This window comes from Zingiber officinale, chromosome 3A (assembly GCF_018446385.1).
Source record: "Zingiber officinale cultivar Zhangliang chromosome 3A, Zo_v1.1, whole genome shotgun sequence".
NCBI classification, from domain to species: Eukaryota; Viridiplantae; Streptophyta; class Magnoliopsida; order Zingiberales; family Zingiberaceae; genus Zingiber; species Zingiber officinale.
In genome coordinates, this window is record NC_055990.1 from 154,593,144 (window position 1) to 154,737,322 (window position 144,179).

Sequence of the window (144,179 nt, forward strand, 5' to 3'; positions counted from 1 at the left end):
TTTTAATAAAAAAGAAAAAAAAATTGGATCCTCCTACATTAAACATGTTATTTTTTTTACTACTAGATGATCAATTTTTCTAACTAAATAATCGAATATGTACACAATAAACAATGGTAAACTAAATTTTGTGAATATTAAGTGATTGGAGAAAACTATAAAATTTATCATTTAGTTTAATTTTATTGGATAGATAATAATACATGAGAAATTAAAATGAAAAGATTTCTAATATTCAGGAAACTAAAAAGACGTAAATAAAACTTCAATGACCTTTTATTTAGGATGGAACATGAAATAACTAAATTGATATTAATTAAATTTTAAGATTTTCACCACGATGAAAACTCATCACGGAGAAAAAGCAACTCGAACGATTCGATTCGAGTGACACTTGATTGCTTATTTATAAATAAACAACATTTATAAAATATATTATAAACGCGATTGCATTTATTCATTATTTAGAACGGTGTTACACTAATACTTCATCACATCATATCATATCATGCTACACATTAATAGAGCTGGTGAGTTCTTATATAATCTAATTAAATCTAATTGTTGCCGTTGCCGCCGCCGCCGCCGTATCCAGAACCATACCCAGACCCGTAGCCAGAGCCAGTGCCGCCACCCGATCCCATACCGCCGCCGCCTCCACCGCCTCCTCCATGCCCGTATCCACTGCCCTGTGCACCACCCGCGCCGGAGCCATATCCGGATCCATGCCCCTGCCCGGATCCGTATCCCGACCCATCACCGCCGCCCTCTCCTCCTCCACCGCCACCTCCGCCACCGCCGCCTTTCCCATATCCTCCCGCATTACCAGCCCCACCACCCTCACCGTAACCAGATCCAGACCCTCGCCCGTAACCAGAGCCGGAGCCTACACCTCCCCCCTCTCCCCCACCGCCGCCGCCGCCGCCGCCTTTCCCATATCCTCCCGCATTTCCAGCCCCGCCGCCCTCACCGTAACCCGATCCAGATCCTCGTCCGTAACCAGAGCCGGAGCCTACACCTCCCCCTTCTCCCCCGCCGCCGCCGCCGCCGCCGCCTTTCCCATACCCTCCGGCGTTTCCTCCTCCAGCGCCCTCACCGTATCCCGATCCATAACCGCTGCCGGACCCGGAGCCAGAGCCATCGCCGCCTCCTTCTCCTCCGCCACCGCCTCCGCCTCCTCCTCTACCGTACCCTCCAGCGCTCCCGCCACCGACACCCTCACCATATCCAGAGCCGGAGCCGGATCCATATCCGGACCCACGGTCAGATCCTCCACGTCCTCCTCCTCCTCCTCCTCCACCTCCTCCACCTCCACCGCCGCCTCCTGCGGCAGCCCCGGTGAGCGATCTAGCTGCCAACGCAAGCTGGAAGCTCACAAGGGCGATGAAGGCAACAGCCCAAAGCTTAACGCGAGCTCTATTAGCCATTTCAGCTGCACACTACTAGCTATGTTAAGGAAGCACGAGCTGGTGTGGTGATGAAGCAGGGGAAGGAAGGAGGGGTATTTATAGGGCATCCATTCCTTTCATGGCTAACTAGTCACCAACTGGACGTAGATTCCAGCAGTGTGAATTCATCTAAAGTGGTGTGAAACTCGGACTCGCAATGTCAAAGTGAAAAGGCAAAGTAAATAGCTGTCTGATGTTCCTCAATTGACTTCCATCAGAATCCAATCCGTCCATCGTGCAACTTGTTCGTTACGTGTTATCTTCTGGCACATGCATCCTTATCGTCTTTATACTTTAATTACCCTGCTAGCTGACGAAGTGATATGCAGAGACTGATTGGGCACGTAGATGGCTTGAAATGATAAATACTACAAGAAGAATTGGAATTTGGGAAAGGCTATAATTGGATTCTGACTTCTCAGACTAGGAGAATGCTTTCATTATGGAAGAGCCGATCGAGAATGGGCCACAATGCACTATGAGAGGCTTATTTTCCGACATCTGGCTCGACGCGCTTACCTACTACTTACCACTTACTAATGTCGATTAGTCCCCATGAAGATTGGATTTTTAATTCCTAGAGTGCGCCCGCTGAAGGATATAAATAGATCTGAACAACGTTCAAGTATTTTTTATTTAAATCAGTAAATATTATCGACATCGTAATTAACATCCACATGGATTAAATAATAAAAATAATATTTTTAAATTTATTATATTTATAAATTGTATATCATATATATTTGATCTTTTCATTATTATTTATATAATTTATATAAATAAAATTTTTAACAAATATCAATCAAAAAAATTATTCTCTATTTTATTACTTTTCTTCGTCTATTAATTTTAACTTGATATTAAAATAATCTTCTCTTTTTTTAAATTTTCCTCTTTCAAATTTTTATTACGATAACTACCAAAAACTTTTACAGTACGATAACTTCGGCAACGATAACTTCCATAACAGCAATTTTTCTTCTTCTTCCATCAATAACCTGTTTTTTCATTGACGATAATAATTTTGATAACATCACTGAATCATAATAAGTTAAAATTGTTATTTATTCATTTTATTTTTGTGTTTGATTTTTTTTCCTCCGTTTTCTGTTATAGAAAAAAAGCAAAAAAAAAAAAAAAAAAAAAAAAAAAAAAAAAAAAAAAAAAAAAAAAAAAAAAACAACAGAGAAAGGGAAAAAAACGAGTAAAAAAAAAGTAAAATAAAAACAAAGAAAGGGGGAAAACGAGCAAAAAACGTGCAGAAAAAAAGCAGTAGAAAAAAAAATAAAAATTGAGAAAAAAAACTTGGATCAATTGATTCTACTGATATCCCTATATCATCCCAAGGTCATCATGAGGGAGGTAAATCATAGCATCCTGAGTGAGCATGTGACAGGTGGGGTGAGTTATACAGGGACCGGGGATTTACGCCCTGACTACCCTGAGTTTCGACCCCGCGACCTCATGTGGCAAGCATCCCACCGCATGCCAACTCGGATGACCTGTGGGGTCTCTTTATTTTGTGTTCATGACTTATTTGATGATGTTGATGGTACTTTATCCTCATGACCCATCTTATGCTATTTACTTTAAGAAAGATCAATTAGTCTTGTCTTGATTAATCTCATCAATTACTGAGCATATACTTCCAATGCTCGTTGGCCTTAATATTTCTCGTCAGGTTTGGGAAGTTCTTAATCATTCTTTTACATCCCACTCTCAAGCACGGGTTTTTCAACTTCATCTACAATTATAGTCTGTGCAATGAGGAGATGCCTCTATAAGTGACTATATGTAATCAGTCAAGACCATTGTCAACAACCTAATTGCAATTGGACATCTGGTCTCTGATCCAAAACTATTAATGCATGTTCTTACAGATTTGGGTCCTCAATATAATAGCTTTATTTCTAGTGTGACAACTCATATGGATCAAGTATCACTCGAAACTCTTCATGGTATGTTATCCTCTCATGAAAGACTTTTATAAATACAATATCAAAGGATGTCAGATTCTATATCTTTATCGGCACACATGATTAGCAAAGCTCCACAACCTTATCAACATAATCAATCTCCTCCCCAACATGGTCATTAAAATCAGATTGGAGGTTTCAAAGACCGAGGTCGAGGACGCTGTCAAATTTGCTTTAACTATAATCATTATACTTAAAATTATTATAAAAGATATTATTTAAATTTTTGAGGAAGACCTGTACCATTAAATTGACCGTCTCCCTCATCTTGATAATCTAGTACTTAATCATCTAATTCTGGAGCATTCTTACTCTTTATCCCTCCTAATGCAACGTCATCAATCGGTTCATGAAACCCCAGGATGACATCCGGATTCTGGAGCAACTCAGCATGTTATATCGAAGTATGATATTCTTGCAGACGCTTCGCCTTATCATGGACCTGACGTGGTATAAATAGGCAATGGCTCAGGTTGCAAATTGCTCACATTGGAAACACATCCTTTCATTCATGTGGTTGTACTTTTCACATGCGCAACACTCTTCATGTTCCTTCTATCACTAAAACTTTACTTTCCATGAGTCAATTTGCTCTTGATAATAATGTGTGTTTTTTTTTTTAATTTCATCTCCATCATTGTCTTGTAAAGGATCTTGCGATAAGAACTATTCTACTCCAAGGGGACACTAAAAACAATCGTTATTGTTGGATCGAGTTACACGTGAGAGGGAGGGGGGGTGAATCACGTGATTTTGAAAATTCATCTTTTCGGTTTTGAAATCAAAAGTACACACAGTGGAAAAATTAAGTACAAAAGAGAACACAAGAAAACACAGTCAATTTCTTGGTTCGAAATCTTCGGTGACTCCTACTCCAATACACAGGTCCCACGGACCTATCGATGGATAATCCACTAAAATACCTCTTCTGATACCTCTGGAAGAGAAAATCGAGTACAAAGAAAGTTAGAACAAGTGTAACACACTGCACTTGTTCTTTTGCAATAATTAAGTACAAGAAAATAATTCCATTACCAACACATAGATGTGAGAGAGCTCGTGTGTCAGTCTGCCGATTGCGATTGAAAATCCTCGGAGCAGTAGTCCGGTGCAACAACTTCGCAGCAGAGTCGCAACAGGAGCATGGAGCAGTCGGAAAACCATTTGGATGCGTAGAAGCTCATATGAGTGTTGTGTTTGAAGCTTTGGGCGAGCATCCTTAAAAAGAGCTTGGAAGGCGCCTTCCATAGCCATTGAAGGCGCCTCCAACCCGAGAAATTGTTAGTTAGAGCCCTAGAGCAAATCATTTTATGATTGTTGTATGAACTCGTTGTATCATATTCTTATGTATATATAAAGGCATTTGTTTATGGTTATTATGCTTACTTGTATTGGTGGCAAATAACTAAGTATAATAGCGTCCTTGAGTAGAAGGTTCTTACTTATATCAATCGATTGGTTGAATCGATAGTGAGATGATATAGGGAACACTACTCTTAATCATTCCTAGTCAAGTATTAACATTCAGGGACAATGTTAATGCGACGAGATTAATATGTAGGTCAACTCGATGACTTGATCTCACAAGTCATGGATATGGAGATATCAAGTTGATATATGGGTATGCATTGGAGAATGTATACTGAATGACCCGCCATGAGAAAGTATCATGGATCGTTATATGAGTGTCATATACTTTCTCATGAGGCTATTAGTATGACTATTATGTTGGTGCGGGAAGCATCCGACGATCGAACATATGTTTTGATTATGTCAAAGGGTTCAAAGTTAAGGTGTTTTGGTTTCTAATATGTTGAACAAGTTTGCAGAAAAGTCCTAAGTGTACTTAGGCAAAAGTCCTACCTGCGGTTAGGCAGGTGGAAAACCCTAGGAGGTGGTAACCCTAGATCATAGGGGGTGGTAACCCTATGTGGAAAGTCTTGGCGGGTCGAGAGCTTCAGGCAAAAGTCCTAGAGGGGGTAACCCTAGGTGGAAAGTTCTGATGTCGCGAACCAAGTGGAAGACTGGACCAGCCGGGAAGCGGAAGTCTAGCAGGAAGTCTGGAAGCTTCGAACGCTGAGTAAAAGCCCAGTCGATCTGGAGGATCGCACTGGCAACAAGTAAATCTCCTGAGTGGAGTAGGTGAGGACGCGTTCCCCGTAGAGGGAACAGTAGGCGTCGGGTCGACCTAGGGTTTCCGGTTGGAAATCCGAAGTCAGACCCGGACAGTCCAATGACTGTCGATATCATTTATCATATTTCTGTGCTAACTTTGTTTTGCAGGGTTTGTGTTTGGGACTAACACATTTTGCAAGAACAAAGGAGCACATTTGACCTCGGATGAACAGTGTCCGAGGCGCCTCCATGGGGCTTGGAGGCGCCTCGAGTGGAAGCCGAAGCTAGCTGTCTAGAGGAGCTGGAGGCGCCTCAGAGGAAGTTGGAGGCGCCTTGGACCAGGCGTTGGAGGCGCCTTGGAGCAGCTTGGAGGCGCCTTCAATGGGATAAGGCGTGACCAGATCAGAGCTGATCCACGTGTGCGACTCGGCGGCCTGGAGGCGCCTCGGACATGCTTGGAGGCGGCTCCAGCACTGTTTAAAAGAGGGACTCGAGCAGCAGCTTGATATAACACAAGAAAAGCAATCCTTACGCAACCAGCTGCCAGCGAGAAATTCCGACGAAGCTGTAACTTGACGTCGACGACCCCAGAGCTCAGAATCTACTATTAATCTTGTCGTTGGTATATTTCATTATTAATTGTACTTGAAATTTGTAACTATCTTTACGAGATTATAGTTGTTGCCCAACGTAAACGCTCAATGAGCGTGGACATTGGAGTAGGAGTCGATACAGGCTCCGAACCAAGTAACTACTTGTGTTTGTGTGTGCTCTTTTCTTTACTTAATTCCGCTGCGTATTTTCGACTCTGTTTTAAATCGAACGAAATAGCCACGAGCGCTATTCACCCCCCCCCCCCCTCTAGCGCTTTTTGATCCAACAATTGGTATCAGAGTGGGGTTGCTCTGAATTGGTACAACTACCGTTTGAGCATTTTTTTTCGTCGCTTTCTCATAGGGTAAAAATAAAACCTTACGCCTTTCATTTTTTCCCTCCAAAATTATTTTTGAAAAATGCATTCTCATCTCTTCACCACTCATTAGTTTGATAAAATATTGAATTTAGCAAAATTTGAAATAATATTTTTTTAAAAATTTATTAATAATATTTTATTATTATTTTTTTTCCAAAATTCGTGAATTCCTATTTTTATCCTTTTCTCGCACTACTAATCTAGGATTAAGTCCTAGGACAAGTTTTTTTGTTTATTTGTGTGCTAGATCTTAAATGACATTCCAAGAAGGATTTTGCACAGTCCGCCCGCCACTCTTTTCTGGCGAGGACTTTGGATATTGGAAGAACCGGATGGAATATCACCTCAAGACGCAAGTCGAGATGTGGATCATTATCCAGACCGAACTCGAGCTTCCACGTGACAGCACCGGAAAACTTATCTCATGCATCAACTGAGATTCTAGCACAATGGAAAAAGTTGAAGCCGATGCCAAAGCAACCTGCATGCTACAATGCGGCCTAACCAATGAAGAACTAAACCGCATCGGCCCCTTCGCAAGTACAAAAGAGTTATGGGAAAAACTGATTGAGCTACATGAAGATAACTCCAATGCGAAAGTAAGTAAGCACAATTTAATAGATAAATCATTTGAATAGACTAATACTACTCTGGCCGAGGAAGGTGTTGTGTTAGTTGCAGGTACAATCAAGACTAAGGAAGCTAGAAAGAAGAAGGTGTTGCAGGCGACGTGGGATGAGTCCTCCTCCGACGATTCTGATGAAGAGCTTGAACAAACAAGCTTCCTAGCTCTACCGATACAAGCAAATATTGTCGAAACCGAGACCGAGTCCAAATCCGAGATCGAGAGTGAGTCAGACACCGAGTCCGAGCGAAACCACGGATCCGCATCCGTTTCCGAAGGACCAAAACCCACTGTAAGCTCTGTAATTTCTGGTATTAATATAGATAATCTAGAAAATTTACAAAACCTAGTACCTTACTTGCTAAAGAAATTGGCTAAGTCCAATATCCGGGTCAAGTCGCTCCAAAAGGAGATAATAGCCCTTAAGGAAGCGACTGACTCGAGTTCTTTAATTGAGCTAGTTCAAATTAGAAGTTCAACTCAAGTCCAACAACTTGAGGAAGAAAATTCCAATTTGAAAACTCAAATTAAAGAACTCAAGGACACGTTGGAACGGTTCACCTTGGGTTCCAAGAATCTGGATCTGATTCTTGGAAAACAGTGAGTCATTTACAACAAATTCGAACTTGGATTTAAGACCAAAACAAAGTATAAATCATATCTGTTGTTAGTAAATAGAAATAATAGAAACATAATTCAAGCATGAGTCCCCAAGTCAAGTTAGACTTGGACAATATTGGGTCCCCAAGGATCAGATCCATTACCTTGATAGACCATATCGAGGCTATGATCCAGGGGGAGCCAATAGAAAGACCATTTTTACCAATAGATAGAACTGATTGATGCTTGTTTATTTATTTTCCTTGCAATATACATGGTTAGACTAGGATAGCTTAAGGATCTAGGCGTAATTTACACTTGCTAGTTAAATCTAGGAGTTTCAAAAAGAAAATTAAATATATATTTCTTTGAGCGATTATGTCTAGGAAGGGGTGGATGATCTCATACCCAAGAAGGTCTAGAGCCTCGCCCAATCATGGAAAGACATATTTAATTGACTAATTGGGAAACCTAAATTTAACTCAAATGTAAATGAATCCTTAGAAATAACCTAAATTAAAGATAACCATCTCACAAAATTACTTAAGATTACCTGATTAATAATTTAGCATCGGGTGAGATAGATCTAGGTTCAAATAAGCTTAAATTGTTCAAAATTTAAGCAAATTTAATTAAAATCAACTAAACTCAATCAACCTTTATTTTAAAAATCTTTGAAAAATCATTTTAAAAATTTTTTAAAACTTAATTTCAAAATTATTTGAAATTTTTTTAAAATATATTTTAAAAATCTTTTAAAACTTAATTTCAAAATTATTTGAAAAATCTTTTAAAAAACATTTTAAAAATCTTTTAAAACTTAATTTCAAAATTATTTGAAAAATCTTTTAAAAATCATTTTAAAAATCTTTTAAAACTTAATCTTTAAAAAAAACATTTTAAAAATCTTTTAAAACTTAATCTTTAAAAAAAATATTTTAAAACTTAATTTCAAAATTATTTGAAAAATCTTTGAAAAATCATTTTAAAAATCTTTTAAAACTTAATTTCAAAATTATTTGAAAAATCTTCTAAAAAACATTTTAAAAATCTTTTAAAACTTAATTTAAATTATTTGAAAAATCTTTGAAAAATCATTTTAAAAATCTTTTAAAACTTAATTTCAAAATTATTTGAAAAATCTTTTAAAAAACATTTTAAAAATATTTTAAAACTTAATTTCAAAATTATTTGAAAAATCATTTTAAAAATCTTTTAAAAATTCAAAATTCGTTGAAAAATTTATTTGAAAACCATTAATTTCAAAACATTTGAAAAATTAATTTCAAAATTACTTAAAATGGTTAATTAATTTTAAAATATTATTCAATTAATTTCAATCAGTTTAAAGGGGTTTAAATTTTTTTTTCAAATTATGATTGCAAATGTTAACTCCAGTTAATTTTTAATATATTCTCAAAAGTTTAATATTTACTCATTTGAAATTCAAACTTATATTTTCAATAGTTTTGTTGACAAAGTTAACTTTATCTCACATTCACTCATAAGCTAAACATCCCTGAAAACATAGAATGGATGAGATGGAAAATTAGGCAAAATATAAAAGACCTATTATATTTTATACATGTTTGGACTTTAGGACCCTAGGGATTCATGTTTGCATTAATTAAGGGGGAGTGAGCGGAGTCAAGCTAATTATCAAGTAACTTTTGAAAAGCTTTTCAAATTTAATTAAATATCTTTCAAAAAACTTTTTAAATTTAACTCAGTATTAAATGGTCTTTCAAAACTATCTCTAATTTGGCTATATTTTTTTTATTATCCCCTATCAAACTCCCTACTTTTCAAACTAAGAATTTAACTAAGTATTTAAAAAAAAACCTTATTAAAATCATTTTCTAATTTAAAAAGTTAACTAAATATTTCTTTCAAGAAGTTTTTTAAAAGTTAACTAAATATTTTTTCGAAAGCTTTTCAAATTTAACTAAGTATCTTTCGAACAACTTTAACTAAGTCTTCTTCAAAACTACTTCAAATTTGACTAAGTTTTCTTTGAAAAATCAAGTTAAAATACTTTTTATTTTGACTATCTTATCTATCCTTAAGAGAAGTATTTCTCAAGCTTAATCAAGTTTTCTTTAAACTAAAATTATGTTCTAAACTTAGCTATCTGGCAAAGTGCTTTTTCAATGCAATCATTTTAAAATATAGCTAAGTTGATTTCTTTTCGAAAAATATGTGCTACCCTTCAGGGGGAGTTTAAAATCGAATATTTATTTTTCTCTTTTCCTAGTTTTCTTTTTGATTTATGTCAAAGGGGGAGAGAGAAAAGTTAAGTAAAGAGTAAACTTAAACATAATCAAAAGGGAAGCATAAAGTTTTTTATTTATGCTCATGTTTAAGTTTCTGTACTTATTGTCATAAGTTTTTTATTTATGCTCATGTTTAAGTTTTTGTACTTACTGTCATAAGTTTTTTACTTAACTTTGAACCATATTGCCATAATAAAAAAGGAGGAGATTGTTGGTGCGGGAAGCATTCGACGATCGAACCTATGTTTTGATTATGTCAAAGGGTTCAAAGTTAAGGTGTTTTGGTTTCTAATATGTTGAACAAGTTTGCAGAAAAGTCCTAAGTGTACTTAGGCAAAAGTCATAGCTGCGGTTAGGCAGATGGAAAACTCTAAGGGGTGGTAACCCTAAGTCATAGGGGGTGGTAACCCTATGCGGAAAGTCTTGGCGAGTCGAGAGCTTCAGGCAAAAGTCCTAGGGGGGTAACCCTAGGTGGAAAGTCCTGGTGTCACGAACCAGGTGGAAAACTAGACCAGTCGGGAAGCGGAAGTCCAGCAGAAAGTCCAGAAGCTTCGAACTCTGAGCAAAAGCCCAGTCAATCTGGAGGATCACACTAGCAACAGGTAAATCTCCTGAGTGGAGTAGGTGAGGACGCGTTCCCCGTAGAGGGAACAGTAGGTGTCGGGTCAACCTAGGATTTCCGGTTGGAAATCTGAAGTCAGACCCGGACAGTCCAATGACTATCGATATCATTTATCATATTTTTGTGCTAACTTTGTTTTGCAGGGTTTGTGTTTGGGACTAACACATTTTGCAGGAACAAAGAAGCACATTTGACCTCGGATGAACAGTGTCCGAGGCGCCTCCATGGGGCTTAGAGGCGCCTCGGGTGCAAGCTGAAGTCAGCTATCCAGAGGAGCTGGAGGCACCTCGGAGGAAGCTGGAGGCGCCTTGGACCAGGCGTTGGAGGAGCCTTGGAGCAACTTGGAGGCGCCTTCAATGGGATAAGGCGCAACCAGATCAGAACTGATCCACGCGTGCGCCTCGGCGGCCTGGAGGCGCCTCCAGCACTGTTTATAAGAGGGACTCGAGTAACAGCTTGATATAACACAAGAAAAGCAATCCTTATGCAACCAGCTGCCAGCGAGAAGTTCTGACGAAGCTGTAACTTGACGTCGACGACCCCAGAGCTCAGAATCTACTATTAATCTTGTCGTTGGTATATTTCATTATTAATTGTACTTAAAATTTGTAACTATCTTTACGAGATTATAGTTGTTGCCCAACGTAAAAGCTCAACGAGCGTGGGCTTTGGAGTAGGAGTCGACACAAGCTCCGAACCAAGTAACCACTTGTGTTTGTGTGTGCTCTTTTCTTTACTTAATTCCGCTGTGTATTTTCGACTCTGTTTTAAATTGAACGAAATAGCCACGAGCGCTATTCACCCCCCTCTAGCGCTTTTCGATCCAACAAATTAGTCCTTGGACCTGAAGTCACCATGGTTCCCTATATAAGGAGTTACATACTTTGACTTCGTCAAACGTCACCCGTAATTGGGTGGACTATAAAGGTGATTACTGGGTATGTAACAAATTATGCGGAGGGATATGAGTGATGTAGATGGGATCTATCCCTCCTATATGACGGGAGTGACATCATTATTCTTGATAGAGTGAGACCACTAAGTGCTTGGCCATGCCCAAATGAGTTAATATGAGATGTTGAGCTCATTTGATTGAGTGAGTCTACTTGGAGTTCAAGATTTAGATTGATTAGAGGATGACACGGTCTATGCCTCACATTGATCAATCTAGATGTCTAGGATAGAAGGACATTGTCACATATTGTGAAGAGTCACAATTAGTAGTCACAAGGTGATGTTGGATCTTAACATTCTTGTAACTTGGGTAGTAATGATGTGTTGCTAGATACCCCTCATTACTTATGCTTCTAAATGGGTTTAGGAGCATTGCCAACGTTACAAGAACATATAGGGTCACACACAAAAGGTAATTAGATGGAGATTAGGTTCATATGATGAACCAAGAGGATTAGGTTCATGTGATGAACCAAATTGGATTAAGAGTAATCCAAAGTAAACTTATTGAGTTGGACTCAATTTGGTTCATGTGTTAAATGAGTCTAATTTGGACTTAGACTCATTGAGTCAATTTAATTCAATGAATAGAGATTCATTAAATTAAAATTGACTTGAACCAATGGTTAGATTTGATCAACCATAGGAGAGAAGTGGTCAAGTTTGACTTGACTTGAGATGAAGATGAAAGGTCAAGTTTGACTTGACCATTTCCACCTCATTTGTGAGTTGGCATTAAGTGGACTAATGATAATGTGCCACATCATCAAGGCTAGCACATGTGTGTGCCACCTCATGAGAGAGATCAAGAGTTGTGACTCTTGATATCCCATGGAGGTTTAAAAGCCTTCTTGAAGTGGCCTACCACTTAACTCAAGGGTGAGTTTCATTTTGGTTTTGTAACCTCCTTCTTCTTCCTCCTCTCATCTTCTTCTCCCTCTCCTCCACCTTGGTTGAACCTTCAAAGGTGCTAGCACACCTTTTGTTTGGTTTTTCTCTACCTAATCGTTCGTGTGGATACGTATAGAGGAGTGTCCACTTGAACACCCTCGAGATCCGGCAAACTTGGACGAGCGGGATAAGCGAAGGGCTTCGCATCAAGGGTAATCTCTCTACCATGTAGATCTAGAGTAGATCTAGGTTTAGAAACTCGTACACATAAAGTTTTTGAAATTATTTTCTTTGCACGGATCCGGTGGCATGGGATTTCGAGGTTTCTGCAACGCAAAAAGCGGTTTTTGCGGCTCGAAAATCCCAACAGAGAACACCAACAGAAATCTGATCTCGAACAGCCCGACTTCTATCCGCGATGAGGTTTAAATTCTATCTTGTGAAAGGCGTCTTCCATGAACAGTGCGAAGGCGCCTTCCATAGTCATTGAAGACACCTTCAGGTACTGTTCATCTGAAGGCTTTTTGCTCATTTTGTCCTGTAAGTTATGCTAGTCCAAAACTAAAACATCTAACCTGTAAAATAAAGTTAGCATAGTAAAAAAAGTAGTAATTAGTTCTTATCCTCTCGAGACTAAGAACTAGTCAAGGTCTCAGATTAGGGATCCAAAATGGACCAAACCTGGACCGACGCCTACTGTCCCTCAACCGGAACGCATCCTCACAAAGTCACTATACTCCAGTGATTTTCCTTTACTTACCATCTTGCAGTTGGTTTGACTAGTCTTCTGACCCACCAGGTCTTTATGCCAATTGTCCGGTCCGTAGACCCAACTGGACTTCTATTGATTGTTTGGTCCTATGGACCCAACCGGATATCCTGCCAGATATTCGGTTGACTTGTTGACCTATCTGGACTTCGTAGCAACTATCCAGGCCCGTGGACCTAGCTGAATTTTAGCATGGTGTCCAGTCCGTTGGACTCGTCAATTCTTGCACACTCGGTAAAGCAATTAGATTACAAAAACATCTAACGTAACTCACTTGTCATTCATCAAAACTTGAATTAGACCATTAGTGCAAACTGCACCAACTATCTCCCCCTTTTTGATACAATGACAACCTGAGTTAAGTTAGGAAAAAAAAGAAAAAATAAAATACACACAAAATAATTCTAAGAGAAGTAAAAAATGAGTTAGTTAGTTTCATTCTCTTTATCATTTTTAGGGTTAAGTTATTCTGATTTTCGTTTATTTTCTAACTTAACCCCTAACCCTCTCCCTTTGACATTCATCAAGAAACATGAGTAGATAATTTTTAACACAAAAGAAAGTTTCAAGATTACCGGGGACAAGAGTTCAAAATTTTATAAACTATTTATAAAAAAAACTTTTAAAAGTAAAAACAACGTTCAATATATATTTAAAACAGTTTTCAAAATACTTATATTTTATAAAAATTACCAGAATTTGTGTAAGAAAGGTTAGAAATCGTATACTAGATTTGAAAGCTAACTGTTACAAAACTATCTGTAAAGTTTAAAGTTGAAATACTTTTGAAAACAAATACTTTTCAAGGTAATTTTCAAACATAGCAAGATAGTGGTTTGGAAAAATACTTTTACAAAATGATTTTCAAGGATAATATTTTTCAAGGTAATTTGAAAAAGTAATATTTTTTAAAAGTATACGTGTGTTTTCGAAAATAATTTTCAAAGTATATATAAAGAAGTTTTCAAAGAAACTTTATATTAAAATTATTTAAAAAAATGGTTTTAAATATCCTCACCCTGAATCTGATATTAAAAATAATCTAGACACCTAGAAAGTGTTCTTCCATGTCTAACTAGTAGTTACTAACTAACTATCAGAAGATAGTAGTGTTCACTTTGTTAGTCAAGTTAAGTATCTGTACACAGTTAGTTTTTAACTAAGATGGATTACTTAACCTAATCACTGTAATTTGGTATTTCTCACTCAAACTTATGTTGATGCACAAATATAAGCATCTTAAGTCCAGAAAAAAAAGTCCACGCATCTCACGCTGTTCTAAGTTTTTGAATACACAATCAAGGGAGTCTTAGTATGTTTGTGAGATGCTCAAGTCCTAGATCTATCGGAATATGATTTCTATGGATCTGATCTAGACTAAGGCTAAAATCAATTTTAAAAGTCTAAGGAAATGGGAATTTTAAGAAAATAAAAGTAAAGATTTTTCCTTAGAATTTTCAAACTATTTTAAAGAAAGGAACAAAATAGCAGTCCCATTCTATGAAACACATTCCTAATTGTCATCGTAAGTTGATAAATTCACTTTCAGGGAGTGGCTTGGTGAAGATGTCAGTTAAATTAGATTTAGACTCAATATAATTGAGTTCAATATCTCCTTTAGTGATATGATCTCTGGTAAAATGGTGTTTTATTTCAATATATTTAGTTCTTAAATGATGCACTAGATTTTTTGTTAAGTTGATTGAACTAATATTATTAATTAACACTTTTGTATGTTTAAAATTTAGATTGTAGTCTTTTAAGGTGTACATCATCCATAATAGTTGTGCAACGCATTCTCCTATTGTAATATACTCTGCCACAGTAGTAGATAAAGCAACACAATGCTGCTTTCTACTAAACTAGCTGACAAGTGATGATCCAAGTAGTTGACAACCACCACTTGTTCTTTTCTGATCAAGTTTATAGCCGACATAATTAGAGTCAGAGTATCCTAAGAGTTCAAAATTTTCTACCCGAGGGTAGGTACCACATTCCTATATTGGTGTACCTTTTAAGTATAAAAAAAATTCTTTTAACACAAGCCAAGTGTGATTCCTTGGCACAAGTTTGATACCTTGCACATATACTGACTGCAAATGAGATATCTAGTCGACTTGCAGTTAGGTACGGTAGGTTTCCTATGACACTTCTATAATATTTGAGGTCTATAGGTTTTCCACTTGGGTCACTATCTAGGGTTGTAGTGGTAGCCATTGGAGTTTTAATGTCTTTGGAGTTTTCCATTCCAAATTTTTTAAGTAATTCAAGTGTATAATTTTGTTGATAAACATAGTTACCTTCATTTGTTTGTTTGATTTGTAGACCTAGGAAGAATGTTAGTTGTCCTACTAGACTCATTTCAAACTCCTGTTCTCTTAGCGTTATGAATTCTTCTAACATTTTTGAGTTAATTGATCTAAATATTATATCGTCCACATAGACTTGAGCTATATGGGTTGCATAACTTAGTAACATTCTAATTGATTCGAGTCTAGAAACTAGTGCATATGTTTCATTATAGTCAAGTCTATCAATTTGGTTGAATCCTTTTGCTACTAATCTGGCATTGTTTCTAACAATTTCTCCCTTTTCATTTAGTTTGTTTCTAAAGACCCATTTGGTTTTAATTATCCTTTTATTTTCTAGTAATGGAACTAAGTCTCATACTTCATTTCTTTCAAATCGGGCTAGTTCCTCTTACATGGCTAAGATCCAATCTAGATCACTTAATGATTTTTCTATTGTTTTGGATTCGATGTTAGAGATTAAAAATATTTGACTTAAGTTTCTAAAAGTTGATCTAGTTTGAACTCTTAGGTCTGGGTCACCAATTACTTGGTCAGGTGGATGGTTTGGGTTAACCCTTATGGTTCTAGTTTGTTGTTCTTGAGGTTGATGTTCTTCTTCGTCACTTACTCCCTTTTTTTGAAATTCTTCTTTCTCTTGGTGAACATTTTTCTTACTAAGTTCACCAGGTATTTTTCATCATCTGAGTCTTGGTCAGACTCAACTTCAGGTTCTGATTTGGTTCTGGTCTTTTCTTTTGATGTTCCTGCAATAAAAGTAGCATCTTTCTCAGGTTTGACATTAGTATGTTCGTGTAGCTACAATTCACAAAAAAGTTCATCTAACTTTAACTTGGATAAATTCCTCGAAATCTTATAAGCATCCACGATGGATGCTCATAGTGTATTTCGAGGAAATACGTTTAGAGCATACCTTATAAGATCCCGATTCTCTATCTGGTGGTCGATTGTGTGAAGTCCATTGAGGATATCTTTTATCCTCATATGCAGTTAACTAGCAATGTCACCTTCCTGCATTTTTATATTAAATAGTTTATTTAAGTATAGATCTCTTTTCATTACCTTTGCGTTGTTGGTTTCCTCACGTAGTTCTATGAGTTTGTCTCATAGCTCCTTCACATTTTCATATGGGCCAACGTGGTTCAACTCCTCCTTTGTTAACTCCCACTGATTGTGCTGAGGGCCTTGAAATTAATCTGGTTCTTCTTCTTCATTTCTGAATTCTAATTTTTCAGGTCCATTGGAATTCCAGCATTGTTGACGGACACCTTGTATCCTTTGGTAATGCTGAACCATTGGTCGAAGTCGGTCTTCAGGTACACCTCCATCTAGACCTGACCCCGGGCCGGGTTTGGCCCGGACCCGACCCGGGCCCGTAACCGGGTCAACGGGCCGGTTGCCCGTTGACCCGGTTCGCTGGGTCGAACCGGAACCGGCCCGGCAAGTTGCCGGTCCGGTTCCGGTTCATTAGTTGTAAAACCGGCGAACCGTCGATTAACCGGCGGGTTGAACCGGCGGTTCAACCGCAATTTTTTTTTTTAAACAGCTTGAACCGCCGGTTAACCGGCGGTTCATAGCCGTTGGGAGAGTTTTTTGGGTATTTTTTTCAACGGTTAGGATCATTTGACCGTTTTTTGATCAATGGCTATGATTTAGTATCCGTTACTATCAAAACTCTATAAATAGAGAGCTCATTTCATCATTTTTCACACACATCTTCTCTACTCTTAATCTCATTTTCGTATTCTCTAATCTCTACACGCTTTCGTTTTCAGTTTTCAATTACAATGGAAGGAGGTCGCGGAGGTGCATCATCTCGAGCTCGGAAGGGAAAGCAAATAATGAATCCGCGGGATGAGGACCCCAATATTCAATCCACCGATGATGAGATCGAGCATCTTCCGAATCCGACACCCGAAACACAAGGAAGTACCGATGCAATTACTTCTAAGGTTCGGGAACTTCCTCCTCTAAAGTCTTCTATTTTTACTAAACATTTTGAGAAGGTCACTTTTCCGTCGGGAGAAATGCGTGCAAAATGTAAGCACTGCAATGCTTCCTATAAATTCCAAGTCGGCGGTGGCTATGGGTCGTTGAAACGACATGTAGAAACGAAGCACCTGACGGAATATGGACTCGACCGTTCTCAAACACAATTGTCAAGATTTTCTTCAACTAGCGGTAGTATCGATTTCGGTTTATTTTTATATTTGGATAATAAATTAAGAGAATCATTAGTTAAATTTGTTTCCGTAGAACATCTTTCTTTTAGTTTTGGATCTAAATGCACATTTGAAGATTTTTGTAAAGAATCTCTTAATCCATGTGTAACGACCCAATTTTCCCTATTTCAAGTTCTAAAAGTCCATAAAAATATTTGGAAATACTTTTAAAATATTCTAGAGATTTTTAAGAATTTTTAGAGTATTTTTACGTAATTTTTGGAGGTCGTTTAATAGGGTTACAAAAAGAAAGAAGTTTTAAAAAAAAATGTTGAAGGTGAGATTCGAACCCACGACCTCGGGTCGGAGTGACCAAGCAAAACCGGCCCAACCAACTGTGCTAGCGGGCATTCCTTATTAAAGAAGGGGAAATATTCTAGTTAAGCAGTAGTTAATGATTAGGGAATAAATAGGAAGAAAAATGGTTGCAGCCGAGACTCGAACCCGTGAGCCGCGCCTTAAGCAAAACGCAACCAACCAACTGTGCCAGCGGCTGTTGTTAATTAAGGAAAGAACGGATTATATTTAAGGTATAGTATTTAATAAAATAACCCTAGGTTATAAAAAGAGGTTAAGTTAAGAGAGGAAAACCTAAAATTTTCTCTCGAAATTTCTCTTCTCCTCACGCACGCGGCGCCGTTCCTTCTCTCGGGCGAAACCGCAGCCAAGGCTAGGGTTTCCTTCCTCCGACGTCGGCGAAGGGTTTTTCCGGCCGGTTTTCACCCGTGGGTGACCATTCCGACAAGGAGAACTCGGGAAATACAAGGAACCGGTAGAATCGAAGCTCCACCGAAACCCTAAAGCATTTCCCTTCGGTTGTAAGTCCAAGAACCCGATGTAAGTGCTTCTCACCTGCGGTAGGAGTAGCTCTCGGGGTTTTGTTTTGCATTTTGTCGAACAATAGCAGCTTTCATTCTAGCATATGGTTTTGGATTTTGACCTTTGCTCTAGCAATTTAGTTTAAGCTTTGGTTCCAATCCTTTGTTGTTTTTTTTAGTGCACGGACAGAATTTTGATGGTCTCCTTTGATTGTTACAGCATGCCTACTTAGATGTATTTACCCTACATTTTATGCATGTCTAAGTAGTATATTTCCTTCAAGTTACAGCATGCCTAAAAGATTGTTAAGATTCAACAATAAATTAGTTTTACAAGCTTGTTATTTGGAAATTTCTGCTGCCGTGAGCCTGACTAAATTTATTCCCTATGACCATGTAGTTTTTATTGGCTGTTGAGTTCTGTTTTGAGCATATACTGATACATACCAGTGGTATAGTTTTTTTTAATTACTGTGGAGTTTGGTTTTGCATATGTACTGGTTTATATCAGTGGCAAATGGTTTTAGAATCTCTTATATAATGTATATATGAGAGAAGTACAAGTAAAGCAAGAATAAAGTCATGATTTGATCCTGAATTCCAAGATTTAGAATCAAAGCACACTGAGTGCTTAAATAAATGCCAAGGCATTTTATTATAAGAAGTATTTAAAGAAAAAAAAAATATTTTACTTTTAAAGGGCATGTACCGGACACAAGGTCCAAGGGATGGGCTCCAAGATGCCCTTAGGCACAAGGCCTAGAAGTATCTTAGTAGTTTCGGGATTAGCTACCTCGATTCTTACTAAGAATGCGCGCAAAGTGGTACAATGTCGGGCCCAAGAAAAGTTGAATATTATTTTAAAGTATAAAGAGTATAAGTTGGGGAACAAATGGAACAAGTTCTTTTACCTAAGTTGCAAATTTTAGCAAGTTAAATCTGTTGTTCCTTTTAGAGATGCATGATTTAGTTTTAGTTACTATTTTCATGTGGAGCATGTATTTCCTGCTTTCCTTTATGCACATGCATTTCTTATCGAGTTTTTGTGAGTAGATAGCACTTACTAAGCTTTTAGCTTATAGATACTACTTTCCTCTTACTGCAGATATAGATAAAAGTAAAGGAAAAGCTAAAGTGTTATAGAGGAAGGCGACAATGAGGCGTCGATGGTGTGTGTGGTGGCTGATATGGAAGCTTGGGACCTTGCTAAGAAATTTCTGTGAGTTAATTTATTTAGTTTTTTTCTTAAATAATTAGGAGAATTTAGAGAAATACAGATTCTTGCTCCTTCAGTTTTGCTGTTTTGAAGTTGTTTAAAAGCTTTTATTCTGTTGAATACAACCTGTGATTTGTATAATTATATTAGGCTCATCCATCAAGTTATCTGTTCATTAACTATCCACTGATTTAATTGCAATATATGGCATTGCTGACATATACGATTCTGTAGTCAACTTGATATACATACAATAATTATGACCACATAACACTTAGATGTATAAATCATTTATTTGATATGCTAGTCCTATTATTGGAATAGATCTTCTATTAATGAGTTTAAGGGTGGCTGTAGTTTAGATGTGTACCTCACTTTTGGTGGTGTGTGTTAATTAGAGTTTTAGTTGCTGTACACCTGGGAAATCCATGATAAACCGTAGGTCACTCTTCTAATTGGGTATGCTTTAATTGCTTTATTATGCTGAGTTGAGTTTTGAGACAAGCACTTTTTTTTTCAAGGGTTGCTTGACAATGCAGTAAGCTTAAATTCGTAATGCAACATACTTGTTTATGCCTTATTCATTGAGGAATTGTATGATGGAACCGTAGTATGTCTGAACCTGCTTGTAGGTTTGAGTGCAGCATGTTGAAATTAATTTTGATGCTTAGCTTGTAGACAAAAGTAGAAACGTTCAAATATATATTTATATATGCTGTTGTCGTTTTCTTTGAGAACCAAAATCAGTATAAGGTATGGCACCAGATTTCTTTTGAAATACTTTAGTATCACTATCATCGGCATAAGAAATAATAGTTAAGTGGAGATGATAGTAAAGAATAGTTAGTAGATAAGTAACGTCCATTCTTACTAGTAGTAAGAAGGGTGGTCGTTACACTATGTGCTAAACGTGTTTCTAGGACTACACTTACTCGTACAATTAAAAAATTAGTAAAACAAGGAAAAAAGAATTTAATTGATGAATTTAGTAAATTAGATAATAAAGTTTATTTATGTTCCGATATTTGGAGTGATCATTGGCAAACACATTCGTATATGAGTGTGACTTGCCATTGGATCGATAACTCTTGGAACCTCCAAAAAAGATTATTAGCTTATAGAGTTTTTGATGAATCACATAATGCTCATAATATCGCACAATTATTATGTTTAATTTTAGAAGAATATGGTTTAACTCATAAAATATTTTCAATATCATTAGATAATGCTAGTTCTAATACCGCTTGTATAGATGATCTAAAATTTGTTTGTCAACCTATTATTGGAGGTTTATTTTTTCATATTCGTTGTGTATGCCATGTTTTAAATTTATGTGTTCAAGATGGTTTAAAAATTTTAGAAAGTTATATTAAATCAATTAGAATTGCAATTTCTTATTTATGGTCTCATCCATCTATAATGAAACAATGGGGTAGGTTTTGTAAAATTAATGGAATGAGACCTAAAAAATTTCCACGTGATGTACCAACATGTTGGAATTCAACATACCAATTATTACAAGATTCATTTCAATATAAAGAATTATTATGTTCATTTTTTGCACAAAACACTAATACTAATATATATTTATTTTCACAACAATGGAATATTTGTAGTAGTATTTGTGAAAATTTAAAAGTATTTAATGATGCAACCGAACAACTTTCCGGTGTTTATTATCCCACTGCTCAATTAGTTTTAGAAAATTTTTCTAATATAGTATTAGTTTTAAATGAACATATTAATAATGAATCTTTATCTCCTTGCATCTTAGCTATGAAAACTAAATGGGAAAAATATTTTTATTTAATTCCTGAAATTTATTTAATTGCATTTGCGTTAGATCCTAGATTTAAATTAGAAGTTTTACAAGAAATGTTAACTTTATATTATGACGCTTTAATTCCAATTAAAGATTCTTCTTCCCCTGATCCAGTTAATATTATATATAATGTTAGAATTTATTTATATGATATTTATAATCAATATTATGCAAAATATGGAGCACAAATTAATATTTCTGAAATTCAACAAACTACTAGTAGTAATTTAAAACTTACAAAAGCACAACTCTTATTAAAAGAACGGACAAAATGTCCACGAGGATCCTCAAGTTCCACACAGGAACTTGAGAATTATTTTACGACTTCTTTTGATTTTAATGAAGCAGATAGCGAAAACTTCGATATCTTAAAGTGGTGGTCACAGAAGGCTCAAAGCTTTCCCGTTCTCTCCGTGATCGCAAAAGAAATTTTAGCTTGTCCAGTGTCAACTGTTGCTGTGGAGCAGACGTTCAGTGCCGGCGACAACATATTAGATGAACGACGATCAACTTTGTCTCCTGACTCATTGGAAGCCCAAGCACTACTGGACGATTGGACCAAAGCGGAGAAAAGAATCCAAGGAATGCAACTTTCAGATGACGAAGTTGAAGATTTTGATACTAAAGGAACAAATACGACAGGAACAGGAAATGGAAGTGAATGAAAATGTAAAAGGATAAAAATGTAAAAGAACTACGTGGGCTTTGATTCCCCTAAAGGGATACGTAGGCAACTTAAATAAGTGCAAGCCCTTTTTTCAATAAATTTTAATTTCTAATTTTAATGTTTAATGTTTAATTTTTAATTTTTAATTTTTAATTTTTTTTAACATATTAATTTTGAACCGTGAACCGGCGGTTCTGAACCGTGAACCGTAATCGTCTTGGGTGGTTAAGGTTAAGGGTCGACCTGCCTTGAACCGTCGAACTGGCGGTTCCGAACCGTCGAACCGTCGATTCCGAACCGTGGTCAGGTCTACCTCCATTCGTTTCTTCCAATATGGCAAGCCATCACTGTTAAAGAGGGAAAGACGTACGGTAGAGTATCCCTAGTTTTGGGCCATGAACCTTGCACACAAAAGAGGAAAAGGAAAAAAAATCCTAAGACTAGGTCTTGGATTAGTAGTGTGGGAGAAGAAAAAAAATATATTAAGACTCGATTGGTGTTGTACCAATTGAGTCTCATTCGCAATGAAAAAAATTATCCAAGAAGGTAATTATACTAGTCTGGACTATACTGAAAAAAGCTCAAAATCTGAAAGAAAAAAAAATTACCTCCTTGCCTGATCGATGGTTGCACCAATTCAGTATGATAATTGCTCTGATATCACTTGTTGGATCGAGTCACACATGAGAAGGGGGTAAATCACGTGGTTTTAAGAATTTGTCTTTTTGGTTTTGAAATCAAAAGTATGTACAGCAGAAATTAAGTATAAAAGAGAACATAAGAAAATACGATCGATTTACTTGGTTCGGAGTCTTTGACGACTCCTATTCTAAGTCACAGGTCCCACGGACCTATCGATGGGTAATCCACTAAAATACCTCTTCTGGTACCTCTGGAAGAGGAAATCGAGTACAAGAAAAGTTAGAACAAGTGCATGTAAGGGAATATGTTGCTAAACACGTAAACGCGCAGCGGAAAAACATATTTCCTCTAGAAGATCCATGCGAAGGGAAAGAGAAATTCCTTTATATACTAAGTTTTCTAACATAGCATGAGAGAGTATACCTTTGTAGCGTGCTCACGGACTCCCGACAGCTCAGATCACAGCACGATCTCACGTTCGCGCCTCTACGGTATCCACACGAACAAGCGTTCATTTGTCTCACAAACTCACAAGATGGAGAAAGGTTGTGCTAGCAACCTATGGAGTGGATTTCGGCCAAGAGAGGAGAGGAGCAATAAGAATGAAGATCTCCCCAAAATGAAGAGAAAATTGCTTAAGTATTTTCATCCAATGAAAACACTTAATTAGCATTAATGGCCTTAATGAGTATTTACACACCATTAAGGATCACACTTGTAACTCCTCATTTCAAATGAGTGTAACTCCTCATTTCAAATTCAATTTCAAAAATTGAATGAAATGAATAATTAAATTTTGAAATTCAATAATTATCTCCATTAATCCTCACTTGAGTCTAACTCAAGTCTCCTCACTTGAGTCTAACTCAAGTCTAATTCACTTGAGTCTAACTCAAGTCTAATTCAATCGAGTCTTACTCAATTAATCCTCATGCAATTCAAATTTAATGAATCACTATTTCATTAATTCAAATTGACTCCTTGAGTCTAATTTGAATTGGACTTAATCCAACAATTAGATCCAATTGAGTCCAACTCAATAAGTCCAATTCAGATTAGACTTAATCCAATGATTCATCATATGAACCCATCTCCAAATCTACTTGTTCTTTGTGTGTGACCTAATAGGTTCTTGTAACGTTGGCAATGTACCCAAAGCAACATTTAGATACATAAACAATGAGTGACATCTAGCAAGACATCATTGCTACCCAAGTGACGAGAAGGTCAAGATCCGACCTAACCTGTCTGTGGCTATTATCTTGTATGACTTGGTTCCTCTATCCTTAATATCTAGATTGATCAATGAGGCCCGTGTCATCCTCTTATCAACCTTTGTGTTTCTTGATCTCTAAGTAAATACACTCAATCAAATAAGCTTAATATCTCATATTGACTCATTTACGCATGATCATGCTTTCTTGTGTCATACTAATTAAGGGGCCCACAGATATCACTTCCATCATATGGAAGGGATAGGTCCCATCTACATCACTCACATCCCTTCGCATAATTCATTGCATACCCAGTAATCGACTTTATTGCCCACCTTGTTATAGGTGACGTTTGCCGATACCAAAGTACACAACTCCTTATGTAGGGAACCATAGCGACTTCAGGTCTAAGGACTATTCATACCAATAGTCACATAAGAATGTTTATGACACTCATATAATGATCCATGAAACATTCTCATGGTGGGTCATTCAGTATATATTCTCTAATATATATCCATGTGTCAACCTCATATCTCATATCCATGACTTGTGAGATCAAATCATCCGTTGACCTACATGCTAGTCTCAAAGCATTAATATTGTCCTTGTATATTAATGCTCGAATAGGAATAGTTAAAAGTAGTGTTCTCTACAATATCTCACTATCAATTCAACCAATTAATATACTATAGATAAGAACCTACTACCCAAGGATATTATTATATTTATTCAATTTGCATTGAACTAAAATAAATATAATAACCAACTTTATCTTTTATTAATAATGATATATGATACAAAAAGAGCCCTTTACAATCATCTCATAATTGGTATTAGGGCTAATACTAATAGTACAACACACTGCACTTGTTCTTTTGCAATAATTAAGTACAAGAAAATAATTCCGTTACCAACACTTAGATGTGAGAGAGCTCGTGTGTTGGTCTGTCGGCCACGATAAAAAATCCTCGGAGCAGTAGTCCAACGCAGCAGCTTTGCAACAGAGTTGCAGTAGGAGCCTGGAGCAGTCAGAAAGTCGTTTTGATGCGTAGAAACTCGTACGAGTGTTGTGTTTGAAGCTTTGAGCAAGCATCCTTAAAAAGAGCTTGGAAGGCGCCTTCCATAGCCATTGAAGGCGCCTCTAACCCGAGAAATCTGATCTCGAATAGCCCAACTTCTATCCGCGATGAGGTCTGAATTTTATCCTATGGAAGGCGCCTTTAGCCATCAATGCCGCCTTCCATGAATAGTGCGAAGGTGCCTTCCATAGCCATTGAAGACACCTTCAGGTATTGTTCATCTGAAGGCTTTTTGCTCCTTTTGCCTTGCAAGTTATATTAGTTCAAAACTAAAATATCTAATATGTAAAATAAAGTTAACACAGTAAAAAATAAGAAGTAGTAATTAGTTCTTGTCCTCTCGGGACCAGAAACTAGTCAAAGTCTTAGATTAGGGATCTAAAATGGACCTAACTTGTATCGACGCCTATTGTCCCTCAATTGGGATGCGTCCTCACAAAGTCACTCTCCTCGAGTGACTTACCTTCACTTACCATTTTGCAGTTAGTTTGACTAGTCTTCTGACCCACCAGGTCTTCATGCTAGTTGTCCGGTTCGCAAATCCAACTGGACTTCTGCCGGTTGTCCGGTTCCGCAGACCCAACCACACTTCCTACCAGATATTCGGTCGGTCCGTTGACCTATCTAAATTTTGTATCAGCTATCTGGTTCTGTGGATAGGGATGACAATTTCACCCAAACCCGATGGAGGATCATATATCCAACCCGAATGAAGGAGGGTTTGGAGGGATCAACAATACCCGATACCCGATTAAATAATATATATACATATATTAAAGAAAATTTTCTTTTTCTAAAATCAACTTACTATTTTTGTTGATATTAGGAGGAGACTATATAGATGTTTAATCTATATATATAAATAGGATGTTAATTTTAATATATTTTTATTGAATGATAATAGTTGGATAGAAAGAAGAAAAATTATAACTATAGAAGATATCCAATCCTTTAATGGGTATGGGTATACCCATCGAAGATCCTATACCCGATGGGTATGGGGACAGAGGATATAGAATCTGACCCGAACCAGACCCATTGTCATCCCTACCTGCAGACCTAGCTGGATTTCAGCCTGGTGTACGGTCCGTTGGACTCGTCAATTCCTGCACACTTGGTAAAGTAATTAGATTACAAAAATACCTAACTCAACTCACTTGTCATTCATCAAAACCTGAATTAGACCGTTAGTGCAAATCACGTTAATATTTATTATCTTCAACCCACCTCTCTCAAAACATTTGTTGGAGAATGCACAGACAAATTCTCTTAGTATGCACATATTAGTCATCCGTCTCTACTGTTGGTACAATTTCCAGTAGGTCAAGGTTGACCTAGTTGACCAAGCGTAAACCTTGGTCATGGTTTCGATGTTTGACAATACAGAAAGACATGTAGACATGGACAATGCATATGCAGTTGTCCATGCGGAGAGATATTGATCAGGGTCTGATCAGGTTGGATGAAGAAGAGTCAAGTATGTCAAGGTTGACCGGATACTTGACTAGGAAGTCCTAACTGGGATGTTAGGCAGTTCGGGAAATCCTGATGAGTGAAGCCAGGTGAAAATCCTAGTGAGTGAAGCTAGGTGAAAGTGAAAGTTCTGGTGAGTAAAGCCAGGCAGTTGGAGAAAGTCCTGGTGAGTGAAGCCAGGCAGATGGGAAACCCTGGTTAGTGAAGCCAGGTAAAAGACCTAGTGAGTGAAGCTAGGCAGTTTAGAAGTCCTGGTGAGTGAAGCCAGGCAAGGGAAATCCAAATGGGTCAAGGTTGACCAGACATCTGGTGAAAAGTCCAAGCAGGGAGCTTGGCACGGGAAAAGTCCAAGTATGGAGACTTGGCACGGAGAAGACCAAGATGGAGACTTGGCACGGAAAGTCGGAGAGGGCTCGGTAACTCGTTCTCTGGACTGTGGTCAGAGAGGGCTCGGTAGCTCGTTCTCTGGACCGGACGAAGTCGGAGAGGGCTCGGTAGCTCGCTCGTGACCAAGTAGGGTTTAGGTCGGAGTCTAAACTGGATCGGTCCGTGACCGATCCGGATACGCTGGTTATCGACGGTCGGTGACCGATCGAACCAAACGTAATTATTCGTTGTTTAACCGATCGGTCGCCAGACCGATCGGTGATGATCCAGAAAGCGTGGATCGATCTGCACGATCAGGAGACGATCAGAAGGAGATCACCTTCGGGAGGGAAAGGTCCTGATCGGTCATGGGACCGATCAGGGAAGGACCTGATCGGTCTGCATGACCGATCAGGGAAGGGCCTGATCGGTCTTGTGACCGATCAGGACCCTTGTGGACCGATCAGGATGAAGCCTGATCGGTCCACGTCCTAGCCATTGCGTAGCAACGGCTAGTTTCTTCTTTGTCTTCTTCGCAGGTTATAAAAGGAGTTCGAGGGCCTGTATAGTACTTCTTCCTTCTTCTTCTTCCTGCTGAGTTCTGCTGAGCTCTCGTTGCCGAAGCTTCGGGTGAGCTTCCTGCTAGTTTTCTAGCTGAGCTTGGATCCGAGAAGTTGCTGCTTCGTCAGGATTCCAGTCGGCAACGAGAAGACAAGCAAAGGGTTTTACATTTCGATTGTTCTTGTTTGCTTTCTCTACTGTTGTACTCCTTATTGCTGTTGCAAAGAGATTGTGGCGAGGTTTCTCCACCCACAAGGAGTATTTATTAGCCGGTTCTCCAAGGACTCATCCACCGATGGATTGATAGGGCTCATCCACCTTACGGACACGCCGAGGAGTAGGAGTTTATCTCCGAACCTCGTTACATCGACGAGTTTGAGGTTTGCTATTCTCCGTTGTCGTTTCTATTGTTTATTTCCGCTGCGCTAACCTTGATTTGTATAAAGAAACGAGGATTTGGGGTCGGCTATTCACACCCCCCCTCTCTAGCCGCGACCATCGATCCTAACAAGTGGTATCAGAGCAAGGTCGCTCTTCGTTGGATCAACACCCGGGGGAGCACGAGCTAGAGAATGGAGTTATTTGGAGAAGACGTCACAATTCCACCTTTCTACGATCGCGACGACTTCGCGTTTTGGAAGGTAAGAATGAAGTACTTTCTTATGACTAACCTTGAAAATTGGAGTTGTGTTCAATTAGGTTTCAAGCCTCCGATGGACAAGAAAGGAGAAACCCTAGAGAAGAAGGAGTGGACCAAGGAACAAGTCCACCAATCCCTAGTCAACGATGAGGTATTGAAAATTTTTGAATTTTCTTTACCTAATGATGTTTTGTGTAGGATAGGTGGATATAACGATGCCAAGGAGTTGTGGAACAACTTGGCAAAGTTCCATGAGGAGAACTCCACTTCAAGTCATGAAGAGGAGTCAAGTGAGCCAAGTAGCTCACTTCATGGAGGAATAGATTTAGAAGTTGAGGGCCACTCAACATCTAAAGAAGAAGAGGAGGAGAGTTCTTCTTCAAGTTCGGAGCAAGAAGAAGAAGCTTCTACCTCCGGAAGGGATGAAGGAGAGAGCGTTCATCCATCCTCAACTCTAGGTAACTCAAGCCATTTAGTTTCTAGCAAATTACACATAATGTGCTTTGAGTGTAGGGAATTTGGACATTACAAGAGTAAATGTCCAAAGAGGGTTAGAAAGACTCCACCGGCGCCAAAGGTCAAGGAAGTCGGAGTCCCAACACGCAAGGGCAAGGAGCACGTGGTGTGCTTCCAATGCAAGCGAAGGGGACACTATAGGAGTCAATGTCCGAGGGGGAGGCAACCTCACAAGGACAAGAGACCGAGCACATCGATAGGGGGAGCTAAGGCAAACCCTAAGGTAACTTTTAAGGCACATTATTGCAATTCTAATAAGACACATGCTAGTAGTTTTATTGCAATTGCTAATAATGATAAGCATGTTAATTTTAGGAACCAATACATGAGCTTAGGAGCCAAACATGTTAACCTAGATAAGGATAATACTAGAAATGCCAACCCTAGGATTAATTCATCTAAGGTTAAGGAAAATCTAGGTAGAAACCCCAAAACAACTAGACATATGCCTAGGAATACCTCAAGGAAAAATGATAAATTAAAGCTTGAGGTATTAGAGAAGGAAAATCAAGTCTTGAGGTCAAGACTTGATAATTTAGAAAAGGCTCTTAAGGATTTGACTCTAGGGTCTAGGGGTCAAAAACCCAAGTCCAAGGACAAGAAAGGTTTGGGTCACAAACCTAAGTCCCAAGTGGTCAAGCCCACTTACCATGATGTTCCATTCGATTATGGAACAAAATCTAGGGCTAGGAAGACCATCACCAAGGTCACAAGGGGAGTCACCCCTAGAGTTGATCTTGATGAGTCCCAAATGACCAAGGCTTTAAAGCCTAGGAGGGTCATTAGGAAGGTTGCTAGGGAAGTCATCCCTAGTGAATACTTAGTGAACCCAATGAGCTCAAATAGGTATTGGGTTCCTAGGAGCGTGATTCCATCACGCTAGATTGAGTTAGAGTGTGCCAACCTTACTTGAATAGGTAGTTAACCTAATCATGGCAAAGGTGGCACTTTAGGATTTTTCAAGGTGTGATCAAGCCTTGAGAATGAAATGAAAAATTATTCCTAAGGTGATTAGAATGTGCCAATCACATTTGAGGAGTTCTCTTAGGTCAATTTAATTGGCACATAGTGATCTAAACATCCTTGGTATGTGATTTTAGGTCTATTACACTTAGGAATATAGAACCTATGGCAAAATGATCAAAACTATCAAAAATGGCAACTAAGGCTAGAATTAGGTATTTTCTATACCTCTATGTGCTATTTGCCATATATTGTTTGCCATATGCCATGTCATGACATCATATTTATTTTATGATCATTTAAAATTTCATGATAATGCTTAGGTTAGTTTAAATGTCATGCTTTATTTAAGTTTCACACTTTATGCCATGACATCATGACATTGGCACATGTTTCATTTATGATATTATTTTATGTCATGTCATCATCTCTTGCATGTATGATCAATTAAATTGATTTAAGGACAAAAACACAATTTGATACGGAAATCAAATTGTTGTTTAGAAAATGCATGAGAACTTAGCTTAAGATGACCTAAACCCATATTTCACATCAAAATTGACTTGGATGTGTTTGATACACCTTAGATGTGTGTGAGATATTAGGATTATGAGTTAGGATCAAGGTGCATAGTTCTTGTACCTAGATAAGCCTAATTCGAAATTGGGGGATCATAGGGAAAGCTTGTGTACAAGTCATGTATACTTAGCCCTAAGATTGTGATCCTAAATTGAATGGTTTAAAATCATTTCAAAATTGATTTGAAAAACCTTGATGAAGCTTTTCTAGTGATAGCATTCATCATTGAACAAGTTGATACAAAGATAAGTTAACTTTGAGCTATTTCAAAGACTTTTGAACTTTGTATCAAGATTGAAAAATGGAAGTTATTTTCATAGAAAACTATTTTTCCATGATAGTATATGTTATGAGGAATGTATCCTCAAAATTTCACAAATTTTCGAATTTTCTGTGATTTTCTAGAGGTTTCTGAATTTCGGGAGAAGAAAAATTCAGAAATCAGAATTCAGAGGTCGTGGACCGATCAGGAGGTTCCCTGATCGGTCCAGGTCTGTGTGGATCGGTCACTGGATCGATCCAGAGGAAGCCTGATTGGTCCGGTGACCGATCAGGGCGTGCCAACTTGCTAATTTTCGACTGTTTTGTCTGAAATTTCAGCTGGGAGTTGGTGTTTTGGATTTCTAAAGGCTTGAAACTCTCCAAGACATTGTTGGTGCAATGGTCAAGGGGGAGTTGACCTTTAGGGGGAGTTTTACCTATTAGTCAAGGAGGAGTTGACTTTTAGGGGGAGTTTTTACTCCTAAAGACTTGAGTGATGTGAGATTTTCAAGGGGGAAATTAAGGGTTTCAATAAAAGGTATTGGACTTTCATTAGGAAGAAACTCTTGACCTTGATTCACTCTTTTTGATGTGTGTCAAAAAGGGGGAGAATGGAGAATGGAGAATGTCTAGAGAATGTTCAAGGAAGAACACTAGAGTTAGTAGGAGAGTTTGTGGATCACAACGAGTGAAGTTGTGAACAACGATAACTTACTCTTCAGGGGGAGAGTCTGTTGATGTGTGCCAATAGGGGGAGAATGAAGGGTTTAAGTTAGGCCTTCATTATCTAAGAAGGAGGTTGCCTTCTTAGAAGGAGAATGTAAGGTTGTAACTTATGTTTCATTACCTAGTGACATGAAGAAAGTTGAGGCTATTGGTTTAGCCTAACTTAAAGGTATTGTCAAACATCAAAAAGGGGGAAATTGTTGGTACAATTTCCAGTAGGTCAAGGTTGACCTAGTTGACCAAGCGTAAACCTTGGTCATGGTTTCGATGTTTGACAATACAGAAAGACATGTAGATATGGACAATGCATATGCAGTTGTCCATGCGGAGAGATACTGATCAGGGTCTGATCAGGTTGGATGAAGAAGAGTCAAGTAGGTCAAGGTTGACCGAATACTTGACTGGGAAGTCCTAACTGGGATGTTAGGCAGTACGGGAAATCCTGGTGAGTGAAGCCAGGTGAAAATCCTAGTGAGTGAAGCTAGGTGAAAGTGAAAGTTCTGGTGAGTAAAGCCAGGCAGTTGGAGAAAGTCCTGGTGAGTGAAGCCAGGCAGATGGGAAACCCTGGTTAGTGAAGCCAGGTAAAAGACCTAGTGAGTGAAGCTAGGCAGTTTGGAAGTCCTGGTGAGTGAAGCCAGGCAAGGGAAATCCAAATGGGTCAAGGTTGACCAGACATCTGGTGAAAAGTCCAAGCAGGGAGCTTGGCACGGGAAAAGTCCAAGTATGGAGACTTGTCACGGAGAAGACCAAGATGGAGACTTGGCACGGAAAGTTGGAGAGGGCTCGGTAGCTCGTTCTCCGAACTGTGGTCAGAGAGGGCTCGGTAGCTCGTTCTCTGGACCGGACGAAGTCGGAGAGGGCTCGGTAGCTCGTTCTCAGGACCAAGTAGGGTTTAGGGTTGAGAGCTCTAAACCTGGATCGGTCTGGTGACCGATCCAGTGATACGCTGGGTTATCTGATCGGTTTGGTGACCGATCAGTAACCAAACAGAATTATTTTGTTGCTTAACTGATCGGTCAGCAGACCGATCAGTGATCGATCAGTAGCTTACGGTGAAGTTCCTGATCGGTCTGCAGACCGATCAAGAGACGATCAGAAGGAGATCACCTTCGGGAGGGAAAGGTCCTGATCGATCATGGGACCGATCAGGGAAGGACCTGATCGGTCTGCATGACCGATCAGGGAAGGGCCTGATCGGTCTTGTGACCGATCAGGACCCTTGTGGACCGATCAGGATGAAGCCTGATCGGTCCACGTCCTAGCTGTTGCGTAGCAACGGCTAGTTTCTTCTGTGTCTTCTTCGCAGGTTATTCTACTTCCTTCTTCCTTCTTTCTTCTGAGCTTTGCTGAGCTCCTTGTTCTTGAAGCTTCGGGTGAGCTTCCTGCTGGTTTTCTAGCTGAGCTTGGATCCGAGAAGTTGCTGCTTCGTCAGGATTCCAGTCGGCAACGAGAAGGCAAGCAAAGGGTTTTACATTTCGATTGTTCTTGTTTGCTTTCTCTACTGTTGTACTCCTTATTGCTGTTGCAAAGAGATTGTGGCGAGGTTTCTCCACCCACAAGGAGTATTTATTAGCCGGTTCTCCGGGGACTCAACCACCGACGGATTGATAGGGCTCGTCCACCTTACGGACACGCCGAGGAGTAGGAGTTTATCTCCGAACCTCGTTACATTGACGAGTTTGAGGTTTGCTATTCTCCGTTGTCGTTTCTATTGTTTATTTCCGCTGCGCTAACCTTGATTTGTAGAAAGAAACGAGGATTTGGAGTCGGCTATTCACACCCCCCCTCTCTAGCCGCGACCATCGATCCTAACATCTACGCCTTGTTCAGGACATTATTAATCATTTTGGTTTACCAACTTCTTTAGCGTCATCATTGTTAGAGTGTATACTAAAAGCCTAGTTTTTTGTAAACATTTATTTTGAAATAAAGAATTACATTGGTTAAATGTCTACATGCTAAGTGTAGTTGTTCAATTAATTTATATTGTAGATAACATGGTATGTGGTGTCACACACAGAAGATCATGTTATCAGTTCCTTATAAATTATAAACAGTAGCTCACGACTAAAATGGATAGGAACAAACCATTGGAATAGTCGTAATGTAATTTGGTATTAGTTTATCTTGACTATAAAATTACGCTAGTACACTCTGCGTGTATTGAGCAAGACCATTTAAGGTAAGTTCTTTTTATACTAACTGCATAAAAGAACAAGACTTTTGTTATTATGGAAGTGTGTGCTCTTAATCATGATATAATAACAAGCACATATACTCAATATTCATTTCTTTAATTTATCAAAGGGTGTAATTTAGTTCGATAAATCAATATGTCCGATAAGTTGGGAAATGATATTATTTATATGGTGTGTTGTTGATTATAGAATGAAACGGTCTCCCAGTAATCTAGGTTGATGATGTCCCCTTGAGGAGCTCATAAGGATTGTCATGTAAACCCTGCAGGTGGACTTAGTCCGACATGACGATAAGGTTAAGTGATACTACTCTTGGACTAAGATATTAATTAAGTGAGTTGTCAGTAACTCATTTAATTAGTGGACATTCAATATCTTAAACACATGGAGATTAACACACTCATGATAAGAAGGAGCTTATATAGTAATATGAGATTGGTACGGTAGTTTAATAATAACTCTTTAGTGGAATGAGTTATTATTGATGAACTCGAGTTGGGTGTTCGGGGCGAACACAGGAAGCTCAAGTTCATCGGGAGACCAAAACCAATTCCTCCTCTCGGTCCCTGTCGTTGCCTCTTATTTATAAAGTGTTATACCCACCTATACCCACCTTCTTATCCATCCTAAGGTGGCCGGCCAAGCCAAGATGGATCAAGTAGGTGGCCGACCCTAACTTGGAGTCCAAGTTGGTGGCCGACCACAATTAAAATAAAAGAGATTTTATTTTTTAAAATCTTTCCATATGTGGAAATCATGATTTAAAAGAAAGTTTTAAAATTAAATCTTTCCTTTTATAGTTTCTACAAAAGATTAAGAGAAAGATTTGATATCTTTCCTTATTTGTAGTTAAAAGAAAGATTTTAATTTTAGAGAAAACTTTCCTTATTTTAATCATCCACATGTTTTAAAAGAGAGATCTTAATTTATAAAAGTTTCTTTTTATAACCAACCATAAAGGGAATTTTTTTAAGAGAAATTTTTATTTTAAAAATTTCCGGAAACAAATTAGGAAGTTTTAATTTTGTGTTTAAAACTTTTCTTGTTTGGAGGAATTAAGGTGGTCGGCCATTAAAAGGGTTAAAAGGAAATTTTAATTAAATTTTCCTTTCATTGGCAAGGAGAATAAAGAAGTTTTTATTAAAACTTTCCTTATTTGCCAAGACCAAGGAATATAAAAGAGAGGGTAGAGGTGCCTCACCTTATAACAACATATCATCCAGTATTCCTCTCTTCTCTTCCTTGGTGGTGGTCGGCCCTCTCTTCTTCCTCTTCCCTTATTCTTCTTCTTAAGTGGCCGACGACATCATCTTCTTGGAGAGATCTTGGTGGCCGGATTTTGCTTGGAGAAGAAGAAGAGATAGGAGGCATTGTTTCCTAGCATCCCTTGGAGCTTGGTTGGTGGCCGAAGTTCTTCATCTCTAGGAGATTGTTGGTGGCCGAAACTTGCAAGGAGAAGAAGGAGGCTAGGGTGAATTTTCGTCTCGGTAGATCGTCGCCCACACGACGTCTGAGATAAGAAGAGGAATACGGCAGAAGATCGTGAGGTCTATAAGCTACAAAAGGTATAAGTAGTTATTAGTTTCCGCATCATAACTAGTTCATCTTTTTGTTTAGATCTTGAAAACCAAATACAAGAGGCTTATGATTCTAGGTTTCGGATTTATGATTCGAATTTGTGTTTCCTTTATTTTTCGATCTTGTGATTCGATTGTTCGTATTGGTTAAACCTAAGGTTACTATAAGGAGATTAAATATTGAATTTTGTTGAAAGGCTTTATCTAGAAAGTGGTGGATGTTCTCATAACCAAGAAGGCCTAGTGCCTCGCCATGTTTAACCTGGAAGTCAATCTCTGAAATAAATATTTAATCGAATTTGTAACATAGGTGGATTTGGATCAATAATGTTAAGCATCGTTTGCGATCCAAGTCTAAACCTCTAAGAACAGATAAGTTGAATTTGGAATCAATAATGTTAAGTTCCGTTTGCGATTTCAAATTTAATTTCTAAAGAACACAATAGGTTGTTAGGAAAGGTTCAGGACTTGTACAAAATTTTTATACAGGGGAATCGATACGATATTCCGAGTAGCAACCAACAATCATCTCATTTATGTAAAGCTTGTATGAAAGTAAAATCTCATAAACTACATTTTGTATCCTCTACTCGCAACTCTAGCTTTTCTTTGGAAATTATTCACTTTGATGTTTGGGGTCCTGCTCCTATTCTTTCTAATCAGGGTTTTCTTTAGTATGTTATTTTTATTGATAACTTTAGCAAGTTCACTTGGATTTTTCCTATGAAAAGAAAATATGATCTCTTTGATATTTTTTTATCGTTTTTAAAAACATGTTGAGCGTTATTTTGATCGTAAAATATTCTCCCTTTATTCTAATTGGGGAGGAGAGTATCAAGCGCTTCATCGTTATCTTACTTCCTCTTGCATCCTCCATCGAGTCTCTTGTCCCCACACTCCTAAATAAAATGGATCCTCTGAGAGAAAACATCGTCATGTGGTTAAAACTGCCTTACCTCTTCTTAATCATACCTCAGTTCCACTTAAATTTTGGGATGATGTCATCCAAACCATAGTCTATCTTAGCAATCATTTACCCACTCCATGTAACAACCCAAATTTCCTCATTTTGAGTCCTAAAAATAATTTTAAAATGTTTAAAAATGCTATAGAAATATTCTAGAGATTTTTAGAAATTTTTAGAGTATTTTTATACAATTTTTGGAGGTCGTTTGGTATTTTTACTAAACGAAGTTTCGGAAAAAAAATGTCCAAGTCGAGATTCAAACCCGAGACCCCCGGCCGAATCAAGCTTTAAGCGAATCCGGCTAACCAAGTCTGCAAGCGGTCATTACTGATCAGATAAAGGATGAATAATATTTAAGCAGTAGTTAAGGAATAGGAAATAAATTGAAATAAAAAGGGGCTAATGAGGGATCGAACCCATGATCTGAAGTTTCGGTGGAAACCGGTTGACCAAGTGTGCAAGCGAGCTATACTAATTAAGGAAGGAGCGAAATATATTTATATGGTAATAGTTAATAGAATACCTAGTTATAAGAAAAGAAACTTAGGTTTTCTTTCCCGAATTCTTTCGCTCCTCTCCTCTCTCGCGACGGCGTCGGCTCTTCTCGGGCGGAAACGAAGCGGGCCTAGGGCACGCCTCCGGCGACCGGCGAGGGTGTTCTCTGAGAGATCCCTTCACGCGGTGGTGATCCCCTCGTCGAGGAGGGTCTGTGGGCTCAAGGGAGGTTGAAGATCCGAGCTAACCGAAACCCTAGAGCTTTCCCCTTCGGTTGTAAGTCCAAGAAAGCATAGTAAGTTGCTACTCACCTGCAGTAGGATAGCTTCGAGGTTTATTCCTTGTTCCTTGCCTTATTCCTGAAGCTTTGCATGAAACCTTAGAGCTTGCTTATAGATGACATGAATCCTAGAAGTTAAATGGTGAAATCTGTAGGTTCGGTTGAAGTTTTAGAGCTGTGCTTGTTTTCTTCATGTAGAATGAATTATGAACGGATTTGGAAGTTGGTAACCCATTTCCTTTGAGGCGTTCTGTTGGTTGCAGCAGAATTCGGATTTGATGCTTCATCTTTGGTTGCTAATGCTCTCCAAATTGTGCTAGCATAAATTAGATAGTTTGAAGCAGAATCAACAACCTATATGTAGCATTCCAGTTTTAGTTTCCCTTGCCCACCTTAGGCGCATGAGCAGATTTTATTAAGCTTATTGTACAGATTTCATGTGTAGATTTCATTTACCCTTAGCTGAACATGTGCAGATTTTCATTTATCATTAGCTGAACGTGTGCAGTTTTTCATTTGCTACTAGTTGGGCATGAGCAGTTCTCTTTGTTTTGCTGTGTGCGAGCATGTTTAGTTCTTTGTTTTGCTGTTTAATTTTCCTTACTGTTTGCGAGCATGAGCAGTTCCTTTTTGCATTTCTGTTTCTGTAGCAATAGATGTACATGAGCATATTTTATAGTTTCATTTGCTATTATTGAGCACGTGTAGCTTTTATATGCCATGAGATGAGCATGACCAGCTTTCTTTATTACTAGATATACATGAGCAGGTTCTTTAGTTTTCATTTACTATTTTAACCAGCATGAGCAGCCATGTATTTTAGTGGAACAATTATGTGATCTATTAAACCTTTTTAGGGGATTATGAGTAGCTATAAGTAAGAAAAGACCAAGGTCTTGATAGGATCCCTAAATTTTAAGTATTGGGATCAGTAGCACACCAAGTGCTCAAAGAAATGCCAAGACATTTTATTATAAGAATATTAAAAGATAACAAGTATTTTATTTTAAAGAAAGGCTAGTACCCGACTTCCAAGGTTGTCGTTAAACAAATCCAGGTGACCAATTCCAAGGTCTTGGCCCTGGTAAGACCAAGGTCTTTACCCTCGTAGGACTGATGACTAGCTACCACAATCCCTATTAGGGAGCGTGCATTGGTACTAAGCCTGGGCCCCAAGAGAAGTTGATTATTATTTTAAAGTAATAAAGTAGAAGTTTTGAAACAAATGAAACAAGCTCCACTTATGTTTAGAGTCAGCAAGTTTAGCTTCTTTTAATTCGAAGTATGCAGTATTAGTTTTATTTGTTTCCTGATTAGTTTATTGAGCATGATTAGCTTTATCTACCAGCATGCAGTTTTATCCTTGTATATCATGAGTATGCAGTTTATAGTGCTTTGCTATTGATTATGCATGAGCATATTTATTTCTAGTTTCAATACTTTTGACATGAGTAGCTTTATATGTCTTCTTTTAAAGCATTCAGTTTCTAGTTCTTCCCGTATACATGCACATTCGTGTTTTTGTGAGTTAGATAGCGCTTACTAAGCAAATTTTGCTTATAGATTGCATTTCCTCTTACTGCAGATAAAGGAAAGGAAAGATATAGCAAGGAAGGCGACAAGGTAGTGCGGATGGTGTGTGATGCCAGGACTGTGGGAGAGATATGGGGAATTGAGTCGTACTTTATGGTTTATGTCATTTGAGATTGTATCTTATATTCCATGTTTTTATTGAGTTTATTCGTGTTTTAGATTGCATGCTGTGATGAGTTTCTGTGTAATAAGTAGTTATTTTAGTGTTTTACACTTATTAAACTGCATGGGTGTTTGATACATGTTCCAGCTGCCTGTGACTGAAGTATATATTTATGTATCTCAGTTTATGGTCACCGGTACAGGGGAGATGCTGCCAAAATTTTTTGGTAGAGACTCCTCGTGGTTTCGATCATACCGGTTAAGTAGAGTTAGTAGTTAAGTAACGATCACCCTTAGAGAGTAGTAATAGTAAGAAGGGTGGTCGTTACACTCCATTACTTCAAAATAAGTGTCCATTGAAGAGACTTTATAATCGTCTTCCAGATTACTCTTTCTTTCGTATCTTTGGTTGCACATGTTATCCTTAGCTACGACCTTACTCTAAATACAAGTTAAACCCTCGTTCTCTACAATGTGTTTTCCTTGGTTATAGTAATTTGCATCATAGGTACTGTTGCCTCCATATTTCAACCTAACGGATATATATTTCTCGACATATTACTTTTGATGAATCTCTTTTTTCGTTTGTAGTTGCTACCTCGGATCCTTCTTTAGATAATCAAGGCACTTATCTAATATCACTGAGTAATATACGGGATCCCCATATATTGATTCATCAAGACATATTGAAAGTACCAGGGGGGATGATATCTTGGATTCTGTTCCATCTCCACATATTCCTGTAGACTTAGCCACTAGTGGTGATCCACTCTCTAGTTCTGATTCTCATCCGTTTGACCACTCATCTCCGAGTAGCTATGATGATGATACTCCTCAATGAATGCTTCCTCTAAGCGATATTTATGCACGATGTCAACCAATTTTTACTCGTTATCCTCTTTCATGTGCTCTTATTGCTTCTTCAAATTTTGTTGAACCTTCTAGCTTTAAACAGGCAGTCAAAGATCTAAATTGGCGTGTTGCGATGACTATGAAATTTAATGCTCTTCTTCGCAATGCAACCTGGAACTTAGTTCCTCGTACTCCATCTATGAATATTGTGAGTTCTAAATGGGTTTACCAAATTAAGTATCATGCATACGGATCTAGTGAACGTTACAAAGCTCGCCTTGTTACTAAAGACTTTAATCAACAACTAGGTATTGACTTCAATGATACTTTTAGTCCAGTGGTCAAAATTACAACTATCAGATTGCTACTATCTATAGTTGTTAGCTCCAATTGGTAGATGCAACAATTAGATATTTTCAATGCTTTCCTTTATGGACACCTTGAAGAAACTGTTTATATGGAGCAACCACCTGAATTCATCCATCTGCAACTTCCAACACATGTGTGTCAACTTTAGAAATCTATATATGGTCTTCGGCAAGCACCTCGTGCATATTTCGGCTTACGTGTCGTTGTCACAGCCCAATCTGTGTTTTTATCATCTCCAGGCCTACGTGCCATTGTCTTATCCCAGCCTGCGTGACAAGGTCTTATCCTGGCCTACGTGTCGATGTTATATCTAGGTCTACGTGCCAAGGTCACATCTGGTTTCGTGCCACCACATCCGACTCCGCGTTATCAGATCTAGCTCTTCATCCGGCTCAGAGTCACCTGCTCTTTTGGGTCACGACAACTTAAACAGCGTCCCGATCAGCTCACCGATCCATCCGAGGGCGCCCCCTGGGCCAGAGTATGTCCTTCGTTCATATTCTATACATATTTCATTATTTTATGTCTTAGTCTGTTACTTATATATTCGTTGTACAAAAATTTCCCTGTATAAAAATTATACAAGTATAGAACTATTCTTAGCAACCCGCATGTTCGATCAGACATGTGTTTGATCAATCAAGCAAATTCTTGATAGATCAAAGCACACCTTGATCGAAGTACAAGATCGCTGGCCTCTTGTGTTGGTATTCAAAATCAATATAAAGAAAACTCGACTAATTACGTAGTGGAATTAAAGAACTAGTCGTATCTTTCCTTTGTAGCTAAAGACCTCTTGATCTTCTACCGTATTCCTCTCCTCTTCTTGGACGTCGTGTGGGCGACGATCTACCAAGACAACACCACTCTCCTTCTCTTCTAGGTTTCCAAACCGTCGGCTACAAAAGGAGGCTCTAGGATGGGGCACCTTCTAATCTTCTTTCTTCTCTTCTCTTCTTCCTCTTCTTCAAGCTGCCGCCCACCAAGGGACACCCACCCTTAGCAGTAGGTGAAGAGGCACCGACCCTTAGCAATAGGTGAAAGACCCTAAGCAAGAAGTAAGGGGGGAGGGGCGCCGGCCACAAGGAAGAGATGTGGTCGACCCTAGGTGGAGATGTGGCCGACCCTAGGTGGAGATGTGGCCGACCTTAGCAAGGGAAGAAGGGGCGGCGACCACAAGGAGGAGAAGAGAATTAGAGAGAATTAGAAAATTAGGTTTTAGGGGGCACCACCTACTCCTTTTATAACCTTTGTCGTCAGTTACAAAGAAAGAAAAATAACATAATTCTGTTTAGAAAAAATCTCCCTTTCTATAACCAAGTTAAACCAAACCAAGTTATGGATGGGTAGATGCAAGGCTTTATATAGAGGCTACAACAGAGACCTAGAGGAGGAATTGGTTTATACCTCCTGATGGGCTTGGGCTTCCTGTGTTCGGCCCGAACACTCAACCCAAGTCCATACCACTAAAGGGTTGTCAGTAACTCATTTAATTAATGGACATTCAATATCTTAAACACAAGGAGATTAACGCACATATGATAAGAAAGAGCTCATAATATAATATGGGATTGGTGCGGTAGTTCAATAATAACTCTTTAGTGGTATGAGTTATTATTGATGAACTTGAGTTGGGTGTTCGGGTCGAACACAGGAAGCTCAAGCTCATCAGGAGGCCAAAACCAATTCCTCCTCTAGGTCCCTGTTGTAGCCTCTATGTATAAAGTCTCACATCTACCCAAGTCCACTTCTTACCCAAGTAATGGGCCGACCACATCTGTGCTTGGTGCCCAAGCAAGGGGCCGACCAAGCTTTTCTTGGAGCCCAAGGGGTGTCCGACCAAGCCTTGCTTGGTGCCCAAGCAAGGGGCCGGCCACAAGGAATTAAAAGAAAATTTTAATTTTAAAATCTTTCCTTTTTTGTAGTCATCTATAATTATTTAAAAGAGAGATTTTAATTTTAAAACTTTCCTTTTATAGCCATCCACAAAGGGATTGAAAAGAGATATTTTAATTTTAAAATATTTTCTTTTTTTAGTCATCTACAATTGTTTAAAAGAGAAATTTTAATTTTAAAACTTTCCTTTTATAGCCATCCACAAAGAGATTGAAAAGAGATATTTTAATTTTAAAATCTTTCCTTTTTTATAGTCATCTATAATTGTTTAAAAGAGAGATTTTAATTTTAGAACTTTCCTTTTATAGCCATCCATAAAGAGATTTAAAAGAGAAATTTTAATTTTAAAATCTTTCCTTTTATAGCTATCTACAAAGGGATTTAAAAGAGAGATTTTAATTTTAAAGTTTTTCCTTTTTGTTGCCCAAGCTATGACCGACCATGATTGGAATTAAAAGGAAGTTTTAATTATGTTTAAAACTTTTCTTTTTAGCATTCACCAAGGATTATAAAAGAGAGGTAGATGGTGCCTTATGGTAGAACACAACCTAAAGTTTCCTCTTCTATTTTCCTTGGTGGCCGACCCTCTTTCTCCTCTTCTCCCTTTGCTTTCTTCCCTTAAGGCCGACGACACATCAAGGCTTCACCTCTTTGTGGCCAGTTTCTTGGAGAAGAAGAAGAAGAGAAGGAGGCTCCCTATTCTAGCATTCCTTGGTGGCCGAAAGTCTTGGAGGCATAAAAGTGGTTTGGGTGGTGTTGTCTTGGTAGATCGTCGCTCACACGACGTCCAAGAGGAGGAGAGGAATATAGCAAAAGATCAAGAGGTCTTTAAGCTACAAAGAAAGGTATAACTAGTTAATTGTTTCCGCAGCGAAACTAGTTTAGTTTTTCTTTGTATGAATCCTGAAATACCAACACAAGAGGCTAGCGATTTTGTATTTCGATTTTGTGCTTTGATCGAGGTCTCTTTAGTTAAACCTAGGGTTTAATGTGAGGAGTTTAAATATTCAATTTCTTTGAAAGGCTTTGTCTAGGAAGTGGTGGATGATCCCATAACCAAGAAGGTTGAGTGCCTCGCCAATGACTTGGAAGCCAATCCTTGAAATAGATATTTAATCAATTTCTGTAATATGGTTTAACTTCTGAAGAACACATGAGTTAAACTTGGATTAATAATGTTAAGTTTCGTTTGCAATCCAAGTTTAACTTATGAAGAACACATGGTTTAAACTTGGAGTAAAAATGGTAAGTTTCATTTCCAATCCAAGTTTAAGAACACATGAGTTGCTAGGAAAAGTTCTGTTCTTATACAAATTTTTATACAGGGGAAACAGAACGGAACTTCGAGTAGCACCTAACAGCACTAATTTGATTTACGTGTCATGTTCTGACTTGCGTGTCGTTGTCACAACCCGATCTATGTTTTTATCATCTCCTAGCCTACGTGTCGATGTCTTATCTCAGCCTGCGTAACGATGTCTTATCCCGACCTACGTGCCGATATTATATCCCGGTCTACGTACCGAGATCGCATCGGGTTTCTCGCCACCGCGTCCGGCTCAGTGTCATCAAATCCAGCTCTTTATCCGGCTCAGAGTCACTTGCTCTTCCGGGTTATGACAACTCGAGCAGCGTCCCGACCAGCTCACCGATCCATCTGAGGGTGCCCCCTGAGCCAGGGTACGCCCTTCATTCATATTCTATACACATTTCATTATTTTATGTCTTAGTTTATTACTTATATATTCGTTGGATCTGCCTTGAATATCGAGGTACCAAGGACTGGGGCGACCCGGTCGCTGGCTGCAGATTGTTAGGATCCTTGGCGGTTGGCTAGAGGTGGGTGAATAGCCCCCGCATAAATCAAAACAAAAGAAATACCTTCCTCAACTTATAACTTAAACAAACACTTGCATAAAAAAAATAAGGAAACCAAAAAGACAGAGGCATAGAAGTTTTTATTTGGTTACAACTGGGGAGGTTGTTAATTCAAGGAAGCGGAACACACTAATATCTCCTTCTAGCAGAAAAGCCTTTTTACAGCAATGATCGCACAAAAAGATGAAGCTAAACGAAAACTAGAAGCGTACAAGTGTTGTTTCTCAAGATGCTGGTTGTATTTAGCTTCTTGGACCAAGACTATATTTATAACCTTGGTCGGGGCGTTTGGAAGGGTTTCAGGCGCCTGGAGGAGGATAAAATTTTATCCCCTTCGCAATGGATCACGGTCAAACATGATCTGGATAAAACTCCGTTCCGGGCACCAAAACCAAGAAAGTCAACCATGTTGACTTTTTCCAGTCCGGGCCTTCTGCTCTAGCTCCACTTGCTTCGGTCCGGGTTTTTCGCTCCGGCTCCGCTCGCTTGGGTGATTTCGGCCATCCGGAATAAGGCTCACCGGAACCCAACTTCCGACCTTCTCCTCGAGTAAGCTTCTGCTCCAGCTTTTTGCCCCTCGAAAACGTCGCGTGCCTCCTTCTCATCCACCCGCGTACTCTTCCGCAGCACCTCGCCCCTCAGACACATTGAGTTCGTCGGCTCTCTCCCGTGCCATCCTTCTCGCTAGCTACGTCTTTTGCTAGACTCCCTGTGCTCCTAAGTTCCTGCACACTTAGACACAAGGTTAAACACAATAGGACCTAACTTAACTTGTTTGATCACATCAAAATAACCTTAAGGTACCAACAATCTCCTCCTTTTTGATGTGAGTAACCCAAGTTAAGTTAGGGTAAACTAACATAAAGTAAAAGCAATAAATTTATAATTAAAGTGAAAAAATTTAAAAAGGTTAAACTACCTCCCTCTAGACTTAATCTTCCCTTCTCCCTATTTGATCACATAAAAAATAGGGTACTAAAATAAAATCTAAGGGTTAAATTTGTCAAAAAAAAAAAAATAGGAAAGTTTTTAGAAAAAAAATGATTTTCAATATTTTGAAAAACTTATCAAGTTTATTTTGATAGCACTTAAAATAATTTTAGAAAAATTTCCTAATTTTTTTTTGGATATAATATCAGTATTTTTTTAAGTTTGCAAAAACTAATTTTGTAGAAATAATTTTAGAAAAAGTAAAGCCGATACTTACAAAAAACTTTTAAGTTAAAATTTCTAAATTTAAAAAGATAAAAAAAATGAGTAACTATTTAAAGTATATTTTAATTATAATTAAATATTTTATCAGTTAGTCAATTAAACATTTTATTTCATTAATTGGTTTCCAAGTTGTGGCGAGACACTGGACCTTCTTGGTTATTGGATCATTAACCACTTCTAGACAAAGCCTCATAATGAAATCAAATATTTAATGTACTCTCTGAAAGCTCTAAGTCTAATTAAACTTTAATTTAGACAAGTCTTTGGAACCCGATATAGGTTCCTTCCAACTGGGTTAACTAGAAATTTCTTTGGTATATATTTCTGAATTTTTTTTCTAATTTGTCCTTTGCGGTAATAAAAATACCAATTTAGACCATTAAATTTTCTACTACTTGTATTATATGAGCATGCATAATTTTTCAAGTTCTTTATTTCTTTTTGCAAAATATCATTTTCTAATTTTACTTTATCAAATTCTTCTAATGGACAAGATTTAGCTAGAATTAATTTCAACTCTTTATTTTCTTTTTCAAGTTTACAACAATCTTTAGTTAATAATTTAATACATTTAAACAACTTATCAAGTGGAAGAGATCATACCTGACTTAGCTTGTCGATCTCGTTGTCCGTAGCTCCCCTTGAATTGTTGCTTTCTTCTATTGACACTCTCCCTGAATTGTTGCTTTCTTCTATTGACACTCTCCCTTCATCGATGCTCATTTCAGACGAGCTTTCTTCGTGTTCGTCTTCTTGATGACTTGCCATCAACGCAAGTCTGGAAAAGACTTCTACCTCTGATTCAGACGACGTTTCATCCCACGCCACCTTTAGGGTCTTATACTTGTTCTTGCCTTTATCCTTCTTGTTGATCTTTAACTTAGGGCAGTTATCTTTAACATGCCCTTCTTCATTGCAGCGATAGCATCTGATCGTTCTTCTTTTTCTATCCTGCGGATGGTTAGTTTTTCTAGATTTAAGTAACTTTTTAAAACGTCTTACCGTCATTACCGTTTCGTCATTGTCGAGAGAGGACTCTGAACTGTGTTCGTTTATCTTTGCCTTAAGGGCAATGTCGTACTTCGACTCCTTCTTTGTATCTGTACATCTCGATTCATGGACTTCAAAGGTTGAAAATAACTATTCTAAGGTAACAGATTCTAAATCCTTAGAGATATAGTAGACATCTACTAATTATGCTCATTTCATATTGCTAGGGAATACATTAAGAGTGTACCTTAGCGAATCTCAGTTACTTACATTTTATATGAGATTCGAAAGTCCGGTGATGACCTCCTTGATCCTCAGTGAAGGTGTGCAATGGTTTCGTCTTCTTCTAATCAGAGGTTGCTTATCTGGTTATGAAGTAAGTCCTGTCTCGTAAGTTTTACCTCCGAGGTTCCTTCGTGAAGTTCCAGAAATTTTTCCCAGAGCTCCTTGGCGAACCCGTAAGCTCTGATCTGGTTGACTTCTTGTGGCAGGAGGACGCTCAACAGATGAACTCTGCTTTGCCATTTGCCACGAAGTCTGCTTATTCCTTCTTCGTCCATTGATACTTTCGCTTGCCTTTGGGCGCTTCAAAATCGAATTCCATTATTAATAATAAATCGAAGTCTGTTTTGAAAAATACCTCTATTTTCTTTTTCCAGCTCACAAACTCCCCTCGAACTTTAGTGGGTAAATGCTTGGTCCGACCATCTTGTGTGCTTCGTTCGGCGGTTAGTTCTCCTGAAGTGAACCTTGCTCTGATACCACTTGTTAGGACCCTTGGCGGCCGACTAGAGGAGGGTGAATAGCCTATGCACAAATCAAAACAAAAAAAATACCTTCCTCAACTTATAACTTAAACAAACACTTGCATAAAAAAGATAAGGAAACCAAAAAGACAGAGACACAGAAGTTTTTACTTGGTTACAATCGAGGATATTGTTAATCCAAGGAAGTGGAACACATTAATATCTTCTTATGGAGGAGAAGCCTCTTTACAGCAATGATTGCACAAAAAGATGAAGCTAAACGAAAACTAAAAGCGTACAAGTGTTGTTTCTCAAGATGCTTGTTATATTTAGCTTCTTGGACCAAAACTGTATTTATAGCCATGGTCGGAGCGCCTGGAAAGGTTCCAAGTGTCTGGTCGGGGGATAAAATTTTATCCCCTTCGCAATAGATCGTGGCCAAACACGATCCGGATAAAACTCCATTTTGAGCGCTCGGACTAGGAAAGTCAACCATGTTGACTTTTTCCAGATTGGGCCTTCCGCTCCCGCTCCGGCTCCGCTTGCTTCAGTCTGGGTCTTCTGCTCCGGCTCCGTTCGCTTGGGTGATTTCAGCCATCCGGAATAGGGCTCACCCCAACCCAACTTCCGACCTTCTCCTCGAGCAAGCTTCCGCTTCGGCTCCCTCGGAATCATCATGCGCCTCCTTCTCGTCCACCCACGTACTCTTCCGCAGCACCGTATCCCTCAGATGCACCGAGCCTGTCAGTTCTCTCCCGTGTCGTCCTTCTCGTTAGCTGCGTCTTTTACTCGACTCTATGCTCCTAAGTTCCTGCACACTTAGACGCAAGGTTAAACACAACATGACCTAACTTAACTTGTTTGATCACATCAAAATAACTTTGGGGTACCACCACAAATAGCGTTGACCAAAGGACTTCTGACGATTTGGTCAACATAGAAGTCATCTCAGCATACCCTCCTCCGGGATGTCGTAATTCGATCAACATTCCATCTATCTCATTCGGCGATCCGTTTAACTCAGATTCTGGATAGGATCAGTTATATTTTTTATTTTTTATTTTTTATTTTGTTAAAAATAAAAATGAAAAATATAAATGATGAAAAATAGTTATTTAAAAAATCCAACAATTTAACTAATCTTTTTATTTTTTAAATTTAGACCGCCAATTAGGACTTGATCATCTGACCCAATTTACACCAATACCAAGATAGTATATAATAATTAAATAATTAATGATTACCGGTTTTTATTATTCATCTTTTGTACGTTTTTTTCAAAAGGATAATGCTAAATCAATCTGGCCGGTTAGATTTTATAAGTCATTATTAAAGATGTTTTAATAATATTATTTTTATATATTAATTATATATATATATATATATATATATATATATATATATATATATATTACAATTTAATTCTAACCAACTAAATTTTGATTAGATAGATTTATCATTTAAAAAAATCCTTCTCTAGCTTATAATTTTTGACAATCAAATTATTTTTTCCACCTACACCGAGACCAGACCGTATATAATAATTAAATAATTAATGATTGCCGGTTTTTATTATTCATCTTCAATACGTTTTTTAAAAAAATCCTTCTCGAACTCATAATTTTTGGCAATCAAATTATTTTTTTCACCTACACCGAGACCGTATATAATAATTAAATAATTAATGATTGCCGGTTTTTATTATTCATCTTCATTACGTTTTTAAAAAAAATCCTTCTACAGCTCATAATTTTTGGCAATCAAATTATTTTTTTCACCTACACCGAGATCGTATATAATAATTAAATAATTAATGATTGCTGTTTTTATTATTCATCTTTTTAAAAAAAAATTCTTCTCCAGCTCATAATTTTTGGCAATCAATTTTTTTTCCTTATTTCCGTTTGTATTTCTTATTCCAATTGTTTTTGTATTTGAGGCACAACCATTGTTCATCGTTAAAAGTTTGATATTTTGAAATTCCGGATGGCCAATTTGATAAAATGTGAACTAAATTTCGCTCTGCTCTGATTAAATATATTTCACGCATTTCGAAGTGTATGGTCAAACATCTACAGACGGCATATGTGGTAGAAGGCTAGGAGTCAGAGTCACGTTGGGCATCTCGCATCGCCTGGAGAAGACGAAGTAGGAGGGAGAGAGAGATCGAGAGAGAATCGGGCGACGGCGATGGAGGATAAATATAGGGAACTGAAGGCGGCCGTGGAGGCGGTGTCGGCGGTCGACGCCCACGCCCACAACCTGGTCGACATCCATTCCTCCTTCCCTTTCCTGCACTGTTTCTCCGAGGCCAAGGGCGACGCTTTACCCTTTGCCCCTCATACTCTCTCCTTCAAGGTACCATTTTCTTTCTTGAATTCATCTTTTGTGCTTCCACTCCACTCCATAAGCGTTTACTGTGTAGCATGATCAATGATCATGGATACAATTGCAGACATCTTTGTTTGGTTCATTGTGTAGCATGACCTTCTAAAATTGCAAATATCATTCATACAATCATTGCGCTGACAAAATTTTCAGTAGGCCCCATTTATAAGCGTTACTAAAGAAACTTATTGATATGGACGGTACTTTCTCATTTGTGGACGAATGGACTTCGATGAGTGTATTCGAGTAATCTAGGTTCTATTGAACACGAGTTGTATTAGTGACTGGAAGAAATAAATGAATCTACCTGGTGGATACAAAGCTATCTTCGATTATTCCTTCGAATTAAAGTAGCTAGTAGCTAATGGTTTAGTTTGTTTAAACGAAATTAAACAATTTTAACTTGCTCTAAATTAAGAATTGCTATCCAGTTAACATAGACAATGACATGAAATATTTAAATTCATATAAAAACATACCAAATTTTCATTTTTTTTTTCAGTTTACATTTTCTAATTGCAAAGAGAATAAAAATTGAAACAAAAAGTTTTTGAATCAATCCAAACTAATGATGAAATTATATATATATATATATATAATGCGCGACAGTGGTCCAAGCGCTGGACCACTGTCCAAGCACCTAGATTCATTTATTTTTTTAATAAACATTTCCTTAAAGAGAAACACTATATCCCGTGAGCATCTAAAATTTTTAATCTTGAACACTATAACCTAAAAGGGAAGCCTGAACCCTAGAGGGAAAATCTTATAAGCTTAAACCCATTATAACTCAACTTCTAAATCATAAAATCTTAAGCCCTAAATACATATAATATACTTCGTGATTATCTAAAATTTTTAATTTTGAACACTATAATCCAAGAGGAAAACTTAAACCCTAGAGGGAAATCTTATTGACTCAAACCCATTATAACCCAACTCCTAAATTCTAAAATTTTGAACTCTAAATATATATAATATACTAAAAAAAACAAAAAAATTTTAAAAATATTCTGGAGTCAATTCAGGCACCTGGATTGACTCCAGGCTCCCGGGGTCTGTAAGGTCACGCGATGTCCGTAGCAGAGCAATTCTCTCTCTCTCTCTCTCTCTCTATATATATATATATATATAGATTGAATAGGAAAGTAGCCACATCAGTACTAGTTTTATTACACACTTATAATTGTCTTTTTCTACTCTCTCAATGTGAAATGCTGCCAAGATGGTATGTGATAATGTGAATTCATTGACTATATTTATACCAAATGTTTGAATTATCCAATTTTCTTTTCCCTGATGACTTGATTTTTTACCTACATCAGCAGTATGCGTTATCATTTCAATTTTATGCAGAGGAGTTTGAGGGATCTAGCTGCGCTGTGTGGTTGTGAGGCTTCAATGAGTAGTTTGGAACATCACCGAGAATCTTTGGGGTTACTTTCCATCAGTGCGAAATGTTTTGGAGCTGCTAATCTATCTGCAATATTTCTTGACGATGGAATTCAATTTGATAAAATGAATGACTGGGAGTGGCACAAGTCTTTTGTTCCCGCAGTTGGCAGAATTTTGAGAATTGAGCATTTAGCTGAAACAATTCTTAATGATGTGAGTTTTTTTGTTCTGTTTCTTTAATGAATCCTTCTGACCTTGTGGTGGCCATTTTTTGTGAAAACCTATGTCACCATGTTAGAGTTTAATCACTTAAGAGTAAGAAATATTTGATGCACATGAAGTCTTTTTAGTCAGAATAGCTATATTTTTTCAACTTGATAAGAAATGAGTATTCACAAATGTTTTGAGTTTGCTACTACATTGTGGTTTTTGTATGAAATTTATATAACCACTGAAATTGAATTAAATTCCAAGAAATAATCTTAATTTGGCACCTACAGTTTCTTAGTAGGACATTAAAATACATCCATCCTTTACCTATTTTTTGATGAACTTGTCTGTGATTGAACTGCCGAAATAAGAGAAGACTTCAGATCATTTACCGTATTTTACGTTTTGCAATCCAGTAGTTACAATCATATTAATAGAATGCAAAGTTGCAAATGGTACACAAGAAATATTTCCTAACCATCAAGATTGCATATTGTATTTTTTTTTTTTTTACATCATTGGTTCACTATTGTCTTTGCCTTTTCCAGGCTTGATTTTAGTTAGGTTTGGAATTTCACAATTTTTATTTTGCAGGATGCTCACAGGACATCAGAGTGGACAATTGAATCATTCATTGAAGAATTTCTAGCAAGGATGAAATTATATCTTTTTTCTGAACTTGATATCTTGTTCTTTCATTGACCTGTGTTTTGTCTGCTTCATGTTTGTTACTCTATGCCCCATTTGTTTTTCTGTTTTCCTGAGCTTGTACTCTACGGTTGCCGAAAGAATTGTAGCCTTGAAAAGCATTGCTGCTTACAGAAGTGGTCTAGAAATAGATACAGAGGTTAGCAAATCGGATGCCGAGAAGGGTCTTTTGGAAGACTTAAATGGTTGGTATGGTATCTGTTATTTGGATTCATGTCTTTGGGATGGCACCATGAAATTTAGGTTAATGATTCTACTATTTTCCATTGCTTTCAGCTGGCAGACCTGTCCGTATCAAGAATAAGAGCTTCATAGATTTTTTATTTACATGTAGCTTGGAAGTTGCTTTGTCGTATGACTTACCTATGCAAATTCACACAGGGTAAGATGCAAAATCTTGCTACAGTTTAATTTCTCATTATCTCTTAAATGTCCTTTTAAAATTCACTTATAATTCTTACCCCTATTGCTCTGTAAGATTAGTGCATATTAAAAACAATTTACCAATTTATTGTCTATCTTGTATTGGATATTGTGCACGGTCTCTCTCATGTATATTTTAGCCTTTTAGGTACATCCTACACTCATCAAATATCAGTCAATTGTCTGCTCATGTATTTGAGAGGTTTTATTTGTATGTTGTACTAAATATCTCTTTAATGGTTACCAAGTAAATTCCTACACTTAGAAGCATAATTGTTTAAAAAAAAATTCTATTTTCAAATTTCAGCTTTGGAGACAAGGATTTGGATTTACGACTAAGCAACCCCCTGCACTTGCGGAAGGTTCTTGAGGACAAGAGATTTTCAAAATCGAAAATTGTTCTTTTGCATGCATCATATCCATTTTCCAAAGAAGCTTCATATCTTGCTTCAGTTTATTCCCAGGTCTGACTATGAATCTATGTAAAGGAGATCTTAATGTTGGGTTATTCATATTTACTGTTACTAATTCTGTAGCAATATAGATCTATCTTGACTTTGGATTGGCGGTGCCAAAACTTAGTGTGCAAGGGATGATTGCTTCCGTGAAAGAACTTTTTGAACTAGCACCTATAAAGAAGGCAAGTCTTCTTGTTTGTAGTTACAATTTCATGCTTTTTAAAAATGGTTAAAATAATTGCTTCTATGTAAGTTTTTTTTTCTTAGCTACGTGACATCATGTACTCCATTGGGCACCATATATGACCGAATAGGATCACTTGACCAAGGCTTAAAATCATTGAGTTTAATCTTGCAGTTCCAACTAGTAGTGTATTGAATCTATTGATATTAAATTAACTTGTTATCTATATGACTAATAGTTAATGGGATTTTCTCATTTGGTTCACTTTTGATGGATTGTTAGATTTGGATTACATGGTAAAATAGTATCCATCCTAATGGCATAATGCACTTTTTATTTGATTTAGAATGGAGACTAAGTTAGTATGAACTGAAACAAGTGAAAGTGAAAAAATCTTATTGATTGAAAGCTGAAAATTACATGGAAATTATGTCTTGTACGCTCAATCCTAATGAAACCTATGAAACAAATATCTAAATCGGGAAATACAACTCTGTCATTGTTTGACTATGTAAAATAAAAGATAACAAACCAAAATAGACTAATTATCTACTATCTCAAATTATTACCAAATAACTCAAATTAGAAATCAAAATTCAAATATTCTATTTTTTTTTCACATCATTCTTGCCCACCAATAACTTGAAACTTGATTCCATCTAGTAAGGAGATGAGACTTTCTAAATCTGGATTTTTGGGACTGTACATAAGTGCAAAATCGCTTCTATAGATGGATTAGGTGGTTGTTGCTTCATATTTGTAGGTTGCTTAGGAGGAAGGTGTCAAAGATCACACACAGTAATCCAAGTGTTATTGATATCATGAAATCCTCATTAATTCAATGAACTAGATACCTCTTGATGCTTCTTTGAGGGTTTATCGCTAGCCAAGTTTCCACAACACTTGATCCAAAGAGTTGAGTCATGAATGGGAGAACAAGAAGACGTTGGGGGAGTGTGACTTTCAGGCAAACCAATAACTAAGTAGGAAGACTTGAATGTTCCTTGGTATGGAAGTAAGTTTTCATCATTGAAATTGAACCAATGTTCAAATTGTAGGTAAGTTAATAACATTTGCATTAGAACTAATTTTTATCACAATTTGAAAAGGTCCAAGGGATGAGCAAAGATTTTTGAAGAAGTTTTTTGGAAAGCTTTTGAAATGAATTTAATCTAACACATGGTCCCTACATCAACATTACTTAGTGTAATCTAGACCTAGTACTCTTCCAAATCAATCTAAGGGAGTAGTTGAATAGTCAAGTACTAGAGCTGCAAATTAACATATAAAGTATAACTAGTTGTATGGTATTCTTATAAAGGTTTTCTAATCACTCGGTCTCCATTCTACTAATTTTATCTTCATCAATATCTTCCTTGAATGATAGATCAATGCTATCTAAAGCACTTACTTGCAGATGTCTATCCAATTTAACTATTCCTTTTTCTTACTTATTTACATATCGAATATTAGTGGTACTTAGCGTAAAACCTTTAATTTTTAAAGTTTCTTGCAACAACTTAAGCTCTTTTTTTTTTTAATCTAGATCATCACATAGATTATGACACGTTAGTTCATCTAGTATTGTTAAAAAGAGAAATTTAAAGTTGATTCTCTCTTGACGTAATCCTAAAACTAAATTATTGCACTCCTGATAACTCTTTCACTGCTAAATACATTGCACATTCTATCCAGCATAACTCATGAATGACATTTCATTGTTGTGTTTGTACATACTGTTCAGTGGGACTGATGTTAATTGTTGAATTTCCTTCTTTTGATATATTGTTATAGATTGATGATTGTTGGGTACTATGTCCTGTGAATGACATGAAATATACCTGTAGGTGATGTTCAGTTCTGATGGGTATGCCTTCCCGGAGACTTTTTTTTTAGGTATGCTTTGAATTTTATAATATAAATCAATGTCAGTCCCAATTCATCTATTCCTAGTTTTAATATTTTAATTTCAATTCAGTTTTACAGTAACTGTATCAATTAAATCAAGAAATGTTAGAACATATAATGATTTTAGTTTCCCCTACGAAATATTAGAATGAATCACCCTTTTTTTTTTACACCATCAGATACTTTTGATTTTTTTCTGTATATTTTATAACATTGAACCAAAAAAAAAGTATCTTTGTGCTTTATTTCTAGTGCGATAGCTATTATTTCTTTTTGTGTTGAGATTTGTTCTACTATTTCCAAAGCTCATGAAAAGTATGTTGTAACGTCCTGTATTTTTATAGAGCTAAACTAAGTTGAATCTTTGACCTAAATTTCAACACAGTCTGACAGTGCAGCAAAAGACAATGAATTCGACAAGAACAATCCTATGGTTGGTGATTAAACAAGGGTCAAAATGAGAGCGAAACATAGGGACAAATATCATGACCTGTGGCACTGTGTTGAGATTTGGTTATGTAACAACTTAGTTTCTGCATTATTTCTGCATGATCTTGAATAAAATGCTATTCAAAAGCAAATAATACAAAAGCTTATTTAGAAAATTAAAGTGAAATGTGGTTAAATGGGTAAAACTCATCTAAATTTATCTCAACATCTTTTACCATATTTAATTGTGTGGTGTATCAGTGTCGCATTGTATGATAAAATTTAATTCAATTACAAAGTTGACTACTATATTCTTATTTTTGCAAGTTAATAAAATAAGAGAGAGTATTAGCATCATAGCATGCTAAACTTTGTTGAATATAAGCACAACATAGTGCCATAATTGTACCGTTTATGCTAGGGATAAACTCCAGCATAGAATGATACTTGAAACCTTGCCTTCTCTGATTTATTTTATTTTATTTTTTTCTTCTTTATCTTTTTCCTTCTTCAATCTAGAACACAAGAATTATGCGTTGGCATTCCGACAAGGTTTAGAAATTGTCTTGTTTCAGTCTACCATTTAAACTCTTGCTTGGAATGAGATTTTAAAGCTTGGGCTTGTCTAATTTTTTTTTCTCTCAACTTTTGCTCACATGTCATATAGCTCCCTGTTCATAGCTCTTGATCTTTTTCTTGTGTGCTGAGTTTCCTTGGTTGCTCATGCAAGTTACTTTCAGATTTTAGGTACATGATTGCCAATTTATAGGCGACTTGAGATGGAAGACTATATTATTTTCTTTATTGGGCTTGATCCTATAGAAGAGTTTAGTTTTTAACAAGCAGTGCTAATTCAATCTTAACTCCAGCACTATTATCAGATGCCTATTGTTCATGCATTAAAATGCTTAATAAAATCTATAATCAGGGGCCGAATACCCTTGATGGAGTAACATTGAGCAGTGAAAGACTAAGAGTTGAACTTATGCACTGGATTTTTGAGGGCAATCATATTTTCATATGATTATAGCTAATTAATTTGTTGAGTTGAGTGGACACCATATGATCTAAACAGACATGCTTATGGTTATCCTTATTGCTTCTCATTGCATTAGTTTAACATTGATATTCTACAATGTTCTGTTTTTGTTTTGAAGCTCTTGTCTATTTTTAATTTATTAGGTTCAAAGCGGGCACGTGAAGTAGTTTTTAATGTTCTGGCAAGAGCATGTGATGATGGTGATCTTACTGTTTCTGAGTCATTAGAAGCGATAGAGGATATCTTTAGAAGGAATTCTTTGCAGCTATACAACTTTAATGGTGTTGCTGGCTCTATTGAAAGCCAAAGTGTTGCTTCTCTGAATGTGATTTCTAGGATTCCACCATATAAAGATGGTGTTGCATTTGTTCGTATTATTTGGGTAGATGCATCAGCTCAACACAGATGCCGTGTAAGTGTTTTTCAATTATAAATAATTACTTGTGTAGTGAAATGAAAAGCCAAGATTTTTGAAACTAAAGGATACTTGCAGATAAAGATTTTTTTTCTCAAACTTCATGTTAAATCCTTATGAAAAACATTTTTTGCATATTATATAACGATGATGAACAATTTTCCATATACTAGTTTAATTTGTAAGATACAAATTAAAACTTTCCCCCATTTTCATGCTAATTAACAGTTCTTCAGGTTATTTATGTTGCCTTATACTTGTCATATATTTAGATTTGACCTTAATTTTTCTTAAAGACGATCCTTATAGAGAAGGATGATAATGCTTGACGTTAGATACTTTAGCTAATAAATGTTGTTACAAACTGATGCAGGGTAATGAATATTCTTGTACCCATCATCTGTGGTATTTTTTTTTGTATGTTTACCTCATATGCTCTAGTTTTATGATGATGATTATGGTCACCTTGTATGTTCTTCTTTTTTAATGTTGATCCAATAGTCCTTTGGTTGTGTTTCAGGAAGAAATTAAGAAAAGATTGTCATCTTTCTCTCTTAACACTTCAACTTATAGTGTTCAAAAGAAATATTAGATGAGCAATCCCCATTGGCCCTACAAAAGGAAAGAAGATGAAAAGAAATAGTTGATTTTAGGGAGAAAATATTCCTCATTATCTATTAGTAAAATATCCTAGCAAATAGGAAAGTTGGTCACAATATCTAGGAGGTTGATCATTGAAAAACCTTATATAAATTATTTCACATTTATTTTATAGCTGACAACATGTTTCTTGCTGCACATGTTGTAACCTACAATATTTGTACATTAAAAAAAAGCAAGGAACCCTTATTCTTGAATAACTTGGGATGCAAATAGTTTGTTTAAATCCTTTTTTCTCTGCAAACAGATATAGCACGTGAATTTTATTTCTGTGATATGCTAAAAATATTGTATATTCAGGTTATACCAGTCAGTAGATTTTATGAAGTCGTCAAGAATACAGGAGTTGGTTTGACTATGGCATCAATGGGAATGAGCTCATTTTGTGATGGTCCAGCTGATGGGACCAACTTAACAGCTGTTGGTGAGATAAGACTTATACCTGATCTGTCAACAAAGCATAGGATTCCTTGGTATGGAACCTTTACCTGTCATTTTCTTAAAATTTTGGCAATGTTGAACTTTAAGCAGGTATACATTTTGGTTTCCGTTGCTTTTATAAACTAGCTATAAAGTAAGTCATTGATGTGAATAGTGCAGAATCACTTGGTACACTGACGTATCACTGCAATTTGCATGGGCCATGCTTGCCACTGGCACAATTGATTGCCAACTCTTCTATCATTTAACTAGCTCCTTGTCCTTTGAATGACAATTTATCAGCTATCATGTACTCTTAGATTTGATAAATATCTACTTAGGGCAAACCAAGAAGAAATGGTACTCGGTGACATGAAAATAAATGCTACTGAAGCTTGGGAATATTGTCCAAGAAATGCACTGCGAAGATTGACAAGAATATTGATGGATGAGTTTAACTTGGTAAGCTGTAAACTTAGAAGTCTACAGAGCATCTAATTTTTACACTGACTGATGTATCTTTTTTCCTGTAGACAATGAATGCGGGATTTGAAAATGAATTTTATCTTCTAAAAAATGTAACGAGGTATGCTTGTTGAACTCTTTGAAAAGCTATGGATGCTTATACTTGCTGAAATTTAAAATAAAGTGATTACAGTGATGGCAAAGAAAGGTGGGTTCCTTTTGACAAGACAAGGTACTGTTCTACTTCAGCATTTGATGCTGCATCTCCAATTTTTCAAGAAGTCAATTCTGCTCTTGAAGCCTTGGGCATTTCAGTTGAACAGGTATTATTTGAGCTCATGAAGTGCTTCTCCCTCTCATCTTGTTATCTAGGAAAGATATTCTTGTTGATGTGTGTTGTGTACGTATCTACCAATGAATTCATTTAACAATTAGGATGTATTTGGTTCAAGTTATCATGCATAACCTTAGTTATGTGATTACTAGGTAATCACATAACCAAAGTTATGCGGAATAAAACATAACCTATTAGGTATTTGTTTCAACTTAGGTTATGCAACCACTTAATTTTACATTTACTAATTTACCCTTTGATCTTTTGAATTAATTTAATTGAATAAAAACCTTTTTCTCTCTTCTCTCTCCCGTGACTTCTCTTCTTCCCCTCTTCGTTGCCACCGCCGAATAGAGCAAGGACAAGGGGCTTCCCCTTTTTCTTCTTATCGCCGCCGACTAGCCACACCAGCCGTGGTTGTCGTCGCCACCCGACACCAGGGAAAGGAAGGGGCTGCCCTCTTCTAGCCGTCGGCCAAAGAAGAGCTTTCTAAAGAAGCTGCTACTCCTCCTCAACTTTGCCGGCCAACTTATCAAGTTGTTGATCTCACCGGCCAATGAAGAGGGCTACTGCTCCACCGTGTGTAGAGGACTAGCAGAGCTTGCTGCCTCGGCCAAAGAAGGCTGTCGGCCAGCCTTGCTTGCCATCCAAGCTTGCTCCCGTCAAGGACTAGTCCGACCATAGGAGGTAGCAATCTTGTTGCAGTTCCTTGTTCCCTCCAACCGAAGAGTTGCTCCAGCCGACCTGCTGCTCCCTTGCGCCAACCGAACACCAAAGGTTGCCAGACAGGTTGCTATTCCAGCCAAGGCAGCTATTTTCCTTGCTTTGTTCGATGCTATGCCGGATGGCCGATGGGCGGCGTCAGCCAACGACGAAGGTGGTTCTGGCAGCAACGTCGAAGACGAAGGAAAACAGAATTAATTGTGTTCTCTTTCGGCGGCTTCGGACAAAGAGGAGAGAGGGGAGAGAATTGTGGAGGGTAATTAAAAAAAAAAAATTGATAATCCCGGAATCATCCAAAATCTTAGATTTCGGAAGTAATGCAATTTCGGCTTGCATGCTGACTTTGCTAATGTGGCGGGAATCGCTTATTATCGGGAATCACTCATTACTTAAACCAAACAAGGTTTTTGTTGATAACGTACCAAGGTTATCAACGATAACCCCCAACCAAACACCCCCTTGGAATTTTGTTAAGATAAGAAGTGCAAGTGTCTTAACCTGTACCAACAGTCTGTAATAACATCTTGTTGAATTGATTAATAGTGTATATCTTACACTAGATTTAAGTTTTTTGCATGTGGAATTTATAACTAAAAATTCGGTTTAAGCAAAAATAATTTTATGGTTGTGTTTGCATTGTGCTCAAAACATTCAGGCCTGTCTGTTAATGCACTTTTGTTCAGTCTCAACTATAACTTGCTACTGTGGCGAATACCATTTAATTTATATTCTTCTTAGCTTCAATACAACCATGGCATTACGATAATATATTTATATAAAAAGATGTTTGTTGCTCAAAACTCTTGCATGGATATTATTTGTGCATGAACCTAGCAAGTTTATTGCCCATCTAATGGGTAGATTTGACACTCAAGTTGACATAGACTAATAATGTTACATTTTATGTTTACATAGAGTAGTTCAATGAATGGCTAAGATCCAATTAATATACTCAGATAGTTTGGTCATTCCAGTTGTCTCCTCTGTTAGTTTGAATCACAGTGTTTGTAGTCTTTAAAAGATTGTTGAGTCCAACAGATACTGATGTCCAATTCATGGATTCACATGGAACTTGGTAAAAGTAATTATGTTCCACCTAATTTGTTGGTCAGGGATGTATCTTATTTGAAATAAAATCATTATTTTTGGCTTTTTTGTTTGTTTTAATTTCTTGATTTAGTTTACAATTCTTGTTTCTTTATGGAGCAAAACTATTCTTAACCCTTCTGTTGTGATAGCTTCATGCAGAAGCTGGACAAGGCCAATTTGAGATATCACTGGGGCATAAAGATGCTAATCTTGCGGCTGATAACTTAATTTATGTACGTGAAGTTGTTAGATCTATTGCAAGAAAACATGGATTGCTAGCAACCTTTCTTCCAAAGTAAGTTAACAAACTAACAGATGAAATACAAATAGTCTTGAAGAAATTGTTTTCAAAGAGGGATTGGTATGTTGTTAATGAGTAGGTTAATGAGTTGCAGCATTTTGTGTTGGTCAGCAAATATGTCTGAGAAAGTAAGATCGAGAGCAACATTTTTATGACCTCAGAAAAGTTAATCGACTGTATCCAATTGTATATTGCAAAAATAAAAATTGTTGTGGTATTTCTGCTTTCTTGAGGGAGATAACTCTTTTGCTTATTATTGTTGCATGAAGATTATTGCAGTTTGTGAATTTCTCAGAATGTTTTAGTGTATAGAGTATTAACATCTATGCTTTAGAATTTTGCAAATGCAAACTATTTTTTTCATTTCTTGTAAAAATTATATTTGAATGTTTTCATGAAAAGGTAATATTTATGGCATATGAGAGATATTTGCTGAACCTTGTATTATTTCTTTGTATAGGTACCGCTTAGATGACTTTGGCTCTGGCTCTCATGTTCATTTAAGTTTGTGGGAGAGTGGGAGAAATGTGTTTATGGGATCGAATTTATCAAAAACTCGGCATGGAATGTCAGAACTTGGAGAACAGTTCATGGCAGGAATTTATTATCATCTTCCTTCAATTTTGGCATTTACTGCTCCACTTCCTAACAGGTAGATCAGCAACATGACATTGTGATACAGGTTTTAAGCACTGGGTTTCATGCAAATTCCTTTTCTATTTAATATGTTGCTTCATCTGTAGAAGTTTTTCTTGTACTTTGTCATCATATGCATGTGCTCTCAAGTGAGGAATTGTGTGGTTATTGTCCAACTAACAACACAACAAAGTGTGAATTGTTTGTTGCTTTCCATCTTTGTTTCTCTCATAAAATACTCCAATGGTCAAGTGATTAATTTCTGACTGCTAACTCATCTACTAGCTAGGCTAAGTCCAAGAAAAATTATACTAGATATTGCCTAGCTTTTTGACAGAAAATGCTTGAACCTTTTCCAGTAGGTTATATTTCTGTTGGGTATTCTCTACAAACTAGGATTCAGATCCTCTCTTAAGTATGCTTTTGTACCGTTCATGTTCCTGCTTCCTAGCACCATTTCTGTTTCAAGATTTATATCACTATTACTGTAAACTAAATTTAGAGGTGTGCCAAGTAAAAGATATTGATGTCAATCTTTTAAATGTTTCTATAGCACTTAAGAAGTGCCAACTTCTCTGAGTTAACACAATTTATAGTAACTCACATGGCAATTGTCTAAGCACATTCTAATGTTCGATGCAAATATGAAAAATTAAGGTAGATCATAGAGAAAAGGAGGATGCCTCATTTTGTGCTGCTGCTCGATAATAGTTAGTAGGGCAGAGTTAATGGCTGCAGTTAAGTGCTTGGTTTTGTCTCATATAAAAATAATATTAAGAAGAGGTGGAGTTCATCTTAATGCATAAAGCTATTGATAAATCTCTTGTTTCTGTCCAATATTTCTCATCAGAAATGTCTTTCAGTTGCTTTCATCATGATTTTTAAATCTTATCCCTTATTAATGTAGTTATGATCGGATTCAACCAAATACTTGGAGTGGAGCTTACCACTGTTGGGGAAAAGACAATAGGGAAGCTCCAATAAGGACTGCATGCCCACCTGGAATATCTGCTGACCTTGTTAACAACTTCGAAATTAAGTCATTTGATGGGTGTGCAAACCCGTACTTGTCCCTAGCTGCTATAATTGCTGCAGGAATTGATGGCCTTCGGAGAAAGCTTAAATTGCCTGAACCTGTTGGTATGATCAAATTTGTCTTTTGATTCTGTTTAATGTTAATTCAAGTTCTATCTTAGACTCTTTTAATATCTATTTCTTGTATCTGTTATAGGAAAATATTGTATTCATATTTCAGTTCTTTGTTCCAAAATTGGAGGGTTATTCACTGTTTTTTTGGTACAGAAACAAATCCTTCCGATCATGATTCAGAACTTGGAAGGCTGCCAACAAAATTATCTGAAGCTGTAGAAGCACTCTCTCAAGACAAGGTTTTGATTGAATTTCTTGGTGAAAAACTTGTGACTGCTGTTACTGCTATCCGTCAGGTAATTAACTTTCAAGGGAGCATTTCAACTATAAAGCTCGTGGGATAATTCATATAAGAATCTATTATTGGCAAAATCACCTCTTGGGAAGTTAGATAATGATCTAGTTTGTGGAGTCCTAAATATACGAATTAAGTCAATGACAATTTAAGGTTTTGGGATAATGGCAGCCCAATCAAAATCTAAGATCGTATTAAAGCCAATATCTTAGAGTTCCAAACTTCACCTGTTTTGTTATACTTGCCGTATTATGGAAAACATGTTCTTAATGGATAATACCTAACTTGATTTTCATTGCTGTTTCAGTGACAGCAGCAAGTTAATATGTTGGCAATTTACAGCAATTATTAGATAATTCTTACTCTAACAAGTGGCTTTACCATCATACCATGTCACATTGTGCATCTGTCCTGTATGAGTGTTTATGTTTATTTAGAGTGCATCCTTTATTTTCTGGTGCCCGTATACCGTTTCATTACTTGAAGGCTCATGCTGGAATTTGAATGGTGTCACAGGCGGAGATTAAATATTATGCTCAAAATAGTGATGCCTTCAAGGAGCTTATATACCAGTACTAGTCTGCATACTCTTCCAGCGGCAGTGCATGTACAATAACTCTCGTTGATCTTTGAGGCCTCTGTCAATGAAACAATTATCTCAAACTTTCCTTTTGGAACGCCTTTATGTTGTTATGTACGTTGGAATCGTGTTATTTGATAGCATGCACTAATAAATATCAACATTTAATTGCAGTCTTTATGTTATTTCCGCGGTTGACTTGATGGAGTTGATATTTGTTTTTAAAAACACTGGAAGATAAATATCAAGTAAAATTGCAATACGGTTTTTTCTTTACTTTTCTTTATTTATATTTTGGCATTGCGAGATAAGTAGACTGCACAAGATGTCCTGCATGGGCAGGACAGATTGGCGATGGGTGAACATCTTCTCCTGTAACCACCTAATTTATATAAATATATATGCATGAGAATTTTAAGATGGTTATAGAACTATGTATGCTCATATATGATATATGTATTCTTTTCAAAGATGACAAAAAGAAAAGGTTAATAATATTTTCTTTTTACATGTAATTGCTTATATAATTTCATAACACGTTATTAACACTAAAGTTCTACTTCTTGTTTTTTAATTCAACTATAGGTAATATTGAAAAAATTATAGATATGTTTATATTTATTTTTCTCTATCAAAATTATTCACATACTAAGAAGTTAAATTTATAATTTCTTCATACTTTGTTTATTAACTATTAGTTAGTTACTTATTTGCATGACTTGTAATGTTTCAAAAATATTTTACGATGTGTTACAAAATTATTTTTTATTATATCATGTTTTATCATTTATTAATAAATATATATGATGCATGATACTTATTATTAATTATTTAATTTTTTTTATTAGATTCTCACTATGTCTAATCTTTTAAAGTTAAAGTTAATTTGTGACTCTTGACATTTTAGAAAAAAAAATATTGAATTCTAGATGCGGAGATTTATTTGGATACTATGTATCCTAGAGGCACCATAAAAGATGGAAATAAAGATTTTTTACAAAATTATGCAAAAGTAATGATATTCATTCGTCACCATCTTCATGAAGGATTGCAAATCCAATATTAGATGATCACGGATATACTTGAACTATTAAATAATTTGAAGGAAATATATAACTATTATAAAATTGTGATTCTTCCAAATACTCGTTATGAATGGATTCATTTATATTTACAATATTTTAAAATTGTAAGTGAATATAACTCGGCTATGTTTAGAATTAGCTCAAAATTAAAATTATGTGGTAAAAAAATTAACGATGAAATATGTTGACAAAAAACATATTCTACCTTTCATACATCTAGCATGCTCTTGCAGCAATAATATAAAGAGAAAGATTTCAAAAAATATTCTGAGTTGATTACATATCTTCTTGTAACTGAGTAAAATAATAAGTTTTTGATAAAAAATCATGAGACATGTCCAACTGGTGCTAGTCCATTCCCTAAATTGAATGAGATAACTTGTAAAAATGATAAATTACAGCAAGACAAAAATTTTACTGTGGTCATGGTCATAGACATGGAAATGATTAATTTCAATAAAATCATGGTGGTTATAATAAAAGAAACACAATAACTCACCAGAAGTGGGTTAACAATGATGTCCATCGGAAGTGGACAAATAACAATGGTAAAAGAGTTCAAAGTAGACAAGATAATGATGAAAAGAAATCAGAAAATTCATGTTATAGATGTGACATGAAAGGATATTGGTCATGTACTTATCGTACGTCAAAATATCTTACTGATCTCTACCAATCCTCTTTAAAAGGTAAAGTAAAAGTTATAGAGACAAATGTTGTCTTTCAAGACAATAACATAATTCTTAGTCCTTTTATGATAACACATTTGAATGCTTCTTATTTCTTTGCAGATCCTGATGAAGGAATAGGCAATTCGATTGGAAATGAAGGTATTTATGGAAATGTCTAAGATGATCAAATTTTTTAAAATAAATTAGTTCGTTTGCTATTATGTTTTTTTACTAATCTTTTCTTTTGTTTTAATGAAGAATATCATGACTTTTGGATTCAGTAATTGAGATACCTTGCTGATAGTGCAACAACACATTCTATATTTAGAAAAAAAAATATTTTTCTTATTTAGAAATGAGAAAAAGTAATGTTAATACAATATCTAGTAGTATAAATATTATTGAAAGTTTTGGAAGAGCTAATATATAATTATTTGGAGGAATAAAATTTGTTAATCAAAATGGATATCACATTGAGACACATGATGAGCATATTGAATATCTCTATATTACAAAATTAGTATTAGGTAAGAAACACACATATGAAAAAAATTTACTGACTCAAATAATTTTATACTTTGGTATGACAATTTGAGACATCCTAGTTCTATAATATTTTGAAAAATTATCAAAAATTTATATGGATACCGATAATCATCATTTGGATGTATTATTTTAGTATGATTTATCGATATTTTATGCTTTCATGCATCCAAATATGTACTTTTTAGCATGTTTAATGATTTCGGATCTTTATTAGTTTTCATTTCAATTTCTATTCATTTGATGAATATTATGATTATTATTTGATTATATTTTATTATACAGGAATTGAGATAGACAATAATTGAGGAAAAGAGAACTAGTTTGATCCAAGTGATGGTTGGGCTCACTCGTTAGAGGAGAAGAAGATCAAATTAAGTGCCTAAATTTAAAGTCTCATCCAAAGCTCAATTTAAAAGCTCAAGAAAAAAAAGTCTAAATCATAATTTGTTTGGGTTCAAGTGTTCAGTTCAAATCAGAACCAGTTTGATTCAATTATGCCAGTTTAGGGGACCGGTCCGGTTCGATTGGGGATTTAAAAGTAAATCCGATTCAATTGAAGATTAAAGAGGGTTTCTGGTTCAAGAATTGGTTTGGCTCAAGTGAAGATTAAATGGTGGTTTCTGGTTCAGTTGGTTCCGTCCGGTTCACAGGCTAGTCTGGTTCAGTGGAGTGTTAAAAGGGAGCATCCGGTTCAGTAACGAGCGGCTCGGGATTTTTGTGCACTGTATGCGTTTCTTCCTCCTCGAATTCGCGATGCCGCTTTCCTTTCTTGTCGCGATCTTCCCCAATCCGGAGACGGACGGCGGCTTCATCGGCGGATCCTATGAAGGCGACGACCTCAATTAGGGTTCACTTCCTGGCGGAGTGGTTCTGCTCCGGCGCCGTTGTGAGTCCTCTGATCTCCCGATTCTTGACAAAGTGCAGCGGCTCCAAATTAAGGCTTCCTTGTCGGAGTGGTTCTGCTCCGGAAAGGCATCCCTTCTCCATTCCTTACCTCCGAAGGCTTCCTTCGGGCGTGGTTGCGAAAGCAGGGAGCTTCTAACAGAGGAAGCCGGCTATTCTTCTATCTTCTCCGGCTGGTTGTGAGTCCAGTTCTTCTCCGGAGAGCCTCCTCCCTGAATCCCAACGCTGAGGCTGCTGCAGACTCCCTGCGGACGTGGTTGCGAAGGTTGTCCTATACTCAGCAACCTCAGTTCATCAACACTTGGCAGGAAGCTCAACCTCAGTTCTACACCAAATTCCTGCAGAAGCATCCAACCGATCCCAATTTCCAACAGACATTTCACTATTCAACCTCAATTCTGGTGAAAATTGAACAAGATTGCTATTTCCTTTTGTGCTAGAATTATGCTGTTTTCTTTTGTGCCAGAATTGCGCTGTCAATTGTGAGTGGTTCGTGTATTAGGAGCTGTAGATTAGAGTTTCAGTCCTTGGTGTTGCTATTCACCGGCGTTAGTGGTTCTATCTTCAGGCCCTTCGTTGTGGCAAAAGGTGAAACGCTTGCCCCTAGCGCTCCCACCGTACTCGATCCAAGGCCATCACGAGGGAGGTAAATCGCAGCATCCGAACGAGCATGTGATGGACAGAGTGTAATATGAGGATAGGGGATTTATTCCCCAGCTGCCCAGAGGATCAACCCTGCGACCTCATTGTGGCAACACCCACCACATACCAACTCGGATGACCCGCGGGGCCTATCTTCAAGCCCTTCGTGTGATGGCGGAAGGTAGTCGATTGGAGTTGATCGTAAAAGAGTAGTTTGGTTAACATAGTTTACTTTCATGTTGATTTTTGCAGTTACGTTCTTATGTATAATAGATTATTTGTTATTGCACTTTGTTAGTTTCATTTATGCATGATTCTTGATTATGTATCATAGGGTAATAATGTGGTATAGGTTTATCATTATGCATAGTTAGGTTTTGTTTATTGCTGTTTAAGGTTGTTTAGTTCACTTGCATAATTTAGTTATATGTCTTCCAATTCTATTTATTTTTGTATATTGTCTATTGATAATAATTCTTGTGTCGTAATATGACAATGCGGGACAGATTTATCTTCGATAATTAGTTGGGGTTTTAGTTTCATTTATGCATGTTTGTGTTATTTGTTATGTTTTCATGTTTTCATGTTATGCCTATTGAGAGATGTTTTTTTTTTGTCGTAATGTGATAATGCAGTGCAGGGTAATCTTCAATGGTTAAATAGGATATTTGATTAATTTCTTTATGTATGTTTATTCTGTAGAATGTGATGCTTGTAGTGCAGGGTGACATTGTGTTATGAGTTTGCTTGTTAGTTAGAATTTTCTTTATTGCATTAGGTTTAGAGAACAACCCCCAACAAAACTCCCTTGGTTCGATTTTGTCTAAAAGTAAACACCCTGCCATTGGTTCCATATGAGAGACGACCCGAACTCTCTACTATACTACCTTAGTGTACGTTAAGGGGTTTCGATTGATTAGAAATTATTAATTTGATTTATGTAGGTGACAGTTGCGACCTAATCAGACACTCATTAAAGAACCAGAAGATTCTTCAATTTAATGAATTCTCATGTGTCTCTTGTGCTGGTTAGTCCTAGGACGATCGTACCGGTTCCACTGTACAAAAATTTTGTACACGTGTCGAACCTTTCCTAAACAACCTATTGTGTTCTTTAGAAATTAAATTAGGAATCGCAAACGTCAAATTTAACTTATCTGTTCTTAATGGTTTAGATTTGGATCGCAAGCGGAACTTAACACTATTGATCCAAATCCACCTATGTTATAAAGTTGATTAAATATTTATTTCTAAAATCGGCTCCAGGTCAAACATGGTGAGACACTAGGCCTTCTTGGGTATGAGATCATTCACCACTGCCTCGACAAAGCCTTTAATAGAAATTCAATATTTAATTTCCTAAAATAACATTAGGTTTAACCGAAAAGAACAATCGAATCACAAATCTGAAAAACAAAAGAAAGGAAACACAACTTCGAAACAAATCCGAAACTCTAGAATCATATGCCTCTTATGTTTGGAATTCATACAAAGAAGAACTAACATGATGCGGAAAATAATTACTAGTTATACCTCTTCTTTGTATGCTAATAACCTCGAAATCTTTTGTCATATTCCTCGCCTCCTCTTGGACGTCGTGTGGGCGACGATCCTCCAAGATGAACACCACGTAAAAGCTCCTCCTCCATCTCTAAGTTTCGGCCCCCACCACCACCAAGGAACAAAGAGAGCAAGGGGAAAAGAAAAGGGAAGAGGATCAACCACAAGAGGGAGCACAAGCAATAGAATAAGAATAGATGCAATCCATACTTCTCCTCTTCTTCACCTTCTCTTTGTATCCGGCCATACAAAACAACCACAAGAGGTGGCCGACCCTAGCATGAAAAGAAGCAAGGGTCGGCCCTTAGGAGAAGACTAGAGAGAAGAGAGAAAAGAATAGCATGCTTCATGAGGCCTCTCCTCCTCTTCTTTTATATTACTTGCCCAAGACAAATAAGAAAAAGATTTTTACAAAAATTAAAATCTTCCTCTTGTTTTTCCTTTTCCCCTTTTATTTTTCCTTTTCCTTCCTCTTGATTGATTCAATTATTGATTGGATCAATCATTGATTGGCAGGCCCCTTGCTTGGGCACCAAGCAAGGGTGGCCGACCCCTTAAAAAGGAAGAAAATAATTTTTGTAAAAAAATTATAAGCAATGAAGAAAAACTCATATAAAATTTTTCAACCTCTCTTTTAATTCCCTAAAGTGGATGTGAAAAAAGGAAAGTTTTAAAAATTAAAATCAAGTTTTAAAATTTAAAACTTCTGTTCTAAAATTTTCTTTTTTAACATGGTTTACAAAAATAAAAAGTTTCAAATTTAAAACTCCCTTCCTTTTTTCTAAAATCATGAGGATGGTTAAAAAAAGGAAAGTTTTAAAACTTTTAAACTTTCTTTTAAACCATGTGGCATAATTCAAATAAGGAAAGTTTTATATTTTAAATCTCTCTTTTAAAACTTGTAGATATCTACAAAGAGAAGATTTTAAAAAATTTAAAACGCCCCCTAAACTTTGAATTATGTGGTCGGCCCCCTTCTTGCTTGGGCACCAAGCAAGGGGTCGGCCCCTTTGAGAAGGAAGTGGTCGGCTCCTATGGCTTGGTCATGAGTGGACATGGGGTGGCCCCTTCTTGGACGCCAAGATGAACTTTTCATGAGTGGATTTGAGACTTCATTGAGGCTACGACAGGGACCTAGAGGAGAAATTGGTTTTGGCCTCCCGACGAGCTTGAGTATCTTGTGTTCGCCCTGAACACACTGTTGGGGTTGCAAGGTTGCAAACATAGTCCCATATTGGAAACACATGGGAAAGATCATGGGTTTATAAGAGAAAAGATATCTCCATTGGTATGAGGCCTTTTGGGTAGAGCCCAAGAGCAAAGTCATGAGGGTCTAGGCCCAAAGTGGACAATATCATGCTATTGTGGAGATATCTAAATTCTTTTCGATCCAACAATTGGTATCAGAGCCCGGACTGCCAGAAGGTTTAACCGCCGACTGTGCACAAGAGCTATGGTCTGATTGAGCCATGTGGATACAATATTGACATCGAACAAAGAAAGTGGGGGCTCCTATGTTCGGATCAAGAGGACCAGACACCAGACAGAAAGTTCTAGTTGCGATAGGCAAGGCAGTCCTAGTAGGTCGGGTGGACCGAGGGGCAGGAAGACCTGGTGGGTCGAGGATCGGACGTGGGAAGCCTATGGTCTTTTATTTGAGGGGGGGATTGTTGGGGTTGCTTGGAAACACATGGGAAAGATCATGGGTTTATAAGAGAAAAGATATCTCCATTGGTATGAGGCCTTTTGGGTAGAGCCCAAGAGCAAAGTCATGAGAGTCTAGGCCCAAAGTGGACAATATCATGCTATTGTGGAGATATCTAAATTTTTTTCGATCCTACAATTGGTATCAGAGCCCGGACTGCCAGAAGGTTTAACTGCCGACTGTGCACAAGAGCTATGGTTTGATTGAGCCATGTGGGTACAATATTGACCTCGAACAAAGAAAGTGGGGGCTCCTATGTTCGGATCAAGAGGATCAGACACCAAGCAGGAAGTCCTAGTTGTGACTAGGCAAGGAAGTCCTAGTAGGTCGGGTGGACCGAGGGACAGGAAGACCTGGTGGGTCGAGGATCGGACGTGGGAAGCTTATGGTCCTTTGTTTGAGGGGGGGATTGTTGGGGTTGCAAGGTTGCAAACATAGTCCCATATTGGAAACACATGGGAAAGATCATGAGTTTATAAGAGAAAAGATATCTCCATTGGTATGAGGCCTTTTGGGTAGAGCCCAAGAGCAAAGTAATAAGGGTCTAGGCCCAAAGTGGACAATATCATGCTATTGTGGAGATATCTAAATTCTTTTCGATCCTACACACACAACTCAAGTTCATCAATAATAATTCATTCCACTAGAGAGTTATTATTGCACTACCGCACCAATATCAAATTACATTATGGGCTCCTTCTTAATATGAGTGTGTTAGTCTTTCTGTGTTTAAGATATCGAACGCCCACTAATTAAATGAGTTACTGACAACTCACCTTAATTAATTTCTTAATCCAAGAGTAGTACCACTCAACCTTATCGTCATGTCTGATTAAGTCCACCTGCAGGGTTTAACATGACAATCCTTATGAGTTCCTCTTGGGGACATTCTCAACCTAGATTACTAAGATACGGTTTCCTTCTATAATCAACAACACACACTATAAGTAATATCATTTCTCAACTTATCTGGCCTATTGATTTATCGAGCTAAATCTCACCCTTTGATAAATTAAAGAAATAAATACTAAATATATGTGCTTGTTATTATATTAGGATTAAGAGTACACACTTCCAGAATAACTAAGATCTTGTTCTTTTATTAAATCAGTATAAAAGAACTTACCTTAAATGATTCTACTCAATACACTCAGAGTGTACTAGTGTAATTTATTAGTCAAAATAAACTAATATCTAATTACACTACGACTATTCCAATGGGTTGTTCCTTTCCATCTTAGTCGTGAGCTACTGTTTATAATTTATAAGGAATTGATAACATGATTTTCTGTGTGTGACGCCACACACCATGTTATTTACAATATAAATCAATTGAACAACTACACTTAGCATATAAATGTATATATTGATCAATGTGATTTTTTTTATTTCAAATATAAATGTTTACAAAAAGCTAGGCTTTTAATATACACTCTAACAATCTCCCACTTATATTAAAAGACTAAGCTGTCATATCTGCTGCTATACATTTGATTCCCAATCCTTCAGCATGTTCATCAAAAGCTCTTGCCTTAAGGGCATTAGTGAAAGGATCTCTCAGGCTATCATCTGATGCAATCTAGGCGGCAACAACTTCTCCTCGTTATATGATATCTCGTATTGGGTGGTACTTGCGCTCTATTGTGTTTACTTGCCTTATGGACTTATGGTTCCTTCGAGTTTACTACTGCACCACTATTATTACAAAAATTGTAATAATTTTGAACAAACCAGAAATTTTGTCTAAGTCCATCATGAAGTTTCTGAGCCACATAACTTCTGTGGCTGCTTCAGAGGCTGTTACATACTCAGCTTCTATGGTGGAGTCTGGAAAAACACCTATGCTTAACACTCCTCCATAGATATGACTTCACCTCCTAAAGTAAACACAAAAACCCCGAGGTTGTCTTACTATTGTCCCTATCTGATTGGAAGTCAAAATCCGTGTAACTCACAGGGATCAAATCATCTACCTAGTAAACTAGCATATAATCTCTAGTCCCTCTAAGGTACTTTAATATATGTTTTACGGCAGTCTAGTGTCCCGGTCTTGGGTTACTTCGATATCTGCTAACTATGCCCTGGGCAAAACAGATATCCGGTCGTGTGCACAACATAGCATACATTAGGCTTCCGATAGCCGAAGCATAAGGAACTGTCTTTATGTCATTTTATCTCCTTTGATGTCTTTGGAGATATCTCTTTAGATAAAGCTACTCCATGCTGAAAAGGTAAGAAACCCTTTTTAGAGTTTTGCATGCTAAAACGAGCTAGAATTGTATGAAGCTCAGGATAAGCACAACATTCTTTTCTTGTGATCACTTTGATCCCGAGAATATGTGTGCATTCTCCCAAGTCTTTCATATCGAATTATTTGGACAACCATACCCTTATTTCCGACAACACTTTGATATTGTTTCCAACTACCAAAAATGTCATCTACGTATAGTACAAGAAATACCACCACGTTTCCATCACACTTCTTGTATACACAAAACTCATCGGGTCACTGAATAAATCCATAGGTCTGGATTACTTCATTAGACCAGATGTCCAAGACCTTGAAGCTTTGCTTCAGTTCATAAACTGATTGAGCTTTCACACAAGATGCTCTTTTGCTTTTGCAATGAATCATTCTGGTTACTTTATATGAATGTTTTCTTCAAGACTTCTATTAAGGAAAGCTATCTTGACATCCACTTGTCAAATCTCATAGTCCATATGAGCAGCAATAGATAAAAGAATCCCGATAAACTTAAGCATGACTACTGGTGAAAAAGTTTCCTTTTTCAACAATCCTTGCTTTGAAAGTTTCCACCTTCCCGTCTATCCCTCTTTTCCTATTGTAGACCTTTTAACACTCAATGACTTTTACACTATCTGGTGGTTCTACAAGCTCCCAGACTTTATTAGAATACATATATACTAATTCTGTATTCATTGCTCTTTGTCAAGATGCTGCATCCTTATCTTAGAGCACTTCGTCATATGTTCGGGGATCAAGTCCATGTTCGCTAGGGATCAAGTCCAAAGACTTTCCCAAAACATGAATCTTTCAGGTTGCCTAACAACCCTCCCACTACGATGAGACACTGTCTGTAATTGTGTATAATTTGTGATACGTGTTGCAGTTTCTTGTGATATTTCATCTTGTACAGTTGGTACTAGATTAGACGTGTCCTTTATTATTTCTTTAAGAGCAAATTTACTAATGGGCTTGTGGTTCATTTCATAGTCCTCTTCTGAAAAATCGAGCATTGGTGCTAACCATGACCTTCTGATTTTTAGGACTATAAACCTCCTTTCGTTTCTTTAGGATAACCCACAAACAAGTGAACTCCTGTCCATCTTATCAGTGTCTCCCTTCAGCACACGTGCTGGACTACCCTGAATCCGAATATGCTTCAAATTAGGCTTACACCTATTATGCAATTATATGTGAGTAGAGAGTTTTGACTTAGGAGGTACTATGTTCACTTCCGTTTCCAGAATATATCCTTAAAATGAATTTGGTAATTTTCTGAATTACTCATCGATCTAATCATTTCCATAAGAGTCATATACCTTCTTACTACACCATTTTGTTGGGGTGTACCAGGTGCAGTTAGTTGGAATTGAATCCCGACTTCTGATAAGCGACTCCTAAACTCTCCCAAGAGGTACTTGCCACTACGATCTCAGCGTAGTGTCTTGATACTTTTACCTTGACGTTACTCCACATCAGCCTAATACTCTTTGAACTTATCAAAGCACTTAGACTTACGGCGCATCAAGTAAATGTACCCATATTTTGAATATTTATCTATTCGAAACCACCTCTTTCCTGGATAGTTATGTTAGGATCGAAAAGTAGCTAGAGGGGGGGAGGGGGGGTGAATAGCTTCGCGTGTGCTCGTCGTGCTTCGTTGCTTGTTTCTTTAAAGTGATGCGCAGCGGAATACAAAGAAACAAACTACAACAATGCTAACAATAGGATTTTACTTGGTATCCACCTCACAAGAGGTGACTAGTCCAAGGATCCACGCACACACACACCTCCACTAATAAACACTCCTTTTCGGTAACTACCGAAGGCGGAGAAGCCCTACAAGACTCTCAATACAAGTAGAAGAAAGGGTAGTAAAGAGTAAGCAAAAGCCTAAAAGAGATGCAGTAAAAACCCTAGCTTCTTCTTCTTCTCGTTGCAACTCGCCTCTTGACTTGGATGAACCTCCAAGAACCTTCAAGAACTGGCGGTGAGGAGCTTAGAGAGTGCTGGGGAGGAGCTGTGTTTAATCTAGAATGAATCGGTGAAGTTCTGCTGAAGGAATCGCACGCCAACAGCTATAAACGACGCCAACGGTCGAATCCCAATCGATTGGATTGCTCCCAATCGATTGGGGAGGCTTTGGATCGATCCACAGATCGATCCAGAACGCCTCTGTGCTCTGAAAAAATGTCTGGATCGATCCACGGATCGATCCAGCGCTTATCGCGCGAAGCAGCAGCGTTCCAATCGATCCACTGATCGATTGAGACCTCTGGATCGATCCACTGATCGATCCGGAGGCTTTCTGTTCGCTGGGAAAAGCCTGGATCGATCCACTAATCGATCCGGAGGCCTGGATCGATCCACTAATCGATCCAGAGGCTTTCTGTTCGCTGGGAAAAGCCTGAATCGATCCACTGATCAATCCACTGATCGATCCACTGATCAATCCACTGATCAATCCACTGATTGATTCAGCTCTTGGTTTTTACCCAAAACCAAGTCTCAAGCCTCCCAAATCAACATCCGGTCAACCATGACTTGTTGGTACATAAAACCTAGCATCCGGTCACCCTTGACCAGCTAGAACTCTCTCACCAAGTGTCCGGTCAATCTCTTTAACCCACTTGGACTTTTTTTTTCTCTTGCCAAGTATCCGGTCAATCCCTTTGACCTACTTGGTCTTTTCTTCCTTGTGCCAAGTATCCGATCAATCCCTTTGACCTACTTGGACTTTTCACCAAATGTCTGGTCAACCTTGACCTATCTGGATTTCCCTTGCCTGGCTTCACTCACCAGGACTTTCATACCGCCTAGCTTCACTGACTAGGACTTTCTCTTCTGTCTGGCTTCACTCACCAGGACTTTCATACTGCCTAGCTTCACTCACTAGGACTTTCATATTGCCTAGCTTCACTCACTAAAACTTTCCAACTGCCTGGCTTCACTCACCAGGACTTTCACCTAGCTTCACTCACTAGGACTTTCCTCGTCAAGTATCCAGTCAACTTTGACCTACTTGACTCTTCTTCATCCACACTGATCAGTCCCTGATCAGACTCTTCCCACATAGACAACTGCACCTACATTGTCCATGTGTCTACCTGTATTGTCAAACATCGAAACCATAACCAAGACTCAAGCTTGGTCAACTAGGTCAACCTTGACCTGACGGATATTGCACCAACAAGTTATAGATCCACACAAATCAGAATGAACCAATTCCAACACATCTTTGGCTCTATACCTCTTAGACTTGAAAGTTTCTTGGTTATTTTTCCTTCCAAGTAAGACTCGTAGGTTGGAAAGGTTTCCACTACCAATGAACACAAAAGTTCATCGGCTATTATCTTTTGAATCCTACTTAAGTTAATATAACCTAGCCTTAGATGTCAAAGATATGATTGGTTCATTTCTGAAGGTTTCTTTCTCTTATTAGAGTTAGAAGATGTGTTATTAATTTCCAATTTGTCGCATCGTGGAAGTTATAAATTGTCAAACAACGTACCAGAAAAGATATCTTCCCTCTTTTTTTTATAACAATTTTATTATCAAAAGAGACAGTATATTAATCCTTAAATAGTTTTAGAAACTGAAATCAAGTTCTTTCTAAAACTTAGTATGTCAAGACAATCAATGTTTTATTCCTTTCAAAGGATAAATATCTCCCACTGTAACAGCTGCTACTTTTGCAGCGGTGCCCATGTAGACGGTATTTTCCCTTTCATATAGTTGTCAGGTTTTCTAGAACCTCTGCAATGAATTGCAGACATGATCAGTGGCTCCCGTATCTACACACCAGGTACCGGTAGATAACACCACTAAACATGGTTCAACAACTAATGAATAAAATACACTTTTATTGTTCTTATTTCTGAGAGGACAGTCCACCTTAGAGTCCAAGTTTTGTTTCCAATTCTAATTGGGACTACTAAGTCTATTTTATAGTATAACAACTAGGAATTGGCAAACATTTGAAATCCTAAGAATCACAAAAATATTTGATCAAGACTAACACCTTAAAATCCCCATGAATTTTGTATGTCACGATAGTGTGGACGTATACAAAATCAAAGAGTAGATTTTATCTATTAATTTTATTATCTTGTCAACCTAATTTTATGATAAATAAAATTAATAGTTGATTTATCTCTGATCAAATATTTGGTCAAAACTTAGAATTTAAAATAATATTAATTCCTCAAAACAATATCATTTAAATTCACCAACTCCTCAAACACCATGAATTTTGCATGCCATGATAGTGTGGACATATACAAAATTGAACATTTGTGAGAGGAGGGTTATACCCATTAATAACCTTATCAACCTATCTTCATGACAAATAAAATTACCTCAGACACCATGAATATTGTATGTCACGATAGTGTGGACGTATACAAATTCAAATATTTGTAAGAGGGGGTTTACCCATTAATTTTATTATCTTGTCAACATGACAAATAAAATTATCTCAAACACCGTGAATTTTGAATGCCACGATAATGTGGACATATACAAAATTGAACATTTGTAAGAGGAGGTTTTAATTTTATTATCTTGTCAACCTATCTTTATGACAAATTAATAGTTGGTTTTCCTTCGGTCATACAAATAATAGCAGTGACTCCGATGGGGATGATACTATTAAATGTGCCTAAGTGTATACTATTAATTGATACTTAGTCCATTAAATAAGATTATGCCCCTTCCGATGGGGAAGATCACACGCTCTTAATTAATTTCCTATAACTATCCAAAATGGAAGTTTGATCTAGTGATCCGCAAACAAACTCATCCGATATGGAGGAAGGCACTCAGAGCCAACGCGCAAGTTTGTTTACATCACTTACAAACTAGTAATGGAGCCCGTGAAATTTATTTAAAAAATCCCTCTCCCACTTAGTTATTTAAGGTGAGGAATTTTAACCTATGCAAGCATACATCACATGCACACACACACATCACAGTAAATAAAAGCAATAAATTTGGAAATTAATTTTCCAACTATTATGGTCTTTTCCATCACTATCCTCTCTGTGCACCAACCCTAGCTGCTGTCATCTTTAGCCACCGCCATTGGGTCCAGTCGTCGCATCTATCTTGCTTCTTATTCCGCTGCGCCTCTGGTCCTCTAATAGCACCACGCCTCGCAAGGATACGATCCACGACAAAAATAGAATTTTACATATATCGATCCTATATTCCACGAAGGAATGTATGTAATCTAGATCGAAAATAAAATTCTAAAATCCTAGGGCTAATACAGCTCCTGCTGTATTAGTCGCATACAATTATGCACACACAAAAATAATGCCTTGACATGTCCAAGGGTCCAATCACACACAACATCTATAAGTCATAATAGTTGGAGCCTACAACCAAAGAGTTAGCACATTTTACTATTATCCTACCTAAATTATGTATGACATGTGCATAATTAACTGAAAACTAAAACACACAAAGGCAAACCCTAACTCTGATACCAATTATTGGTTGGTCCTAGGATGATCGTACCGGTTCCACTGTACAAAAATTTTGTACAAGTGTTGAACCTTTCCTAAACAACCTATTGTGTTCTTTAGAAATTAAATTAGGAATCGCAAACGGAACTTAACATTATTGATTCCAAATTTAACTTATCTATTCTTAATGGTTTAGATTTGGATCGCAAGCGGAACTTAACACTATTGATCCAAATCCACCTATGTTATAAAGTTGATTAAATATTTATTTCTAAAATCGACTCCAGGTCAAACATGGCGAGACACTAGTCCTTCTTGGGTATGAAATCATTCACCACTGCCTCGACAAAGCCTTTAATAGAAATTTAATATTTAATTTCTTAAAATAACATTAGATTTAACCGAAAAGAACAATCGAATCACAAATCTGAAAAACAAAAGAAAAGAAACACAACTTCGAAACAAATCCGAAACTCTAGAATCATATGCCTCTTGTGTTTGGAATTCATACAAAGAAGAACTAGCATGATGCGGAAAATAATTACTAGTTATATCTCTTCTTTGTATTCTAATAACCTCGAGATCTTTTGCCATATTTCTCACCTCCTCTTGGGCGTCGTGTGGGCGACGATCCTCCAAGATGAACATCACGCAAAAGCTCCTCCTCCATCTCTAAGTTTCGGCCACCACCACCACCAAGGAACAAAGAGAGCAAGGGGAAAAGAAAAGGGAAGAGGACCGGCCACAAGAGGGAGCACAAGTAATAGAATAAGAATAGATGCAATCCCTACTTTTCCTCTTCTTCTCCTTCTCTTTGTATCCGGCCATACAAAACAACCACAAGAGGTGGTCGGCCCTAGCATGAAAAGAAGCAAGGGTCGGCCCTTAGGTGAAGACTAGAGAGAAGAGAGAAAAGAATAGCATGCTCCATGAGGCATCTCCTCCCCTTCTTTTATATTACTTGCCAAAGGCAAATAAGGAAAAGATTTTTACAAAAATTTAAATCTTTCTCTTGTTTTTCCTTTTCCCCTTTTATTTTTCCTTTTCCTTCCTTTTGATTGATTCAATCATTGATTGGATCAATCATTGATTGGCCGGCCCCTTGCTTGGGCACCAAGCAAGGGTGGTCGGCCCCTTAAAAAGGAAGAAAATAATTTTTAAAAATTTATAAGCAATGAAGAAAAGCTCTTATAAAATTTTATAACCTCTCTTTTAATTCTCTAAAGTGGATGTTAAAAAAGGAAAGTTTTAAAAATTAAAATCAAGTTTTAAAATTTAAAATTTCTCTTCTAAAATTTTCTTTTTTAACATGGTTTACAAAAATAGAAAGTTTCAAATTTAAAACTCCCTTCCTTTTTTCTAAAATCATGAGGATGGTTAAAAAAAGGAAAGTTTTAAAACTTTTAAACTTTCTTTTAAACCATGTGGCCTAATTCAAATAAGGAAAGTTTTATATTTTAAAATCTCTCTTTTAAAACTTGTAGATATCTACAAAAAGAAGATTTAAAAAAATTTAAAACACCCCCTAGACTTTGAATTATGTGGTCGGCCCCCTTCTTGCTTGGGCACCAAGCAAGGGGCCGACCCCTTTGAGAAGGAAGTGGTCGGCTCCTATGGCTTGGTCACCAAGACATGGGGCGGCCCCCTCTTGGACGCCAAGATGAGCTTTTCATGAGTGGATTTGAGGCTTCATTGAGGCTACGACAGGGACCTAGAGGAGAAATTGGTTTTGGCCTCCAAACGAGCTTGAGTATCTTGTGTTTGCCCCGAACACACAACTCAAGTTCATCAATAATAACTCATTCCACTAGAGAGTTATTATTGCACTACCGCACCAATACCAAATTACATTATGGGCTCCTTCTTATTATGAGTGTGTTAGTCTCCCTATGTTTAAGATATCGAACGTCCACTAATTAAATGAGTTACTGACAACTCACCTTAATTAATTTCTTAATCCAAGAGTAGTACCACTCAACCTTATCGTCATATCGGATTAAGTCCACCTGCAGGGTTTAACATACAATCCTCATGAGTTCCTCTTGGGGACATTCTCAACCTAGATTACTAAGACATGGTTTCCTTCTGTAATCAACAACACACACTATAAGTAATATCATTTCCCAACTTATTTGGCCTATTGATTTATCGAGCTAAATCTCACCCTTTGATAAGTTAAAGAAATAAATACTAAATATATGTACTTGTTATTATATTAGGATTAAGAGTACACACTTCTATAATAACTAAGGTCTTGTTCTTTTATTAAGTCAGTATAAAAGAACTTACCTTAAATGGTCTTACTCAATACACTCAGAGTGTACTAGTGTAATTTATTAGTCAAAATAAACTAATACCTAATTACATTACGACTATTCAAATGGTTTGTTCCTTTCCATCTTAGTCGTGAGCTACTGTTTATAATTTATAAGGAATTGATAACATGATTTTCTGTGTGTGACACCACACACCATATTATCTACAATATAAATCAATTGAACAACTATACTTAACATATAAATGTAGATATTGACCAATGTGATTCTTTTTATTTCAAATATAAATGTTTACAAAAAACTAGGCTTTTAATATACACTCTAACAGCTTGTTCTCAAGGAAAACTTATTATGCGACTTTCACCATCTAAAGTTAGAATTGAATCTTATGTATTTTTGGAACGTATACAAGGTGGCATATGTGGGCCTATTCACCCACCATGTGGATCATTTAAATTTTTTATGGTTCTTATTGATGTCTCTACAAGATGGACAGATGTATATTTATTATCAATTCACAACCTAGCGTTTGTGAGATTGCTCGTCCAAATAATTTGATTGGGAGCACAATTTCTAGAATATTTTATCAAGAAAATATATCTTGATAATGCTGGTGAACATCTTGTTATTTATATTCATACACAAAAATGGTTTAGCTGAATCATTTATTAAACTCCTCCAATTAATAGCTAAACAATTGATTATGAGAACTAAGTTCCCTATATTAATTTGGAGACATGCTATTTTGCATGCATTAGAACTTATACTTATTAGGTCAATTAGTTATCAAATATTCTCTCCTTTACAATTGACTTTTGGTTAGGAGCCTAATATATCTCATTTGAGAATATTTGAATATGCGGTATATGTGCCAATTAGTCCACTATAACGCACTAAAATGAGACCTAAAGGAAATTAGGAATATATGTTGGATATGATTTTCTTTCAATTATAAGATATTTGAAACCAATGACGGGAGATGTCTTTACGACACAATTTGTCGACTTCCACTTTAATGAAATATTTTTTCCAAAGTTAGGGGAGAAAATAAAGAGTTTTTCAAAGAATTCACTTGACATACATCATTATCGTAATTTGATCCTCGTATAAATCAATGTGAACTTAAAGTTCAAAGAATAATACATTTGCAAAATATTGTAAATTAATTGTCTGATGCTTTCACTGACTTGAAAAGATTGACTATATCACATATACTAGCTATTAATGTTGTGACTCATATTGATATACTAATTGGATAATCAATTAATGAGACTACTACTCGCTTGAAGTATGGTAAACCGATTGGTTTTAGATATACTAATTGGATAATCAATTAATGAGACTACTACTCGCTTGAAGTATGGTAAACCGATTGGTTTTAAAGATAAAAATCTCTGAAAAAGAAAAGGAGCAACTAATCATGATCTTCATTTTGAAGCGGCTCGGTCTCCTAGAGAGACAACTAATATAACTATTGAAAAAACCTCAAAAGAGGTCTAGATACTTGAAAAAATAATAAAGAAATCTCAATAAGTTATGTCAGGAATGGGAATAAATTGAATCGATCAAAATTAGTTGTCGACAATATATTTGCATACAGTGTAGCGCTTGATATTGTTTATGAAAATGAGGATCAAGAACCAAAATCTATTGAACAATGTTGTAGTATTCCTGATTGCCAAAATGAAAAGATGCAGTTTAAGAGGAGTTAAACTCACTTGCAAAATGTGAGGTCTTGGGACCTGTAGTCCAAACATCAAGAGGTGTAACCCCTATAGGGTACAAATTGTAAGTACCCCGGGTAGTTTTGATGTGGTCAACCAATTTTAGTTAGATTCTATTGTGTTTAATCCTTGTGTCTAAGTGTGTAGAAGCTTATGAACACAAGAAGTCGAGCGGAAGACGCAGTTAGCAAGAAGGATGACACGGGAAAGGAGCCGACGGGCTCGGTACATCCGAGGGACGAGGTGCTGTGGAAGAGTACACTGATGGATGAGAAAGACATGTGCGATGTTTGAGGGACAAGAAGCCGGGGAGGAAGTCTGCTCAAGGAGAAGGTCGGAAATGAATTCAGGTGAGCCCTATTTCGAATGGTCGAAATCACCTAAGCGAACAAAGCAGCAAAAGAGCCAAAGGAGAAGTTTGGAGCTGGGTAGCAGCTGCTGAAGGCGCCTTGAATGATATTGAAGTCGCCCTCGCGCCTTTCAGGAGGAAGGCACCTTCAACCCTTGAAGGCGCTTTCGCGCCTCTATGGAAGGCACCTTCAACCCCTTGAAGGCGCCTTCAAATAGTGATCGTTTGCGAAAATAAATTTTATCTTTGCACGGATAGGATTTACCACGCTGGAGGCACCTTCCAACTTATTGAAGGCGCTTTCCAGCCTTGGATAACTTTTTTCAAGGGCTATAAAAAGACCTCTGGACTTAGGAAAAATAAACAAGTGAACTATAAGTCTTGTATTCACTTCCTAGTCATTCTGTGAGCTATAAACGTCTGTAAGAGGATACTTCGCCTTCAACAAAGGATTTTTTCTATGGAGCTTTCTTCAACACCTTGGATTAACAACCACCTAGGTTGTAATTAAGTAAATAGATTGTCCTCTTACTTTTTGTTCAGTTTTATTATTTTGTTCAGTATACTTATGCTATTAACTAGAGTTGAAAGAACGAGAAAGATTTACTTTGTTTTTAACAAGCAATTCACCTCCCTCTTGTCGGCCTCGCTGCACCAACACAAATGAGTTTTTGCATGAAAGCGAAATGAGAAAAATGAATTGTAACATATAAAGATCACTTAGTGGCACAAAGTTTTTCTCAAAAACCTGGTATTGATTATTAAGAAACATATTTCCTTGTAGTGGATGCAATCACATTTCAATATCTTCTTTGTACGACAGCACAAGAAAAGCTTGAAATGCGTTTGATGGATGTAGTAACAACTTATTTGTATAAAAAACTTGATAATGATATTTATATAAAAATCCTTGAAGGACTCATGATGTTAGAAGTATCAACTTCAAATTTTAAACATATTTATTTCACTAAATTATAAATATCTTTGTATGAATTGAGGCAATTTAGATGTATGCGGTATAAACATCTAAGTGATTATTTGATGCAACACAAATATCAAAATAATTCAATATGTCCATGTGTTTTTATAAAAAAGGATGGACCTTGTATATGTTGATGATTTGAATATCATTAGAAGTCTTGAAGAACTTCTAAATATAGTTGATATCTTGAAAATAGAATTCGAGATGAAAGATCTAGAAAAGATGAAGTTTTATCTTGGATTACAAATCAAATATTTTGTAGATGAAATTTTTATCCATCAGTCAGCTTATACACTAAAGGTCTTAAAACAATTTCATATGGATAAAGCTTATCCATTAAGTTCCCCATTGGTTGTTCGCTTGCTTGATGTGAACAAAAGACCTTTTTCAACATAGTGAAAATGGTGAAGAACTAATTGGTCCTGAAGTACCATATTTAAGTGTAATTGGTGCATTAATGTATCTTGTTAATAATACAAGACCAGATACAACATTTGCTATAAATTTATTAGTAAGATATAGTTCTTCTCCAATATGTAGGCAGTGGAATGAAATTAAACATATATTTAGGTATTTTCAGGATACCATCGATTTAGGCTTGTTTTATTCTAATATGTCTACTTTGGAGTTAATTGGTTATGCAGATGCAAGATATTTATCTGATCCATATAAAGGTCTATCTTATACTGGTTATTTATTTACATATGGTGGAACAACCATATCTTAGTAATCTACCAAATAAAACAGTCGTTATATCATCAAATTATTCAAAAATACTTACAATATATGAAGCAAGTTAGGAATGTGTTTGGTTGAGATCAATGATTCAACATATTAAGGAAAAATGTGGTTTAGCTGTTAATAAGAAAATTCCAACAATATTGTATGAAGACAACACGACATGTATAGCTCAATTAAAGAAAAGGTACATCAAGGGGGATAAAATTAAACATATTTCATCAAAGTTCTTCTTCACTCACGATCTATAAAAGAATGACGATATTAGAGTTAAACACATTCATTCTAGCGATAACTTGGCAGATTTATTCACCAAAGCATTACCTACAACAACACTTAAGAAATTAGTACATGGTATTGGAATGCGGTGGTACAGAGATCTCAAATGATATTTCAAATAGGGGAGTAAATTCTCACTATATCATATTATGTTGTCCGATGAATTTATAATGATATGGTTACGGAATGACGTACTCTTTTTTCTCACTTGGTTTTTTTCCTAGTATGATTTTTTTAATGAGGTGGATTCCTTAATTATGGATATCCAAGAAAGAGTGTTGTAAAATAACATATGTACGTAGATGCCCATAAACCCTCAGTACTCCATAATTTCCCTCATTGCTCCATAACTCATCATTTCTCATAACCTCATAATTTATGTAAATGCATGAGCACAAAAGTTTCAAGATGGTTATGTACCTATAAATACTCATGTATGTATTCTTTTCAAAAATAAGAAAAGGTTAATAATATTTCATTGTCGTATGCAATTGCTTATATAATTTCATAACAAATTTCAAATTTATAATAATATGTTGGAATGACATGCATCAATGGTGTGATTAGGTAAATCCTAATGTGCCACGTGGGCGACATTCTTTTTCTCTATGTTATCGGGTGCTTCAACATTAGTTTCCCCAAACTCTCATAAAGCAAGACTCCTCCTTGCCGCCACCCTCCTCGTCGTCAACATTAGCGTCGTCTACTTCCTAACCTATCCCAATCCATATTTCAAAAATCCACTTGGGTGCACCATGTTTCATCTCACGTCTAGGACCGTAAATAAATTGAATGTTCATAAACAAATTTGATGTTTGACTTGATAAGAGTTTGTAATGATCGTTCAATATATATAAAGATCAATTTGTAATTGATTAATTTTCGCAAACATGTTCATGAATAATGTTCATAAACATGTTCATAAACAATGTTCATCAATAAAATTCTCATTAACATGCTAAATAAATAAAGAAACTTTTAAAATAAACAAATAAGTTTACATTATTAAGCTCAATAGTCAACTAAATACTTTTAAAATATAAAAATTTTAAAAAATTAAATAAATTTAAATTGAGATCTTTATTTTATCTAAACAAATTAAGCTCAAGCCATGAATGCACTATTGAACAAAGAAATTAAGTTAAACTTAAATAATTATGTTAATGACTTGGTTTTTTTTAAACTTGATTTGACTTGACTTATTTACCTTATCAAATAAATTTAAACACTACAAAGCTTGACTTGACATTGCACGTGATTTATCATCTCTTATTTAGCCGCCCTAGCTCGGACCCTACTCACAAGTTATATTCTGACTGAAAACAATTTTATTTAGTCTGACAATTTAATGATCCACACGAATAATGTAAGTTGGACGCATCATAATCAATTCAAATCAAGACTAAATGTGTCTACTAAGTTTCACCATACTAAAAATTTTAGATTTTGAAGTCTATACAACTATCAATGAACATACAAGATTCAAATTTAAAAATTTTTAACATGATTAAAATCAAAAGAGTTTTAGGAATTCATTGATGTTGTTATTGCTGTTGTTAAAAGAATATGATATATCTAAATCTAATAATAACTTTATACTAAAATTATATATTGATGCGGTAATAAGGAGGAGTCTATCTGACATGGGTCAATTGTCACGGTGTAAGTCAAAGTCAAGTCGGTCAACACAAGGGCTTATGCAAGGCTCGTCCGCATGACTCGAGCAGGAAGTGGCTACATTGGCCGATCGGAGGAACCACTGTCCGGTCGACCGTCTGGATGAACTAGTGTCTGGTAAGCCGGTCGGCAGAAGAGCGGACCGAGCAGGTCATCCGTCCGACTTGGGATATGACATTGCATGTATTAATAACGAACCGATAAAATAATAAAAGAGGAAAAGGTTGAGATACTTAATAATAAGAAAAAAAAATAAAAGAGAACATTCCATCTTTAAATGCAACGAAGTCAAGATAAAATAGTCTTTTGTCGATGATTAATACTGGTTCCATGAATGTAAGAAGCTAGGACAAAGATGTCTTCTGTTGATGATTAATATGGAAGATGGAGGGTCACTAAGAAAAATATAAAAGAGTATGCTAAGTGTGAAGAAAGTAAGATTTATCTCTATCCCTATTATTTTCAATTTTTCTTCTCTTATTTTTAATTTGAGCATCAAAGGACCAACGTCAGGGATTTCTTCTTTGCTTTGATTTATTTTGCAAAGAGGAATGAGATCTTTACCCAGTCAATACAGTCGTCACCTCTCTGACATTTTAACTTCACGCTTCGAACGGGATCATATAATATATTATATTATATTATATTATATTATATTATTGTAGGACTATACTCTCAACGAGAGAAACTGAGACGGGAAGTCCAGTGATTTTAGCAAGCCATGAGTCAAAGAATAACGCTAGTAATGGTGGAAATAGGAACCATGGCTGAGGATTAAGCTGAACATAATGAAATTATGGTTTCCTTGCCACAAAACAAGATGGGTGGCGACGAGGAAGGTGAATAAATTTGACGCTTTGCAGCTTCGGAATGAGATTAATTCGAGAGAAGGGTTTAAATGGAGGGCATTCTAATTGTGAAGGGCGTCCTCTAAAAAATATAATCACGTTGTGCCTTCATAAATTTAAAATTTAGATATTATGAAATTCCGGATGGCCAATTTGATAAACTTCAAGATTTGTTAAAACGAGCTCTCGCGGATTTGTATAGTTGGTATGCATGGATATTTATTATAATAAATTTTAGGATTAATTATTAATTAATATAAAATATTTTATTAAATGTCTCATCGGATCGAAGATCGCTCTATATATTTTAACACGTGAGATCAATAATATTGAACAGAAGAACGATATCATTTTTCTTCCCGATTGATAAAATGTGATTATATTTCCAATTATTTTGGTCAAATATATTTTAGAGCATAATGACATGTTAAAAAAAAAATCAAGAAAATTTAACGATCATTTCATTTTTTATGAGTCCCATCATTTTTTATCTTTTTTTTCCTTCAATTTTCTTTCTTTAGCATATCAATTTTTTTATATTTTATTTCTCTCTTTTTGGTCAAATATATACCACTCAATTTGTAGTAAATAGTCAAACATCTACAGCGGTGGTAGAAGACTTGGAGTCGGAGTGACGTTGGACATCTCGCAGCGCCGGGGAAGACGAAATAGGCGGGAGGGAGCCGGAGGGAGAGAGAGGGATCGAGAGAGAATCAGGCGACGGCGATGGAGGATAAATATAGGGAATTGAAAGCGGCCGTGGAGGCGGTGTCGGCGGTCGACGCCCACGCCCACAACCTGGTCGACGTCCATTCCTCGTTCCCTTTCCTGCGCTGTTTCTCCGAGGCCGAGGGCGACGCTTTACCCTTTGCTCCTCATACTCTCTCCTTCAAGGTGCCATTTTCTTTCTTGAATTCATCTTTTGTGCTTACACTCCACTCCATAAGCGTCGACTGTTCGATTCAATGATCATGCATACAATTGCAAATATATTTGTTTGGTTCATTGTGCAGCGTGACCTTGTAAAATTGCAAATATCATCCATACAATTATTGTGCTGATTTTTTTTTTCCCATATGCTCTATTTGTTAACGTTACTAAAGAAACTTCTCGATACAGACGGTACTTTCTCATTTCTGGACGAATGGACTTCGATGAGTGTATTCGAGTAATCTAGGTTCTATTGAACTCGAGTTGTATTAGTGATTGGAAGAAATAAATGAATCTAGCTGATGGACACAAAGCTCTTCTTTGATTATTCCTTTGAATTAAAGTAGCTAGTAGCTAATAGTTTAGTTTGTTTAGATGAAATTAAACAATTTTAACTTGCTCTAAATTAAGAATTGCTATCCGGTTAACATAGACAATGACATGAAATATTTAAATTCATATAAAAACATGCTAAAATTTCATTCTTTTTTTTTTCAGTTTACATTTCCTAATTGCAAAGAGAACAAAATTTGCAACAAAAAGTTTTTGAATCAAGCCAAACCAATGATGAAATTATATGATAGGAAAGTAGCCACATCAGTACTAGTTTTATTACACTTATAATTGTCTTTTTCTACTCTCTCAATGTGAAATGCTGCCAAGATGGTATGTGATAATGTGAATTCATTGACTATATTTATACCAAATGTTTGAATTATCCAATTTTCTTTTCCCTGATGACTTGATTTTTTACCTACATCAGCAGTATGCGTTATCATTTCAATTTTATGCAGAGGAGTTTGAGGGATCTAGCTGTGCTGTATGGCTGTGAGGCTTCAATGAGTAGTTTGGAACATCACCGAGAATCTTTGGGGTTACTTTCCATCAGTGCGAAATGTTTGGGAGCTGCTAATCTATCTGCAATATTTCTTGATGATGGAATTCAGTTTGATAAAATGAATGACTGGGAGTGGCACAAGTCTTTTGTTCCTGCAGTTGGCAGAATTTTGAGAATTGAGCATTTAGCTGAAACAATTCTTAATGATGTGAGTTTTTTTGTTCTGTTTCTTTAATGAATCCTGCTGACCTTCTTGTAGCCATTTTTGTGAAAACCTATGTCGCCATATTAGAGAATGACATTTACGACGCTTAAGAGTTTAATCACTTAGAGTAAGAAATATTTGATGCACATGAAGTCTTTTTAGTCTGATTAGCTATATTTTTCAACAACTTGATAAGAAATGAGTATTCACAAATGTTTCCAGTTCGCTACTACATTTTGGTTTTTGTATGAAATTTATATAGCCACTGAAATTGAGTTAAATTCCAAGAAATAATCCAATTTGGCACCTACAGTTTCTCAGTAGGATAGTAAAATAGAATCCATCCTTTTCTTTTTTTGACGAACTTGTATGTGATTCAACTGCTGAAATAAGAGAAGACTTCAGATCATTTACTGTATTTTAGGTTTTGCAATCCACAAGTTACAATCATATTAATAGAATGCAAAGTTGCAAATGGCACACACAAGAAATATTTCTTAACCATCAAGATTGTATATTGTGTTTTTTTTACATCATTGGCTCACTATGTTGTTTTTGTATTTTCCTTTTCTGGGCATGATTTTAATTAGATTTGGAATTTCACGATCTTTATTTTTGCAGGATGCTCACAGGACATCAGAGTGGACAATTGAATTGTTCATTGAAGAATTTCTAGCAAGGATGAAATTATATCTTTTTCTAAACTTCATATCTTGTTCTTTCATTGTCCATGTGTTTGTCTGCTTCATATTTGTTACTCTATGCTCCATTTGTTTTTTTTGTTTTCCTGAGCTTGTCTTGTACAGTTGCCGAAAGAATTGTAGCCTTGAAAAGCATTGCTGCTTACAGAAGTGGTCTAGAAATAGATACAGAGGTTAGCAAATCGGATGCTGAGAGGGGTCTTTTGGAAGACTTAAATGGTTGGTATGGTATCTGTTATTTGGATTCATGTGTGTAGGATGGCACCATGAACTTTCGGTTAATGATTCTACTATTTTCTATTGCTTTCAGCTGGCAGACCTCTCCGTATCAAGAATAAGAGCTTCATAGATTTTTTATTTACATGTAGCTTGGAAGTTGCTCTGTCGTATGACTTACCTATGCAAATTCAGACAGGGTAAAAAGCAAAATCTTGTTATAATATAATTTCTCATTACCTCTTAAATGTCCTTTTCAAATTCACTTATAATTCTGACCCCTAATGCTCAATGAGATTAGCGCATCTTAAAAACAATTCACCAATTTATTGTCTATCTTCTATTGTATATTGTGCATGGTTTCTCTTATGTATGTTTTAAGTACATCCTGCACCCATCAATTATGAGTCAATTGTCTACTCGTGTATTTGAGAGGTTTAATTTGTATGTTGTACTAAATATCTCTTTAATGATTACCAAGTAAATTCCTACACTTTGATGAACAAATTTACAAAAAAAAAAAAAACGCTCGATTTTCAAATTTCAGCTTTGGAGACAAGGATTTGGATTTACGACTAAGCAACCCCCTGCACTTGCGGAAGGTTCTTGAGGACAAGAGATTTTCAAAATCGAAAATTGTTCTTTTACATGCATTGTATCCATTTTCCAAGGAAGCTTCATATCTTGCTTCAGTTTATTCCCAGGTCTGACTATGAATCTATGTAAAGGAGATCTTAATGTTGGGTTATTCCTATTTACTGCTACTAATTCTGTCACAATATAGATCTATCTTGACTTCGGATTGGCGGTGCCAAAACTTAGTGTGCAAGGGATGATTGCCTCCATGAAAGAACTTTTAGAATTAGCACCTATAAAGAAGGCAAGTCTTTTTGTTAGTAGTTACGATTTCACGCTTTTTAAAAATGGTTAAAATAATTGCTTCTATGTAAGTTTTTTTCCTAGCTTCCTGACATCATGTACTCCATTGGGCACCGTATATGACAGAATAGAATCACTTGACCAAGGTTTAAAATCATTGAGTTTAATCTTGTAGTTTCAAGTAGTAGTATATTGATATTAAATTAACTTGGTATCTTTATGACTAATAGTTAATGGGAGTTTCTCATTTGGTTCACTTTTGATGGATTGTTAGCTTTGGATTACATAGTAAAATAGTATCCATCCTATATTTTACCGTGTTTGTCTATTCTATTTAGAATGGAGACTAAGTTAGTATGAACCAAAACAAGTCAAAGTGAAAAAATCTTATTGATTGAAAGTTGAAAATTATGTGGAGATTATGTCTTTTGTACACTCAATCCTAATGAAACCTAGGAAACAAAAATCTAAATCAGGAAATCCATTGTTTGACTATGTAAAATAAAAGATAACTAACCAAAATAGACTAATTACCTATTATCTCAAATTATTGCCAAATAACTCAAATTGGAATTCAAAATTTGAATATTCTATTTTTTTCACATCATTCTTCCCCTTCCCCACCAAAAACCTGATTCCATTGAGTAGGGAGATGAGACTTTCTAAATCTGGATTTGTAGCACTGTTTATAAGTGCAAAATGGGAGTGCTTCTATGGATGGATTAGGTGATTGTTGCTTCATTCTTGTTGGTAGCTCAGGAGGAAGGTGTCAGAGATCATCCACAGTAATCCAAGTGTTACTGATATCATGAAATCCTCATTACTTCAATGAACTAGATACCTCTTGATGCTTTTGTGAGGGCTTATCACTTGCCAAGTTCCCACAACACACTTGATCTCAAGAGTTGAGTTATGGATGGGAGCACAAGAAGACAGAGTGTGACTGTTAGGCAAACCAATAACTGAGTAGGAAGACTTGAATGTTCCTTGGTATGGAAGTAAGTTTCCATCATTGAAATTGAACCAATGTTCAAATCGTAGGTAAGTTAATAGCATATGCATGATAACTAATTTTTATCACAATTTGAAAATGTCCAAAGGGATAAAAAGGGTAGCCCGGTGCACGAACCTTCCACCAATGTGGTGTCTATTGTATGCAACCTTACCCTACTACTTTAAAATGGTCCAAATGGATGAGCAAAGATTTTTGAAGAAGTTTTTGGAAAGCTTTTGAAATGGATGCAATCAAACACATCGTCCCTACCTTGTACACTTGAAATTTACAATATGTATACTTTGTGTAATCTTCCTTCTGGCATCAAGCATTTCTTAGTGTAATCTAGACCTCTTCCAAATGAATCTAAAGGAGTAGTTGAATAGTCAAGTACTAGAGCTGCAAATTGACATATAAAGTATAACTAGTTGTATGGTATCCATATAAAGGTTTTTTAATCATATAAAACTTTAATTTTAGCATAAACAAGGCAAAATTAGTACTACTACTACAGAAGATCAAACATATCATTTTTTAATCACTTAGTCTCCATTATACTAATTTTATCTTCATCAATATCCTTCTTGAATGATATTTCAATGATATCTAAAGCACTTACTTGTAGATGTCCATCCAATTTAACTATTCCCTTTCTTTTTTACTTATTTGCATATTGAATATTAGTGTTTCTTAGGTTAAAACCTTTAATTTTTAGAGTTTCTTGCCACAACTTAAACTCCTTTTATTTTATCTAGATCATCACACAAATGATGATAGGTGAGTTCATCCAGTATTGTTAAAATGAAAATTTTAAAGCTGATGCTATCTTGACATAATAAAAAAAGGGCAACCTAGTGCACGAAACTCCTATAGGATCTGGGGAAGGGTCTTGACATAATCCTAATACTAAATTGTTGCACTCCTGATAACTCTATCACTACTAAATACGTTGCACATTCTATGCAACATAGCTCATGTAATGACAATTTCATTGTTGTGTATGTAAATACTTTTTAGTGGGACTGAGGTTAGTTGTTGAATTTCCTTCTTTTGATTTCTTGTTATTGATTGATGATTGTTGAGTACTATGTCCTATGAATGACATGAAATATACCTGTAGGTGATGTTCAGTTCTGATGGGTATGCCTTCCCAGAGACTTTCTTTTTAGGTATACTCTAAATTTTATAATATAAATCGATGCCAATCACAATTCATCTACTCCTAGTTTTAATATTGCAATTTCCATTCAGTTTCTATGGTTACTTTGTCAATAAAATCAAGAAATGTTAGAATATATAGCGAGTTTAGTTCCGCTAAGAAATGTTAGAATGAATCACCCTTCATTTTTACACCATCAGATACTTTAATTTTTTTCTGTATATTTTGTAGCATTGAACCAAAAAAAATATCTTTGTGCTTTATTTCTAGTAGGATAGTTATTATTTCTTTTTGTGTTGAAATTTGTTCCATTTCCAAAGCTCATGTAAAGTATGTTGTAACGCTCCATATTTTTATAGAGCTAAACTAAGCTTGAATCATGGACCAAATTTCAAGACAGCACATCAAAGACAATGAAATCTACAAGAACAATCCTATGATTGGTGATTAACCAAGGGAAAAAAATGAGAGTAAAACATAGGGACTAATATCACGACACGTGTCACCATGTTAAGATTTGGTTCTATGACAACGGCTTAGTTTCTGCATTATTTCTACATGATATTGAATAAAATTCTGTTCAAAAGCAAACAATACAAAAGCGCATTTAGAAAATCAAAGTGAAATATGGTTAAATGGGTAAAACTCATCTAAGTTTATCTTGACATCCTTTACCATATTTAATTGTGTGGTATATTAGTGTCACATTGTAGGATAAAATTATATTCAATTCACAATTGAATTATTATATTCTTATTTTTTCAAGTTAATAAAATAAGAGAGTTTTAGCATGCTGCAGTGTATGCTAAATTTTGTTGAATGTAAGTACAACACAATGCCATACTTGTACCATATATGCTGGGGATAAAACTCCAGCATAGATGATACTTGAAGCCTTGCCTTCTCTTTTTTATATTTATTTAATTTTTTTCTTCTTTATCGTTTTCCTCATTCAACTTGCAACACAAGCGTTGTGTGTTGGCATTCTGACAAGGTTTTGAAAATGCCTCATTTTAGTCTACCATCGGAACTCTTGCTTGAAATGAGATTTTAAAGGTTGGGCTTGTCTAATTTTTTTTTTCTTTGTCAACTTTTGCTCACATGTCATATAGAGATGTGGACGCTCTTCATGAACATAGGTCTAGGGTAATCCATGTTAATGCTCTTGATTTTTTTTTTTTTTTTTTTTTTTGTGTGCTTGAGTTTCCTTGGTTGCTTATGTACATTACTTTCAGATTTTAGGTACATGATTGTCGATTTATTGGTGACTTGAGATGGAAGACTAGATTATCTTCTTTATTGGGCTTGATCCTATAGAAGAATTTAGTTTTTAACAAGCAGTGCCAATGCAATCTTAACTACAGCACTATTATCAAATGCCTCTTCTTCATGCATTAGAATTCTTAATAAAATCTATAATCAGGGGCTGCATACCCTTGATGGAGTACTTGAACAGTGGAAGACTAAGAGTTGAACTTATGCACTGAATTTTTTTAGGGCAATCATATTTTCATGTGATTATAACTAATTAACTTGTTGAGTGGGCACCATATGATGATATGATCTAGACAGACATGTTTCTGGTTATCCTTATTGATTCTCATTGCGTTAGTCAAACATTGATATTATACATGTTCTGTTTTTGATTTGAAGCTCTTGTCTATTTTTTAACTTTAGGTTCAAAGCGGGCGCGTGAAGTAGTTTTTAATGTTCTGGCAAGAGCATGTGGTGATGGTGATCTTACTGTTTCTGAGTCATTAGAAGCGATAGAGGATATCTTTAGAAGGAATGCTTTGCAGCTATACAAATTTAATGGTCTCGTGGGCTCTATTGAAAGCCAAGGTGCTGTTTCTCTAAATGTGACTTCTAAGATTCCACCATATGAAGATGGTGTTGCATTTGTTCGTATTATTTGGGTAGATGCATCAGCTCAACACAGATGCCGTGTAAGTATTTTTCAATTATAAATAATTAATTGTCAATAAAGTGTTAACTGTCACTTGGTTGATTGTGTAGTGAAATGAAAAGCCAAGAATTTTGGAACTAAAGGATACTTACACCTAAAGATTTTTTTCTCAAACTTCATGTCAAATCCTTAAGAGAAACTTTTTTTTGCATATTGTATAACGATGATGAACAATTTTCCATAAACTAGTTTAATTTGTAAGAATACAAATTAAAACTTTCCCACATTTTCATGCCATTTTACAGTCCTTCAGGTTATTTATGTTGCCTTATACTTGTTATATATTTAGATTTGACCTTACTTTTTTCTTAAAGACAGTCCTTATAGAGAAAGATGATAATGCTTGATGTTAGATACTTTTGCTAATAGATGTTGTTACAAACTGATGTAGGGTAATGAATATTCTTGTACCCATCATCTGCGGGGGTTTTTTTGTATGTTTCCCTCATATGTTCTAGTTTTATAATGATGATTATCGTTACCTTGTATGTTCTAGTTTTTAAATGTTGATGCCATAGTCCTCTGGTTACGTTTCAGGAAGAAATTAAGAAAAGATTGTCATCTTTCTATCTTTACACTTTAACTTATAGTGTTCAAAATAAATATTAGATGGACAATCCCCATTGGCCCTACAAAAGGAAAGAGGATGAAAAAGAAATAGTTGATTTTAAGGAGAAAATATTCCCCATTAGTTATTGATAAAATATCCTAGCAAATAGGAAAGTTGGTCACAATATCTAGGAGGTTGTTCATTGAAAAATCTTATCTAAATTATTTCACATTTATTTTGTAGCTGACGACATGTTTCTTGCTGCACATTTGTAACCTACAATATTCGTACATTAAAAAAAGTGCCTTTATTCTTGAATAACTTGGGATGCAAATAGTTTGTTTAATTCCCTTTTTCTCTGCAAACAGATATAGCACGTGAATTTTGTTTCTGTGATATGCTAAAAAAATTGTATATTCAGGTTATACCAGTCAGTAGATTTTATGAAGTCGTCAAGAATACAGGAGTTGGTTTGACTATGGCATCAATGGGAATGAGCTCATTTTGTGATGGTCCAGCTGATGGGACTAACTTAACAGCTGTTGGTGAGATAAGACTTATACCTGATCTGTCAACAAAGCATAGGATTCCTTGGTAAAGATCTGTCATTTTCTTAAAATTATGGCAACATTGAACTTTAAGCAGGTATAAATTTTGGTTTCCGTCGCTTTTATAAACTAGCTATAAAGTAAGTCGTTGATGTGAATAGTACAGAATCACTTGGTACACTGACGTAACACTGCAATTTGCATGGCGACCCTAGGCCATGCTTGCCACTGGCACAATCCATTGCCAGCTCTTCTATCATTTAACTAGCTCCTTGTCCTTTGAATGACAATTTATCAGCTATCATATACTCTTAAATTTGATAAATATTTACTTAGGGCAAACCAAGAAGAAATGGTACTTGGTGACATGAAAATAAATGCTACTGAAGCTTGGGAATATTGCCCAAGAAATGCATTGCGAAGATTGACAAGAATATTGATGGATGAGTTTAACTTGGTAAGCTGTAAACTTAAAAGTCCACAGAGCATCTAATTTTTACACTGACTGATGTATCTTTTTTCCTGTAGACAATGAATGCGGGATTTGAAAATGAATTTTATCTTCTAAAAAATGTAACGAGGTATGCTTGTTGAACTCTTTGAAAAGCTATGGATGCTTATACTTGCTGAAATTTAAAATAAAGAATTAACAGTGATGGCAAAGAAAGGTGGGTTCCTTTTGACAAGACAAGGTACTGTTCTACTTCAGCATTTGATGCTGCATCTCCAATTTTCCAAGAAGTCAATTCTGCTCTTAAAGCCCTGGGAATTGCAGTTGAACAGGTATTATTTAAGCTCATGAAGATCTTCCCCCTCTCTTTTTTTTAATCAAGAAAAGATATTCTTGTTGATGTGTATTGTGTACATATTCACCTGTGAATTCATTTAACAATTAGAGTTTTGCTAAGATAAGAAGTTCAAGTGTCTAAACCTATACCAACAGTCTATGTATCAACATCTTGTTGAATTGATTAATAGTGTGTATCTTACACCAGATTTAAGTTTATTGCTCGTGGATTTTATAACTAAAAATTTTGTCTAAGCAAAAATAATTGTATGGTAGTGTTTGCATTGTACTCAAGACATTCAGGCCTCTTTGTTAATGTATTTGTTGTTTAGTGTCAACTATAACTTGCCACTGTGGCGAATATCATTCAATTTATAATCTTCTTAGGTTCAATACAACCATGCCATTTCAATAATGTATTGTATTCATATAAAAAGATGTTTGTTGCTCAAAACTCTTGGATGGATAATATTTGTATATGAGCCTAGCAAGTTCATTGCCCATCTAACTGGTAGATTTGACACTCAAGTTAACATGGGCTAATGATGTTACATTTTATGTTTACATAGATTAGTTCAATGGATGGTCAAGATCCAATTAATATGTTCGGATAGTTTGGACATGTCCAGTTGTCTCCTCTGTTAGTTCGAATCACAGTGTTTGTAGTCTTTAAACGATTGTTGAGTTATAGCTCCTGCTTGAGTCCAACAGATATTGATGTCCAATTCATGGATTCACTTGAAACTTGGTAAAAGTAATTAAGTTCCACCTAATCTGTTGGTCAGGGATGTATCTTATTTGAAATAAAATCATTATTTTTGGTTTTTTTGTTTGTTTTAATTTCTTGATTTAGTTTATAATTCTTGTTTCTTTATTGAGCAAAAGTATTCTTAGCCTTTCTGTTGTGATAGCTTCATGCAGAAGCTGGACAAGGCCAATTTGAGATATCACTGGGGCATAAAGATGCCAATCTTGCGGCTGATAACTTAATTTATGCACGTGAAGTTATTAGATCTATTGCAACAAAACATGGATTGCTGGCAACCTTTCTTCCAAAGTAAGTTAACAAACAAACAGATGAAATACAAATAGTCTTGAAGAAATTGTTTTCAAAGAGAGATTGATATGTTTTTAAAGAGTAGGTTAATGAGTTGCAGCATTTTGTGTTAGTCATCAAATACGACTGAGAAAGTAAGGCCGAGCAAGCTTTTTATCACCTCAGAAAAGTTAATCTGCTGTATCCAATTGTATTTCTCAAAAATAAAAAATATATATTTACCTTATATAGACTTTACTATATATTTTGTTTAAAATTGTTTAAGAATATTTATCTTTCTCTATTGTTACATGATCCTTGCCAAGGATGAAAGATACAGACAATTCAGTGCTCAATCCATCTAGCTTTGCTCATTTTTTCCCCTCTAGAAAATCCAAAAATAGAAACTTTGAGCTTCATCTCTAACTTGAAGTTACTGTTACCAGAATTCATTTCTTTTGAAGATTTTTAAATATATGCTCAACTTAGGACAAGCTCTAAACATGTAACAAATTTATCCCAGGCGTGCCACTTTCATATCACTGTTTATCCAATGGGCCATCTGCGTGGATGCCACTTGGCTATCTTAAACCGCAAAGCCTAAAAGTGTGATTCCCACTTTTACCTAGCAAGTCATGAGAAACAATAGGTTTATTTTTTGTTCTTAAATAGTTAAACATGGCATCATTGTAGCCATGTGGCAGTCCCTATGGATGGATGAGTTTGAAAGTCAATGAGGTGGACGACTTGCCCAACTAGTGAGTCAGTATATTGTAACAAAATTAAAAATTTTCCTGCATAGGTTAGTTATATTTATATGTAATTTCTCCAATTTTAAAAAGTTGAAATTGGACTATACAAATTTTGAGTACATTTTTTAAAACCCCTTAAGTTTAGAAATATTAAAATGAATGTATGAGTGTGAAAGTTAATGGCTGGACCTTCCCAGGTAGCAAGTTAATGAGTTGTTACAAAATTAAAGTTTTCTTGTATAGTTTAGTTGGAATTGTATGTTTTCCAATTATAGAAGTTGGAAATGTGACAATGTCAGTTTTGGGTATATTTTGTTATAAGCACTTAAGTTTAGTATGCATGTTATCAATTGACTCTTTATTAACTACAATCCTAGCAGAAACCTACTATGATTTTATTGTATTAAGCAGATTATGGTATTTCTTGCTTTCTTGAGGGAGATGACTCTTTTGCTTATTATGTTGGATGAAGATGATTGCAGTTTGTGGATTTTGCTGAATGCTTTAGTGTATAGAATTAGCATATATGCTTTAGAATTTTGCAAATTCAGACTTTTTTTTTAATTTGTTGTAAAAATTATATTTGAATGTCTTCATTAAAAGGTAATACTTATGGCATATGAGAAATATTTGCTGAACCTTGTATTATTTCCTTGTATAGGTACCGCTTAGATGACTTTGGCTCTGGCTCTCATGTACATTTAAGTTTGTGGGAGAGTGGGAGAAATGTGTTTATGGGATCTAATTTATCAAAAACTCGTCATGGAATGTCAGAACTTGGAGAACAGTTCTTGGCAGGAGTTTATTATCATCTTCCTTCAATTTTTGCATTTACTGCTCCACTTCCTAACAGGTATATCAGCAACATGAGACTGTGATGCAGGTTTTAAGCACTTTGGGTTTCAAGCAAATTCCTTTTCTGTTTAATATGCTGCTTCTTCTGTAGAAGTTTTTCTTGTACTGTCATCATATGCATGTGCTCTCAAGTGAGGAATTGTGTGGTTATTGTCCAACTAACAACACAACAAAGTGTGAATTGTTTGTAGCTTTACATCTTGGTTTCTCTCATAAAATACTTCAATAGGCAGGTAATTAATTTCTGACTGCTAACTCATCTACTTGCTGGGCTAAGTCCAAGAAAAATTATACTAGATAAGTAGATATTGCTTAACTTTTGGTTCAACAGAAGATTCTTGGACCTTATCCAATAGGTTATATTTCAAATGGGTATTCTATACAAACTAGGATTCAGAGCCTCTCTTAAGTATGTTTTTGGTATTGTTCATGTTCCAGCTTCCTAGCACCATTTCTGTCCCAAGATCTATATCATTATTAGTGTAAACTAAATTTAGAGGTGTAGCAAGTAAAAGACATGGCTGGCTTTAGGCATAGGCCATTAAGGCCTATATGCCTAGGGCCCCAAATTTTATTGGGGCCCATTATTTTAATGTATTAAATATATTTTTATATATTTTTTAAAGAGAATGGAAAAAATAGGGCCACGTGATAAAAGATTGCACAATCTCATTCTCTAAAAATTAGGGTCATTATTTTTAATATATTACAACAACCAAGCTTTTTCCCACTAGGTGGTTGTTGTTTTTAATATATTAAATATATTTTTATGTATATTTTTTTAAGAGAATGGAAAAGAATATAGGGCCACGTGATTAAATATTTACCTGATCTCAATATATAAAGCTTCATATTTCGCAAAGATCTCATCAGGGTTGATTGGATAGAGGGGACTCTTTTTTTAAGAAATTAAATTTATTTTAAATTATGGATGCTATTTTAGAAAATCTATTCTATTGCTCTTCAATATCTCTCAATAAGAATATAAATTAAAAATTTTTATCTTATCCATAGAATAAAAAATAAAAATGCTAGCTTTTTTTTTAAGTTCCCCTCTTCCCCTTTTCCAACTCCCCCTCTCTTAGCTTCTTTTGCTTATTGAGAATGGAGAAGAGATCGCACCTAACACTAACACGCTGATCCAGTCGGTGCTACGATGCTCCTTGCTTGATTAAATTCAAATATTGATGCATTCATCCATATTGTGTTTGATTAAAATGGAAGATTTTATTATTTTTTAGAAATAACGAGTTAGATACCTCTACTATTCCGCTTCGATAAACATTAAGTTTAACTTTTATTTAGATATATTTACAGTAATAAATTATTCAATTTTCCCTTTGTCTTCATTCTATCATTTACAATTATTTTGGTTTAGGTAATGAAAAATATAGTTTTTTTTTCTTTTGCTCTATGCCTAAAAAGGCTTCTATTTAGTTTTTGATAAATGATAATAGCTAGTTTATGTAGGACCGTTGGCGATCGGCTAGAGGGAGGTGAATAGTCCTGATAAATAAAAAGAACCTTTCTCGAATTTACGGCTTAATTAATCTAACACTTGCATAAATAAAATAAATGGCTGAATGAAAAGAGGCACGAAAGGGTTACTTGGTTACAACCAGGGAGGTTGTTAATCCAAGGAAGTTGGAGCTCAGTAAACAATCTCCTTGAGGCAGAGAAGCCTCTTACAGCAGTTGAAGTACTCAATTGCAGAACAAAACAAAACTAGAATGAATCACAAGTGTTGTTCTGAACCTCTTGGACCAGGGATGTATTTATAGCCATGGTCAGGGCACCTAGAAGGGTTTTAGGCGCCTGGAATGGGATATAATTTTATCCTCGACGCAACGGTTAAATGTCACGTCGATTTGGATAAAGTTTGGATTCCCGGTGCCCCGGACTGGTTCCGAGCACCCAGACCAGGTCCGGGTCTTCCGCTCTGGTTCCGCTCACCTTAGTCCGGGTCTTCCGCTCCGGTTCCGCTCGCTTGGGTGATTTCGGCCATCCAAAGTAGGGCTCATCCGAACCCAACTTCCAACCTTCTCGAGCAACCTTCCGCTCCAGCTTCTCGTCCCTAGGAAACACTGCTCGTCTCCTTCTTGTCCGCCCGTGTACTCTTCTGCAGCACCTTGTCTCTCAAACGCACCGAGCCCGTCGGCTCTCTCCTGTGTCGTCCTTCTCGCTAGCTGCGTCTTTTGCTCGACTTCTTGTGCTCCTAAGTTTCTGCACACTTAGACACAAGGTTAAACCCAACAGGACCTAACCTAACTTGTTTGATGACATCAAAACTACCTTGGGGTTCCAACAGTTTGGTCTTATTGCAATCTTTATTTTCTAAGGATTGTATTCAGTTTTGTCATTTTGTACGTTATTTTTTATTTATTTGTTTTTTGTGCTTCGTCGATGATGATGAGTTGAGCATGAAAGCATGATTTTTTTCTATTGTTATCCTATTTCATTGTTCTTATTTTCTCAATTTTGTTCCTTTCTTGTAAGGGTTGTTCTCTCCATCTTTCATTTAAATAATTAAGCATACTTCTATCCTCATTCATTTTTAAACAATTTTGAATACACTTATTTTTAGCTAAGTGAATTGTAAACTTATTATCTACTTGAGGTTAAGTGAATTGTAAACTTATTATCTACTTGAGGTGTATTATTATATCTAATAATAAAACTTTGTTTAATACCGTAAAACTTATATTTCTCCGAACTAGGTTATCAAAACGTGAATATGAAATTTTAATTAATAATTTTACATCTAAAAAGTGAGAAAATTAAATTGTATAAAAAAATATTTTTTAAAATTAATATTTAATTTGTTAAAAAAAAAATTAAAACCGTCATTTTCAATCAAGTCTGAATGAAAAAAGATAAGGAATTTTTTTAAAATAATGTCAAAACCTTAAATGTTTTTTTCGCCTAGGGCCTCAAATAGGCTTGAGCTGGCTCTGGTAAAAGATATTGATGGCAATCTTTTAAATGTTTCTATAGTACTTAAGAAGTGCCAACTTCTCTGAGTTAAACAATTATAGTAACTTATCTGGCAATTGTCAAAGCACATTCTAATGTTAGGTGCAAATATGAAAAATGAAGGTAGATCATAGAGAAAAGGAGGATGCCTCATTTTGTGCTGCTGCTCCATAAGGCAGAGTTAGTGACTGCAGTTAAGTGCTTGGTTTTCTCTCATATAAAAATAATATTAGGAGGTGGAGTTTATCTAAATGCATAAAGCTATTAATAAATCTCTTGCTTGTGTCCAATATTTCTCATCAGAAATGTCTTTCAGTTGCTTTCATCATGATATTTTTAATTCTTATCTCTTATTAATGTAGTTATGATCGTATTCAACCAAATACTTGTAGTGGAGCTTACTACTGTTGGGGAAAAGAGAATAGGGAAGCTCCAATAAGGACTGCATGTCCACCTGGAGTATCTGCTGACCTTGTAAGCAACTTCGAAATTAAGTCATTTGATGGGTGTGCAAACCCGTACTTGGCCCTAGCTGCTATAGTTGCTGCAGGAATTGATGGCCTTCGGAGAAATCTTAAATTGCCTGAACCTGTTGGTATGATCCAATTTGTCTTCTGATTCTGTTTGATGTTTATTCAAGTTCAATCTTAGACTCTTAGCTTTTAATATCTATTTCTTGTATCTGTTAGAGGAAAACATTGTATTCATATTGCAGTTCTCTGTTCCAAAATAGGAGGGTTATTCACTGTTTAAGCCTCTGTGGATGTTTGTGGTACAGAAACAAATCCTTCCGATCATGATTCAGAACTTGGAAGGATGCCAAAAGAATTATCTGAAGCTGTAGAAGCACTCTCTCAAGACAAGGTTTTGATTGAATTTCTCGGTGAAAAACTGGTGACTGCTGTTATTGCTATCCGTCAGGTAATTAACTTTCAAGGGAGCATTTCAACTATAAAGCTTGTGGGATGATTCATATAAGAATCTATTATTGTCAAAATCATCTCTTGAGATGTTAGACAATGAGCTAGCTTGTGGAGTCCTAAATATATGAATTAAGTCAATGAAAATTTAAGGTTTTGGGATAATGGCAACCTAATGGTAACCCAATCAAGATCTAAGATCGTATTAAAGCCAATATCTTAGACTTCCAAACTTCAGCTGTTTAAAATGGTAGGAGAAACCAAGTATTGTTAGACCTTGGGCCCTGTAACTTGGTTAACCACACATCTTTTTTGTGATATTTGCCGTATTATGGAAAACATGTTCTTAATGGATACCTAACTTAATTGTCATTGCTGTTTCAGTAACAGTAGCAAGCTAATATGTTGCAATTTTTAGATAATTCTTACTCTAACAAGTGGCTTTACCATATCACATTGTGCATCTGTTCTATACCAGTGTTTTATGTGTAATAAGAGTGCACCCTTTTTCTGGTGCCCGTATACCGTTTCATTACTTGAGGACTCATGCTGGAATTTGAATGGTGTCACAGTCGGATGTTAAACATTTTGCTCCAAAGAGTGATGCCTTCAAGGAGCTTATATACCTGTACTAGTCTGCTTAATCTTCGAGAGGCAGTGGTGTACAATAACTCTCGTTGAGCTTTGAGACTGCTGCATGCGACCTCTGTCAATGAAACAATTATCTCAGACTTTCCTTTCGGAACACCTTCATGTGTATGTTGGAATCGTGTTATTTGACAGCATGCACTAATAAATATCGACATTTAATTGCAGTCTTTATGTTATTTCCACGGTTAACTTGACGGAGTTGATATTTGTTTTTTATAACACTGGAAGATATATATCAAGTATCGCCTTTCCCCGACTTCCCCTCAGCAGGATCATGCACGACGTACACGAGCCCGGCGTTGGTCAGGACTACCAAGCAGCGCCCCGCGCACTAAGTAGCGCACGGGAGTCGCGTCGCGCAGCGATAGGCTGGGAGTATAACAGCTAGCTCTTATTCTGATTGGGCAGCTCATTTGAGTTTTACGTGATTATCATCATCATCATTATTTTTATTGTTGTTTCCATCTTAGTCAATCGGTCGGGCCGAGGTTTGAATCCCACGGTGCCAGCTGGTCCTTCTGTTATCATTCCCCGTAACGGTAGAGGAAGAAGAATGCAGCAGTCAAGACAAGAGCAGTGAAGTGAAGGGAACTAGGAAGGGGACGTTTGAGAAAGCGAGGAGAGGAGATGCCCATCAAAAAGAAACTTTAAAAAGAATCGCTCGCCTCCTTCCCTTCCCCTTCTTCCTCTTTTTCCTTCTTTTTTTATTCTTCCTCCCAGCCTCTTCTCCACCTTTCTTCTTCTTCTTCTTCTTCTTCTTCTTCTTCTTCTTCTTCTATAGTTCTGTCTTTGTATTTACTTTTGTTATCTTCAATCCAAATCTCTTATTTTTGTAGCCGTCGACGACAGAAGAGATCGAGGTCTGTTAGAGTGTGTGTTGTGTCCAGGTGTTGAATCATCTCCTTGCGGTGCTGCTTTGGGGGCGATGACGAGTTCCTCGTCTGGGCCTGGCAACAGCTGCCATTACTCCTTCAAGATACTCCTGATCGGTGATACCGGCGTCGGCAAGAGCAGCCTTCTCGTGTCCTTCATATCCAACCACCTCGTAGATCTGGACCTCTCTCCAACCATCGGTGAGCGCTCCAGGATTTCCCTTCCCTCACTGCATAATTCCGCGTCGATTTGGTCTTCTTGATCGGTCTGTTGGGTTCGGATTTGTTAAAACTTTTTCTCTCGGATTGTTTTCGAGATATCCAGTTAAAGTTTTTCTGCCTTTGGCACTTGGCTCTGATTCAATTCTCCTGTTCTTTGTTGAGATTTCATCACGATCCTTTGTTTATTGGACTTTATATTGTATTCCTATTTTTGGTTCCTTTTTTTATCACTTGCGTAGTTGTTTCTTTAAGTTGACGAGATTGTTTGGTACACCACGGGCTAGTGACTTGAGGACAAATTATGTCTCTTATGACAAATAAAGTTCAACTGAAATTGAGAGTCACAAAAGACAGGGATTTCCCTTTTTTTTTTGTTTTTCTTTAAAAATAAATTACAGAAAGATAAGATGTGTGAATTCACTCCTGGAAAATTGCAAACGTTATGTTTTACCCTTTTGGCCATAATTGGCTTCGCTTTGTTTCCAATTTGACTCGAACGGATGTTCTTTTGTTAGGAATCAATATTTTCTTAGTAAATAAGAGTAATAACTCAATGGTGGAGCAAGGAGTACAAGGCAAGTGTTAATCTTAGTACAAGCAAAGTATAGGAACCTTCCTTGTGCAAATTCTACCATACACAGAATTTACCATTTTGTTTACGCGCCATTATTAGTAAGAACAACATTGGAATAGACAGCACATAATTCATTTAAATAAGTAGAGAAAATATAAAACAAGCTATTATGTGGTGTTGCCTCTTGGACGACAGCATGACAAATGCATGTTACAATGCGGGCTGATGGCAGACTCAAACCATCCAGAAATCATACATACCCCTTTTGCGTCTTTTCTTCTTACATGAGCTTCTTTGTCATTAGAAATTAAAATACCAAATAAGAGTCAATGTAACAAGCTTTTAATCAAACAATCAGACATTAACAAAAAAGAGACAAATTTAGAATCGTACATGACATGTCTACATTGATGGCCATCCCTCCCACATGGTTTTGGTAAGTGAAAGTGATGCTTCTCCTTTACAATTTTTGAGGAAATGGACAGCTGGATATTAAATGATATACAAACAGAATCCTTTCATATTCAATATTTCTTAATTTTTTAGAAGGAAAAAAATCTGTTGCAAAAAAAAAAAAAATCTTAGTTTTCATCTATTTATAGGTCAAAATTAATTGACTTTAATATGCCCTTTTTTGGGGAAATTCTCACGATGATTATTGATCAGAATAGCTAATTTCTTTTATCAAATTGTTCTTATTTAATTGTGATAAAATAGAAACGATATTGGATAAATATGGGTTGGATTCTTTTTAACCAATAGCACTTCATTTGTTCTATAAATATATATAGAGTTTGGGATACAACAACAATTCTAATTTGTTTTCTCATTCTGGAGTTTCTTATTTGATGCCTTTACATCCATAGTTATTCACTCTATTTTGTTTATTTACTTGAACTAACTTTTATATTGGTTTTAGGAGTGGATTTTAAGATAAAACATCTTACAATTGCTGATAAAAAGTTAAAGCTCACAATTTGGGACACCGGTAAGTAGGAGCACAATTGGCTAGTAGAAATTATTATTGGTTCTCCTACTCATACTTTTGTCTTAATTAACTAAAATTCTAGTATTCTCTATCTTCCCCTTGTGTAAGTAGGGCTCCTTGGATCAGCTTAAGTTCTGGCATCAGTTGTTACTCCAGTGATTCTTCTATCATTTATCATATCATTATTGAGGACCTTGAGAATGTGCTGTCTACTATAAACAAAAAGATATAGACTGTGGAAAACTAGAACCTTAAAAGCCACATGTAATTCAGACTAGTTGTTGACTCAAGACATAGCTGACCCCAACCAGCTGGCAATTGTTGTCAACTGTCACCTAAACTAAATACCAAGTATCAGCCTAAACTTGCACAGTTATAAAAGTTCCTCTAAGTACCGTGGTGTTAGATTATATAATTAGAATTATTTGTTTTTAGCCTTGAGGGTAATTTAGTCTTTTACCTTTTTAATTTAGCGTTTAGGTTTTCTGATAATTCACTATATAAGACTTTGTACTCTTTATTTTCTAATAACCCTTTTTTTGGATTCATCAATAAAGACGGTTACTTTTCTTTTGGGGATATGTTATGAAAGAAATTTTACGAGGAAAATCTATGTGGGGATATGTTTCAGGTGTGCGAGTTCAACATACGGACATTAATGCTAATGATTATGCAAAGTCGTTGGATGTTTGGGAGACCGATAATGCGAAGATTATTACATGGATCAATAATTCTGTTTCACACTCCATTGGTGCTCAGTTGGCCAAGTACAAGACAACCAAAGAGGTTTGGGATTATCTGGCAAGATTATACACGCAGTCTAACTTTGCCAAACAATATCAATTAGAAGCAAATATACGCGCACTTCAACAACAAGATATGGGGATCCAAGATTTTTATTCTGCCATGTCGGAACTATGGGACCAGTTAGCACTTACATAATCCTTAGAATTGCGAGCATTCCCAGCTTATGTTACTCGTAGAGAAGAGCAACGTTTAGTCTAATTCTTGATGGCTCTTCGTGATGACTTTGAAGGATTGCGTGGAACAATTTTGTATCGTAATCCTCTCCCTTCCGTTGATTCAGTAGTACATGAATTTCTAGCTGAGGAGATTCGTCTTAAATCTCAGGTTGATAAGAGGACTATCAAAGTAGTACACCATCTACGCCATCTGTTTTTGCAGCACCACAGCGGTCTATGCCACATAATCAAAGTAGGTCGACTTCAAAGGTTTTTAGTGATGAGTGTGCTTATTGCAAAGAAAAAGGACATTGGAAGTCTCAATGTCCATTATTGTTGAACAAAGGTAAACTACCGCAACAGCAAAAACGACAACCACAACAGAATGAGGTTGCAGAGAGAAAACATAGACATCTTGTTGAGACAGTCCGTTCATTTTTATTGTCTGCAGATGTTCCTAGTATTTTTTAGGGAGAAGCGATTCTTACTGCTACTTATGTAAGTAATATGATTTCAACTTCTCACAATTCAGGTTTGTCTCCTTTTCAAAAATTATATGATCATGCTCCTGATTATCCCTCTTTACCTGCTTTTGGTTATACCTGTTTTGTTCTCCGACCACATGTTGAGTGATAAGTTGTCCTCTAAGTCTGCTTTGTGTGTCTTCCTTGGTTATGATGTTGATCAAAAGGAATATCGTTGTTTTGATCCAGTTAGTAAAAAATTGTATGTCTCTCATCATGTTGTGTTTCTTGAGCATATTCCTTTCTTCTCCATACCTCTTCTATCACATGACATGACTCATGCAAATCTTATTCGCATTGATCCCTTCAGTACCAACACCGACGAAGCCTCCCCCACGGCTACTCTTCCACATAATGGCTTTACTGAATCGGGTATTCTCGAGACATCTCCTCCACCTCCCCCTCCTACGGCTGTTCCTTCACCTCCAGAGATTGCGAACAATCCTATTCGTCGGTCTACAAGTCCTCGTAAGTCTATTAAACTACCTGATTTTGCTTATTCTTGTTATTCTACTTCTTTTGCCTCTTTTGTTGCCTCTATTCATCATCTTTCTGAGCCTTTGTCCTATAGAGAAGCTGTTGGTAATCCTCTTTGGCAGATTGCTATGGATGAGGAATTAACTGCTCTGCGTCATAGTTATACTTGGGATTTGGTACCTCTGCCACTAGGGAAATGTGTCATTGGTTCTCGTTGGGTCTATAAAATCAAAACTAAATCTGATGGTTCTATCGAACGGTACAAAGCTCGTTTTGTTGCTAAAGGTTACTCTCAGGAGTATAACATGGATTATGAGGAAACTTTTGCCCCTGTTGCTAAAATGACCACTGCTCGTATGTTAATTGTTGTTGCCTCTGTTCGTTAATGGAAGATATCTCAGATGGATGTCAAAAATGCTTTCTTGAATGGTGATCTTCAAGAAGAAGTGTATATGGTGCCTCCTCCTGGAGTTGCTCATTGATCTGGTGAAGTTTGCAAAGCTCTCTATGGACTCAAACAAGCACCACGTGCTTGGTTTGCCAAGTTCTCCACGGTGGTTACCTCGCTTGGTTTTCATCCCAGTAATCATAATTCAGCTTTATTTTTCAAGTGCACGCTTGCAAGTCATATACTTTTATCTTTATATGTGGATGATATGATAATTACTGCTAATGATTTTGATGGAATTGAGTCTTTGAAGTTTGAATTAGCTCGTTATTTCACTATGAAAGACTTGGGTTTACTGCGCTATTTTCTAGGGATTGAGATCGCCTCTTCACCTAAAGGTTATTTCTTGTCTCAGTCAAAGTACATAGCTGATCTATTTGAGCGTACACGTCTCACTGACAACATGGTAGTTGATACTCCCCTTGAGACTAATGCTAGGTATTCTCCATCAGATTGTTCTCCTTTGCCAGATCCTAACCTCTATCGTACAGTTGTGGGAATGGGAAGCTTGGTTTATCTTGACTCGTCCTGATATTGTATATACTGTACATGTGGTTAGTCAGTTTGTCACTGCACCCACCACAATTGTTGTTCTTCGCATTCTTCGGTATCTTCGGGAAACTCAATTTCAGAGTCTCTTATTCCCTTCTACTTCCTCATTAGAGTTCTGTGCATACTCTAATGCTGATTGGGCGGGTGATCTTACAGATCGTAAGTCGACCACTGACTTCTGTATTTTTCTTGGAGATTCTCTTATCTCTTGGAAAAGTAAGAAGCAAGATGTTATTTCGAGATCCTCCACAGAAGCTGAGTATCGTGCCATGGCTACTACTAGTGAGATTGTTTGGCTACGTTGGTTGCTTGCAGATATGCGAATTTTTCTTTAGAAACCTATTGCTCTTCATTGTGATAATCAGAGTGTCATTCAGATTGCGCGCAATACTGTTTTTCATGAGAGAATGAAGCATATTGAGATAAATTGTCATTTCACTCGTCATCATCTACAGATTGGCAATATCACATTGTCTTTTGTTCCTTCCTCACTGCAGATAGCTGATATGTTTACCAAAGCTTATTCCGCTTCACACTTCCGATTTTTATCTGACAAACTCTCAATGCTTCTGGCTGTAGCATCGTGAGTTTGAGGGGGGATGTTAGATTATATAATTAGAATTATTTGTTTTTAGCCTTGAGGGCAATTTAGTCTTTTACCTTTTTAATTTAGGGTTTAGGTTTTCTAATAATTCACTATATAAGACTTTGTACTCTTTATTTTCTAATAACCCTTTTTTTGGATTCATCAATAAAAACGGCTACTTTTCTTTGGCATCAATTTCTACACGTGGCAATTCCCCTTTTTGATTATATTTACTTAAGAACTTTTGATAAAAGCAATGATGGGCTAGATAATCATTGTCCAGAAACAAAAAAAGAAGAAGAATTACATTCTTTATTTTCCATATATGATGATCTTGGTTTATACTATTTTAGTTAGTATCGATATGCCAAGGGAATGCTTAAAAAATAAGCATGATGTATCCTTGAATGGACAGATATGTATGAACTATTTACTTTTTGGAAATTGAAATATCTTGTTTCAGATGAACCCGATTGCTTCACTGATTCTCAATACTATGACAACTCAGTTTGGATCCAATTAGGTCCAAAATATTTTTGAATCTATGGTGTAGGGGATTTAACACTTGAGACCTCATTCCATGGATCATTTGATATGAAGTGTTAACTCATTTGCTATTAAGTAGTCACGTTGATTGTTTATATAACAGCCATCAAAATTGTAAAAGATGGCAGGTAAACAAGAAGATAAAAGACCTAGAATCCCTCCCCTACAAGAACAGTGAATTTTTGGTTTCCCAAGTTGCACAGGAGCAACCTCATCATAGACTCTAAAGCCAAGTCTTATGCTCTGGCAGCCACTAAATAACCTAATGTTTCTATAAGAATGTGGTATACATACATTTTTTACTGAATTTAATGCAAAATGGCAAATTAGCAGAGTTCATACAGTTATGCAGTCTATGAATTTAGACTACTAAGAATCCACACTATTTTGCAGCTGGACAGGAAAGGTTTAGAACGTTAACTACTTCATATTATAGAGGATCTCAAGGAATAATACTAGGTGAGTTGGTAAACAAATTCAGTTATTTCTACATTGGAATTATTCTTTGTTTCATATGTTGTATGTTATTTCACTAGTGCACATAAGATATTTTTTTTCTTATTTCTTATTGCTTCTTAGCTCCATGAGACATTTGGATCTTTATTTTAATGAAAACTTTGTAGAAACTATTTTACAAATTCTCACTCTAGAATTCTTGTATTGGGCTCATCTGAACGTTTCATTTAACAAATGCAATGAGAGTACAAAGGTGGCATTGCTTTGTGTTAGGCTTGTGCCTGATTCCATGATAATGCCAGTAATATGCTGATGCACATGCTCGTTTCTTCATTTTGGTAACATGCTGCTAGTTCCTTTGTGGGATTTCTATGTTATATTGCACGTGAACAACCTAAAGATCCTTAGCCTAGCATCATTGATGTATATGATATCTCTAGTCTGTAGATAATCATTTTGTTTCTGGCTCTACTATTGTTTTGTCACAACATTTGGTTCCTGCACCACAAGGTCTGAAGGTCATGGGGTTGAAAATATCTCTGGCACCAATTCATGGGGTTGAAAATCACTCTAACATAGCGTTGAAAATCACTCTAACATAGCATGTTAGAATCCGCCATCTTCAATCACATACTTGTATTTCCAAATATAGTGTTTCTAAAATGCAAAATCACTTCCACCACAAGGTCAATTTATCTTTTGCTGTCAAATAGTACAAACACACATAGGAAGAAAAATTAATTTATGTGTTTCAATGTAAGCATCCTTATAGAAGAACCTTCTCAACCGTCCCTAGAATCCTCTCTCAACATTGGAGTACCCATCAGCTAGAAAAATTGCACGCCCACCACAACATCAAACATAATCATGACAAATCATGCTAGAAGAATCGCTAAAATAGGGATGCTAGAGAGTAAAATAGGGATGCTAGAGAGTACTTGCATTATGTCTTCACACATTATCTCAACATGCAGAGATGATTATCATATAAAATAAATCATTTAATTAAAATTGCAACAAGGTTTAGAACAAGACATAACTCATAAATACAAAATCGATAACACTAGATAATTAGCAAATGAAAGGTTAGTTGGAAACATCATATAAAACTTCGATCCCAATAGTACTTGACTGGATTACCCATCAGACAGTTTCAAATGATCCTCCTAAATTGTTACATTATTTTAAAGTATGTGACTGGATCCTTTTTGTCATGTATCGCATACTTATTAACTTATCAAGGCTAAGTTCTCTGCAATTTGCCATTCTTATGGGTAGTTTGCAACTTTGCATCCTATCAACATTTTCCTGAAACTTAACATATTCTAAGATTGGGCATCCTGTTTCTTCTCTATCAAATTTTTATGGAATGTTTAATATACTTTCAGTTTCTTCAATATGTCAAAATTATTAAGTTTTCTGAACTTTCTCTCTTCCCCTAAAGTATATTCTTTGGATAACTTAAAAACTATATGCATGTTTTCATATTATATTATGGTGTTTTCTATATTTTTTTTTCTCCATGCTATTGATTCCATGAAATTGATAACTCATTTCTCCTGGTAGTTTATGATGTGACGAAGCGAGATACTTTTACTAATATTGCTGATGTGTGGATCAAAGAAATAGAATTGTATGCAACAAACCACAACTGTGTGAAAGTGCTTGTTGGAAATAAAGCTGACAAGGTTATTTCTACTACTCAGGACTTCCCTTCCTTGCCTCGTTATTATGTAGCTTATGACTTTTTTATTGATATCTTCACCGTCTTAATCATTTGGTTGTCAAAGTGCTTGAGTCAAATATATTATAATAATCAGAAACAGCAATTTTGGAATGCCATTTTATGTATATGGGAATATGTGCTTTTATGATAATAATTTGCGGATATGTGATGGCATCAATACCGCAATATCTTCATTCTTCTTCAACAAGACGTGGTATTGGTTGCCAAAGACATGACTAATCATGATACTGATGTCTCTCAATATTTCAAGATTGTTATGGCATTCTTTTCCCTTTTTTTTTTCCTCTTGATTAGTTAGCAAAGTTTAAGTGGCATTACATCAGTTCTCAAGACATTAACCTACGTTCTTTTTTTCTCTCTTTAATATATTTCTGACAGTCCATCACATCATGAGGCTTTATATTTCTTGAAGCTCTTACACTTTGTAGCTGAGAAGCATACATTTTATTCTATATTTCTATGGCACTAATTTATTCGTATTACATAAATTCAATTAGGAGTCTGAACGAATGGTGACAAGTGAAGAGGGGATGGCCTTTGCAAATGAATATAAATGTTTGTTTCTAGAGTGCAGTGCAAAAACAAGATCCAACGTAGAAAGATGCTTTGAAGAACTGGCATTGAAGGTATTGTTCCCATGAAAATCAACCACTCAACATTTCTCTACTGTTTAGATTCTGAAATGATGAATAGTGATTGTATAATTTTTTTCTAAGAACTTTATAGCAAAAAAAAAAAAAAAACTCATATACTATGATCAATTCTAAGAAATTTATCCAAAATGTCTTTCCTTCCACTCAATTTCTACCTCTAAGGGTTCGTTTTTTTGGTCTTCTACAAATATCATCCTTGTGTTCCAAAGATTCAATCAATGACACTCATTCAAAAATTTATTGAATGAAATTAATAATATTGAAAGAAACTAGGGCATGGAGACTATGGTTTAAGATTTTGTTCCATGCCGATTAACAAGGGTGAAACATTTCATTTTGCTCGTTGAGCCTGCACCTTGAAACTCCCCAGACCCTAGACGAGTGTTCTGCAAACTGAGCATGAGATCGTAAGGAGGTCATGAGTAGAGAATGAGATGCTACATTGATGATGGGTGCTCGACACTTGAGCATTAGGATGTGAGCACCAGGCGATGCCCCCATCTGCAAGTAAGGTCAAGTGGCAGCACTAGAATGCATGCAAGGGTTGGTGATGCTCCATGGTGCTAGAGGCGGTGGTGTCTTAGCTATACAAAGGGGGGGTATGAACCACAATCATGAGTGAAAGAAGAGAAGGTGGAGGCAGCCTGAGTTTGAGTTAGGGAGTGGAGGTAGCAGAGGCCGGGAAATGCTTGGTATTTATAGGAGTGGGGTGGCTTTGTAGTCGCGAGGGAAAGAAGAGAAGGTGGAGGCAACGTGGGTATAAGTTAGGGAGCGGAGGAGCTGAAGAAAGAAAAAAGTTTATATAATATCTCAAAAAGTAATTCCTGATTGATTTGATTAACACAACTAAAATAACCCAAGTATGGACTTTGTTTATCTCTAATGCATTCATTATAGTTGCCACAGCCAGTTTTTATAGCTACTCGATGAATTCTCCCAAAACTTAATTTGACCACACTAGATCCAGCAATAATGATTTGGTTCTATTCAACTTAATTAGTTCTGAAAAATCTAAAGTAAATTACAACGAGCAATTAAATAGGATAAAAATTTAATATTTTACATCCTCCTCTTGCTAAAGAATTTAGTCATCTCTAGGAAACAACAAAACAAACTGACATTGTACAATTGCTCAACAAGCATTTAGACATAGAATTAATAGTTTGGTGGTCTTTTACAGAGTTCACTTACATACTGAAATAATAGCTCTCTACCTCTGATGATAGTGCCAAGAGTTATCAAAATTTCTGTTCCATCAAAACTTAAACATTCACTTTTGTATCTTACAATCTTCCACTGAATAGATGTTATCAAACACCAAAACTACTGTCAGAGGTGTAATAAAATCAATTGCTAAAGTCATTTGTTTTAAAAAAAATCTTTATTTGTTGAAACAGAGGATCGTGCATTTTGTTCCATTTATTGTTCTCAATTTCAAAATAACAAGTGGAACAAAAATCTTAAAGCGACTCAATAGTTTAGTGAAGTTCTTTTACTTTTCTAGATCTTGGAAGTTCCTGAACTGCTCAAGGAGGGATCTGCTCCAGCAAAAAGAAATATCCTAAAACAGAAACAGGACCAACGAGCAAACCACCAAGGAGGCTGTTGTTCATAGTTGAGTTTATTTTTTCTTTAGTGATGAATGTCGTGAGACGCAGATGTATCCATTACTACAATGAACTGAGTTTGTAAATGAGTGTGTCAGTGTAGCTTTGTCTTGTGGATGTGCAACATTGTTTGGAGATTCAGAAAGAAGAGATGTGAACTAAAAGATAATTGTGGATGCATGTATCCGATGATAATTCGATCATTTGTATGTATCACTGTGGCTGATTACATTACAAGTGTATTTGGATGCATGCTCGGAGAATTGCTTCGTGATCTCAATTTCTGGATATTTTATTTTTCATTCGCTCAGTCAATTAATAATTTGACAGGTCGTGTTTGAATTCCAGGTTTTAGAATTTATCCACACTAGTATAACATTTCATGATAGCAGCTTTTCTAGGTAGCAGAATAACGTACCTGGTTTTCTCTTTTCTTATCATTTTTTTATCAATATTTTTACTAGTTCTCTTTATAAAAATATGTCCCTTTAAATAATCTTTACTATGCTCCCAGATTTTTTGTTTATTTATTTATTTACCAGAGTCATGTCTCAGACCAAAAAAACAAAAAAAAGGGACAATCGGGTTTTTTTTTTCGTGGATGTTTTATTGAACAGTGTGAGATAGAGATTTTAAAATTTCAAACAGATGTCGTGTTTTCTCGTTATACTCCTCTGTTTTTCATGTTCAAATGTTTACTCAATTCATTCTTTTCAATTTATGGGATTGAATTTAATACTAATCTATACTATCGAATTGAAATTAGAGGTTTACCGGAGTTCATTGGTTATGATTTTGATTTAAAGTGATTCTTTATATTTTTTTTTATCTATTTTAGACTAAAATTAATATACTCGTGTAAATCTCTTTTATCTATTTTAGACTAAAATTAATATAGTCATGCAAACCTATTGAATGTTTGACCAATCTAGAGTTTAAGAAGATCAAAATGAATGAGAAAAACATGAATACATAATAAAAAAAATGCTTGATCGGAGCAGGATTCTATTTTTATAGAGGATAAATTTTTTATATCATTGGTTATATTATATTTATGGAATGGTGAATTTTGGGGCCAAGCTGAATATGAATCAACTTATATATCTCACCAACGAATTTATAGTTCATCCCTATTAATTGTCCCCATTAAGTATTTGGACATAGAATTCATTCTAAACTGATAGATAATTCATAATCAACTTTCTTACCTAGTACTCTAGGAAAAATTGAATCTCCATTGCCTCCTTAAAAGGGAAATGTCTTGAAACACTAGACGATAGAGACATATCTATCTGACATTTACTATGATGATAGTACGTTTAATTTTTAGAGTCGTCAATATAATCTAAACTAAATCTGGTCACTATATCCCACTTAAAACCTCCACATAAAATTAAAAAAATTAAAGAGTTGTTCTGAATTTTTTTTATTTTTAATTAATTTTTTTATTTATATTCATATTCATATTAATATGCTTGTACTATATTATATTCATTTTAAAATTAGTCACTCATTTAACTAAATTGAATAAAACATATTCATCAAATGTGAATTATCATATAATGTATTCTGAGCATAAAACAAAGGCATCTCTCTTACCTTTCACATAACGCCTAAAGGAAAAAATTAATATCCCAATTTTTCTACGTGGAGATGATACTAAAGAGTAGTAACTTTTTGTTACTAATTTCAACGGTTTCATTATTAGTCTTAGAAAACATTTACAGTTGTGTTATGATAATAAAATAGGAGAATTGTCAAAATTCCATTTCTTTCTTGAAGAAGTTTAGTGGAAATTGGAAGAGGAATATTTTGTTCACATGTTAATTAAGGAAGAGATCCTTAATTAATTATGATTGAATACAATCATAATCTAATTCCATATACATATTCGTGTTAATTAAGGAAGAGATCCTTAATTAATTATGATTAATTATAATCATAATATTTTTCATATATATACACTATTACCCTCCCTCAACCTCAAGGTGTAAAATCATTCAACAACTTGAGGTTGTAGACAAGATCTTGAAATTGACGAGGTGAATGAGATTAATTTGGTGAAAATGTCTATAATTTAAGCTTGTGATGATATGGGAATCAATTGTAGAGTGTCATGAGTGGCATGATGTCATACCAGATGATAATCAATCTCAATACGTTTTGTACGTATATGGAAGACATGATTGTAAGTGATATGCATGGCATTGTTATTACATACAAGAGTGGAGTAGTGAAAGATAAAGAAACACCCATATCTTGAAGTAATCATCGTAGCCATAGAAGCTTAGAGGTAGTGTTTACAAGGGCCAGATATTCTACTTCGGTATTAGAGTGGGACACAATAGTTTGTTTCTTGCAACGCCATAAAATGATAGATGTACCAAAAAAAAGAAACAATATTTAGTGGTAGATCAGTGATCAGTTGGATCACCAGTCCAATCAGTATCAGAATATTCTTGCAACTCCAGAGGAGATGAGTATGAAAAGTGTAACCCATGAAATAAAGTTCCTCAAATGTATCTTAATATGCGAAGAACTATTATAAAATGAGTGGTACGAGGGGCTGACATGAACTGACTCACAATATGAATGACAAGGAAATATCCGATGAGATATATAAGACTTCCAACTAGTTGTCAATAAAATGTACCATCACTGAGAGGAGTACCATCAGTAATGGACAAATGCTTAGTGGAGTCAAATGGCGTACTAGCGATTTTTGTATCAGTGATACCAGCTCGAGATATGAGATCTAAGGCATACTTTGCTTGTGATAAGTAATAATCTGATGCATCAGAAGATACTTCAATGCTCAAAAAATAACTTAAGTTTCCAAGATCTTTCATTTCTAATTGCTAATGAAGAAAGGATTTGAAATCATTAATTTTATTTATATCATCGCCAGCGATCATCATGTCATCCACATATAGTAAAAGTAGAGTATTCACTTGAATTCTTCTGGGCCATTTAAGGTTCAAGAGTCCTTTAACCCGTCAAACCTTGGTTCAACTGTTTTATTTTTATTTTTTATACTAGGATTTGAACTTGGGTCTCCCATATGTATACTAAGTATCATAATCAACTAGACTACAACTATTAATATTTTTATATATTAGTTGATTATTTAATAAATAATTAATAGTTTTCTTTTGTTCTATTATTATATTTAATAATTGGAAGAGGAGTAAGAGAGCGTTTATTCATTTATTAATTAATTTATAATCGTGGGCCAACAAATGATGATAAGTGCTAATTAATTATTTAATAATTAATTAATAGTTTTATTTCACTATATAATTATTCTTAATAATCATGGTGGTAAATGATTTTATGAAATTATTATTTTTTAATATAATAATTTTGAATTATGACGAATGATAACAAATCATGAACTGAACTGTGAACCAACGATTTTAAACTATAAATTATATTCATCTTGGACGGTTAAAATTAAAGATTGACCTACTAATAACTATCGAACTGGCGGTTCAAATCTTGGTCGGGTCTAGACTCCCTAATTTAAAAAATAATCAAACTTTTGAATAAGGTAGATTAATGAATTTAAAAAATTTTAAGTCATTTTAAACCAAAATTAATATACTTTTAGAATCCTTTTAATATATCTATGTCTTACTATACAGTGTAAATTGATTGAGAGGCGTAAATTTTCAAATGGGTTGAAAAATATTTAAACGTGCAAAAGAAAAATTAAATATAGAAAGAAGAAAGAGACATAATTGAATTTTGAATCTTACTCCCGGTTCAGTCAAATATAATATATTTTTTTATTTTGTTTTGTTTCGGGTCTCGGTCTCGGGCCTCTCGGCCATGAACATTGGGCGCTAATAAATGTCTCCGGCATCATCAAAACCATACCGCCGACCACTATTTTAAAACCACGCATTGAATTCGCCGTACACGAAGGGAAACGATCAAACAAATCATTCATGTCCATCCACCACAACACAATCATTGATGTCCATTTTCCCCCTTTTTTACATGTGTCGGTAATTATTAAATCTTTTCAGATAATTAATCAAGCAGGTCCCACGTGATAACTACATCTTGAAATTGCACCGCCCTAATCCGAATGTGCTCGGATAATTAACCATTCTCTTATTCATCCAGTCACAATTAATGTCGACAGTTGATTTGTATCTTATGTACCAAATCTTAGCTTCTAATGCTTTTCGTCTGATTATTACTCATGAGTTTTTTTTTTTTTTTTGAAAAATTAAGAAAGGGTGCGGAACAGGCCAAATTGATTGAAAAGCAAGAACTAGCCACATCATTGAAAAACAGGACTGTACGCGACAAACGTACACTGAATCACTGATAATGAAATCAAGCAAAGAAAAGAAAATAGTAATAATATTATATTATTTAATTAGGAATTAAGAGGTAGTAGCTAGACAGCTCGACGACGACGGCGGCCGTTCGATCGAGACGGACGGAGCAAGCAGCCGGCCTCTCGAATTTATTGTGGATTAGTAGTCGGAGGCGAGCTGCTCGTGCGTGCGGCTGATGAAGAAGGTCTCGTAGACGATCCCGGCGATGGCGCCTCCCACAAGCGGACCCACCCAGTAGATCCAGTGGTAGGTCCAGTCCCAGCTGACGAGCGCCGGGCCGAAGGCGATGGCCGGGTTCATGGACGCGCCGTCGAAGGCGCCGCCCACCAGGATGTTGGCCCCCACGATGAAGCCGATGGCGATGGGCGCGATGGTGCCCAGGGTGCCCTTCTTGGGGTCCACCGCCGTCGCGTACACCGTGTACACCAGCCCGAACGTCATCACGATCTCCAGCACCAACGCCTCCCACACGCCCACCCCCGAAGACAGCCCGAAGGTGCCGGTGGGAAGCCCGGTGGTCAAGAGCAGCAGCAGGGACGCCGCCGTCGACCCCAGGAGCTGCGCGATCCAGTACAGGATCCCCCGAAACAGAGTGATGTTGCCGCCCACGAACACCCCGAAAGTCACCGCCGGGTTCACGTGCCCGCCGGAGATGTTTGCCCCCACGGCCACCGCCACGAATAGCGCAAATCCGTGCGCGATAGACGCCGCCACCAGCCCCGCAGGCGTCGTTGCCCCGTCGCTCGTCAACTTGTCTGAAACAAATAGTTAAGCAGGGGGGGAATCAATGTGTCTTCAAATTAGTCGATGTGAGGCCGAAATATTGTGATTAATCTGCGGGCCCTAGTACGTACTAAAGGCTATGCCGGAGCCTTGGCCGGCGAAGACGAAAATGAGGGTGGATATGAACTCGGCGAGCGCCGCCTTCAGGGCGGACGGATGAGTCGCCTCCACGGGAGTTCCGATCGCGATTCTGGAGATCGGCATTCTGTATTTCTCGCTCTAAAATCGAGCTTTGTGCGAGTGAAGCAGCCGGAAGCTCCGGCAGCTTAAATAACGCGAAGGTGGGGTAGACAGATGACCGGTGTAGCCGGTAGACGGCAAAATATTGATTTTTTTTAAAAGAGTTTTATTATTGCAATACTTGTCTTATATTTAATATATACATGAGAAAAATAATAAATATTTTACGTACCAAAAGTTGGGAACACACTATTTTGATTTTTCGACAATTTATCAAAAAAAAACATATTTAGATTTTTAAATTTATCAAAATACGCATGCTATTGTGTTATTTACCGTGCTCTTCCTATTCTACCCTCCTGATAGATTTAAGGGTGCGTTTGGTTCAAGTTATCATGTATAATCTTGGTTATGTGATTACCAGGTAATCATATAACCAAGGTTATAGGGAATAAAACATAACCAAATGTTGTTTGGTTCAACGTAGGTAATGTAACAAAAACTTATTTTTTTTGAAGGTTTTAATGAATACCTTAATTTAATATTTTACCGTATTACCCTTGTTAGGACCAAAAGTAGCTAGAGGGGGGGTGAATAGCTCGTCGCGTTCGCTCGTTGCTCGGCGTTGCTTGTTTCTTCAAAGATGTGCAGCGGAAAATACAGAAACAATCACACAACGCTAACACGGTTGGTTTACTTGGTATCCACCTCACAAGAGGTGACTAATCCAAGGATCCACACCACGCACGCACCCTCCACTATGAAACACTCCTTTTCGGTAACTACCGAGGGCGGAGAAGCCCTACAAGACTCTCGGTACAAGAAGAAGGAAAGGGAAACAAAATACAAGCACAAAGCTTACAATGAATGCAGAAAACCCTAACCCTAGCTTCTCTTCTTGCCTTTGATCCGCCTCTTGACTCGGAGAGCTTCCAAGAACCTTCAAGAACTGGCGATCACGAGCTTTGAGAGTGCTGTGGAGGAGCTGGCGAAGATCTGAGATGAAAACGGTGAAGAGATGCCGAAGGAAATGAACGCCTGCGGCCTTTATCGACGCCAACGGTCGGATCCCGATCGATTCGAATGTTCCCAATCGATCGGGGAGGCTTTGGATCGATCCACGGATCGATCCAGAGCGCCTCTCTGCTACGCCTGGATCGATCCACGGATCGATCCAGCGCTTATCGCGCGAAGCAGCCGCGTCCCAATCGATCCACTGATCGATTGGAACATCTGGATCGATCCAGAGGCTCTCTGTTCGCTTAGGAGAAGCCTGGATCGATCCACTGATCGATCCAGCTCCTGGATCGATCCACTGATCGATCCAACACTTGGTTTTTGCCCAAAACCAAGTTCCAAGCCTCTCAAACCAACATCCGGTCAACCTTGACCTGTTGGTACATCATGCCTAGCATCTGGTCACTCCTTTGACCTGCTAGGACTTCCCACCAAGTGTTTGGTCAATCCCTTTGACCCACTTAGACTTTTCTATTCATGCCAAGTATCTGGTCACTCCCTTGACCTACTTGGACTTCCCAACACCAGATGTCCGATCATCCTTGATCCATCTGGATTTTCCCTTGCCTGGCTTCACTCACCAGGACTTTCACCTAGCTTCACTCACTAGGGTTTTCCATCTGCCTAGCTTCACTCACTAGGGCTTTCACCTGGCTTCACTCACCAGGACTTTCACCTAGCTTCACTCACTAGGATTTTCCTTCTGCCTGGCTTCACTCACCAGGACTTTCACCTGGCTTCACTCACCAGGACTTTCACCTAGCTTCACTCACTAGGGTTTTCCTTCTGCCTGGCTTCACTCACCAGGACTTTCACCTAGCTTCACTCACTAGGGTTTTCACCTGGTTTCACTCACCAAGACTTTCACCTAGCTTCACTCACTAGGACTTTCACCTAGCTTCACTCACTAGGGTTTTCCTTCTGCCTGGCTTCACTCACCAGGACTTTCACCTAGCTTCACTCACTAGGGTTTTCACCTGGTTTCACTCACCAGGACTTCCCTGTCAAGTATCCGGTCAACCTTGACCTACTTGACTCTTCTTCAATCAATTTCTTATTGTCAAACATCTAAACTCAAACCAAGACTCAGCTTGGTCACCCAGGTCAACCTTGACCTGAGGGATGTTGCACCAACAATCTCCCCCTTTTTGATGTTTGACAATACCACAATAACACTTACAATACCACATGTAAGTTAGGCTAATCCTATAGCCTCAATCTTCATGCCACTAGGTAATGAACATATAAATTAAGCTCTTCATTCTCCCCCTACGAGGGCACACTCCCTCTAGGTAATGAAAGCCTAACTTATACCCATTCATAGGTCCTTTCATTCTCCCCCTATTGGCACACATCAACCCATCTTTGGGCACACATCAACCCATGCCCCAATTTTGGGTACACATCAACAAATCCATTTGTTGAAAACTCTCCCCCTGAAGAGTTACTCATCGTTGTTCACAACATCACTCGTTGTGATCAACACGATAATGAAGGTCTCATACACTTCATTTATCCTTAACTTCTCCCTCAATGTAGACAAATACCCAACCTTGAGCATTATCTAACCACTTGAGTTCCCACTTGAAATAATGAGGATATCCACTCCCCATTTCAAGTTCAAAAGCTCATACATGAGCATTTTCTTTAAAGAAGGTTAACCACCTTCCAAGGTTCATGAAAAGTAATTTTTCATGTCTTTAAAGAGTCCCTCCCCCTAAAGACATGGTGGTGACTTCTGTCATTGCACCAACAATGACTTGGAATCCCTAAACCTTTAGGAAACCCAAATTTAGAAGTTTTGAGGTTCAAATACTCAAAATTTGAAACAAACCTCAACCTAAACTTCAATGAAGCCTTCCTTAACCAATCCATCCTTGTTTTCACATGAAAACACCCTTTGTATGTATACAAATGTATTTTAGGGGTTTGGAATGGTTACCTAGACTCAAAGAGGTTCAAAGATGCTGAAATCAAGCCTTCCCGGCCAAAATCAGCAACTTGGATCGATTGGAGTTGGGTTCCAATCGATTGAACCTTTCTCGATCCACCGATCGATTCAGACTACTGATCGATCGGCTGATCGATCCAGCTTCTGTCGGGAGACTTGCCTTCTGAATCGATCCACGGATCGATTCGGGCACTCCAATCGATCCATGGATCGATCGGAGCTCTGATAGTTGCTGAAATTCCATTTCAGTCAACTTCAGAAACCCCTAGAAAATTCTACAAAAATCCAAAAATCATGAAATTTCGTATAGACATTATTTAGGGCATACTTAATCATGGAAAAATAGCTTTCTATGAAAATACATCATATTTTCAAAGATTGACACAAACTTGAAAACTTGCAAAAACTTTAGTGTTTTCTTCAAGTTTGTGTCTAACTATTCAATGGTGATTACTATCAAAAGATAGCCTTCACCAAGGTTTTCCAAAAACATTTTAAAAACATTTTCAAAACCAATATCCCATCATGTTCCTTGGGCATAATGCACATGACTTGTACATTAGCTTTCCCAATGATGGGAAAACACATAACTATGTGTTTTGATGAACCTAAAACTCAAAAGAATGCACTAAATCAACATCTTGAGTTTTGTTCATCTTCCTAACATCTCACTTGTATCTAATGTACACTAAAACACGGACAAGTCACCTTATAGTCCTTGTGAGATGTGGGATTTTGATTTTTCCCTAATCTAGGGATCATGCATATTTATCTAGGCATTCTAGAGATATTAGACATCCACCTAGGATGTCACTTGTCAATAAGTGTCGTTAAATGTCATTCGTCCTTAATTACAAGGAATTAAACTTAATGCATGATTATGTTATGGCATACATCAAAAGAAAATAATTTTCAAAAGAAAATATCCTATTACTACATGATGTATGAATGTCATGACATGGTATTTTTGGATTTTTCATAATAAAACATGAATGCAAAACTAGACATGATGTCATGGCATATGATGGGCAAACAATCATGGCAAGATTTAGCATAAATAAAATATACCTAGATTAACTATCTAAGTATCCTTAAAGTCTTAGCTAAACTTACAACTTAAACCTAGATTGCCCTAAAGTGCTACAAGAGAATGCCAAAGCCTAAATTGGCATTTCTAATTTCCTTGATTTAATGTATGCCAATTGAAAATAAACATGTCCTTAAATGTTGGCATATTCCATTTTTCCTCAAGAGTGATTACATAAATCAAGGCCCGGATTGCCTTAAATTTCCAAGAGAATACCAAAATCCCAACTTGGTATTTCTCAAGGTTTTCCCAATTTGTGCCATTTTAGATTAAAATCAATTCTTCCACCATTAGGCACATTTTACTCTTTCAAGGAGTAAACAAAGATCCACTTCATTTTCAAAGGTTAACAAAAACCTTGAAAATGCTCCTTGAGTGTCAATTTCCTCAAAGTTGGGTTAACTACCCTTCTAATCGGAGTTGACACTCTCTAACCCATCTATGGGGTAGAGAAGATGCTCCTAGGAACCCAACACCTATTGGTGCTCCTTGGATGCTCTAGGTACTCACTAGGGATAACTTCCTAGTGACCTTGTTGGGCTTCTTAGAAGCCTTGGTCACACTTTCTAGGTCAACTCTAGGGATAACCTCCCTTGTGACCTTGTTTGTGACTTTCTTAGACTTCTTAGAAGTCTTAGTCACATTTATTGCAAAAATACTCTTAGGGATGACTTCCCTAGTATTTTTGGCTTGACCACTAGACCTAGGGTTTGTTCCATAACTATATGGAACTCTATGGTAAGAGGGCACATCCTTCTTAGCCTTTGGTTTGTATCCCAAGCCTCTATGGCCATTGGATGGCTTTTGTACCCCTAAACCTAGGTTATGCTCATTTTGCCCTAATAGGATATTTTCCATCCTTTTTAGGGTCTTTTCCATTTTATCAAGTCTTGACCTCAAGACTTGATTTTCTATCACTAAGTCCTTAGTTTTAGATTTTTCATTTGATTCATGAGCATATTTGTTTTTGGGCTTGTATCTAAAATCTTTAGAGTTATTGTCCAAGTGTCTATCTACCTTCCTAACCTTAGGTTGGGTAGTTTTAGCATGTAGGGCCACATGTTTTTCCTTAAAGGCCTCATGCTTTCTATTCTTATGGTAAATTGCATTAAAATGATAAAAGTTAGAACTATCATGCTTTTCACCATAATGTAAGGGGGTAGGCTCAATAAATGTTACCTTCTTCTTTACCTTGGAGGCTCCCCCTTGACGAATGCCTCCTTGAGCCTTGACCATCTTCTTCCCCTTGGGGCATTGACTTCGGTAATGCCCTTTTTGATTGCAAGAGAAGCACACAATGTGCTCCTTGCTCTTCTTTGTTCCGGGGATGGTCTCCTTGAGCTTCTCCTTTCCTTTTTGTGCCATTTGGCTCTTTTTCTTGGCCAATTTGGGGCACTTGCTCTTGTAGTGCCCATGTTCCCTACATTCAAAGCATATAATATGATTTTTATTATTAATTGAAATGTTTATACCTTCGCTTGTAGGGGTGGCATCTTTCTCTTTGGATCCGGAGGTAGAAGCTTCCTCTTGATCCGATCTTGATTCTCCTCCATTTGATTTTTCTTGACTCGTGGAGGTAGAAGCTTCTTCAATCTCTTCATCTCTTGACCCGGATGTAGAAGCTTCTCCTTCTTCTTGATCCGGCGTCACCAAGGATTGCTCCCCCTCAATCCTAGAGGTGGAGGCTTCATCATCTTGAATATGAAACAAGGAGTATGCTCCCTCCTTGTTCCCTTCGTTGCATTCCCTTGAAGATGAAGTTTCTTCTTGAACTTCTTCTTCGGAGGTTGAGCATCTCTCAACCTTGGAGTCCTCCTCTTGGTCTTGATCCAATGAGTCGCCCTCTTTGGATTCTCCTTGATTTGGTACAGTGGAGGGGATCTCATGCATTCTTGCCAATTTGCTCCAAAGCTCCTTGGCATCATCAAACTCTCCAATTTGTTCCAAGATGTTGCTTGGCAATAAATTGACCAAAAATCTTGATCACTTTGTCATTGGCCTCACATCTTTGGATTTGGTCTTTGCTCCACTTGCTCCTTTTGAGTACTTTGCCCTTGGAATTTGTGGGAGCCTTGAAGCCTTCCATTAGAGCAAACCATTGCTCTATCTCCATCATAAGAAAATTTTTGATTCTTGATTTCCAAGAATCGAAGCTTGTAGATGAATATGGTGGAGCCACCCTTGTGTCAAATCCAAGTCCATCTTGGAATTGCATCTTGAAGTTGAGCTTGATAAAATCTTGAACTTGAAGAATTTGCTCCAACTTCTTCACCCCCTCTAACTTTTCTTGTTATGCTTGACCCTTCCGGCGATGATTCCGGTGAAGAGCGGCCTCGCTCTGATACCACTTGTTAGGACCAAAAGTAGCTAGAGGGGGGGTGAATAGCTCGTCGCGTTCGCTCGTTGCTCGGCGTTGCTTGTTTCTTCAAAGATGTGCAGCGGAAAATACAGAAACAATCACACAACACTAACACGGTTGGTTTACTTGGTATCCACCTCACAAGAGGTGACTAATCCAAGGATCCACACCACGCACGCACCCTCCACTATGAAACACTCCTTTTCGGTAACTACCGAGGGCGGAGAAGCCCTACAAGACTCTCGGTACAAGAAGAAGGAAAGGGAAACAAAATACAAGCACAAAGCTTACAATGAATGCAGAAAACCCTAACCCTAGCTTCTCTTCTTGCCTTTGATCCGCCTCTTGACTCGGAGAGCTTCCAAGAACCTTCAAGAACTGGCGATCACGAGCTTTGAGAGTGCTGTGGAGGAGCTGGCGAAGATCTGAGATGAAAACAGTGAAGAGATGCCGAAGGAAATGAACGCCTGCAGCCTTTATCGACGCCAACGGTCGGATCCCGATCGATTCGAATGTTCCCAATCGATCGGGGAGGCTTTGGATCGATCCACGGATCGATCCAGAGCGCCTCTGTGCTCTGGAAAAGCGCCTGGATCGATCCAGCGCTTATCGCGCGAAGCAGCCGCGTCCCAATCGATCCACTGATCGATTGGAACATCTGGATCGATCCACGGATCGATCCAGAGGCTCTCTGTTCGCTTAGGAGAAGCCTGGATCGATCCAGCTCCTGGATCGATCCACTGATCGATCCAACACTTGGTTTTTGCCCAAAACCAAGTTCCAAGCCTCTCAAACCAACATCCGGTCAACCTTGACCTGTTGGTACATCATGCCTAGCATCTGGTCACTCCTTTGACCTGCTAGGACTTCCCACCAAGTGTCTGGTCAATCCCTTTGACCCACTTAGACTTTTCTATTCATGCCAAGTATCTGGTCACTCCCTTGACCTACTTGGACTTCCCAACACCAGATGTCCGATCATCCTTGATCCATCTGGATTTTCCCTTGCCTGGCTTCACTCACCAGGACTTTCACCTAGCTTACCAATTTATAGCTTTCATCACTAGGACATTTCCAGGTTCCTTTTCCACCTATGGACTTTCAGTATGTTGGTGCAACATCCCTCAGGTCAAGGTTGACCTGGTTGACCAAGCTTGAGTCTTGGTTTGGGTTTCGATGTTTGACAATGCAAGGTTGATTGAAGAAGAGTCAAGTAGGTCAAGGATGACCGGATACTTGACTGGGAAGTCCTAGTGAGTGAAGCTAGGCAGGAGGAAAATCCTGGTGAGTGAAGCCAGGTGAAAGACCTAGTGAGTGAAGCTAGGCAATTGGGAAGTCCTAGTGAGTGAAGCTAGGCAGGAGGAAAATCCTGGTGAGTGAAGCCAGGTGAAAGACCTAGTGAGTGAAGCTAGGCAATTGGAAAAGTCCTGGTGAGTGAAGCCAGGCAAGAGAAATCCAGATGGGTCAAGGTTGACCAGACATCTGGTGAGAGTCCAAGTAGGTCAAAGGGATTGACCGGATACTTGGCACGAGGAAGAAAAGTCCAAGTAGGTCTTAGGGATTACTTGGCAAGAAGAGAAAAGTCCAAGTGGGTCAAAGGGATTGACCAGACACTTGGTGAGAGAGTCCTAGCTGGCCAAGGGTGACCGGATGCTAGGTCTTATGTACCAACAAGTCATGGTTGACTAGATGTTGGTTTAGGGGGCTTTGGACTTGGTTTTGGGCAAAAACCAAGGTTTGAATTGATCCGTGGATTGATCCAGCAGGTTTGGATTGATCCATGGATTGATCCAGCAGGTTTGGATCGATCCGTGGATCGATCCGGATCTGGATCGATCAATGGATCGATCGAAGATTTGGATCGATCCGCCGATCGATCCGGTGAGTCCTCGCGAATGCTCGGATCGATCCGTGGATCGATCAGAGGTCCCAATCGATCGATGGATCGATTGGGACGCTGTCGCGCGATTAGCGCTGGATCGATCCGTGGATCGATCCGGGCATGTTTCGAGCACGAGGCGCTCCGGATCGATCCGTGGATCGATCCAAAGCCTCCCGATCGATTGAGAGCAATCAATCGATTGGGATTCGACCGTTGGCGTCGTTTATAGGCGTGCGATTCCTTGCATCTTCACCGATTCATTCAGTTCAACACGGCTCCTCCCGACTCTCTAAGCTCCTCACCGCCAGTTCTTGAAGGTTCTTGGAGGTTCATCCAAGTCAAGAGGCGAGTTGCAACGAGAAGAAGAAGAAGCTAGGGTTTTTACTGCATTTCTTGTAAGCTTTTGCTTATTCTTTACTACCCTTTCTTCTTCTTGTACTGAGAGTCTTGTAGGGCTTCTCCGCCCTCGGTAGTTACCGAAAAGGAGTGTTTTCATAGTGGAGGGTGCGTGCGTGGTGTGGATCCTTGGATTAGTCATCTCCGTTGGAGGTGGATACCAAGTAAACTCCTAGTGTTAGCGTGTTTGTGTTTGTTTCTTTGTATTTCCGCTGCACATCTTTGAAGAAACAAGCAACGCCAAGCACCGAGCAAACGCGACGAGCTATTCCCCCCCCCCCCCCCCCCTCTAGCTACTTTTGGTCCTAACACTAGCTTCACTCACTAGGGTTTTCCTTCTGCCTGGCTTCACTCACCAGGACTTTCACCTGGCTTCACTCACCAGGACTTTCATCTAGCTTCACTCACTAGGGTTTTCCTTCTGCCTGGCTTCACTCACCAGGACTTTCACCTAGCTTCACTCACTAGGGTTTTCACCTGGTTTCACTCACCAAGACTTTCACCTAGCTTCACTCACTAGGACTTTCACCTAGCTTCACTCACTAGGGTTTTCCTTCTGCCTGGCTTCACTCACCAGGACTTTCACCTAGCTTCACTCACTAGGGTTTTCACCTGGTTTCACTCACCAGGACTTCCCTGTCAAGTATCCGGTCAACCTTGACCTACTTGACTCTTCTTCAATCAATTTCTTATTGTCAAACATCTAAACTCAAACCAAGACTCAGCTTGGTCACCCAGGTCAACCTTGACCTGAGGGATGTTGCACCAACAACCCTCAGTTACAAAATCAACTATACATATTATTATTATTATTATTATTATTATTTATTTTTTTATGTTTTTTTACTTTTCTTTTTCTTGTATATTTTTTTTACTTTTTTTATGTGTTTTTTTTTATTTTTTTAATGTTTTTATATTTTTTATATTATTCATATTTATATTTTTTTTATTTTTTTACATTTTTAAAATTTTAATTTTTATTTATTTATTTTATTTTTTTAATTTTTAAAATTTTTATAAATATTTTATTTTTTTATTTTTAAAATTTTTTAAATTTTTAAAAAATTTTTATTTTAATTTATTTTTAAAAAAATTAAAATTAATTTTTTTTTTTAAATTTTTAAAATTTTTTATTTTTTTAATTATTTATATTTAAAATTTTTTAAACATTTTTTATTTTTTTTACATTGTTTCTCTTTTTTCATGTTTTTTCTTATCAGAGGGTATTTTTGGTAAAAAAAAATCGTTAACCCCGGAATCAAGAAAAACCTTAGTTTTCTGAGGTTTTCCGATTCCGGGCTGCATGACCCTTTTGCTGACGTGTCGGGCATGAAACATTACTCGGGAATCATCGAATACTTAAACCAAATAAGGTTTTTGTTGATAACCTTGGATGAATAACCAAGGTTATCAAGAATAACCCCGTACCAAACGCACCCTAACAGTTTTTCTTTTTATTTTTCTCTATTAATTTTCTCTTCTCTTTCCTCTTATGCATGCAACATCTCTTCTCTTTCATCTCTTCTGTACAATGTTCTTCCTATGCATGCACGCATGATAACGTGAACTTAAAATGTCTCCTAAGAAGCTAATTCTTTAGTACAATTCTTCTAAAGATTTTTAACACCCCTGAAAAACTAAAATAATCAATGGATAGCACTGTTTAACTCCTTACGACCCAAAAAATCCACAGGAACTGAAATAGTTGCAATCAGAGCTCTCTAGGTCATCTATAAGTGAGTTTCGACCAAAATCCACTGATGAACCTAGAGAACTCCGATTGCACGCATTTCAGTTTTTATGGATTTCTGGGATTGCAAGGAGTTCAAATATACTATTAATTGTTTATTTTGGCTTATTAGAGATGTTAAAATGTAATAAGAAAGAAGTACTAAAATTTCCCACGTTGGGTCTGATATGGAATCATATCAGGCCCACCGTGGAGAATTTTATCGATTTTTCCTTATTATATTTTAAAACCTCCGAGAAGTCGAAATAAACAATAGATAACATATTTAAACTCTTTGCAAATCTAAAAAATTTACAGGAATTGAAATGGGTGTGATCCAAATTCTCTAGGTTCATTATTGGATTTTAGTCGAAACTCACTAATGGACCTAGAGAGTTCCGATTGCACACATTTCAGTTCTTGTGAATTTCTAGGGTTGTAAGGAGTTAAACGGTGCTATCCATTGCTTATTTTGGCGTGTTAAAATGTCTTTAGAAGAATCGGCTAAAGAATTAGCTTCTTAGGAGGCTTTTTAAGTTCACGTTATTCATGCTTGCATGCATAGGAAGAGCATTGTACAAATGAGAGGAGAGAAAATAGATGTTGCAGAGGAAAGAGAAGAGAGAGAAATGACAGAAAATTTTAACGATTCTTTTTTATTATATTTTAACACCTCAAAGAAGTTGAAATAAATAATAGATAGCATATTTGAACTCCTTGCAACTCTAGAAATTTATAGGAACTGAAATGAGTACAATCGGAGTTCTCTACCTCTATAAGTGAGTTTCAGTCAAAACCCACTAATGAACCTAGAGAGCTCAGATTGTACTCATTTCAGTTCTTATGGATTTCTAGAGTTGCAAGGAGTTCAAATATGCTATCCATTATTTATTTCGACTTCTCATAGATGTTAAAATATAATAAGAAAGAATCGTCAAAATTCTCCATGTCGATCAAAACTCATTGATGGACAAAGAGAGTTTCAATTGCACTCATTTCAGTTTCTGTTGATTTCTAGGATTGCAAAGAGTTAAATGGTGCTATCAATGATTTATTTTGGTTTCTCAGATATGTTAAAATATTTTTAGAAAAATCAACGTGTAAAAGAGATGAAAGAAAAAAATGGAGAGGAAAGAGAAAAGATGTTACTTTAATAGGATGAAAGAGAAGAGAGAGAAATAAAGAGAAAATAAAAAGAAATCAGACAAATTTATCAAGATGATAGAATGAAAAAAGTATTGTAAAATTGTACGTTAAAAATAGTAAAGTAAAAATAATAAAGTAAGATGTGCTTTTGATAAATTTAAAAACTTAAATACCCCTTTTGATATATTGGTGTTGATTTTTTTAATGTCATTTTAATTCGATTATTTGCTCATACATTTATTGGGCCAAACAGTAGAGTTTCTATTTTTTAATCATCAAAAACGCTTTACTTGGATTTTTTTTATGGAAAGGAAGTTCGATTCGATCCCATGTAAAACAACATAATTAAGCATTATTTTTATTATTCTCTCAACAATATTTCTCCTCTAAATTCTAAATCAATCGAATGCAATTGCAACAATTATAGTTTATATAGTTAATAGTAGCTACTATAAATATAATAATTATAATAACTACAATTTTATAGTTATCATGACATAGAAAATAATCTTAATAAAACTAACTAAAATTCTTGGGAGAATCTAAAAAAAATTTAAATGATATTTTTTACTTAACATCGGGTTGTTACAGGTTACATCGAATAATAAATGTATATCTTTGAAGAAGTTTTACTTTATATATTATATGTCTCATAGTTTAACCCGAACCAAAGATTATAATCTCTCAAAATTTATCTAATATTCATGTTGTAACAACTATGAAACTGTAGCTGCTATAACAATATAGTAATTACGGATTCATAGTCATTACAACATGCCCGCAGTTCATAATTTAAATAGAAAATATACGTGAGAGATAAAAATAGAAATAATATAGTGGAGAATAATTGGATAATTATATATGGGGTGAGGTTCACTTTTCATAAAAATAAAATAAAATGGAGCATCATATAATTTTAAAAATAAAGGATGCCCTTTCAATTTTGTCCAAATTTAATAAAGTTAAAAATGATTATCTTATCAAATGATAATTAATAGAGATAAAATCTAAAAATAACAAGGCGGCCTCTAGCTATATAATGAATTAACACAAATTAACATCTAAGAACAAAATTTATATAAAATTATAATATAATTTTTATTATATAACTTATTTTAAAAAAATAGTGAAGCTAAATGCTGAATTCGCCATTTCAAAATCTCTTAGGAAATCTGACAATTTCAGATGTTGCACTCATCCGAACACTATCAATTTTTTTTTTTTTTAAGTTTCACAACCTACCATTAAATCATAAAATATTATCACTATCATTTGAAAGATTACTCATAACATTTCTTGCAACTTAATCTCATCGAAAATCTCGTAAGAGGATTTCATCGGTTCAAGCGGCACGACAACACATTGGTTACAAGCGCCCATGAAATTCAATAGTTAGGCGATGCAAGCATTGCCATTTGTTGGATAAGTGAATAGAAAAGAGTTGGAAAAATAAAAGCTCTATTATAAGTGATAGATTTTAATTTTATATTGGGAATTTTAAGATATATAGGTTAATTTATATTAATTCATATATATTGATAATGTTAATAAATATATGGGGAGATGTTTTCTTTAACATATAGGTGGAGGGTATAAATCCAAGATTTGAATTGTACTAAATTAAGTTGACTCGTGTGTAAGTACGATTTACATGTACTGAATGCTGGATTGATCAGGGTAAAATTTATCTAAATTGAACCATCAATATTTTGCCATATGAATTGATCCGGTGGTAAGGTAGGGCCCCGCCCCGCAGGAGGTCAGCGCCACATGGAAGGTCAAAGTTAAGACGGTCAATGCCCCAGGCTAACGTCCGATCAGGCGACCCCATCAGTCGATCTGACTAAGAAATGACCAGTCCAACGTTATTACAGCTCGGTCTCGCACCAAGCTTCCGACGCTCAAAAGACTATCACCAAAGCAGGCGCCGACCGACAAGTCATGTGCCGAGCGACGGGACATGTGCCAAGCGGGCATCCCGATCGGCCAAAGATCAGATCACAGTCAACGAAACGAAAACACGACCCAGCAAGCCTAGACAGTGGAAGTAGTCGAGCGGCCACCCCGCTCGCCCCAGACAGCAGAATTAGCTAAGCGACCACCCTCTCGTCCCACTAGCAGACAAAAGTTGGTCGAGCGGCCCACTCGCTCGGCCCACTAGTAGATAAAGGCAGGATCGACTCTATCCTCCTCGAGACTCGTGCCACAGACAGAAAGCACGGTCGGCGGCATGATCAGGCAGAGAATTGTACGACGGAAGTTTCCACTGTCTTGTCAGGATATGCTCGGGTTGTTGAGGTATGGTGTCAGATATACTTTTCTGACACATCCTATCAGGGAAAGCTTTGAGACGCATGCACACCTCGAGGAGAGTGCACGCACACCCCTGGGAGCCTTATATAAAGGACCCCAAGCTTCGACGAAGGTATGCTCATTCTACTGTTGCTATAGTTACGCGGCCACTTTCATTTCTTTGCTTGCTTGCTGCTTTCGCCGGAGATCTGACTTGAGCGGTGGAGGGCCATCACCGGGGAACCACTCACTGGCTCGGCACTGACGCTTTTGTGCTTGCAGGCTAGTCTCATCGGAGGTCCACACACGGTTAACATGAGCGTCACATTCCCAGCGTCCGTCACCTCAACTCTCGGACAGGATCATAGATTATTTTAATTTGCTAGTTAAGAAAGTAATGAAAGCATTAACCATAGTTAATAGCGATTTTGTAACATCCAGGATAGTAATGGTCGACCGTTGCTAGTCGCCGGTTATCATTAATTCTTGGGTATTGAATGGTCATTACTCGGTATTTAATGCAGGTAAGGGATGGTGCGATAGTGCTCCAATAGAAAGGGAGACGATGGTCTTGAGCGGTACACACACAAAAAGCTGAAGCTCTTTGTGTGTTGAACAACCAACATTTTACCATATGGATTCTTTTTATTTGCTACTCAAGATGGTAACAGAAGCATTAATCATAGTTAATAGCGATTTCGTAACCTCCAGGATAGTAATGGTCGACCATTGATAGTTGTCGGCTATCATTAATTCTTGGGTATTGAAGGATCATTACTTAGCGTTCAATGCAGGTAAGGGATGGTGCGATAGTGCACCTATATAAAGGGAGATCATGGTCTTAAGCCGTACACACACAAAAAATTGAAGCTCTCCACCAACGTTCCTCCTTATCTGTCGTGCATCTTTTGCTCAGCGGATTATTCGTGATAGCAGTCGGGTACCTCTCAGTTCGTCGTGACCACCAATGTTTGATGGGAATCATGGTTGACCGTTGTATCCTGGAAAACACAGATGACCCGAGAAAATCTCGAAGCAGAGCCAGAGGTGAGGCGAATATATTTCAAGGAAAATGTGTCCATCACAGGCCTCGGTCCGCTTTGAACGCTCGACCACTTCACTCGCTCGGCCGCATTGCCTGTCCATGACAAGCCTCGGTCTGCTTTGAACGCTCAGCCGCTTCACTCACTCGACCGCATTGCCCGCTCGACCGTTCTACCTGCTCGGCCACTCTATTTGCTTGGGCCGCTCTGTCGCTCGGGTTGTTTTACCTTTAGGTCATCCTGCCTTCTACTGATATGCTACTAAGCTTGGTCGGCTGCTCAGCTCGATCAACCACTCTGTGACTCGATCGATCGATCGTCGATCGATCTGTTCGCTCGACCACTTGCCACTGGGCTACTCTACCTTACTACTAGATCTACTCACTCGATCGCGCTATACGGTCAGGTAATTTGCCCTCTCGACTACTCTGTCCACTCAGCCTGATCTGTCGCTTTGCTCGCTCGGCCCGATCTATCAATTTGTCCGCTTAGCTAATCTATCTGTTTGGCTGATTTGCCCGCTCTGACGCTCTTCCGGCTCAGCCCATCTTGCCGCTCGACCACTAAGCAATATGCACTCAATAATTGGTAAAAAACAACCTCAGTTGATAACTTGAGATTATCAATTCAAGTCATGTTGACATATAAATTAAATTTAATTTAGTATAATTTAAATTTAATTAATTTTTAAAAATCTCCTGAAAATTGTCCACCGGCATTTAATTAGTAACAATGATATAACAATAAACTGGATTCGAGCGTAAACATTGGTGGCAAAAGGTGAATATGCTCGCCCCCAGCGTCCTTGTCAACTCGTCCCAGGGTCAACACGGAGGATGTAAATCACGGACGACTACTAACCTTTGGAATAGTGACTAGCACATAAGAGAGATATTTATCTTGATTTTACCGAGAATTCAAGGCAAACATTGTCATTTATGTTGATTGATTTTTAGCGATTTTATGGTCAAATTTGTTTTTTTTATTAATTCCCGCATAGAAGATATACACGCCGTTTTTATATTTGACATATTCGATTCGGCACAGCGCACATCGGCCGCCGGTGGGCTGAACGAGCATCACGTGTCCTGGTCGACTGGGTTCATACAAACCGTAATCGTTGGGGTAGAGATGCATCGCACAATTTCGATGTGACCAGCGCGCGGATCCGCTTCCTGATCTCGGTAAAAACTTCGGGCGGGAATGCCAGAGATTCGCCGAAATAGTTTGTTTCTGTTTGGCGATGGATATTTTACATTGCATCCCATTGCACTTCCTCGAACGGTCCACGTCGATATCGGGAATTGTAGCCAGATCTGTTCAGGATTTAAACCGATGATTTTGCTGTTTAAAATGGATGGTTCAATGATTTGATGATTTAAAATTATCGGTTTGAATATTTTTTGAGAGGTTAATTCTTAATTTTAATCGTCTCAAAATTATTGTGGTCCATGGCTTGAAACCATCGATTTCATAGTTCATCATGATTTACAATTTATGTACGATTCATCATAATTTACTACAGTCAAAAAATATTATATTAAAAAAATAAAAAAAATTGTAAACACATGCTTATACTTGCCTACTTATCACTTTTAAGGTATAGGAGGCTCACATCATTTTCTTACGTTTTGAACCTTTTATCGTATCAAGTGGTAATGTTATCCACTTTCATTTCTCATTCTCATAGTATTTATTTTTTTGGTATCAAATTCTTCAATTTCGTGATCTTAAAGTTACATTCTTGGATTCTTTGTTTTTTTGCTCTGGTTCAATCATCGAGTAATGTTTGAGTTTCCAACGAGTCAAGAGACAAAGTTGATTGTCGTTTATCTAATATATTATTACCGGTACTGAACGTCTATTCTACAACAATTACTAATACTAAACAAATTGAAATTTTTTTGACGATCATGAAGAGGGATAGGAAAACTTTGAGCCTTATGTGATCATAATTTTATAAGACATAGAAGTTCACTTCGCTATCTACTTTATTAAAATCAAAAGAAATCATAAAATAATTTTCAAATTTCTACGTAAAATTTATGTTTTTTGTAAATTTTAAATTACTATTATTTTGTGTTTCACAAATATTAGTTTGTATTCCATATTTTATAATATCTTATGTATAAATATCATATAAATAATTTATAATATTATATACACTATTATTAAGATCAAAAGAAGATAATCTTTAAATGAAATTAAAGCTCGCAATACAGATTTATAATTTCATGTAAAACTTCTGATTTATATCTAGGGTATAAAGTAAATGCAACTAAATACATTTCAGAAATATATAAAAAAATATTTTTTTCGTTTCATTTTCAATACACAAGAATATAAAAATTTATTTGTAATATTTTTATTTAAAACTAATACTAGACTACAAATTGTTTTAAAAAAGTAAATAAGAACTAGGATAATAAAAATCAAAAAGTTATTCTGTTGCATCATTAAATATTTTTAAATTTCACAAATATTATTACAAATATTTTATTATTATGAAAATAAATATATATCAGTATTATTAATATTTTATTTAAAAAATAATAATTTTTTATATTGAAATGAATCTTGTAACAATTAATATATTAAATTACAATGTGTTGGTACATCATAAAAAAAATTCTAGGTCTCATTCTATTATTTTTACAAAATTTATCTCATTATTTCATTACAAAAGATGTGATTATAAATAAGAAATAATTATTTTAATTGGTTTAATATTTTCTAAAAAATTTCAATCCATCTTGAACACATAAATTTAAAACATGACATATGCAACGAATATTAAAAAATAAACAATGTTGACATGTAAATTTTAGTTTTTCAATACTGGTAGTATTAGAATTTACATAATCAAATCATGTTGAAAATATTTTATGAGTTAATCCATTTTTTTCTAAAATTAAACATAATAATTACGAGATGTGAGTACTAACAATTTTTTTTGGATATTATAGGAGCTATCAATCCAATAGCAAGTCACACCATATATATGAATGTATTTACCAATGATCACTTCAAATATCATAATATAAAGAAACTTTATTATTTAATTTACTAAATTCTTTAATTAATTTTTTTCTCTTGTTTTACTTTTTTTTTTAAAATTATACAAGCAAGTGTAGTTCTAGAAACACATTTAGGAAATGAATTAATAGATTCTTTACAAAAAAATATCAAAAGTGCGTTTAGATCCAAAACTAAATGAAAGATATTATACGGAAATAAATTTAGCAATGATTCTCTTAATTTGTTATCAGAATATTTAAATAAATTAGAATAAATACTTCCATTATTGGAAAATTTAGATAATTGTATTTAAGAATGATCAATTTTATATTTCATCAGGTGCTTCATTGCTACATGTCTTTTCAATGATCCATAGCCGCTGCCGACTTGAAATTTGTAGGAAACATTGTATTGCTTATATTTTATACGCAATTCTTGTTGGTGCGGGAAGCATCCGACGATCGAACCTTAGTTTTGATAATGGCAAAGGATTCAAAGTTAAGTTAGTGTGTGATCTAACATGTTTGAATAAGTGTTTCAGGAAAGTCCTAGCTGCGGTTAGGCAGGTGAAAAACCCTAAGGGGTTGTAACCTTAGGTCCTAGGGGGCGGTAACCCTAGGTGGAGGAAAACCCTAAGGGGTGGTAACCTTAGGTCCTAAGGGGCGGTAACCCTAGGTGGAGAAAAACCCTAAGGGGCGGTAACCTTAGGTCCTAGGAGGCGGTAACCCTAGGTGGAGGAAAACCCTAAGGGGCGATAACCTTAGGTCCTAGGGGGTGGTAACCCTAGGTGGAGAAAAACCCTAGGGGACGGTAACCCTAGGTCTTAGGGGGTGGTAACCCTAGGCGAAAAGTCCAGTCGGTCTGGAGGACCGAACTGGCATCAGGTAATCTCTCCTGAGAGGAGTAGGTGAGGACGCATTCCCCGTAGAGGGAACAGTAGGCGTCGGGTTGACCTAGGGTTTCCGGTTGGAAATCCGAAGTCAGACTCGGACAGTCCGAAGACTGTCAATTATTCGTTACTATGTTTTATCATAATCTAACACTGTCTTGCAGGGTATTATTGCTCGGACTAACCTTGTTTTGCAGGTGAAGAACCTGCTGGAAAAAGGGGTCCGGGCGCCCGGGACCAAATGTTATCTCTGCCGCGACTTCGCCACATGGAGCATCCTGGTTGGTTGGCCACGTCACACTCCAGGCGCCCGGAAGGGGTCCAGACGCCCGGAAGGTCATATAAAAAAAGGGTCGAGGGTGCATCCAGAGAAGAATCAATTGCTAAGCTGTCTTCTGTGAAGTGCTGCGAACGAGACGATCTTGAAGTGCTACTACTCGACGTCGACAACCCAAAGCTCAGACTCTTCAATTTTGTGTTGTCGGTATTAGTTCTTTTATTACACTGATTGTAATTCAAATTGTAATCTTTTCCGATATATAGTTTTTGCCCACCGAAAGCGGTCAAGGACCGTGGGCCTTCGAGTAGGAGTCGCCATAGGCTCCGAACGAAGTAAAACACCTGCATCTCTGTGTGTTTTATTTTACTTTCCGCTGCGTTTCTATTCTGTGTTTTAAATCCCTAAAAATAGCCACGAGCGCTATTCACCCCCCCCCCCTCTAGCGCTTTCGATCCATCAATTGGTATCAGAGCGGGGTCATTTTGAATCGGTGCAACCACCATTCAAAATATTTTTGTCATGGTATTTTTTTTCGGAGTCGATTAGAATTTAGCCTCATAGCTATATTCTAATTATTTTTCCCTCGAATCGGTTTTTCTCGGAATTGGTGCAACACCACCCGAGTTCGTGATTCATTTTTTTTTCTTCCGCACTACTAAGCTAGGACCAAGTCCTGGTACATTTTTTTGTTGTCTTTTCTCTTTAGGTAAAACTGAAATGGCCCTTCAAGAAGGCTATAGTACTGCCCGCCCTCCGCTATTCACCGGAGACGACTTCGGGTACTGGAAAAGTCGGATGGAGGCATATCTCCAGACTCACTTTGAAGTCTGGATGATTGTCAAAACCGGATTCTAGCGACCATCTGACAGCGCTGGCAAACCACTACCGTACGAGGACTGGGATGCATCTTCGATCAAGAAAGTGGAAGCTAATGCCAAGGCAAGAAGAACTCAACCGCGTCGGCCCCTTCAACAGCGCCAAAGAATTGTGGGAGAAGCTAATTGAACTTCACGAAGGGACATCCGACACCAAAGTAAGTAAAAGAGACTTAATTTTTAATAAATTATTTAACATCAAATTGCAGGAAGGCGAAACAGCCGCCCAACTCCATGCCCGGATTTAAGATCTGCTCAATGGTCTTCATGCGATTGGACAAAAGGTAGACAACCGGGACATCATAAGGTATTCTCTAAACGCCTTTCCAAGGAACACCTTGTGGGCATCCATGGTAGATGCCTACAAGGTCTCCAAGGACTTGTCTACCATTAAATTAGATGAACTGTTTGCAGAATTCGAACTTCACGAACAGACAAATGCACGACCGAGAAAGGGTTGGCTTTGGTTGCAGGAACAGGGAGATCGCGTGAGTCAAAGGTCAAGCGAAGAACCGAACCTGAGTCAGAAGAAGAACCAGACTCAGAAGACGACGATGAACTCACAATCGAAATAGTCAGCTTAGTAAAGAAGCTCTGCAAAAAGAAGGGCTTCAACAAAAAGGATCTCAGAAAGGCCATTCAGTCTAAAGAAGCCCAACCAAGCTCGAAGGTCAAATTCGAAGTGACATGCTACGGGTGCAATCAGAAGGGTCACATCAAGGCGAATTGCCCGAACCAAAAGGATCCAAAGAAACCCAAAAGAAAGAAGGCATTGAAGGCAACATGGGACGAGTCTTCTTCCGAGGAATCCGACGACGAAGAACAAGAACAGACGAACTTTCTTGCCTTGACAGCCCAGGACTTCACCAACGGATCCGAAAGTGAGGACGAATCGGAAGCCGAGTCCGAGAGAAGCCACAGATCCGCATCCGTTTCCGAAGGGCCGAACCCCTCTATAAGTAAAAGTCGGTTATATAGTTTAATTAATTATTTAATGCATAAAGTAGCTAAGTCTAAGATTCGAATTAAAGCGCTTCTAAAGGAGGTAACACTCTTTAAAGAAACACCTAATAACGAATCCTTAACTGATCAAGTTCAGACTGGAACCTCAACTCAAGTTCAAAAACTTGAGGAAGAGAATTCCAATCTGAAAAGTCAAGTCAAGGATTTGAAAATAACTCTAGAGCGATTTTCCTTGGGATCCAAGAATCTTGACTTAATTCTTGGAACTCAAAGGGCAATCTACAATCGAACTGGACTAGGATATAAAAGGAAGTATAAATCTTACCTATCCTTAATAAAACCAAATAGAAAAATGGTCCAAGCATGGGTTGCCAAGTCCAACCTGATCAATCAAGTTGGACTTGGATATTATTGGGTTCCTAAGGATCAAATTCATTACCTCAATAAACCTTATCGAGGCTATGATCTAGGGGGAGCTAAAACAATAAAAATTCGAAATTAATTATTAAAATTTAAAATTCAAATTCGAAATTAATTATTAAAATTTAAAATTCAAATTCGAAATTAATTATTAAAATTTAAAATTCAAAAATTTGAAATTAATTATTAAAATTTAAAATTCAAAATTCAAAATTAATTATTAAAATTCAAATTCGAAATTAATTATTAAAATTCAAATTTCGAAATTAATTATTAAAATTTAAAATTCAAATTCGAAATTAATTATTAAAATTTAAAATTCAAATTCGAAATTAATTATTAAAATTTAAAATTCAAATTTGAAATTAATTATTAAAATTTAAAATTCATTATTAAAATTCAAAATTCAAAAATTCAAAATTCGAAATTAATCATTCAAAATTCATAAATTTGAAATTAATTCAAAAATCCAAAAATCAAAATAGAAGGAGGGTCCAGAATAGCTGGCAACTCCGAAATCTATTTACCCGACTGGGTAACCGAACTTAATCTACCCGAAATGGGTAAACAAGAGTAGATTACCCGACAGGGTAAATAAGAATAGATTAAAAAGGGTTAGATTTAACTTGAAACACAGTAATGGTGAAGTTTTTGGATGATAGTACGTTGGGAAAACTTGGCCATCGCATGTCTAGGAAGATATGGCTTCGACCTGGTGCATTTGGCTAAGTGGAACTAACCGAAGCTACCCTTAAATGGATCATAACTAGTTAGACCAAGGTTTAGTATTAAGCTCAATGGGTAGGACTATTTGGGAAACCTCAAAGGCATGGTTACTTTAATGAGCTCCTTGTGACTCATCATAGCCCAGAAGTTTATCCAAAGAACGCTTACTTGTTGAACCCAAAGCTAAACCCGAATCTAACGTAAAGTTAAACAAACCCTAAAAATTGAACTAATTCATCTCACAAAATAATAGGATCCCCTGATTTAAAAACATACATCGGGTGAGATGATTAAGCAAACTCAATCTTAAATCTTACTTAAGTTAAGCTAAACATTTTTTAAAACATCAAATTGTTGGACCCCATGGTAGTTTTGATGTGATCAACCAAGTTGGTTAGGTCCTGCTGTGTTTGATCCTTGTGTCTGAGTGTGCAGGAGCTTAGGAACACAGGAAGTCGAGCGGAAGACGCAGCTAGCGAGAAGGACGACACGGGAAGGGAGCCGACGGGCTCGGTGCGTCCGAAGGACGAGAGAGCTGCGGAAGAGTACTCCGGTGGGCGTGAAGAGCGTGCGCGGCGTTCGAGGGACGTTAAGCCGGGACGGAAGGCTGCTCGAGGAGAAGGCCGGGAATTGGGTTCGGGTGAGCCCTATTCCGGTTGGTCGCAATCACCCAGAGCTTCGGAAGCTAAAGAGGAGAAGAAAAGAAGACAAAAGAGGCTGAAATTACTGTAGCAGAAATTACTGTAGCAGTAACCTTGAAGGCGCCTTAAACACATTGAAGGCGCCTTGAACACATTGAAGGCGCCTTGAATGATTGTTTAAGGCGCCTTGAGCAGTCCAGTTTGACCGTTTGCGCTGCGGATAAAGTTTTATCCGCAGATCGAGTTGGAGGCGCCTTAAACCTTGTTGGAGGCGCCTTGGACCCTCGAGATAGACTTTCCAGGAGCTATAAAAAGGCCCCTGGAGCTAGGAATTCAACAACAACTCAAGCAATCATTGTGTAGCCATTCCTAGCAATAGTTCTAAGCTTCCAAAGTGTAAAAGGCTTCTCCGCCTTCAGCAAAGGAGATTTTTCTACTGAGCTTTTTCTTACTGCCCTGGATTAACAACCTCCTTGGTTGTAACCAGGTTAAATCCTGTTTTCTACTTAATTTCTATTTCCTTGCTTAGTTTAATTTTATTTCTGCCTTTACTTATTTACTATTGCATTAATTGAGTTGAAATCCGAGGAGGGTATTTTTATTTTGTGTTTTCAATTCACCCCCTCTTGCCGACCTCCACTGCACCAACAAGTGGTATCGAGCCTGATCGCCTCGGAAGGACTAACCGCCAACTGAGCACTACGATCAAGGCGATGGCGGAGCGAACATCCATCCCGAAGTTCGACGGAGACTTCGTCACATGGAAGCGCAAAATGGAGGTATTTTTAAAACGGATTTTGATATTCTTATTACAATGAAATATGGTTTTGCGGCCGAAAGACAAAGAAGAAAACACATGGAGTAAGAAGGAGCAAGCCGATTTAACGGAAAGGCGGAGTTCCACACCTTAGCGTCTTGCCACCACAAGTAAATCGGATCGGAAGCTACGACTCGTGAAGATCTCGGAAAAATTCACGGAGCTACGAAGGTACTTCGAGCGAAGCTAGCGAGCGACATCCTCGGAACCGATTAACGAACCTCCGGATGAACCAAGGCGAGAAGGTAGCGCAACTCCAAGCGAGAATCAAGGAGCTAATAACGCAACTAACGAACCTTGGAGAAGAGGTAACCAACCGGACTCCGTTACACGCTCAATGCCTTCCCGAGAACTCCAGTGGGCCTCCTTAGTAGATCGTACTACATCTCTAAGGACCTCGAGGTAAGCGTTAGAACAATTATTTTCAACTTTTGAACTTCACGAATCTCGAGTTTCAGAACCTAGCAGGCGGAGAAGACAAGTCGAACATTGCCTAAAGGCAAAGATAAGCGATTCGACTCAAGCCTCGATCGGCGAATCAGGCGGCACTACGGTAAGACGCTTCAATAACTTTAGTACTAATAAATTTAAATCGCAGAGGCATCATCGAAAGAAGAGGACGGTTCATTGCTACAATTGCAAAGAGGGACACATCAAAGATGACTGTCAAAGCTAAAGAGAAAGGAGAAAGAAAGGAAAAATCAAAAGTAAGAAACCAGAATCCTCCAAGCACAAGAACATGAAGGCTACTTGGTCATCATCCTCCAAGTC

General features: G+C 36.8%; 5 protein-coding genes and 1 long non-coding RNA gene across 8 annotated transcripts; 4 read left to right on the top strand and 2 right to left on the bottom strand.

The window, feature by feature from the left end:
- Nucleotides 1-557: 557 nt before the first annotated feature.
- Nucleotides 558-1,427, bottom strand: LOC122050799 (glycine-rich cell wall structural protein 2-like). The gene has a single exon (XM_042611675.1). The coding sequence runs from the start codon at nt 1,425-1,427 to the stop codon at nt 558-560; it is 870 nt and encodes a 289-aa protein (XP_042467609.1).
- A 47,111-nt stretch (nt 1,428-48,538) lies between these two features.
- LOC122052907 (protein fluG-like) lies at nt 48,539-62,863 on the top strand. The gene is made up of 18 exons (XM_042614648.1): nt 48,539-48,839; nt 50,226-50,477; nt 51,069-51,136; nt 51,252-51,367; nt 51,459-51,564; nt 51,913-52,069; nt 52,150-52,245; nt 54,095-54,143; nt 55,767-56,035; nt 56,999-57,171; nt 57,460-57,580; nt 57,652-57,704; nt 57,777-57,906; nt 59,879-60,024; nt 60,491-60,682; nt 61,574-61,806; nt 61,969-62,111; nt 62,627-62,863. The coding sequence occupies exons 1-18, from the start codon at nt 48,672-48,674 to the stop codon at nt 62,687-62,689; spliced, it is 2,535 nt and encodes an 844-aa protein (XP_042470582.1). The 5' UTR covers nt 48,539-48,671; the 3' UTR covers nt 62,690-62,863.
- Nucleotides 62,864-65,699: 2,836 nt separating this feature from the next.
- LOC122054162 lies at nt 65,700-66,861 on the top strand. Its single transcript, XR_006132593.1, has 2 exons — nt 65,700-66,377; nt 66,464-66,861. It is a non-coding gene; the product is annotated as an uncharacterized LOC122054162 (long non-coding RNA).
- A 20,126-nt stretch (nt 66,862-86,987) lies between these two features.
- Nucleotides 86,988-103,512, top strand: LOC122052908 (protein fluG-like). 2 transcript variants are annotated; one of them, XM_042614650.1, is made up of 18 exons: nt 86,988-87,282; nt 88,113-88,364; nt 88,983-89,050; nt 89,166-89,281; nt 89,373-89,478; nt 89,826-89,982; nt 90,063-90,158; nt 92,272-92,320; nt 93,988-94,256; nt 95,248-95,420; nt 95,711-95,831; nt 95,903-95,955; nt 96,028-96,157; nt 97,073-97,218; nt 98,611-98,802; nt 102,140-102,372; nt 102,556-102,698; nt 103,270-103,512. In XM_042614650.1, exons 1-18 carry the CDS (start codon nt 87,115-87,117, stop codon nt 103,330-103,332), a joined length of 2,535 nt encoding a protein of 844 aa, XP_042470584.1. In that variant the 5' UTR covers nt 86,988-87,114; the 3' UTR covers nt 103,333-103,512. The 2 variants fall into 2 exon arrangements, with proteins under 2 accessions (XP_042470584.1, XP_042470585.1); XM_042614651.1 differs by having other exon boundaries at nt 102,170-102,372.
- A 376-nt stretch (nt 103,513-103,888) lies between these two features.
- On the top strand, nt 103,889-114,814 carry LOC122052909 (ras-related protein RABC2a-like). 2 transcript variants are annotated; one of them, XM_042614652.1, is made up of 6 exons: nt 103,891-104,421; nt 105,936-106,004; nt 110,493-110,558; nt 112,122-112,243; nt 112,800-112,928; nt 114,460-114,814. In XM_042614652.1, the coding sequence occupies exons 1-6, from the start codon at nt 104,274-104,276 to the stop codon at nt 114,568-114,570; spliced, it is 645 nt and encodes a 214-aa protein (XP_042470586.1). In that variant the 5' UTR covers nt 103,891-104,273; the 3' UTR covers nt 114,571-114,814. The 2 variants fall into 2 exon arrangements, with proteins under 2 accessions (XP_042470587.1, XP_042470586.1); XM_042614653.1 differs by lacking the exon at nt 105,936-106,004 and having other exon boundaries at nt 103,889-104,421.
- A 3,985-nt stretch (nt 114,815-118,799) lies between these two features.
- On the bottom strand, nt 118,800-119,955 carry LOC122052910 (aquaporin TIP1-1-like). The gene is made up of 2 exons (XM_042614654.1): nt 119,769-119,955; nt 118,800-119,669 (listed from the first exon to the last, which is right to left on the bottom strand). The coding sequence occupies exons 1-2, from the start codon at nt 119,899-119,901 to the stop codon at nt 119,053-119,055; spliced, it is 750 nt and encodes a 249-aa protein (XP_042470588.1). The 5' UTR covers nt 119,902-119,955; the 3' UTR covers nt 118,800-119,052.
- Nucleotides 119,956-144,179: the final 24,224 nt, after the last annotated feature.

Excerpts from the sequence above, each read along its gene's own strand:
- LOC122050799 (XM_042611675.1), bottom strand. The coding sequence starts at position 1,427 with ATGGCTAATAGAGCTCGCGTTAAGCTTTGGGCTGTTGCCTTCATCGCC.
- LOC122052907 (XM_042614648.1), top strand. The coding sequence starts at position 48,672 with ATGGAGGATAAATATAGGGAACTGAAGGCGGCCGTGGAGGCGGTGTCG. Across the intron at positions 52,070-52,149 it reads TTGCTTCAGTTTATTCCCAG|ATCTATCTTGACTTTGGATT; the intron begins GTCTGACTATGA and ends GTAGCAATATAG. Across the intron at positions 57,581-57,651 it reads TGATGGATGAGTTTAACTTG|ACAATGAATGCGGGATTTGA; the intron begins GTAAGCTGTAAA and ends TTTTTCCTGTAG.
- LOC122052908 (XM_042614650.1), top strand. The coding sequence starts at position 87,115 with ATGGAGGATAAATATAGGGAATTGAAAGCGGCCGTGGAGGCGGTGTCG. Across the intron at positions 90,159-92,271 it reads AATTAGCACCTATAAAGAAG|GTGATGTTCAGTTCTGATGG; the intron begins GCAAGTCTTTTT and ends ATATACCTGTAG. Across the intron at positions 95,832-95,902 it reads TGATGGATGAGTTTAACTTG|ACAATGAATGCGGGATTTGA; the intron begins GTAAGCTGTAAA and ends TTTTTCCTGTAG.
- LOC122052909 (XM_042614652.1), top strand. The coding sequence starts at position 104,274 with ATGACGAGTTCCTCGTCTGGGCCTGGCAACAGCTGCCATTACTCCTTC. Across the intron at positions 104,422-105,935 it reads GGACCTCTCTCCAACCATCG|GAGTGGATTTTAAGATAAAA; the intron begins GTGAGCGCTCCA and ends TATTGGTTTTAG. Across the intron at positions 112,244-112,799 it reads TTGGAAATAAAGCTGACAAG|GAGTCTGAACGAATGGTGAC; the intron begins GTTATTTCTACT and ends AAATTCAATTAG.
- LOC122052910 (XM_042614654.1), bottom strand. The coding sequence starts at position 119,901 with ATGCCGATCTCCAGAATCGCGATCGGAACTCCCGTGGAGGCGACTCAT. Across the intron at positions 119,670-119,768 it reads AGGCTCCGGCATAGCCTTTA|ACAAGTTGACGAGCGACGGG; the intron begins GTACGTACTAGG and ends TATTTGTTTCAG.